General features: G+C 44.0%; 1 protein-coding gene and 1 long non-coding RNA gene across 2 annotated transcripts; both read left to right on the top strand.

Annotated features, from left to right (window-relative positions):
- The first annotated feature begins 50,340 nt into the window (after window positions 1–50,340).
- On the top strand, window positions 50,341–96,017 carry ERP29 (endoplasmic reticulum protein 29). The gene is made up of 3 exons (XM_040416055.1): window positions 50,341–50,484; window positions 66,471–66,609; window positions 95,086–96,017. The coding sequence occupies exons 1-3, from the start codon at window positions 50,356–50,358 to the stop codon at window positions 95,586–95,588; spliced, it is 771 nt and encodes a 256-aa protein (XP_040271989.1). The 5' UTR covers window positions 50,341–50,355; the 3' UTR covers window positions 95,589–96,017.
- A 3,706-nt stretch (window positions 96,018–99,723) lies between these two features.
- Window positions 99,724–110,604, top strand: LOC120988542. Its single transcript, XR_005776146.1, has 3 exons — window positions 99,724–99,734; window positions 102,545–102,550; window positions 110,442–110,604. It is a non-coding gene; the product is annotated as an uncharacterized LOC120988542 (long non-coding RNA).
- Window positions 110,605–115,054: the final 4,450 nt, after the last annotated feature.

Below are 115,054 nucleotides of genomic sequence, written 5' to 3'. Positions count from 1 at the left end.
ATGCAAGGATACAATGAATACATTAATACAAATATTAAATAAAATGCATCTGTAAATAAAAATTAAATGCTATTGTGTTTAATACTAAAATTGGCACTTGCATAAAATACAACTTGTCCTGAAAAATAAAGCTTCATACAGCTACATCGAAGAAAAAGTAAAAAGTGATATGGTGGCCGAAATGCAATGAGGAAAAAAACAAAACTGGCCTGGTCTTTACTAGTGATGAGCGGCAGGGGCAATATTCGAATTCGCGATATTTCGCGAATATTTGGGCGAATATGCGCCATATATTCGATAATTTGGGATTTCATAATCTCCAGGCATTATTCTCTTGATTGCGAAAATTCGCATAAAAAAATCGCCCAAAAAATTCGCATGAACTGGTATTAAAAAAACAAAAATAGAATATTCGCGATTACAAATATATTTTGCGATACTCTAAATATTCGCGAATTCTTGAAGTGCCGATATTCGCGATTAAAATTCGCAATTCGAATATTCGTGATCAACACTAGTCTTTACGAGGTAAGCCACATTAGTAGATGGCTAATGGAATAGTCACCAGGTGTCTCTAAAGGCCCCCATACACATTAGTGTATTGTCGGCAGAACCTGCCGAGAACGGTGGGTTCAGATGACACCCTAATGGATCGGGTGAAATGCATATTTTCGCCTAATCCTTTTGTTCACCTGGGAGATAGAATACACACTCAGTCGAGTTAAATGTTCATTTGTATGGAGGAGTTGTTAGGGGATCGGGAGAGATCACTGATGGTGGAGCAATTGTTTGGCTGACAGCTATTGAATGTGTATGCACAGAGGGGCAGCTCTGAACAGCACAGGTGAGCTTTGTTGTCATAACTTCAAGTATATAAGATGTAGGAAAAAAGTGTATCACTTGATACGTCTTTATTGCTTTATTTTGATCACTTATATAGCACAGACATTTTCTGCAGCGCTTTACAGATATTAGCAGCAAGCTGTCCCCAATGGGGCTCACAATTTAAGGTACCTAACAGTATGTCTTTGGAGTGTGGAAGGAAACAGGAGTACCCAGAGGAAACCCACGCAAACACGTGCCTAGTAGGGGGCGGTCCGCCCCGGGTGCCGACTCTCAGGGGGGTGCCAGAAGCAATGAGTGCTTCCATCAATGCAGATGGAAGCGCTCACTGACGCCCACATACTGCGGCGGGGCACAGGAGCATAGTTCCCTGCCCCGCCGCCGATCACCGCCATGGGCTTCAGGCCTAGTAGGCCTGAGGCCTATGCGGTAGTGAAATCCCGGCACAGGCATGCGTGATGACATCATCGCACGCGCCTGTGTCGTGATGCAGCAGCACAGTGAAGTATGCGCCTTCCTCTGCGAGCAAGCGCAAATGAGTTTTTTTTATTTTTTATGTGCCAACTGTGGGGGACATGGGGGGGGACACACAGGAGGACATGTGGGGGAAAAATATTATGGTGGGATACTGTGTGGGGGCAAATTATTATGCTGGGATACTGTTATTATATGCTGGCAGTGTGGGGGAAACTACTGTGTGGGGGGCAGTGTGGAGGAAACTACTGTGTGGGGGCAGTGTGGGGGAAACTACTGTGTGGGGGCAGTGTGGGGGAAATTACTGTGTGGGGGAAACTACTGTGTGGGGGCAGTGTGGGGGAAACTACTGTGTGGGGGCAGTGTGGGGGAAACTACTGTGTGGGGGAAACTACTGTGTGGGGGGCAGTTGGGGGAAACTACTGTGTGGAAGCAGAGTGTGGGGGAAACTACTGTGTGGGGGCCGTGTGGGGGAATTAACTGTGGGGGGCAGCATGGAGGAAACTACTGTGTGGGGGCAGTGTGGGGAAAATTACTGTGTGGGGGCAGTGTGGGGGAAATTACTGTGTGGGGGCAGTGTGGGGGAAATTACTGTGTGGGGGAAATTACTGTGTGGGGGCAGTTTGGGGGAAATTACTGTGTGGGGGCAGTGTGGAGGAAATTACTGTGTGGGGGCAGTGTGGGGGAAATTACTGTGTGGGGGCAGTGTGGGAGAAATTACTGTGTGGGGGCAGTGTGGGGGAAATTACTGTGTGGGAGCAGTGTGGGGGAAATTACTGTGTGGGGGCAAATAATTATGGGAGGGATTACTATATGTGTGGCAAATTACTATATGGGCAGTGTGGGGAAAATTACTGTGGGGGGCAATGTGAGGGAAACTACTGTGTGGGGGCAGTGTGGAGGAAATTACTGTGGGGGCAGTGTGGGGGAAACTACTGTGTGTGGGAAATTACTGTATGGGGGCAGTGTGGGGGAGACTACTGTATGGGGGCAGTGTGGGGGAAACTACTGTATGGGGGCAGTGTGGGGGAAATTACTGTGTGGGGGCAGTGTGGGGGAAAACTACTGTGTGGGGGCAGTTTGGGGAAAACTACTGTGTGGGGCAGTGTGGGGGAAAACTACTGTGTGGGGGCAGTGTAGGGGAAACTACTGTGTGGGGGCAGTGTAGGGGAAACTACTGTGTGGGGGCAGTGTGGGGGGAAACTACTGTGTGGTGGCAGTGTGGGAGAAATTACTATATGGGGCAGTGTGGGAGAAATTACTATATGGGGGCAGTGTGGGGGAAATTACTATATGGGGGCAGTGTGGGGGAAATTACTGCTAAAAAGCACAATATTTCTGTGTGTACAGACATGTAAACCAGGCTCCAGACAGGAATCGCGCAAATTCAGCGTCCAGTCCTCCATGATGCGTGTGCTCTGGCTTTAGGTGCATATCTTTAACTTCTTAGTTCTTAAGCGAGAACTGCTGACGTCGGCCTCCACATGACCAAACGTGACAAATCAGGAGAAGACATTCCATCAGTCTTCATAAAGACATACATATTGAACCTCTACCTGGATCCACCTCTAAGGATGAACAAGGAATAACAGACCACATTACTGCCCCATAACAGTGACATAACATTAAATATGGGTCAATCTCTCACCCAAACCAGGTGTCATGATTTCTGCGTTTTTTTCACTACATCTTCTGTGAATAAGTACCCGTAATGAGCAACATAGGCAATATTCGTTTTCACGATACTTTGCTAATTTTTGGCATAATATTCGCCATAAATTTGCAAATTCTAGAATTCGTGATCTCCAGCTATTATTTTCATTACTATTTGCAATGTGCGCGTATTGCGTGCGCAATACAGGTGTGGCTCACTTTTGCTACATTTTTCAAGCTGCTAGAATTTTCCTGAGACTGGAGAAAATGCACAGTACAGTAATTCCTATCACACTACCTAACACCCTGCACTGGAACCTATCAGCTACACTATATCACTATCTAACCTACACTGACTATCTCCCACTGACTATCTGTATTGAAGTTAAGTTATAGTTATTCTTTAAATTGAATTGAACTTTTTGAGCTGTGCTGTTGTCTTTTTTCAGGCATGTAACTAACAATAGCTGTGAGATTGAAACTGGACAAGTGATGAGTACTATTGAATGATAGTATTCCAAACACATCCAACCAAAAAGATTGTCAGGTGTAAGAATGAAACACCCATTTCATAACATCCACAATTTTTTGTATCAAACATGCACATAATTTTTGGACAGATTATCAACACCCAAATCTCATTATCTGAAGAATGGGAGCTAATACCATGAAACCTGTTACAAAAAGAAATCCTAATAAAGAGTTTTGTTTGCATTCATACTGTTTGGAATTGGTATCTTTGAATCTTGCAGTGTGGTCCTGAGATGTTCTTCACTTTCGATCTTCCTTGTTGCTGTGAATTGGTTCTGAATTTGTGAACCAGAGAAGATCACTGCCCTGGAGTAGTTCTCTCTCTCTTTCTCTCTCTATATATATAAATATAAAAAATCCAAAAAGCCGGCAGCACTCCAAGGTAAAGGTGAAAAAATCTGCAAGACTTTATTCACCCATGTCACAAGGCAACGTTTCAGCTCAGTATGAGCCTTTCTCAAGCCATATATATATATATAGACAGTCTAAACATTGTCACTGTACACAACCTAACACCTGAAAAGAGCACCTGATCTATTGTCAACTGCTCTATTGTCATAACCTGAACATACTGTACATACTGTCCTATGTAACACTCTGCTTCTTTTTTTTTCTAGTATTTCCTAGTATATCCAGGTATACAGAACAAATAAACTTCTATGGGTCTCTATTGTACCTCTGTATGTCTCTAATTTCATGCACAATTTCGTACTAGAGTATGATACAGGGGCACGTGGCTTTGCAAATACAGAGCCACAGTGTCTCCATGCAACATACAGAGAAGGCAAGTCACGGTTTGGCAGGACAGCAAACAAATCAACTTCTTTGTGTCACTTTGTTACAGTCAAAAGTCCAGGAAGTAAGTCTCTTAGTGTAGGTCCCATCTGTTAGAAGCCACCTTGTCAATGGTAGATGGGCCCGACACAATTTTGATCAAAAATGTGCGCAAAGATCTTCAAATTTTTATATACAATGTACAAACCGGATTCCAAAAAAGTTGGGACACTATACAAATCGTGAATAAAAACTGAATGCAATGATGTGGAGGTGCCAACTTCTAATATTTTATTCAGAATAGAACATAAATCACGGAACAAAAGTTTAAACTGAGAAAATGTACCATTTTAAGGGAAAAATATGTTAAATCAGAATTTCATGGTGTCAACAAATCCCCAAAAAGTTGGGACAAGGCCATTTTCACCACTGTGTGGCATCTCCCCTTCTTCTTACAACACTCAACAGACGTCTGGGGACCGAGGAGACCAGTTTCTCAAGTTTAGAAATAGGAATGCTCTCCATTCTTGTCTAATACAGGCCTCTAACTGTTCAATCGTCTTGGGCCTTCTTTGTTGCACCTTCCTCTTTATGATGCGCCAAATGTTCTCTATAGGTGAAAGATCTGTACTGCAGACTGGCCATTTCAGTACCCGGATCCTTCTCCTACGCAGCCATGATGTTGTGATTGATGCAGAATGTGGTCTGGCATTATCTTGTTGAAAAATGCAGGGTCTTCCCTGAAAGAGATGACGTCTGGATGGGAGCATATGTTGTTCTAGAACCTGAATATATTTTTCTGCATTGATGGTGCCTTTCCAGACATGCAAACTGCCCATGCCACACGCACTCATGCAACCCCATACCATCAGAGATGCAGGCTTCTGAACTGAGCGTTGATAACAACTTGGGTTGTCCTTGTCCTCTTTGGTCCGGATGACATGGCGTCCCAGATTTCCAAAAAGAACTTCGAATCGTGACTCGTCTGACCACAGAACAGTCTTCCATTTTGCCACACTCCATTTTAAATGATCCCTGGCCCAGTGAAAACGCCTGAGCTTGTGGATCTTGCTTAGAAATGGCTTCTTCTTTGCACTGTAGAGTTTCAGCTGGCAACGGCGGATGGCACGGTGGATTGTGTTCACTGACAATGGTTTCTGGAAGTATTCCTGGGCCCATTCTGTGATTTCCTTTACAGTAGCATTCCTGTTTGTGGTGCAGTGTCGTTTAAGGGCCCGGAGATCACGGGCATCCAGTATGGTTTTACAGCCTTGACCCTTGCGCACAGAGATTGTTCCAGATTCTCTGAATCTTCGGATGATGTTATGCACACTTGATGATGATAGATGCAAAGTCTTTGCAATTTTTCGCTGGGTAACACCTTTCTGATATTGCTCCACTATCTTTCTGCGCAACATTGTGGGAATTGGTGATCCTCTACCCATCTTGGCTTCTGAGAGACACTGCCACTCTGAGAAGCTCTTTTTATACCCAATTATGTTGCCAATTGACCTAATTAGTGTTAATTGGTCTTCCAGCTCTTCGTTATGCTCAAATTTACTTTTTCCAGCCTCTTATTGCTACTTGTCCCAACTTTTTTGGGATTTGTTGACACCGTGAAAATTGGAATCAACGTATTTTTCCTTTAAAATGATACATTTACTCGGATTAAACGTTTGATCTGTCATCTACGTTCTATTACAAATAAAATATTGACATTTGCCATCTCCACCTCATTGCATTCAGTTTTTATTCACAATTTGTTTAGTGTCCCAACTTTTTTGGAATCCGGTTTGTATAACAGTAATGCAATTTACATTTATTCATGTTTCCAGTTTTTGCATGTCTTGGTGCATGGCAGTGTGCTGCTACTTGTAGTCCTTTTTGCTACCACATGAGCTGAATTCTCACTGGCTGACAATTTTTGCCCAGTGTTCTCACTTGCACTAGTTTTTACACAGACATAACCCAGAAACAGCAAAATAAAGAGGTTGCATAGCAGGATATCTATCTGTACTTCATCTTCTGACTCACGAATATAAAGAACCTGATACTGTAAATACTGGTGGATCCAAGATTGACATTTTAAAAGAAAGAAACAAGAGCTGTAATGCAAGCTATACCCGTGCCTTTAAATAAAAACAAAACTTGCTGAACCAGATTTATATTAAAGAACATACAATTCATAGAAAGTCCCACTCAACACATCTCATGACTCCTGACACCTATAATTATTGTTTCTAGAAATTACAATGTATGAATGTATACAATGTATAAAATTAAAGCTTCATAGTCACCTCCAGAACTGCTCATATGTGTTACTACTTTCTGAACAGTAAGCTCTCTTACGGGCCCAGCAGAGTACTAGAGGATACTCTTGTGGGCTTAGGCGCTAATGCCTAAGGCTAGTGTCGCACTAGCGCTAAAGATTCGACAGGGAACAGCCTGCCGAATCTCTCTGCATTCTGGCAATGCCGGAAGCTTGAAAGTATCCGTCCAACTCCAATAACTGGGGGGCCGGCGGAGATCTGGCCGCAAAACAGCAAATATGCCAAGAATCGGTTGGAAGAACACTGTTGAGACTCTCGGCATATTTTCCGGGTTGAGGCCAGATCTTCAACGGTCCCCATTATAGTTAAGCTTCTAGCCATGCCGGAAAGCGGAGAAATCTGGTAGGCCGTTCCCTTCTAAAACAGCCTGACGGATCTCTGGCGCTAGTTTGAAACTAGCTTTAATGGGCCACAAAGGTCCAGGAGAAAGAACCCATTTGGTTGCCTTTGGAGCCAATCACTTGCCATTACTATTATAGCACCATTTATTCCATGGCGCTGTACATATGAAAATGGGTGTATATACATAAAACAAATCAAGTACAATAAGGATGAACATGGTGAGTTACAGGAGAGAGGATTCTGCCCATGAGGGCTTACAATCTTCAAGAGTTGGGGGAAGGATCAGTAGGTGAGGATAGAAGCTGCTCATATGACGGTATAGTGGCAGCAGTGGCTTCATTGGTGTCCATTTCTTTGTCTCAGAACCTATAACACTTCATTGATGATATAATTTGCTTTAGTGGGACCAAAGAACCCCAGTCTGACACTGGATGGGAATTATATGAGGTTTGATAACTGCATTATTGAATATTTGTGGTTTTATTTTGTCATTTACTGGAGATATATTTTACCTGTGGCCTCTTGCAACTATTTCATGCCGTGGGCAATGCAGAGATTTTTTTATATCAATTGAAAAAAAGATATATGTCCATCAAGTTCAACCAGGGATGGGGAAAGTATATGAATTAATGAATGAAAGGGAGGTGTGTGTGGTGGTGGTGTTTCAGGGTAGCATTTACAGTTCAGGATGAATACACTGCAGTTTAGTAAAATTAGAGAACCTAGGACAGTAATAATATAATAATGCAGTAATAATGTTGATACACCTTGTTAAAGTATACCACCCTCCTTCCTGTTATTTTTTCTGTTTTGTTTGCATTACAACCTGGAATTAAAATGGATTTTAATTCAGATTTATGTAATGGACGTGACGAATTGTTACAGTGGAATGGAAAAAAAAACGTATTTAAAACAAATAAGTACATATTGAAAAGTTGTGTGCACATATATCAACTACTCTTTGCTAAGAAGCTATTAGGGTCTGCTTCCTGCAATTAACTTCCAAAGTTACAAGTTGAATAAGGTCCCCCTGTGTGCACATGATGTGAGTATAAATCAAGCAACATGAAGGCCAAGGAGCTCTCTAAACAAGTTAGAAACAACTTTTCAGAAAAATATAGGTCAGGGATGGGTTACTATAAGGCCTCCTGTGCACAACCGTATCCGCTTTCTCGTCTGCAAACTGCAGGTCCGCAAAATACAGATGCGGTCCGTGTGCATACCTCACTTTTCATGGGTCTCATTGTAGAAATGTCTATCCCTGGCATGGACAAGAATACGACATGTTTTATAATTTGCGGCACGGGCACATGAATATAGACAGCACACGGATGGCATTTTGCGGCCACATATAAATGAGTGGGTCCGCATTCGATCCACAAAATTGCTTCGGATGTAGACCGAAAATACTCTCGATATATTGGCTGTGAACAAGGTCCTGGGAAGGACCGAAACGTTGGCTATGTCAAAGTAATATAACTGGATAAAATAATAAATACATACTGCATTGAAAATACTCACTGAGTGCCGTGGTGTTTTTGACAGTACATTTGGAACATTACCCTACCACTGGATATCGGAATGCCAACTATTTTCTTCACTGGACTCAAAATTCTAAAGTTATGGCTCCGGGAAGGCATGGAGCGAAAAGTGAAAACAACCTCCGGGTAGAAGAGGTTAAAGAGGACCTGTCACCTGCCCCCCCATCCCCACCACCACCACAACCCCACCCCACGCTACATGTCAGGAGTTTTCTCATAGACTACTCTATAGGGGGGGGGGAATATGTCGGGGAAAAAACACACAAAAAACAAAAAATGTTTGAATTTTATACAGTTTTTTACATTGGACATGTCAAAGTAACATAACTGGATGAAATAATAAATACATACTGCATTGAAAATACTCACTAAGTGCCGTTTTTGACAGTACCTTTGGGACATTACCCTACTACCGGATATGGGAATGCCAACCATTTTTTTCACTGGACTGAAAATACAGTCTGTGTGTGCGGCGGTACTTCTGCGGCCGAAACCTAGCATATTTGCTGGGTAGCGGCTAGATCTCCGCCAGACAACCTTATAGTCAATGAGGCTGGTAGGCATTCTGGTAACACCGGATGTAGATAGCTCAGGTAGGCTGTTTTCTGCCAGAACAGCCTGCCAGAACTATGCCGGTAGCATTAAACAGGCCTAAAAGGTGCAATATTGCGAATATAACTGAAATTCTCACAGGAAACATGTATTTTTATATGAATGATGATACAGTTACTAATGTCTTTTACATGCGTGATCAATACTGTAGCAACGCTAGGATATCCTGATTGCTTCACCTTTACCTAGGTAGCTTTCATATAAAGATTTGATGATCTCCTGATCAGTTGATTTTATTTACTAGCAAAGAGTTTCACATTTCCTGGTGGGTCAACGGTGGAGAGAAAGGCCAACAAACAATATATGCCTGTCCCATGCTTGACAGCTGCCCAAATGTTGACCCACTTTCTTCAGATCATTAGAGCTGTCATGAGTTGTTATGGTCAGACTCCAGGTCCACAGCAGATTGCATTCATTAGTACTAATTGTTTCTGATGGTTCCTATATTAGCTTTTGTTCTGCTGTCAACTCTGTGCAAACAAAGGATTAAGACTGGCGTACTTTAACTTATCTTCTACACCAATAATTTGAGTATTACCATAGGCTGTCATTTATTAATGGACAACTTAAGTCAGCTTTTGTCATATTTCACAACTATTTACCAGTACCCAAAAATAATTACGGACAAAAACATATAATATTCACCAGTCATTAAGCCAATAACAGAAGGTATAATAATTAGGGATAAGCAAATTTCATATTTTAAAGGTCGTGTGCGGGTTCGTGTTGTGGTATTTACTGAATTGCATTATGGATTCCGTTACCACGGACCATAGCACAATTCCATGACGAAATGCATAGCGGAATGCTTTTAGAGGCATTCCGTTATTCATTCCGTCACAACAGTCTAACTCTATGGCCTGCATAACGGATCCGTTCGGTTTACAGATCCGTCCACCCACGACCTTTAACCTCTTACAGACACAGGGCGTACAGGTGCGCCCTGATGTCCTGGTACTTAAGGACACAGGGCGTACCTGTATGCCCTGTGTATTTCCGATCACTGCCGCGTGGCGGACGGTGATCGGAACTGGGTGCCTGCTGAAATCAATCAGCAGGCATCCTGGGTCAATGCCGAGGGGGGTCCTGTGACCCCCCCGTATCGGCGATCGCTGCGGATTAACCCCTTCTATGCCGCTACCGCAGCATAGAAGGGGTTTGTGTTTGAGGGAGCCCATCGAGTCCCCACGCTGCTGTGGCGGGACTTGATGTCTCAGAAGGCAGCCCGATGCCGTGCAGAGGCTGCCCAATGCCTTGCATGGCATCGGGAACTGCCTTCTACAGAAGCCGAGGAGATCCAGCCTCAGGCTGGGTCTCCTAGGCAACCTGTTTGTGTACTACTCACTGTAGTATACGAACAGGCAATGCATTACAATACAGATGTATTGTAATGCATTGCAGAGGGGATCAGACCCCCAAAAGTGAACATCAGAAATAAAGTAAAGAAAAAAAAAGTTTAAAAAAATGTTTTTAATAAAATTAATAAAGTAATAAAATTAATAAAGTAAAAAAGAAAAAAAACACCCATTTCCCCTTATTTTATAATAAAAAACAGAAGAAAAAAAACCCACACATATTAGGTATCTCCGCGTCCGTAATGACCGGCTCTATAAATATATCACATGATCCACCCTGTCCGATAAATACCATAAAAAAAATAAAAACGGTGTAAAAAAAAAACATTTTTGTCACCTTACATCCCAAAAAGTGCAACACCAAGTGATCAAAAAGGCGTATGCACCAATATAACCATAGAAACATAGAATGTTTCGGCAGATAAGAACCATTTGGCCCATCTAGTCTGCCCAATATACTGATACTATGAATAGCCCTTGGCCCTATCTTATATGAAGGATGGCCTTATGCCCATGGGTGTAGGAACCCCAAAAAATCTGGGGGAAGACAGCATTTTTGCTCACCGGGTATATTCTTATTCAGTAAACTGCGAGTTGTTTATATCGTTACATTTTAAGTGTGTGTGTGTGTGTGTGTGTGTGTGTGAACATCCCCCACACACACACACACACACTTACAGTTCTGAAGACTCAGGGGTGCTGGCTGGCTTGCCTGAGGTGCTGGCTGGCTTGGCCGGGCAGAAGGAGTGTGGGAGACTGTGAGGCCTTTTTCTCCAAGCTGCTCCGGATCAGTGCTCTGGGCAGCTGGGCTCCGGGCTGGAAGCGGGCACAATAAGAAAAAAATATTTTTCATTACACCTCAGGTCAGACCACCAATCAGACCCCCAATGTTAATCAGACCTCAGCTAACAGCCCCAATAAGATCCCCAATGTTAATAAGACCTCAGATCACACCTCAGCTCAGACCCCAATATGAATGACCCTCAATCAGATCTCAGATAAGAGCCCTAGTGCCTCTCATCAGCCCCCCAGAGCCTCTCATCAGCCAGTAATAACAGCCCCCCAATCATGTGCCAGTAATAACAGCCCCCCCAATCATGTGCCAATAATAACAGCCCCCCAATCATGTGCCAGTAATAACAGCCCCCCAATCATGTGCCATTAATAACAGCCCCCCCAATCATGTGCCAGTAATAACAGCCCCCCCAATCATGTGCCAGTAATAGCCCCCCCAATCAAGTGCCAATAATAGCCCCCCCAATCAAGTGCCAGTAATAGCCCCCCCAATCATGTGCCAGTAATAGCCCCCCAATCATGTGCCAGTAATAGCCCCCCCAATCAAGTGCCAGTAATAGCCCCCCCAATCATGTGCCAATAATAGCCCCCCAATCATGTGCCAGTAATAGCCCCCCCAATCATGTGCCAGTAATAGCCCCCCCAATCATGTGCCAGTAATAGCCCCCCCATCAAGTGCGAATGATAGCCCCCCCAATCAAGTGCCAGTAATAGCCCCCCCAATCATGTGCCAGTAATAGCCCCCAATCATGTGCCAGTAATAGCCCCCCCAATCATGTGCCAGTAATAGCCCCCCCAATCATGTGCCAGTAATAGCCCCCCCAATCATGTGCCAGTAATAGCCCCCCCAATAAAGTGCCAGTAATAGCCCCCCCAATCAAGTGCCAGTAATAGCCCCCCCAATCAAGTGCCAGTAATAGCCCCCCCCAATCAAGTGGCAGTAATAGCCCCCCCAATCAAGTGGCAGTAATAGCCCCCCCAAACAAGTGGCAGTAGTAGCCCCCCAATCAAGTGCCAGTAATTGCCCCCCCAATCAAGTGCCAGTAATAGCCCCCCCAATCAAGTGCCAGTAATAGCCCCCCCAATCAAGGGCCAGTAATAGCCCCCCCAATCAAGTGCCAGTAACAGCTCCCCCAATCAAGTGCCAGTAATAGCCCCCACCCCCCCAATCATGTGAAAGTAAAACAAAGTATTGTATATATATATTAAAAAAAAAAAAATTAACACTTATACTTACCTCTTTGGAGCGATGCGATGCAGGGCTCTTCCGGCCTGTCACTGTGTCCCGTCTCCAGCACTGTACTGCTCAGGCGGCGCGATGACATCATTGCGCCGCCTACGCCGGCCTCTGATAGGCTGCCGGCCTAGTAGTGCCGGCAGCCTATCAGAGGAACAGGAAAGGGACACACCTCCCTGCCTTGCTCCTCCGCAGCCTTCTGTTTGTATCGCTGTCCTGAGGACGGCGATACAAACAGATCACTATGGAGATGAGCGCTTCGCTTCCACAATGGAAGCGCTCATCTCAGTGCCTGCCCCGCCGCCGCCGCACACATTGCCCCGCTGCCGCTGGGGGGGATTTGACCATCCTGTCCCCCCCGCATTATTTCCTGGGGGGGATCCGTCCCCCCCGCTTCCTACGCCCATGCTTATGCCTATCCCATGCATGCTTAAAGGGGTTATCCGAGTTAATTTTTTGTTCTTTCTATGTTCCTAACTAAGCAAATGTAACAGCTTTCCAATTAACTCACTTTATCTCCAGTGGCTGGTTTCTCAGATTTCACTGAGGGTCACATGACCTGTGATGTCAGCTTCTCTCCCTGCTCTGATAAAGGTCGTTTACAAGCCTGTAAACGAGATGTCACTGTGCTGGCCACGCCTCCCCTTTACTGCCGTTTGCTCTCTCTCTCCTAAGATTCTTAACCCCTTCAGCTGCACATACTGGCTAGCTGCAGCAGTGACAATTCTGGGCACAGGATCTGACAGACTAGAAAGAGCATTGCACAAGAAGGTAAAGGGAAGATCCTGTGTGTATTTGCAGTGACATTATGCAGGTGGGACTTGTAGTTCTACACTTACAAGTTGCTGTTGATTCTCCCAGCACTCAGGGCAGCTCTTGTATCCACTCCCTTAGCAGTGTCATTGTACAGCTTGGACTTATAGTCCTACACAACATGCTGCAGAGTCTCCCAGCAGGCAGACATGTCACTCAGGGCAGCTCTTGTATCCACTCCCTTAGCAGTGTCATTGTACAGCTTGGACTTGTAGTTCTACACATACAACATGCTGCATAGTCTCCTAGCATGCAGACATGTCACTCAGGGCAGCTCTTGTATCCACTCCCTTAGCAGTGTCATTATACAGCTTGGACTTGTAGTCCTACACATACAACATGCTGCAGAGTCCCCAAGCAGGCAGACATGTCACTCAGGGCAACTCTTGTATCCACTCCCTTAGCAGTGTCATTGTACAGCTTGGACTTGTAGTTCTACACATACAACATGCTGCATAGTCTCCCAGCAGGCAGACATGTCACTCAGGGCAGCTCTTGTATCCACTCCCTTAGCAGTGTCATTATACAGCTTGGACTTGTAGTCCTACACATACAACATGCTGCAGAGTCCCCAAGCAGACAGACATGTCACTCAGGGCAACTCTTGTATCCACACCCTTAGCAGTGTCATTGTACAGCTTGGACTTGTAGTTCTACACATACAACATGCTGCATAGTCTCCCAGCAGGCAGACATGTCACTCAGAGCAGCTCTTGTATCCACTCCCTTAGCAGTGTCATTATACAGCTTGGACTTATAGTCCTACACATACAACATGCTGCAGAGTCTCCCAGCAGGCAGACATGTCACTCAGGGCAGCTCTTGTATTCACTCCCTTAGCAGTGCAGGGGGAGGGGCAGAGATTGTTTTTTATTGCATGTAAACAAAGGGCCAGAAAAGAACCCGGGAAATGAGGAAATATATATATATTTTTTGCATAAAACTTGCTTAGCTTAGTTATATATTGCTGCCCATCAGATTTTCTGTGCTATATTATAATTTTTTTTCATAACTCGGACAACCCCTTTAACCCCTTAAGGACTTGGCCATTTTTTGCAAATCTGACCAGTGTCACTTTAAGTGCTGATAACTTTAAAACGCTTTGACTTATCCAGGCCATTCTGAGATTGTTTTTTCGTCACTGTATACCAGTGTCATGAAGTATATTGTACTTCATGACACTGGTAAAATGAAGTCAAACATTTTTTTTTTTATTTATAAAAAAAAATACAAAATTTACCATTTTTTTTAAAAAATGACAAATTTCCAAGTTTCAATTTCTCTACTTCTATAATACATAGTAATACCTCCAAAAATAGTTATTACTTTACATTCCCCAATATGTATACTTCATGTTTGGATCATTTTGGGAATGTTATTTAATTTTTAGGGATGTTACAAAGCTTAGAAGTTTAGAAGCAAATCTTGAAATTCTTCTGAAATTTTCAAAAACCCAATTTTTAGGGACCAGTTCAGGTCTGAAGTCACTTTGCGAGGCTTACATAATAGAAACCACCCAAAAATGACCCCATTCTATAAACTACACCCCTCAAGGTATTCAAAACTGATTTTACAAACGTCGTTAACCCTTTAGGTGTTCCACAAGAATTAATGGAAAATAGAGATACAATTTAAAAATTTCACTTTTTTGGCAGATTTTCCATTTTAATATTTTTTTTACTTTTACAAAGCAAGGGTTAACAGCCAAACAAAACTCAATATTTATGGCCCTGGTTCTGTAGTTTACAGAAACACCCCATATGTGGTCGTAAACAGCTGTACGGGCACACGGCAGGGCGCAGAAGGAAAAGAATGCCATACGGTTTTTGAAAGGCAGATTTTGCTGGACTGTTTTTTTTTTACACCATGTCCCATTTGAAGCCCCCCTGATGCACCCCTAGAGTAGAAACTCCAAAAAAATGGCCCTATTTTAGAAACTACGGAATAGGGTGGCAGTATTGTTGGTACTAGTTTAGGGTACATATGATTTTTGGTTGCTCTACATTACACTTTTTGTGAGGCAAGATATTTTTTGTTATTTACAACATTCATCTGACAGGTTAGATCATGTGATATTTTTATAGACCAGGTTGTCACGGACGCGGCCATACCTAATATGTATACTTTTTTTTATTTATGTAAGTTTTACACAATGATTTCATTTTTGAAGCAAAAAAAATCATGTTTTAGTGTTTCCATAGTCTGAGAGCCATAATTTTTTCAATTTTTGGGCGATTACCTTGGGTAGGGTATAATTTTTGCGGGATGAGATGACGGTTTTATTGGCACTATTTTGGGGTGCGTGTGACTTTTTGATCGCTTGCTATTACACTTTTTGTGATGTAAGGTGACAAAAAATGGTTTATTTAGCACAGTTTTTATTTTACATTTGTTACGGTGTTCATCTGAGGGGTTAGGTCATGTGATATTTTTATAGAGACGGTTGATACGGACGCGGCGATACCTAATATGTATACTTTTTTATTTATGTAAGTTTTACACAATAATATCATTTTTGAAACAAAAAAAAAATCATGTTTTAGTGTCTCTATTCTGAGAGCCATAGTTTTTTCAGTTTTTTGGCGATTATCTTAGGTAGGGTCTCATTTTTTGCGGAATGAGATGATGGTTTGATTGGCACTATTTTGGGGTGCATATGACTTTTTGATCGCTTGCTATTACACTTTTTGTGATGTAAGGTGACAAAAAATGGTTTATTTAGCACAGTTTTTATTTTTTATTTTTTACGGTGTTCATCTGAGTGGTTAGGTCATGTGATATTTTTATAGAGCCGTTCGATACGAATGCGGCGATACCAAATATGTATACTTTTTATTTATTTATGTAAGTTTTACACAATAACAGCTTTTTTAAAACAAAAAAATGATGTTTTAGTGTCTCCATATTCTGAGCCATAATGTTTTTATTTTTTGGGGCGATTGTCTCAGGTAGGGGCTAATTTTTTGCGGGATGAGGTGACGGTTAGATTGGTACTATTTTGGTGGGCAAACGCCTTTTTGATGCTTGCTGTTGTACTTTTTGTGATGTAAGGTGACAAAAAAATTGTTTATTTAGCACAGTTTTTATTTTTTACGGTGTTCATCTGAGGGGTTAGGTAATGTGATATGTTTATAGAGCCGGTCGATACGGACGCGGCGATACCTAATATGTATACTTTTTTTCCCCCTATTTTTTACCAATTTTTTTTTACTTTATTTGGGGAAAATTACGTTTTTGTTTATTTTTACTTGAAACTTTTAATTTTTGGGGGGGAAAACTTTATTTTTCAACTTTTTTTCACTTTTTTTTTTGTCCCACTTTGGGACTTGAACTTTTGGGGTCTAATCCTTTACAATGCGTTCCAATACTTCTGTATTGGAATGCATTGGCTGTATGAGTAATACAGTGAGTATTACTCATACAGCTTCCGGCCTGTGAGATCCAGGGGGCTGGATCTCACAGGCTCGTCACCGGAAGGCAGCGCGATACCTTCCTTAGGCATCGCGCTGCCTTCCATGCCATAGGGTCCCCCCTACAGCCGCATGGGGACCCGATGGCACTGCCGCCAGCAGCCGCAAACCGCAGGTCTGAATTGACCTGCGGTTTGCGGCGTTCGCCGAAACGGGGGGGTCATGGGACCCCCCCCCCCCCGCACATTTAGCCAAGGTGCCTGCTCAATGATTTGAGCAGGCACTGGGTTCCGATCACCGCCTGCCGGGCGCGCGGTGATCGGAAATACACATAACGTACCGGTACGTCATGGGTCCTTAAGGACTCGGGAACCATGCCGTACCGGTACGTCCTAAGTCCTTAAGGGGTTAAACGCCTTCACTGTATTTGCAGCTACCACATCTGCAGGAAGGCTATTCCATGCATCCACTACTCTCTCAGTAAAGTAATACTTCCTGATATTACTTTTAAACCTTTGCCCCTCTAATTTAAAACGATGTCCTCTTGTAGCAGTTTTTCTTCTTTTAAATATTTTCTCCTCTTGTTGATTCCCTTTATGTATTTAAAAGTTTCTATCATATCCCCTCTGTCTCGTCTTTCTTCCAAGCTATACATGTTAAGGTCCTTTAATCTTTCCTGGTAAGTTTTATCCTGCAATCCATGTACTAGTTTAGTAGCTCTTCTCTGAACTCTCTCCAAAGTATCAATATCCTTCTGGAGATATGGTCTCCAGTACTGAGCACAATACTCCAAATGAGGTCTCACTAGTGCTCTGTAGAGCGGCATGAGCACCTCCCTCTTTCTACTGGTAATTCCTCTCCCTATACACCCAAGCATTCTGCTAGCATTTCCTGCTGCTCTATGACATTGTCTGCCTGCCTTTAAGTCTTCTGAAATAATGACCCCTAAATCCCTTTCCTCAGATACTGAGGTTAGGACTGTATCGCTGATTTTATATTCTGCTCTTGTTTTGTTTTTTTGTTTTTTTAAATATCATCTTTATTGAGATTGATAAATAAATCTTATCTTTTCAATGCAGGTTGTTACAATTTCATTAATTAAACTGTGTATCTGCAAATTCCCCAGGGTGTTTAATAATTTCCTTTTTAGGTACCACTCCGAGTATATAAAGGGTTTCATTGTCTCTACTAATTCTTCGTTGTTTAGGGCTATTTTTATGAATACTTCCCATCTGTTGAAGAAGATATTAACCTTTTTCCCCTTGTGTTGTTCTGCTTCCGCCCTCTCAAGCAAAAAACATGACTTAGTGTGCAGAAAAACACCTCTCATTGAGGGTACTGTAGGATTGAGCCATTCTCTAAAAAGACACCTTTTGGCTGCTAGTAGCAGGAGATGTATGATTGGGGCTAGTTTTTGCCCCTCGGGGGCCACCTGGAATAATAGAAGCTCCAGAGTAAGTGAGATGTCAGCTTTTAGGTGGCGTTTGATTTGAAAAATAACCGATGTCCAAAATGTTTTCGTCTCCGGACAAGAACACACACCATGGTAGAGGTCTGTGCCATTTTCATGACATTTAGGGCACTTTGTAATTCTGTCTGGTCGAGGCGCCCGAGAGGCAAAAATAGCCTTATGTATCATCCTAAAGTACGTCTCCCTCCACCCCTCATTCGGTGTCACTTTTCTAATTGTCTCCCACCCTTTCAAAATGATCTGCCTTGTATCTACTGACGGTAACTCTTTTGCCCATTGTGAGAAGAGGCTTTCAGCTACTTGTCTCTGCTTCATATCTCTAATTCCCCCATACAACTCTGAGAGTGATTTTTTCCTAAGTCCCTGACCCATCAGTAAATCAAAGTCCTTCATTCCATTTCCCTTGTCAGGTTTAAAACTCGTTTAGTTAGAAATTCCTTAACCTGTGAGTATGCCAAAGGGTGTTGATTCTGTAGTACTGGGAATCTATCTATAAATTCCCTATGGGTGAGGTATCTTCCATTTTGTGTATCCCACATATCTCTCACATTACTGATCCCCAACTCTTTCCATTTTTGGAAGTGTTTAACCTCTCTACCTGCCAGGAATTCTGAATGTCCTCATAGGCTCATGTACTTAGACAAAGTGGAGGGTAGTGAGAACAATTTACGAATTGCTTTCCAACTTGCTACAGTATCTTTTATTAAGAGGCTCGTTTTTGCCTCAGGGGGCATGGAACAGTACTTATTGTGTAGCAAAGCTGGCAGGGACCAGGAAGCTACCAATTGCTCCTCCAAGTTTGTATTAGTATAATAGTGTGTTTTAAATATCCAATCTAGGCTATGCCTTAGAAGACTTGCCAGGTTGTATGCTCTTATGTCTGGAAAGTTCAGCCCCCCTAAATGTTTTGGTAGTTGCAGTTTAGCTAGGGTTATTCTGGATTCCCCCCCCCCCTTCCCCCAAAGAAATGATCTGAACGCCTTCTCCAATGCATTAATGTCCTTATGTTTGAGTAGGATGGGGATCGTCTGTAAGGGATAAAGGAGTTGGGCTACACACATCATTTTCAGAAGCTGACTTCTCCCTCCCAGGGTTAGTGGAAGGTTCATCCATCTCTTAATATCCGCAAGAATTTTTTTGATCAGTGGTGGGTAATTTAATGTGTATAAGGAGTCAGAAGTACTGCCTATGTTAATTCCTAGGTATTTTATCGATCGAGAAGCTACCTGTAAGGGAAAACCTAAAGGCCGTACATGGTGCTTTGTCGACTGGGGTCCAATAAACAACAACTCCGATTTATCTGTGTTGACTTTAAATCCCGAAATGGAGCCAAAGTTTTCCAGTAATCTAAATAGATGGCCTATGTCTCTGTGCGGTTTTTCTAAGAACACTAGCAAGTCGTCCGCGAAAAGTGCATGTTTTATTACCTTTTTGCCCGATTTACCAATTTTGATTCCCTCCAGTCTATCATCTCTCTCAAGCTGTCTAGATAAAGGCTCCAGTGACCAGATTAAAAAGGAGCGGGGAGAGTGGACAACCCTGTCTCGTCCCTTTTCCCAAATGTATGGGGTTAGATATGTATCCTGGTGTAGGGACTCTGGCTTGCGGGTTTGAGTAGATTCCGTTCAGGAAACTTCTAAATGGGCCTTCAAAGCCCATTTTATCCAGCACCTCTCCCATCCATCCCCAGTCTACGTTGTCGAACGCTTTTTCCGCGTCAATGGTTATTATGGCCGGGGATGCATGGAAGGCGGGCCTGAGCTTGACCTCATCCTATGCCAACAGTACTTTTCGTATATTCATCACTGCCGATCTACCTTGAATAAAACCAACCTGGGCAGGCGATATTCATTTAGGTAACAAGTTTGAGAGCCTATCTGCCAGGATTTTAGATATGATTTTAAGATCGACATTGATGAGGGAGATTGGACGGTAGGAAGCTGGATTGGTGGGATCCCTCCCAGGCTTTGGGAAGACTTTAATGTAGGCCGTATTGGTCAGAGATGGTATTGGGTCCCCTTTCATATAGCCTGTATAGATCTGTGAGAGAGTTGGAGCTATAGCCTGGGCCAAGATTCTAAAGAATTCCCCACTAAACCCGTCGGGTCCTGTCGCCTTCTCTAGGGGCAGAGTTTTAATATACGCGATGACTGTTTCCGTGGAAATCAGGGCATTTAGCATCTCTCTGTCCTCAGCCGATAGTATTGACATTTGGATTCCACTTAGCCAATTACTTCCATCCCTACCTTGAGAAGAGTTAGCTGCATATAAATCCGCATAAAATTCTCTCAGGATTTTGTTTATCTCTTCCGGGTGTGAGGTCACTATTCCATTTTTTCCCTTAAGGGAGTGAATGATAGAAATCAATCTTTGCCCTTTTGCCAACCTGGCTAGTAATCTACCTGCCTTGTTGCCATAGAGGTATAAGTGTGCCTCCCATCTTGTCATTGCAAAATTATCCCACTTTTTAAGCCAAGCTTCATAGTCTACTTTGGCATTCTGCCATTTTATACGAGAATCCTGGGTAGGAATGGCCTGGAAGAGGGTATAGGCTCTTTTTAGCTCACCACTCAGCTGACTTATCTTTTCCTTTATTTTTTTGCGCTTGCTGAACATGTACGCCATGATCCGACCCCGTATTACCGATTTTCCTGCATCCCAAAGTAACTGGTGATTACCTATGCCTTTATTTTCCCGTTCATATTCTAACCACCAACCCTTTAGGAAGTTGTTAAATTCCTCATTTTTGGATAGTGCGGTTGGGAACCGCCATAGGAAATCAGATCCTCGGGGAGCCTCCCTTTTTAAAGTGATAGTTACCGGGGAATGATCTGAAATGATCATGTCCTCAATGCGTGGATCTGAGAAGTGTAATGACCGTGTTTTATCGCATAATATATAGTCCAAACTAAAAAGACTAGCGTGGTATTAGCAGGAGGTGCTCAAACCCACATGCAGTCGTGCATATATATAGGGGAGCAAATCCTGCACTTGTGGCCCGTTGCTAATGGCGATCCCCAGCAAAAATGCATACGGTGGAGGATGCCCGCGGCGAACCACAAGTACCACAATAGACATCCTACACAAGGTAGCAATTGTGTGGATGTCATAATCAATATAACAATATAACAAAATAATAGCAAAGACAGGTGCACTTTGCAGTCTTACTAAACCCTCAAACTGATTTTAAAATTGAGAGATTAGTCAACATGTCCTACGGTGTAGAACATGTCTAAGCCCGGGCACCACGCCAAGATTTGCTAATATATAGTCCAATCGTGACCACGATTGGTGGGCATGTGAGTAGTGTGTATAATCCCTTCCTTCTGGATTTCGGATCCTCCATAAATCTATCATATCTGCTTCAGTTATGAGTTGTGCTAATCTGTTGTCGGTGTTTCCTTTTTTCCCCTCCCTCCCAGGACCCCTTCTCCTATCTTCCTTTCCATCTATCACTGTGTTCATGTCTCCTGCGATTATTTTCAGTTTCGTCGGTTCTTTGGAGATATCCCTAGTTAATGCTTTGAAGAAAGGTCGGTCGAATTCATTTGGGCCGTAAACATTGAAGATACTAACATCTCTTCCCCCGTCTGTTAGATGTAGCTTGGAAACCCTACCCTGTTTATCATGAGTGTGACTTATCACTTTATAAGGCAGCCCTTTCTTTAGCAGTGTCAGCACTCCTGCTTTCCTTCCCACAGCCCCGGAGCCATATACTTCCCCTACCCAGTATTTTTTCATCCTCCCTAACTCCTCAGCTGGGAGATGGGTTTCTTGCAGAAGAGCAATATCGGCCCCCAAATGTTTAAGATGTTTCAGGATCAGCCTACGCTTATTAGGAGACCTCAGTCCCTTGACGTTCCAAGAGACAATTTTTATACGGATATCCATTGGGGTAGTTGATATCTTTTAGGTAACCCTGTAGACCATTAGTGAGAAACTGACATTTGAGTTTTGGCTTCACTTCTTCCCAACATTAGAGAACCCATCTTGTGAAAAAAAGTTAAAAAAAAACAGAACAGAAACTACTCAGTTCTCTTAGCTCCTCCGTCCTAGACACCTGGGTACATTCCTTAAATGTCATTAATAACAGTAATAACATTAGACCATTTGCTATTAATATGTTCCCAACTCTGTACACTGCTCCCCCCCTTATTGATCGTTATAGGGGTAAATACCTCCTCTTCCCGGGGTTGCTATAATTGCTATCCTGAACATTGTCCCTGTACATTGCATAACCTGTTTAAAGCATAAATATACATTGACAAAATTAGCATGCGATGCCCTCCCCCATTTCATAGCGTATCCTGCTCTGTTCAGATTTGGGTACCCGTGCCTGTGTTTCACAATCTGTACTGTACTGGAGCGTCTATTATCACATTATAGCAATGTCCAACTCTTTTGTGAAAAGCGAGGAGCTCAACTATAACAGAAACCACATTATACTTATCAGTCCCACAGGCATGTGGGGGAGTCAATCAGTCTGCGACCGTACAATCGCGTGGCGATCTTCTCATATTCCAGGATCCTGGTGAGATCTGTCCAGAAGAGGCTGACTCCAGGTGCTCTGATGAGGACGCATGATCTGTGTCCTTATAGGTGATGGCTGGTAGCCTTTGCCTCTTTGTGAGAATATCTTGTAGAGCGTTTCCCGCCTCCTCCGGGTCCGTGTACGACTCCATTTTGTTGTTAGGGGAAAAAAAATGCAGTGTCGCTAAAGAAGGGAGAATCTAATCTGATTCTTGAATAGCGTAGAGCATAGTGGGGCAAAGGCCCTCCTGCGCTTGGTCACCTCCGCAGAGAAATCTCCAAAGATCAGCACACGGTGGCCTCTTATGTTAATGGCTTTGCCGTTCCGCTTAAACGCTCGTAGTATGGCCGCCTTGTCTGCGTAATCTAGGTATTTGACGATTACTTGACGTGCCCTGGCGTTGTTTCGAGGAGCGCTTGGAGCCTTGTCGCGTCTGTCAGACCCATAATGTGGATTAAAGGGACCAACTCTATGCGCTCTCTCAACTTTGCAACTAGCCTCTAGGCCCAGAGCCTCTTAGATCTTGCGGGCACAAATGATTTCCAGGTCCTTGGCCTGTATAGCCTCAGGAAGGCCCACTATGCGTAAGTTGCTCCTTCGAGAGCGATTTTCTAGATCGTCCACCTTCTCCCATAATTTGACATTCTCCAATAAAGCTCTCTTTAGCTGTTTACGAATCTCCTCATAGTCGCCTTCCATCGCCGCCATTCTTGTCTCCAGTGCTTCCAGCCGCGAATCATGTTGCGCAACTTCTGCTTTTAGCTCGTTGAACGAGAGTACCACAGTGGAAGACAATGCCTCCTGTAAATCTGGTAAAATGCATGTCGCCACTTCCACCACAAGGAATTTGTAATCGATGTCCATTTTCCCTTCTTGCGTGGTTTGAGTGTAAACATCCTCCTTCCTCTCATTGCTTGTCATAGCTGGTATCTCCTCCTCCGGTGGCTGCGCCATATTGGTGCCATTTGGCGCCTTCCCGGGATTTGCTAGGGTTTTCTTGGATTTGCTCCCCATCTGGACAACGTAACGGTCCATAGACCGGTAATGTATTTAGGCGGTAATGCGATGGTCTGGTCTTTGACTCTGAACAGACCGTTTGTAGGGGATTTGTGTGGAAAGCGATGTCTCTCGGGATGGAGCTCTTAGTGCACGCTTCTCACCATGTCGGCGCCGGAACCGGAAGCCCCTGCTCTTGGGTTTTTACGCCCCAGGTGCATTATCTTGCACTTATCAACATTAAATTTTAGTTGCCAGATTTTTGACCATTCCTCTAGTTTTCCTAAATCCTTTTCCATTTGGTCTATCCCTCCAGGAACATCAACCCTGTTACAAATCTTTGTGTCATCAGCAAAAAGACACCTTACCATCGAGGCCTTCTGCAATTTCGTTGATAAAGATAATAAACAATATGGGTCCCAGAACAGATCCCTGAGGTACACCACTGGTAACAAGACCATGGTCTGAATATACTCCATTGACTACAACCCTCTGTTGTCTGTCCCTCAGCCACTGCCTAATCCATTCAACAATATGGGAGTCCACGCACAAAGAATGCAATTTATTGATAAGCCTTCTATGTGGGACAGTATCAAAAGCCTTACTAAGGTGGGCGTGATGATGTAGGAGTAGGACGTTAGGCTTTCTCCTCCTCCACCCGGGCACGGCCTCCTCCGCTCTCCCTGAGGTCTCTGCGGTCTGCGGCTTCCCTTTCAGCCCTGGGGGAACCCTCTTCGTAGTTCGATCCCCGCTGCTGCTGCTTATACACTTGGTGGCCCGAGCCTCGCTGCTGTTGTACCTCTACTTCTGCCTACAAGCCTGCTCCCTGCTCTCCCTCTCCACTTACCCAGCGTAAGTTGCGGACTTCCATCCTCCTCCTCCTCCCGAGGGTTTGTCCCCTGCTTGGACCTTCTCCTGGACTCCGGTGTCGGCTTTGGTTTGTTCCGGCTGCCTCTCTCCTGCCGGCTCGGCGCTCCCTCTGCTCGATCCTCTCTGCATTCTTCGCTGGGGCTGCCTGAGGGCTTCGCTGCTGGTGTTTGTGGTGGGGTCTGCTGCAGCTGTGCTTCGGATCTCCGGTTCCATTCTCCTGTGCTGAGATTCCTGGCTGGCGTTCCCGGAGTGGCTGGCTGGCTTCCTGGTGAATCCCCTCACCTCGTGGCTCCACGTGGAAACGGGTGAGATGGTTGCTATTTTCCCTGTGCGTTGTATATGGTTGGTTTTTCCTATGCTGGTTAAAAAGGTGAATAAGGCAATCAAAGGCTAACCGAAAGGCTACCAGCGTGCTTCCAAGTTACACCTTATATGAGCAGCACTAAGGGAAGATAAGGATCCTAAAAATAAAAAAAAAGGGAGAGGGGGAAAAAGGAAAAAGGAAAAAGAAAAGGAAAGGAAAAAATATATATATAAAATAAATAAAAGCAAGAAAAAACTAGAAGAAACAAAAATAAAGGGGAGAAGAGAAGGAAGGAAATAAAGGAGAGGGGAAAGAAAGTAAAGGGGAAAGAGAAGAGAAGAAAGAGAAGGAGAAAGGAAAAAAAAAAAAAAAGAAGGGGAAGCAGGTAAGAAAAAGAGGGATACGGAATGGCTCCAAAAACTAGCAGGCGGACGACAGACCTCTCTGCTCAGAAATCTGCTACCAAACCCTTTGAAGGGATAAAAATAGACCAATTTCTAAAGTCCCCAAGGGTCAATACCAGAGGTGGCCAAAAGGACATTAGTTCAAAAAGGACTGACAACACTGAGGTGATGGAGGCAGAACCACAAAAACCCTCTGGTACCCCCAAGGGGAAGGGGTGGCAGAGGGAGAAGACACGATTAAGGGTGATCCCATTTCACTAAAAGAAATATTAATGGCAGTGAAACAGAATGGGGACTTAATACAAGGCATTACAACTCAACTCGGGTCAATCCATGCCGAGGTGGGACTGATTAGAGACGATCTGAAAAAAATCTGTGATAGAGTTACTAATGTGGAGAGCTCTCTGGTAACAATGCAAAATGAATCCCAAAAAATAAACACTGAGGTTTCCACCCTGAAGATAGATCTCAACCTTCTTAAAAGAAAGGTAGTGGATCTTGAAGATCGGTCACGAAGATATAATGTGAGAATATTGGGGGTCCCAGAAGGTGCGGAAGATAAGAACCCTATCCAATTTATACACTCCTTGATTTTGGAGAACTTTGGAAAGGACTTTTTTTCTCCAATGTTTATGGTGGAAAGAGCCCATCGCGTCCCGGGTGGGAAACCAATCCCTGGGCAACAACCGCGAACACTCCTTGCTAAGATGCTCGTCTCAAGGGACAGAGATATGGTACTAAGAAGGGCGCGGGAATGCTCGCCCGTTCTATATGATGGGAATAGACTGGCTTTCTTCCCTGATTTCTCAAAGGATATTCAGGAAAAGAGACGTTCGTTTATGGCTGTTAAAAAGAGGCTAAGAGAAAAGGACATTAAATATTCACTTATTTTTCCAGCAAAACTCCGGATTATTCTTAAAGACACCACTCTGTTTTTTGACACCTCGGAAAAAGCCGCGGACTGGCTTGAACATAATAATATGTGATCTAAATATAGAGGGAGTGGCTGGGATGAATAATAATTATTGGAGTTAGTTTATAGTTTCTCTTTCCTATTCTAGTAGGGAGGTCCGAGCAGGGGGGGAGGTTGGGAGGGAAGGCCACAGGTGAGAAATATGCTGCAATTTGTGCTGGTGGATTACTAGTATGGGGGAGGGTGGGATGGGATGGGCTCTGATGCGTTTTTTTCTTATTTTTTTTCTTCCTTACTATAGTTGACAATGTCCATCAGAATTTTAACCTGGAATGTTAGGGGTCTGGGGGACAAAAGAAAGAGACAGGCGGTTTTTCGACATGATGCGTACACATCTTCCAGCAATTGTATGCTTGATAGAAACACACCTTACTGGGGAGACCTCGAGGATGGTCACCAGGGGATGGGTGGCACACACGTACCATACGACCCTCTCTAGTCATTCCAGGGGAGTGACAGTTTTTATTCATAAAGCAATTGAATTTCTTTGCAAGGTGTCCTCTGTTGACAACCAGGGAAAATTTGTTTTTCTATACTGCAAGTTGGCCGGAAGGATGTGCCAAAATGCCCCACATTGATTATTGGGGATTTCAATTGTGTTATGAATCCGATAGTAGACAGGGTCGTTTTGGGCGTGGAGGGAGATGTCCCGGTTCAGGGGTCCCCTCTGGCTCGCTTCTGCTTTGAGGCCGGGTTTGAGGATGTTTGGGAAGGTCTGGGCCAAGGGAGAAGGGTCTTTTCATGTATTAGTAAATCAGGTAGATCTATGTCTAGAATAGACCATGCACTGATCAATAAAAAATATGTACGTCACGTAACACGAATGAAGTATGAGTCTAGGTCACTCTCGGATCATCTACCGATACTCCTTGAATTCTGCCTGGCCCAGGATAAACAAATAGGGAGGTCTCCTTTTAGACTAAATCCCTATTGGCTTTCATTAATAAAGGACCATGAAATAATACAAAAGGAAATAAACCAATTTTGGCTAGCTAATTATGGGTCAGCTAGAATACAAGTGGTATGGGACACTTTTAAGGCCTATATGAGGGGAATAATGGTCAGTCATATTGCAAACTTGAGAAAGGAGCATGGGAAAAACGAGAAAAAACTAAAAGAACAAGCGTCCTCAGCTACGCAATCTTTTTTTATAAATAGGACAGAGGAAAATAGGGAAAATATGCAGAAGAGTGTACAAGCATAAGCACAACAGAGCCTATTCTTCAAAGGGCAAAAATACTTTACTGAAATAGGCCGCCCAGGGAAACTTTTATCTAGGGTGATCTCTAGTCAGGAATAAAAAAAAAATATAGATAATATACGACTGACCCATGGGAGGATGGTTAGGGGACATGATTCCATAGAGAGGGCCTTCCTCGATTACTTCTCAGACCTTTATAGAGCCGATTGTGAGATCACGGATGAATTGATGGACTCCTATCTTGATGGTATTACTTTAGCACAAAGGAAGGTACTTGAGGCCGATCTCTCTATCCAGGAGCTGGAGGGCGCAATTGAATTATGTGCGGGTAACTCCACCCCCGGCTCGGACGGACTTCCATACGAATTCTACGTTCGATATAAAGAGGATGTTTTTCCTAGATTCTTGGAGGTCCTTGCTGAGTCAGTGGAGGAGGGGAACCTGCCGGGTTCAATGATGGAAGCGGTAATAATATAAATTCCCAAAAAAGGTAAGGACCCCGTAGATATGGGATCCTACAGACCGATCTCGCTGTTGAATGCCGATGTAAAGCTCCTGGCGAGGATTCTGGCCACAAGGCTTTCTGGGGTGATCATCTCTGTTGTCCACCCGGACCAGAACGGTTTCATTCCAAACATAGGTACCCATCATAATCTCCACCGGCTTTTTGCCAATATACAGGCCCCCGGTGGGTTTGCTCGCTCCATCCTGTCTCTAGATGCCTCAAAGGCCTTCGACAGGGTGGAGTGGCGGTTTCTCTGGAAGGTTTTTGTGAGGATGGGCTTCGGGGAGAGATTTATAAATATGATTAAGACACTCTATAGGTCCCCTACGGCCAGGCTGAGTCTCAATGGGAGTCTTACTTCGAGCTTTGATCTAAACAGAGGTACCCATCAGGGTTGCCCACTATCTCCACTCCTATTCGATATCTACATTGAGCCCTTGGCTCTGGCTGTTAGGCAGGATCCTCAAATTAAAGGCTTTGGAATACTGGGAGAGGAAGATCGCATTTCTTTATATGCAGACGATGTTCTTTTTTTTGCAGATAACACAGAGATAACCGTCCCAAGAATTATTCATAATGTTAAACTATTTGGTGGGGTATCAGGCCTAGATATAAACTGGTCAAAGACTATTCTGATGCCAATAGACTCAGTGCCTCAAGAGGAATCCTTGATAACCCAGCTAGATATGGTTGAGACCTTTCAATAATTGGGTATGACGATATCTCCCAAGGTGGAAGACTCAGTACATCTTAACCTGACCCCATTGATAACCAAAATAAGAGCAAAAATAGGGATTTGGCTAAGACTTCCCTTATCCAGAGCGGATCGAGTTTCACTGGTTAAAATGGTAATTCTACCCCAATTCCTCTATGTTCTTAGGAATTTACCTATTTGGATAGAGGAAAAATATTTCAAATTAATGGAAAGAATAATCAACGATTTGATTTGGGGAAGAAAACGGGTGAGACTCAAATTGGAATACTTTTATAAGCCTTTGGACCATGGGGGTCTAAACCTCCCATGTTTCAAAGGCTATTTCATTGGCGCCCAGTTATGGACGTGCAGTGAGTGGCCAAACAACACTTTCTTAAGTAGCCTAGTAAGAAGCTCTCCACATAATAATATATTTACGCTTTTGGAATCGGGGTTGTTGACTAATAGGGACCGGGGGCATAAAGGGACTAAAAAACTATTAATGAAAATGTGGGCTGTTACTAGAGAATGGTTGGGAATAAAAGGACCACTCACATTCACGCCTCTTTGGCACAACACTCACTTACAGATATTAGATGGTATAGCACAGGATCAATTCTGGCAAAAGAATGGGATTCTTTTCCTGGCACAGGTTGTTAATAATGGAGAAATTATGCCGTTTGTGGAATTATCACATAGTGTAGAGAATTTGTCATGGTTTAGGTATTTTCAGCTTCGTTCGGCACTTGCTAGTTTAGATGATTAATCACTGTTAGAAATAGATAATTCCTCCCGCTTAATGAGAGGTTTGAGAAGGCACCAGTAAGAATGAAGATTTCCAATATATATAAATTATTAATTAATTCACGGTTTTCCGAGACACAATCACCAGGGCAAAAGACTTGGGTGAGGGATTGCCCAAATATACAAAGTGTAGGGTGGGGGAGTATTTTTATTAACCCAGATGTACTATCCCACAACTTTAATCACGTCCTAATACAGTTCAATATTTATCATAGATTATACGTTACCCCTACTTGGTTTAATAGGTGTGGATTAAGAGATTCCTCCAACTGTCCTCGATGTGATACTGCAGGTGCGGATTACATACATATGATCTGGGCATGCCCAGAACTCGGGGCATACTGGAGTGGTATTAACAAGGTTCTTATAAACAAACTAAAAACACAGATTCCTCTTGAGCCACAATTGTTTTTACTGAACGATCTCTCGATACTAACTAGTCATAAACCCCAAAAGATTCTAATAGGCAGAATATTACTATTGGCCAGGGTCCTGATTAGTCGGAGTTGGTTTGCACGACAGGCCCCAGAAGTAAACAAATGGATAAATCTGGTGAATAAGGTGAAAAATTATGAGCGGATTCTCTATAAGCAGAGGGGTGGAATTGAGAAATGGGACGGTTGGTAATTCTTACAGGACTGTACAACTGTAATTTATCCTAATTGTTATTATTATTATTTTTTTATTTATAATATTTTTATTTTATTTATATATTTTTTGCCCCCTTTTCTCTCCTCCCTTCTCCTTATTTATTCAAGGGGGCTGGGTGGGGAGGCGGGGGTGCATGCATCAGGCTCGGGGGGGGGGGGGTATCAAGGGGGGGGAAAGAATAGGGGGGTTTGAAAAATGTATACCAATTTCTCATTACATTTTTGTGTACTGTTTGTATAATAATAAAGATGTTAAATAAAAAAAATAAAAAAGCCTTACTAAGGTCCAGATAAGCGATGTCTAACTGCACCTCCGCCATCTATTATTGTAGTCACCCAATCAAAAAAATCCATAAGATTAGTTTGACATGATCTCCCTAAAGTAAACCCATGCTGTTTTTCATCTTTCAATCCATGGGATTTTACATGTTCCACAATCCTCTCCTTAAGTATGGTCTCCATTAATTTCCCCACTATTGATGTCAGGCTTACTGGCCTATAGTTGCCCGATTCCTCCCTACTACCATTAATCTAATTTTAGAAAAGTCAGTTTTTCTAAAATCTAAAACTTTTGTTTTTGTGTGGTGTGACTCAGTCACTGTACTTATAGTAAACTACACTGACTGGTGATCACTAGATCCCAAGCTTTCCCCTACAGTAATATCAGATACCAAATTCCAATTTGTGAATACTAAATCTAAAATGGCCTTTTTCCGGGTTGGCTCCTCAACTACTTGCTGTAGAGATAATCCCAGTAGGGAATTTAGAATATCTGTACTCCTGGCAGAACTAGCTATTTTTATTTTCCAGTTTACATCAGGAAGATTAAAGTCTCCCATAATCTTCATCCCACTTCATCCCACAAAAAATGAGCCCCTACCTAAGCCAATCGCCCAAAAAACTAAAAAACTATGGCTCAGAATATGGAGACACTAAAACATCATTTTTTTTGTTTATAAAAATGCTGGTATTGTGTAAAACTTAAGTAAATAAAAAAAGTATACATATTAGGTATCGCCGCATCCGTAAGAACCTGCTCTATAAAAATATCACATGACCTAACGCCTCAGGTGAACACCGTAAAAAATAAAAACGGTGTAAAAAAAGCTATTTTTTGTCACCTTAAATCACAAAAAGTGTAATAGCAAGCGATCAAAAAGTCATACGCACCCCAAAATAGTGCCAATCAAACAGTCATCTCATCCTGCAAAAATCATACCCTACCCAAGATAATCGCCCAAAAATTGGAAAAACTATGGCTCTCAGACTATGGAGACACTAAAACATGATTTTTTTTTTCAAAAATGAAATAATTGTGTAAAACTTACATAAATAAAAAAAAAGTAGACATATTAGGTATCGCCGCGTCTGTAATAACCTGCTCTATAAAAATATCACATGACCTAACCCCTCAGGTGAATACTGTGATAAAAAAAAAGATGTAAAAAAAAAGCAAAAAGTGTAATAGCAAGCGATCAAAAAGTCATACGCACCCCAAAATAGTGCCAATAAAACCGTCATCTCATCCCGAAAAAACTGAGCCCCTACACAAGATTGTCGCCCAAAAAATAAATAAAACTATGGCTTTCAGAATGTGGATACACTAAAGAATCATTAAAAAAAAAAACTGTAATTATGTAAAACTGAAACAAATAACCAAAAAAAGTAGTCATAATTGGTATTGTCGCGTCCGTGACAACCTGCTCTATAAAAATACCACATAATCTAACCTGTCAGATGAATTTTGTAAATAGCAAAAAATAAAAACGACGCCAAAACAGCTATTTCTTGTTACCTTGCCTCACAAAAAGTGTAATATAGAGCAACCAAAAATCATATGTACCCTAAAATAGTACCAACAAAACTGCCACCCTATCATGTATTTTCCAAAATGGGGTCACGTTTTTGGAGTTTCTACTCTAGGGGTGCATCAGGGGGGCTTCAAATGGGACATGGTGTCAAAACACCAGTCCAGCAAAATCTGCCTTCCAAAAACCATATGGCATTCCTTTCCTACTGCGCCCTGCCGTGTGCCCGTACAGCAGTTTACGACCACATATGGGGTGTTTCTGTAAACTACAGAATCAGGGCCATAAATATTTAGTTTTGTTTGGCTGTTAACCCTTGCTTTGTAACTGGAAAAAATTGATTCAAATCTAAAATCTGCCATTGGTTAACAATGTTTGTAAAATCAGTTTTGAATACTTTGAGGGGTGTAGTTTGTAAAATGGGGTGGTTTCTATTATGTAAGCATCACAAAGTGATCTGGTCCTGAAAAGGTGGGTTTTAGAAATTTTCTGAAAAATTTCAAGATTTGCTTCTAAACTTCTAAGCCTTGTAACGTCCCCCAAAAAATAAAATGGCATTCCCAAAATGATCCAAACATGAAGTAGACATATGGGGAATGTAAAATAATAACTATTTTTGGAGGTATTACTATCTATTATAAAAGTAGAGAAATAGAAATTTGGAAATTTGGAAATTTTTCCAAATTATTGATAAATTTGGTGTTTTTTTTTTATAATTTTCATTTTACCAGTGTCATGAAGTACAATATGTGATGAAAAAACAATCTCAGAATGGCCTGGATAAGTAAAAGCGTTTTAGGGCTCTTTCACACCTGCGTTATTGTCTTCCGGCATAGAGTTCCGTCGTCGGGGCTCTATGCCGGAAGAATCCTGATCAGGATTATCCTAATGCATTCTGAATGGAGAGAAATCCGTTCAGGATGCATCAGGATGTCTTCAGTTCCGGAACGGAACGTTTTTTGGCCGGAGAAATACCGCAGCATGCTGCGCTTTTTGCTCCGGCCAAAAATCCGGAACACTTGCCGCAAGGCCGGATCCGGAATTAATGCCCATTGGAAGGCATTGATCCGGATCCGGCCTTAAGCTAAACGTCGTTTCGGCGCATTGCCGGAGCCGACATTTAGCTTTTTCTGAATGGTTACCATGGCTGCCGGGACGCTAAAGTCCTGGTAGTCATGGTAAAGTGCAGTGGGAGCGGGGAGCAGTATACTTACCGTCCGTGCGGCCTCCCCGGGCGCTCCACAGTGACGTCAGGGCGCCCCAAAGCGCATGGATCACGTGGGGCGCTCTGACGTCATTCTGGAGCGCCCCGGGAGCCGCACGGACTGTAAGATTACCGCTCCCCCGCTCCCCGCTCCTACTATGGCAGCCAGGACTTAAATAGCGTCCTGGGTGCCTAGTAACACTGAAAGATTTGGAAGACGGTTCCGTCTTCAAATGCTTTCAGTAACACTTGCGTTTTTCCGGGATCCGGCGGGCACCTCCGGCAACGGAAGTGCATGCCGGATCCCAACAACGCAAGTGTGAAAGAGGCCTAAGAGTTATTCACACATAAAGTGACACTGGTCATAAAATTGCCTGGTCCTTAAGGTAAAATATGGCCATGTCCTTAAGGGGTTAAAATATGAAATTCGCTCATCCCTAATAATAATAATTTAGGTAATGCTCATACAGTTGCTTATCAAATTATTTGCATGAATGGTAACTTGATAATTACATGATGTATTCACATAAACATGACATATCTGCAATATAAGGGCCTCATGCACATGACTGTATGTTGGGTTCACGTTCGATCTGCATTTTATTCGGATCGCACGTAGACCCATTCATTTCTATGAGGCAGCAGAAAAAAGGACAGCACATGAATGTCCATCTGTATGTGTCCATTCTGCAACCTACAGAACATGTCCAATTCTTATCTGCAAAAGATAAATAGGCATTTCTACAAAAGGGCCCATGGAAAGTGAGGGATGCACCTGGCCAGTATCCATATTTTGTGGATCCACGGTTTGTGGACATGTGCATGAGCCCTAATTCTATTTCTTACCTGTCCTCCCACAATTCACACACAGCACATTAGCTGCAGATTAGATGGGATTTCACAAATATCTGTCGTTGTCAAAATACAATGATAACTTCCACAGTAAAATATGCATTTAAAAATGCTGCACAATTTGGGGGCAATTTATTATTATTATTTTTTTATGATTGCATTTTACTCATTTTGGGCTAAAAATCTTTTTACAACTGGTCTTTATTAAAAATATTGAGCCATTCTATCATAAAAGGTTAACTGTTTTTCTACCTGTGTGAATGGTACTTTCACTTTCTCTTTCTCTTTATGTATTGAGTTCTGTCACAGGGCTCAATACCGGAAAAAAAACATTTCAGTTTTATCCTAATGCATTCCTGAATGGAAAGCATTCCGTTCAGTACGTATCAGGATGTCTTCAGTTCAGTCACTCTTACGGTATTTGCTGCTGTATTTTCTCCGGACAAAATTCCGGAACACTTGCCACAATGCCGGATTGAAATGTATTAATGCCGGATCCGGTACCAAGTGTTCCAGATACCAGATCCGGTTTCCCGATCTGCGCATGCGCAGACCTTTAAATCTGTGGGGGAAAAAAATACCGGATCCGCTTTTCCAGATAACACCGGAGAGACGGATCCGGTGTTTTAATGCATTTGTCCGCGGATCCGGAAACAAATGCTATACGTTTGCACATGGATTCCGAATCAGCAGGCAGTTCCGGCAACGGAACTGCCTGCCAGAATCCAACAACGCAAAGTGAGAAAGTACCCTTACAATACACTGCGTGCAGAATTATTAGGCAAATAAGTATTTTGACACATCATCCTCTTTATGCATGTTGTCTTACTCCAAGCTGTATAGGCTCGAAAGCCCCTACTACCAATTAAGCATATTAGGTGATGTGCATCTCTGTAATGAGAAGGGGTGTGGTCTAATGACATCAACACCCTATATTAGGTGTGCATAAATTATTAGGCAACTTCCTTTCCTTTGGCAAAATGGGTCAAAAGAAGGACTTGACAGGCTCAGAAAAGTCAAAAATAGTGAGATATCTTGCAGAGGGAATGAGCACTCTTAAAATTGCAAAAGCTTCTGAAGCGTGATCATCGAACAATCAAGCGTTTCATTCAAAATAGTCAAACAGGGTCGCAAGAAGCGTGTGGAAAAACCAAGGCGCAAAATAACTGCCCATGAACTGAGAAAGTCAAGCGTGCAGCTGCCAAGATGCCACTTGCCACCAGTTTGGCCATATTTCAGAGCTGCCACATCACAGGAGTGCCCAAAAGCACAAGGTGTGCAATACTCAGAGACATGGCCAAGGTAAGAAAGGCTGAAAGACGACCACCACTGAAACAAGACACACAAGCTGAAACGTCAAGACTGGGCCAAGAAATATCTCAAGACTGATTTTTCTAAGGTTTTATGACTAATGAAATGAGAGTGAGTCTTGATGGGCCAGATGGATGGGCCCGTGGCTGGATTGGTAAAGGGCAGAGAGCTCCAGTCCGACTCAGACGCAGCAAGGTGGAGGTGGAGTACTGGTTTGGGCTGGTATCATCAAAGATGAGCTTGTGGGTCCTTTCGGTTTGAGGATGGAGTCAAGCTCAACTCCCAGTCCTACTGCCAGTTTCTGGAAGACACCTTCTTCAAGCTGTGGTACAGGAAGAAGTCTGCATCCTTCAAGAAAAACATGATTTTCATGCAGGACAATGCTTCCATCACACGCGTCCAAGTACTCCACAGCATGGCTGGCAAGAAAGGGTTATAAAAAGAAGAAAATCTAATGACAATGGCCTCCTTGTTCACCCTGAATCTGAACCCCCATTGAGACCTGTGGTCCATCATCAAATGTGAGATTTACAAGGAGGGAAACAGTAACCTCTACTGAACAGTGTCTGGGAGGCTGTGGTTGCTGCTGCACGCAATGTTGATGGTGAACAGATCAAAACACTGACAGAATCCATGGATGGCAGGCTTTTGAGTGTCCTTGCAAAGAAAGGTGGCTATATTGGTCACTGATTTGTTTTTGTTTTGTTTTTGAATGTCAGAAATGTATATTTGTGAATGTTGAGATGTTATATTGGTTTCACTGGTAAAAATAAATAATTGAAATGGGTATATATTTGTTTTTTGTTAAGTTGCCTAATAATTATGCACAGTAATAGTCACCTGCACACACAGATATCCCCCTAAAATAGCTAAAACTAAAAACAAACTAAAAACTACTTCCAAAAATATTCAGCTTTGATATTAATGAGTTTTTTGGGTTCATTGAGAACATGGTTGTTGTTCAATAATAAAATTAATCCTCAAAAATACAACTTGCCTAATAATTCTGCACTCCCTGTATTAATAGGTTCCAGGATGACCATTGTATGTTGAAACCATTGTAAGTTGAGTAATTGGCTCCAAAGCCCCAAAATGTCATCCAAGATAAAAAGAAAATGAAGATTTAAGAAAAATAAGCAGATAACTAAGACAGATAAAGCAAGTCCTTACATATAAAAGTCAGGAACAGCTGCTAACTAGCAACAAACGTTTTCTGACGTTGTGTTTAAACCCTCAGATAAGGGTGGTAATATTGTAGTTTGGCCCCACTCATTATATGAGAAGGAAGTATATAGACAATTCAGGAACAAAGAGTGCTATAAAAGGTTAACTTTTAATCCGTTACATTCATTTGAAGGGAAGATGAAACAGATTCTGGATAAAGCTTTGGATGAAGAAATAATATCCAAGCCCTTGCATGATGCTCTTATTGTGAAAGAACCCACTTATACCAACATTATACCTCCTACCAAAGATTCACAAGAACAAAAGAATACCTCCAGGTAGGCCTATTATTTCTGGGAGTGGTAATGTCCCGGATGGTGTACAGGAAACAAGACAATACCATATAAACAATGTCTCTCTGGATCCACAACTAAGGAAACAAAAGGGAGACCCCCTGCAATAGAGCTGCCGCTCTCCCTCACTGCTCAGCCTATGCGAACACCCCAAAGGTGGATGGCCGCATATCCACGTTTCTCGGCTATCTATTACCCTGAAGACATACAATAGTGAAGGGACACGACCACCGGCTCCTACACTGACACGGAGGGAGTCCAGGGTCACCTGGATCCAGAAAAGACAAAAAACATAAATACATAAACAGCACTTATCTGCAGACGACTGAGGACTGGGAAACTGGGAACTGCATGCACACACACTCCAGGAAGTTGTATCAGCCGCACAACTACTGCATTATGGGGAGGAACTTAAAGGGTAGCGATCAGTCTGACTGCATGACAGCTGAGATAGACTAACGAGATGAGAAACTAACCAAAACAAAGAAATTCAAGGAGGAGGGTTCTGAGAAGCTCCTGTGAGCGCTTCTCAGCTGTCTGGCTGTGACAGTAACCCCTCCCTCTAGGAGTGGACTCCGGACACTCAGGGCCCACCTTCTCAGGATGGGACCTATGGAAAGCCCTGATGAGACGAGAGGCCTTAATGTCCGTCACTGGGACCCACATCCTCTCCTCAGAAGCATCAACCTCAACTATGAAGGGTAACGAAATATCAGGTTGTACTAGGATGGGAGCGGAAGCAAAACTCTCCTTGATATTAGAAAAGGCCTTACGCGCCTCTACCGACCAGGAAGAAAAATCTACCCCCTTTCTGGTCATATCAGTGAGTGGTTTAACAACAGAGGAATAATTCAAAATAAATTTCCTGTAATAATTGGCAAAGCCCAAAAAACGCATCAGCGCCTTCTGGTTCTCAGGAAGCTCCCACTCAAGCACAGCGCGGACCTTCTCGGGGTCCATGCGAAAACCAGAAGCGGAGACAAGAAACCCCAGAAATTGGATTTCTGGAACCGCAATCACACATTTTTCCAGTTTCGCATATAATTTATTCTCCCGCAGAAAGACCTGACGTAAGTGTTCCTTATGAGTCTTGAAATCAGGAGAAAAAATCAAAATGTCATCCAAATACACTAATACAAATTTTCCCATTAAATGATAAAAAATGCTGTTGATGAAATGCTGAAAAACGGCTGGGGCATTCATCAAACCAAAAGGCATAACCAAATTCTCAAAATGGCCCTCAGGGGTATTGAAAGCCGTCTTCCATTCGTCTCCTTCTCTGACCCTAACCAGGTTGTATGCCCCTCTTGGGTCTAATTTGGAAAAGACTTTAGCCCCAACAACCTGGTTAAACAGGTCCGGGATCAGAGGAAGCGGATAGGGATCACGAATAGTGATACTGTTCAGCTCCCTGAAATCCAGACAAGGTCTTAAAGAACCATCTTTTTTCTTAACAAAGAAAAAACCAGCGGCAACAGGTGACTTCGAGGGTCGTATGTGTCCTTTTCTCAAACTCTCAGAGATATAAGCCCGCATAGCGACCCTCTCAGGTTGGGAGAGATTGTATAAACGAGATTTAGGCAGCTTGGCGCCTGGGATGAGATTAATAGGGCAATCAATACCTCCCTGTGCGGCAGGCAAACCCTTGAACTCCACTCTCAGAGAAGACATCCAAAAATTCAGAGAGGAAAGTGGTACAGTCTTAAATAGAAACCTCAAGAAACAGATGTTATGAGCAATTCTCTCTGCAAATGTACTCCAACCATTTATTTGCCTCGCTTGCCAATCAATGGTGGGGTTATGTTTAGTGAGCCAGGGTAGCTCCAACACTAGAGGAGTGAGGCAAACCGCTAAGGACGAAACATGACACATCCTCAACATGAGCATCACTCACAATTAAACGGATATTAGTGAACTATGCCCTTTAATGATTTCTGAGAAAGTGGAGCTGAATCAATAGCAAAAACAGGAATATCCCTTCCCAAAGTGCATACCTGGAAACCATGAGTTATTGCAAATTGATTATCAATGAGGTTGACAGCTGCTCCACTATCCACAAAAATCTTACAAAAAATGCTCTTGCTCTCTAGCGCCACCCTAGCAGGCAGGACAAAACGGGAACTACAAAGCAAACGGAAAACCTTCAATTTTCCGCCTCACCCTGCAATAAGTAACAGGACGGAACATTTTTAAAAGATTTTTTCCTTTTTGTCTCTTTATTACTCCCAGAAAACTGCCCTGAATCTCCTTGAGGGACAAACATTTGCCAAATGATTTATACCCTCCACAACAAAAAAAAACCCTCCCATGCGGGCTGAATCTTCTATTGTCAGAGGCAATCAACCCAGCTGCATGGGCTCCTGCTCAGAAGGGGCTGACAGCGACTGAGACTCCTGCGCACAGAATGAGACCGCTGCACTGTTCCGAGAACTGAGTAGGACAGGAAGGAGAGATCTCATCGTCTCTCTCTAAGAGACGCCTGTCATAACGAACGGCCTGAGACATAGCAAGTCCAAGGAGATAGGCCTCTCATGAAAGGAAAATGCATCTTTCAAACCCTCTGAAAGACCATGGCAAAATTGACTTCGGAGTGCAGCATCATTCCAACCAGTATCAGCTGCCCATCTCCGAAATTCGGAGCTGTATATCTCTGCGGATTGTTTACCCTGGCATAACAGACGTAGTCTAGACTCAGCAGAGCAATACGATCCGGATCATCATATATCTGACCCAGGGCTAAAAATACTTTATCCACTGAGCGGAGGGCCGTGCCCCCTCCGGTAGCGAAAAGGCCCAAGACTGAGCGTTAACCCTGAGCAGCGATACAATGATCCCCACCCTCCGTTCTCATCACCAGAAGAATGGGGAGAAAGAGGCGAAAATGGCGTTTGCAAGCCTCTTTAAAACGCACAAATTTCAACTACCCCAGAAGAGAGAACGTATCCGGGAGCGAGCTCCTTGGGCTCAGCACAAATCATGAACGTCAAGCTGAACCGGTCACTTGAAACTGAGAAAAAATCCTATACGGAGATCAGCTAACTCAATGAAAGACCCTGAGGTAACCCCCCAGCCCCCCCCAAAGTGAAACGGATCCATGCTTGATGTCGGTTTTGGCGGCTGATAATGTCACGGATGGTGTACAGGAAACAAGACAATACCATATAAACAATGTCTCTCTGGATCCACAACTAAGGAACAAAGGGAGACCCCTGCAATAGAGCTGCCGCTCTCCCTCACTGCTCAGCCTATGCGAACACCCCAAAGGTGGATGGCCGCATATCCACGTTCCTCGGCTATCTATTACCTGAAGACCCTACAATAGTGAAGGGACACGACCACCGGCTCCCTACACTGACACGGAGGGAGTCAGGGTCACCTGGATCCAGAAAAGACAAAAACATAAATACATAAACAGCACTTATCTGCAGATAATTGAAATGGGTATATATTTGTTTTTTGTTAAGTTGCCTAATAATTATGCACAGTAATAGTCACCTGCACACACAGATATCCCCCTAAAATAGCTAAAACTAAAAACAAACTAAAAACTACTTCCAAAAATATTCAGCTTTGATATTAATGAGTTTTTTGGGTTCATTGAGAACATGGTTGTTGTTCAATAATAAAATTAATCCTCAAAAATACAACTTGCCTAATAATTCTGCACTCCCTGTATTAATAGGTTCCAGGATGACCATTGTATGTTGAAACCATTGTAAGTTGAGTAATTGGCTCCAAAGCCCCAAAATGTCATCCAAGATAAAAAGAAAATGAAGATTTAAGAAAAATAAGCAGATAACTAAGACAGATAAAGCAAGTCCTTACATATAAAAGTCAGGAACAGCTGCTAACTAGCAACAAACGTTTTCTGACGTTGTGTTTAAACCCTCAGATAAGGGTGGTAATATTGTAGTTTGGCCCCACTCATTATATGAGAAGGAAGTATATAGACAATTCAGGAACAAAGAGTGCTATAAAAGGTTAACTTTTAATCCGTTACATTCATTTGAAGGGAAGATGAAACAGATTCTGGATAAAGCTTTGGATGAAGAAATAATATCCAAGCCCTTGCATGATGCTCTTATTGTGAAAGAACCCACTTATACCAACATTATACCTCCTACCAAAGATTCACAAGAACAAAAGAATACCTCCAGGTAGGCCTATTATTTCTGGGAGTGGTAATGTCACGGATGGTGTACAGGAAACAAGACAATACCATATAAACAATGTCTCTCTGGATCCACAACTAAGGAACAAAGGGAGACCCCTGCAATAGAGCTGCCGCTCTCCCTCACTGCTCAGCCTATGCGAACACCCCAAAGGTGGATGGCCGCATATCCACGTTTCTCGGCTATCTATTACCTGAAGACCCTACAATAGTGAAGGGACACGACCACCGGCTCCCTACACTGACACGGAGGGAGTCAGGGTCACCTGGATCCAGAAAAGACAAAAACATAAATACATAAACAGCACTTATCTGCAGACGACTGAGGACTGGGAACTGGGAACTGCATGCACACACACTCCAGGAAGTTGTATCAGCCGCACACTACTGCATTATGGGGAGGAACTTAAAGGGTAGCGATCAGTCTGACTGCATGACAGCTGAGATAGACTAACGAGATGAGAAACTAAACCAAAACAAAGAAATTCAAGGAGGAGGATCTGAAAAGCTCCTGTGAGCGCTTCTCAGCTGTCTGGCTGTGACAGGTAACTTGACTGAGAAAGTTGTGCGATATTTAGATTCACAGTTTAGGGGTATAGTGGCTAATCTTCCATCATATATTCACGACACCACCAATTTTTTGTGGAGGATCGATGGGATCCATTTTGATGAGGATATGTATTTGATGACATGTGACGTGGAGTCCTATCAGACATCAGGATGGCATTCAGGCAGTGGAATTCTTCTTAAAAAGGTAGAATGTAGAAGATAGTAAAAGGCTGTTTCTGGTGGACCTGCTGGATTTTGTTTTGACTCATAATTCTTAGATTTTTGAGGGGTTCTTCTACCTACAGCTCCAGGGGACCGCGATGGGGCGCCCTGTGCGCTCTCTTACGCTAATATTTTCCTGGGGCTGTGGGAGAGGGACCTCTTCCTGTCAGATCGACACCCATTGATGGACCGCGCTATTCTTTGGGCGTGGTACATCGATTTGTTTATGATCTGGCAGGGGGATACTTATGATTTGCAAGAACAGTTTGGACTCCTAAATAAAAACAATAGGAATATTAGATTGACATATAAATTTGATAGGGGCACCATTGATTTTTGGGATGTACAAGTTCGGAGGGGGGAAATGGTTCTATCTTGATGAATGTATTCAGGAAACCCACTTCTGTGAACTCCTTCTTACATGCCTGTTCATCCCATCCTCCACAGATGATCAGGTCAATTCCAGTTGAACAGTTTTTGAGAGGACGTAGGATATGCTCTACTGATTTTAAGTTTGAAGACTATGCAAGTGATCTAAAGCAGCTTTCTCTAATCGTGGATATAGTCTACGATCCATCAAAGATGCTTATAGGAGAGCTAAATTGTGCTCTTGCTCCGATCTCCTTTACTCTAAGAAACAGAAGCCTAAGGCCTCTTTCACACGGGCGTTGCGGGAAAAGGTGCGGGTGCGTTGCGGGAAAACCCGCGATTTTTCCGCGCGAGTGCAAAACATTGTAATGCGTTTTGCACTCGCGTGAGAGAAATCACGCATGTTTGGTACCCAAACCCGAACTTCTTCACAGAAGTTCGAGCTTGGGAAAACAGAAAACTAAAAAAACTAAAAAAATTAACTCACCTTCTCCTCTTGTTCGCGTAGCTCCCGGTCTATTCTTTACTTCTCAAAAGATGAACTATCGGCTAGGACCTGTGGTGACGTCAGATCACATGCTCCAATCACATGGTCCATCACCACGGAGATGTACCATGTGATTGGAGCATGTGATCTGACGTCACCAAAGGTCCTTTAGCTGATAGTTCATCTTTTGAGAAGTAAAGAATAGACCGGGAGCTACGCGAACAAGAGGAGAAGGTGAGTTAATTTTTTTTGTTTTTTTTAACCCTCAATTGATCACCTACTATGCATTCTGTATTCAGAATGCTATTATTTTCCCTTATAACCATGTTATAAGGGAAAATAATACAGTTTATAGACTGTCACCTAGGAACCATGCGTGAAAATCGCACCGCATCCGCACTTGCTTGCGGATGCTTGCGAACTTCACGCAACCCCATTCACTTCTATGGGGCCTGCGTTGCGTGAAAAACGCACAAAGAGGAGCATGCTGCGATTTTCACGCAACGCACAAGTGATGCGTGAAAATCACCGCTCGTGTGCACAGCCCCATAGAAATGAATGGGTCGGTATTCAGTGCGGGTGCAATACGTTCAACTCACGCATCGCATCCGCGCGGAATACTCGCTCGTGTGAAAGGGGCCTAAGGGTGACAAGTGAGTTTATCACAAACTATCATTCCAGATGGTTTGAGATGGAGGCTTGATTGGAAACATTCTGGCCAGTACTCTATACTAAGCCAACTCCTCCAATCTTTCCTGGGATTGGAAGACCCAAATGGGGCTTTGTCCCTTGTGGGAAATGTAAAGGTTGCACTAATATGGAAAGGGCCACTGAGTATTGTGATGTTGCTTATGAGAAGATTTTTTAGATTGCTCATTGGTTAACCTGCTCTAGTACAGCCGTAGTTTACTATTCAAAATGCCCATGCCCGAAAATATATGTGGGCCTTACTACAAGGGAGTTGAAGGTCAGGGAGCACGTTCGAGATATTTCAGCCGCTCTCAATGAAGGAGATGTGACCAATTTGAAACCTGTTGCTAGACACTTCAAGATGTTTCATGCTTGTGACCCCAAGGGTTTGAAAGTTCGGGGAATAGATTTTGTACCAAAAAATGTCCGTGGTGGGGACACCACATAGAAACTTGCTCAACTGGAATGTAAATGGATTTGGAAATTGAACATATTGCATCCAAATGGACTCAATGAGTCCTCTGGCTTCTCGTTTTTTCTCTAGGCAGTTCCCGATTCAGCACATGTTATTGTTTTTAATCAGGTTTTAAATTATTATGAATTGATATTTGTAACTATTTATTTAATATTGCGTGTCATCACTACATGAAATTAATCACTTTCATATTCTTAGGCTCGACTATAACATGCTCCTGGACCAAAAATAATGCAATAGCTTGCAATAATTAAAGTTTGTGTTTTTTTGTTTTTTTCCCCCATATATTATCACCTTCATCATTCTTTGCACATCATTTATCTATTAATTTTTTTATGCATAATTTTATCTTTGTATTCTTTTTCTCATTGTATACCAATTTTTACACAATTACAAGTTATAATCACAGTTATTATTTTGTTTGTATTTTTCACACTATATTGTTGTCTTGATTATTATTTTATTTGGATTGTTATATCATGATCATGATATATTAAATGAGGATTATTCACTATTATTTTGGTATGTACTTTCATAATTTGTGTATTCACATTATCATATATTCACTCACTTTCATTAACACACGTTCATACATATTAACGCTATCACTTATATGTTCAGTGTATTGCAGATTGCTTTTTATTCTTAGCGGGATTATTCCAGGCCTGCGCATCCGCTGTTATTTACTTGATGCCGCTGACATTTATCCCGCAATTATTGTGGGATTTGCCGGCGCCATCATGTGACTGGATAGTTGATCACATGACTCACTTGGTATGTGAGGCATCAAACATGCGGCCTGCTCTATATACGCTGTTGTAGCTATGATCCAGGTGTGTGCAAGTTGTGATTATATCGAGCAACACGATTGGGTGTTATGGGAATTTATTGTGTGTCCTGCAGTGATGACGCTACCCCCAGACGAAGGTTTTTTTCCCGAAACGTGCGTCGGGGTTGGCGCCATCCCGGAGGAGGCACATTATGGGTAATTGATTTTGTCTCTGTAATTTTTAGCACTGTTTTCAATTGCACTTGCACTTTATACAGTCTCTTATTAATTGTTGGAGCAGCATGGATTGATACCATTGTACCCTCCTCTGGTTGATGTCGCCTTTTCCCTGCACTTGTTTTTATTGTAATTTATTTTATTAATTCTGTCAATAAATATAATATTTGATTCCATGCGGTCTGGTAGTTTCTTTATAGGCATTTGTAATTTATTCTTATACCATAGGCATGTGCATATTTGGTGATGCATCATTGTTATTATGCGGTGAAAAGCCTTTTGCTCCTTTTTGGTATAAATAACTAGAAACTAATACAGGGATTTTACCAGAGAAGTGACCTTGATTGGTTGGATCTGGGTCTGAGACATTGTATGTTGAGTCTGGTTTCAACTTATGACGGGCCATTGAACATAGGCGTGCGCACGGGGTGTGTCGGGTGTGCCTGGGCACACCCTAACCACACCCCTGTGCTCTGCCTCCTGCACTGCGGCCTGCTTGAGCCCCGGCTGTCAGCCCCGCACAGCTTCAATGACATACATCGACTGCTCGACAACTGACGACGAGTATAATACTGTATCGACTGCTCCTGTGCTCCGTGACTCAGTCTCCCAGCGGCCGGCCGCGTAACGTCACTCACTCCGACGTCACGCGCCTGCTTCATTAATAAAGTGGTTGGAGCAGGCGCGTGCGGCGTGACGGAGTGAGTGACGTCACGTTACGCTGCGGCCGGCCGCCTAGTTTGAATGTTTGAAGAGCCTGCCTGCCCGCCCAGTGCCCATGCCCAGTAAATGTTGATTGTGCACTGTGAAAAAGATAAACTGATGTAACATAGCAACATAGTATCAGGGCCGGTGCTACCATAAGGCAGACCAAGCGGCTGCCTTAGGGCGCACCCTGGGGGAGGGCGGAAAAATTTGACATAAAGGGCTAATGTGACATAGGGGGGAATTTGACATGGAGGGGGAGAAATGTGACATGGGGGGCTGATGGCTGACATGGGGGGCTAATGGCTGACATAGCGGCATGATAGCTGACATGGGGGGCTGATGGATGGGAGCTGATGTCTGACATGGGGGTCTGATCTGAGGTCTGATTAACATTGGGGGTCTGATTAGGGCTGTGAGCTGAGGTCTGATTAACATTGGGAGTCTGATTGCTGGTCTGACCTGAGGTGTAATGGAAAATATTTTTTTCTTATCCTCCTCTAAAACCTAGGTGTGTCTTAGAGGGCGAAAAATACGGTCCTCAAACCAGCGATTGTCTGAAGCAGAGAGAAGATACCAGGACCACACAGAGGAGAAGCCAGCTGCTGCAGACGGGACCAGGGCCAGGTGAGCTGCGAGGGAAGGGGGGGGCACCAAAATGTAGCTTCGCTTGTGTTGGCAAAAATCCTTGCACCGGCCCTGCATAGATATAAGGCCGAAAGAAGACATCTGTCCATCCAGTTTGGCCTGTCATCCTGCAAGTTGATCCAGAGGAAGGCAAAAAAAAAACTGTGAGGTAGAAGCCAATTTTCCCCACTTTAGGGGAAAAAAAAAAAATCCTTCCCGACTGCAATCAGGCAATCAGAATAACTCCCTGGATCAACGACCCCTCTCTAGTAGCTATAGCCTGTAATATTACTACACTCCAGAAATACATCCAGGCCCCTCTTGAATTCCTTTAGTGTACTTACCATCACCACCTCCTCAGGCAGAGAGTTCCATAGTCTCACTGCTCTAAGGCCTCATGCACACGACCGTTGTGTGCATCCGTGTCCGTTGTTACGTTTTCCGTGATGTTCTGCGGACCCATTGACTTTCAATGGGTCCGTTGAAAACTCGGAAAATGCACCGTTTTTCATCCGCATCCGTGTTTTCTGTCCGTCAAAAAAATATGATCTGTCCTATTTTTTTGACGGACAACGGTTCACGGACCCATTCTAGTCAATGGGTCAGTGAAAAAACACGGATGCACACAAGATTGTATCCGCGTCCGTCATCCGCGTCCGTAGGCTACTTTCACACAGACGGATCTTCTGATCCGTCTGCATAAAAGCTTTTTAGATCTAGTATATTCTAACACAGAGGCGTTCCCATAGTGATGGGGACGCTTCAAGTTAGAATATACTACGAACTGTGTACATGACTGCCCCCTGCTGCCTGGCAGACCCCGATCTCTTACAGGGGGCTTTGATCCGCACAATTAACCCCTCAGGTGCCGCACCTGAGGGGTTAATTGTGCGTATCATAGCCCCCTGTAAGAGATCAGGTGCTGCCAGGCAGGAGGGGGCAGACCCCCTCCCTCCCCTGTATTTAACTCATTGGTGGCCAGTGCGGCCCCCCCTCCCTCCCTCCCCAGTATTATATTCATTGGTGGCCAGTGCGGCCTCCCCTCTCCCCCCCCTAATTAAAATCACCTTCCCCTATCATTGGTGGCCAGTGCGGCACCTGAGGGGTTAATTGTGCGGATCACAGCCCCCTGTAAGAGATCGGGTGCTGCCAGGCAGCAGGGGGCAGTTATTACACAGTTCTCAGTATATTCTAACTTGAAGCGTCCCCATCACTATGGGAACGCCTCTGTGTTAGAATATACTGTCGGATCTGAGTTTCACGATCTAACTCAAATCCGATGGTATATTCTAACATAGAGGCGTTCCCATGGTGATGGGGACGCTTCAAGGTAAAATATACCATCGGATTGGAGAAAACTCCGATCCGATGGTATTATAGGATGAAAGTCAATGGGGGACGGATCCGTTTGCAATTGCACCATATTGTGTCAACGTCAAACGGATCCGTCCCCATTGACTTGCATTGTAAGTCAGGACGGATCTGTTTGGGTCCGCATGGCCAGGGGGACACCAAAACGACTTTTTCCTTCATGTCCGTGGATCCTCCAAAAATCAAGGAAGACCCACGGAAGAAAAAATGGACACGTAACACGGACCTATGGAACCCGTTTTTGCGGACCGCAAAAAAAAACGTCCGTGTGCATGAGGCCTTACCGTAAAGAAACCTTTTCTATGTTTGTGTACAAACCTTCTTTCCTCCAGACGCAGAGGATGTCCCCTCGTCACAGTCACAGTCCTGGGGATAAATAGATGATGGGATAGATCTCTGTACTGACCCCTGATATATTTATACATATTAATTAGATCTCCCCTCAGTCATCTTTTTTCTAAAGTGAATAACCCTAATTTTGATAATCTTTCAGGGTACTGTAGTTGCCCCATTCCAGTTATTACCCCATAACAGTGTCATCCACAGATCCCCCCGCATCTGTGTCAGATTCCATACAGATGCCCCCATAACAGTGCCATCCACAGATGCCCATAACAGTGTGTCATCCACTGATGCCCATAACAGTGTCATCCACAGATGCCCATAACAGTGCGTCATCCACAGATGCCCATAACAGTGGGTCATCCACTGATGCCCATAACAGTGTCATCCACAGATACCCATAACAGTGCGTCATCCACAGATGCCCCCATAATAGTGTCATCCACAGATGCCCATAACAGTGCGTAATCCACAGATGCCCCCATAACAGTGTCATCCACAGATGCCCCATAACCGTGTGTCATCCACTGATACCCATAACAGTGTCATCCACAGATGCCCCCATAACAGTGCCATCCACAGATGCCCCCATAACAGTGCCATCCACTGATGCCCATAACAGTGTCATCCACAGATGCCCCCATAACAGTGTCATCCACAGATGCCCCCATAACAGTGCCATCCACTGATGCCCATAACAGTGCGTCATCCACAGAGGCCCTCATAATAGTGTCATCCACAGATGCCCATAACAGTGCGTCATCCACAGATGCCCCCATAACAGTGTCATCCACAGATGCCCCCATAACCGTGTGTCATCCACTGATGCCCATAACAGTGTGTCATCCACAGATGCCCATAACAATGCGTCATCCACAGATGCCCCCATAATAGTGTCATCCACAGATGCCCATAACAGTGCGTCATCCACAGATGCCCCCATAACAGTGTCATCCACAGATGCCCCCATAACAGTGTCATCCACAGATGCCCCCATAACCGTGTGTCATCCACTGATGCCCATAACAGTGTGTCATCCACAGAAGCCATTAACAGTGTGTCATCCACAGGTCCCCCATAACAGTGTGTCATCCACAGGTCCCCCATAACAGTGCGTCATCCACAGATCCCCATAACAGTGCGCCCGCGCACTGAGGAGAGACAGAAAGGAGGGCAAAGAATCCGTGGAAGCAAGCAGAGGACGGCACAGCAGACGACTGAATAGCTTCTTTTGTAAGTAAATAGTTTTATTATAAATGTAGTTTAATGTTTTTGTCTTTTATTATATTCTGGCTTTTGCTTAAAGGGACAGTAAAAATTTTTTTAGTTTTTTTTAGTTATGTATGATGCTTTTTGATAATAAGTAAATGTAGTAGTGCTATAATGTGGACCCCAGGCCTCTCTGATGTCCTGCAGGCTGGGCTGGCACTGTGGAAGCATACGGTTGGTCAGGCAGCAGAAAAGCTCTGGGGCTGTCGACAGGACTTTGTTTTCCGTCTTGCATAAGGGGACCCAGATGGATCCGTTATGCTTTCTCATAAACTTCTATTAGGACAAGGCAAAAAGGAATGCCTCTTAAAGGTTTCCGTTTTGCATTCCATCTGGCCATTCTGTTATATTCCGTTTGAAACTGAACCTATAATGGAATGGCATAACGCAGATGTGAACCTACCCTTAAGAATAGATTGTTTCTGAATACTCAAGCGTACCGAGGAAGAAAGGAAAACTCTTGAAAGCTTGTCTTTTAAGTATTAGGTTAGTACAATAAAAATTGACACACTGTTATGGAGGATCTGCGGATATAATATTTATATACTTACATACACACGCGCGCGGCGTGTGTGTTTGTGCTTTAGGGTGCACACCCTAATGCAATAGGCTGCGCACGCCTATGCCATTGAATATTGTAAATATTGTATCCTGAGGCCATTGTATCTTGAGGGATCACTGTACATCCATAGAGATAGATGGATAGATATAATAAATGATGATAGATATAACAGGTTGATATATGTATATAGAGAGAGTAGATAGATATGAGATGACTGATTGATTGATATACAGATAGATAGATAGATAGATAGATAGATAGATAGATAGATAGATAGATAGATAGATAGATAGATAGATATGAGATAGATGTATATAGAGAAAGTAGATAGATATGATAGATAATAGATAGCTTGATATAATAAATGATAGATAGATATGAGATATAGATAGATAGATGTATATAGAGATAGACAGATATGACAGATTGATATATGTATATAGAGAAAGTAGATAGATGATAGATAGATATGAGATAGATATAATAAATGATAGATGATAAAAGATAATAAATAGATAGATGATAGACATATGTATATAGAGATAGACAGATGTTCATGATGACATGTCACATGTGAAGTACACAGACAAGACACAGCTGCACTGATTGATCACACGGCTCCTGTCATGTACCAGACCGGAAGTGTTGTGGGCGTCACGTGACCATGCTCTGCTCGTCTCCAGCCTTTGATCTCCTTCCAGAACCATGGCGAGAGGCTGCAGAGTGACGGCCCCATGTGCAGTGCTGCTGCTGGCTGCCTCCTGCGTCCTGCAGTGCTGCTGCTCCCTGCACACCAAGGGCTCCCTGTCTCTGGACCAGATCACCTTCTATAAGGTAGTGGCACTGAGGAGGGCTGAGAGCTGACCCCCTGGAGTCTCATGGCAATATTCCATCTGTAGTTCTGACCTGAATCATCATGGGAGGGCACACAGAGGGTTAATAGGCAGCCCCCATACATAGAGGACTGTCCACATCTCATTTTTGCTGTGCGTCAAGCCGATAGCTATAGAAACGTATTACTTGACAGACCCATAGACTATAATTGGGCAAACCTAGTTCATCATTTGTCTCTAAGTTTTTTTTTTTTTAGGAACGAATAGTGTAGCCTACCGCGCTTTTCTGTCCTGCAGACAAAAACGTATAGAAAGGTATATTTTTTGTTTTGTTTTTACAGATGGAGGCATAAAACAATACATTTCCATCTGTTACACGTATCCATTTGTTTCAAATGATGCCTTCAAATCTTTATTTAAAAAAAGAAAGTTTTCACAAAAACATACGCTTTTAGTAAAAAAATAAATCAGAAACAACGTATTGAAACGTATGTATATCCGTGAAAGGTATATGTAAATAAAAGTATAGATTTTTTTTTAAAGGGCATCTGTCAGCAAATTTGTACCTATGACACTGACTGACCTGTTACATGTGCGCCTGGCAGCTGAAGGCATCTGTGTTGGTCCCATGTTCATATGTGTCCACATTGCTGAGGAAAATAAAGTTTTAATATATGCAAATGAGCCTCTAGGAGCAACGGGGGCGTTGCCATTACTCCTAGAGGCTCTTCTCTCTGTAACTGCTGCACCCTCTCCACTTTGATTGGCCAAGCAGTGAGGACATTTTCACTGCCTGGTCCTGTCAATCAAAGTGCAGAGGGTGCGGCAGTTGCAGAGATCAGAGAGACAGAGCAGATCCTCTAGGAGTAACGACAACGCCCCCGTTGCTCCTAGAGGCTCATTTGCATATATTAAAACTTCATTTTTCTCACAATGCGGGCACATATGAACATGGGACCAACACAGGTGCCTTCAGCTGCCAAGCGCACATGTAACAGGTCACAGATCTACTGACAGATATCCTTTATGTCTAAACGTATCCGCCTAACGTACAGCAAAGACGGGATGTGAAGAGCCCGTTCACAGCGCTGCCAATAGCCGCGCAGATGTTCCTATGATACATGTGGTATGTCAGCTATTTGTTCCCAATAACAAGGTTCTGTTAGCCCCAGGGCTGGGATTAATGGAAGGACTGGCATACGTTTCATGACTACGCACTGTATTAATAAAAGGATTAAACTCTAAATGAAAGTTCTGCTTAGTATTAGGGCATTTGTGAGACGTCTGCAACACATTTCCTCTTTTGAATGGGGGATAAGAACAGAGGGGACAAATCTCTGTATTTTTTTTTTCTGTTTCAATAGTTTTTATTGAGTTTTTTGTTTCAAACGGTTTAAAGAAAGTACATTACAGTTTGATTTGTTACAGTGTCAAGCAGAATACCATTCTAATCGGGTAACGGAGAATGTAAGATAACATTCCTTATTTTCTGTAAAGCGTCATCCTACTCTTTATTGGGCATCACTGAAGCAAACCCTCTATTTGGTGCTTGCTTCGTGTGGCCAGAAAGGTAGTGTGTACTGTAAGTAAAGTGTAGAAGAAAAAAGGACCTGCTAGATGAGGAGAGAGATGAAATAAACAAAAAGATAGATAACTAGAGAGGATAAGTCATCAGAATCTGATCAGTGGGGGTCCGCTGATCCGCTGTTTGAGAAGGCACTGGTGCCCCTGCATTCTCGCAGCCTTTCCTAGGTCAGTGACGTCGAGTTAATCAGTCACGTGGCCTAGGCACAGCTCAGCCCCAAAGCTGATGTGATTGGGGCAGAGCTGTCATACCAAGCATACAATGTACGGAGAGGTGCTTGGTGAGGTGAAAGAAAGCCCATGGCGCTACTGCAAGCACAGGTGCCTTCTCAAACAGCTGATCAGCGGGGGACCAGGGTGCTGGACCCCCCATTGATCAGATACTGATAACCTACCCAGAGGATAGGACATCAGTTACAAATCTCAGAAAAACCGCATTAATCTTTTCCTAAGGCCTCATGCAAACAAATGTTGTTCGGGTCCGCATCCAAGCCGCAGTTTTTGCCGCTCGGGTTCGGACCCATTCACTACAGTGGGGCAGAAAAAGATGCGGACAGCACTCCGTGTGCTGTCCGCATCCGTAGCTCCGTTCCGTGGTCCGCAAAAACCTGTTGCTTTGCGGACAAGAATAGGCAGTTATATTAATGGCTGTCTGTGCCGTTCCGCAAATTGTAGAACGCACACAGACGCCATCCGTGTTTTGCGGATCCGCAAAACACACAACGGTCGTGTGCATGTAGCCTAATGCAGACATTTCCATTCTTGTTTTTTACTCGCTGCCTTCCAGGAGCTTTAACTTTTCCGTTCCGTTCACAATTCTGCCATTGTTTTATGGATTTTGCTTTTGCTGTGTTCCCTAAACAGTAAAAACTGACATGTTAAACTGACATGCTAACTGCATTCTGCATGTCAATCCGATCATAGTGATACCACATTTTCGTAGTTTTTCTTGTAAAAATGTCATTGCAGTACCATATTCAGACATCCGTAACCTTTTTATATTTATGTCTGCAGAACTATATTAGGGCGCATTTTTTTTTTTACAGGGCGATCTGTAGTTTTTATCGGGTGTGTATGAATTTTATGTTTATAATTTGGGATGCTGCGATACTAAAGATCTTAATGTTTTTGTTTATATTTATCTGTAAGTTAGAGGATTTTTTATGCTTTTTGTGTTTTTTTATATATATATATATTTTTTTTTTTTTAAATCTTTATTTATCTTTAGTCCCCCTAGAGGGCTTTAATATGTGATCATTAGATCACTTATACCATAGACTGCAATGGTTTACCATTACAGTCAATAGAAAAATCACTGGGGGATATTTATCAAAACTGGTGTAAAGGAAAACAAGCTTAGTTGCCCATGACAACCAATCAGATTCTACCCTTAATTTTTCAGAGCGCCTTTGGAAAATGAAAGATGGAATCTGATTGGTTGCTATGGGCAACTAAGCGAGTTTTCCTTTACACCAGTTTTGATAAATCTCCCCCACTGTGTTCCTATTTAAGTCCTGCCATAGGAACTTACCTAGGATGGACCTCCAAGCTTTCAAAAGGAAGGCCCAGACTGCCATAGTAACGTTTCAATCATGCGTTTGTGTTTTTTTTTTTTGCACTTTTCACCTTCTATAGAGATGCCTTAGGCTACTTTCACACTTGCGGCAGTGTGATCCGGCAGGCAGTTCCATCGTCTGAACTGCCCGCCGGATCCGCCGATTTTGATGTAACTGAAAGCATTTGTTAGACGGATCCGGATCCGTCTCACAAATGCATTGCAAGAACGGATCCGTCTCTCCACTTGTCATGCGGACAGACGGATCTGTCTTGTATTTTTTTTTCACATTTTTAGCGGTCTACGCATGCGCAGGCCGGAAGAACGGATCCGGCATTCCGTTATTTTGAATGAGAACCAACACTGGCCTGGCTCTGTCAATCAGGACAGAAGGGCGTGGAAATGAGGTGGGCCAACGGAGCCTCTAGGAGCAGGTGCAACGCCCCTGCTGCTCCTAGAGGCTCATTTGCATATAATAAAAGTTAAAATTACACGAAAACGGGGGCATACTTAACCACTTCACATCCAGGCCATTTGCCCCCTTCCTGACCAGGCCTAATTTTGCAAATCTGACATATCTCACTTTATGTGGTAATAACTTTGGAACGCTTTTACTTATCCAAGTCATTCAGAGATTGTTTTCTCGTGATACATTGTACTTCATGCTAGTCATAAATTTGAGTCATAAATTTGAGTTTCACCTTTTATTTATGAAAAAAAATCCCAAATTTACCAGAAATTTAGAAAAATTAGCAATTTTCTAAATTTCGATTTCTCTGCTTTTAAAACAGAAAGTGATACCTCATTAAATATTTATTACTTATCATTCCCCATATGTCTACTTTATGTTGGCATAATTTTGGAAATGTCATTTTATTTTTTTCAAACATTAGAAGGCTTAGAAGTTTAGAAGCAATTTTTAAAATTTTTAAGAAAATTGCTAAAACCCACTTTTTAGGGTACTTTCACACTTGCGGCAGGACGGATCCGACAGGCTGTTAACCCTGTCGGATCCGTCCTTCCGCTATTTCGCCGTGTCGCCAGACCGCCGCTCCGTCCCCATTGACTATAATGGGGACGGGGGCGGAGCTCCCGCGCAGTACAGCAGTTCGCGGTGAGAGGCTGCCGGACTAAAAAGTCGGACATGCAGGACTTTTAGTCCGGCGGCCTTTCGCCGTGCACTACCGTGCTGCGCCGGAGCTCCGCCCCGTCCCCATTATAGTCAATGGGGACGGAGCAGCGGTCCGGCGGCACGGCGAAATAGCGGAAGGACGGATCCGACAGGGTGAACAGCCTGTCGGATCCGTCCTGCCGCAAGTGTGAAAGTACCCTTAGGGACCTGTTCAGATCTGAAGTCACTTTGTGAGGCTTACATAATGGATACCGCCAAAAATGACCCCATTGTAGAAACTACACCCCTCAAGTTACTTAAAACTGATTTTACAAACTTTATTCACCATTTAAGCGTTCCACAAGAATTAAAGGAAAATGGAGATCACATTTTTAAATTTCACTTTTTATTGCAGATTTTTCATTTTAATCTAATTTTTTCTTTAACAGCCAAACAAAACTCAATATTTATTACACAGATTCTGCGGTTTACAGAAACACCCCACATGTGGTCATAAACTGCTGTATGGGCACACGGCAGGGCGCAGAAGAAAAGGAGCGCCACATGGTTTTTAGATGCCATGTCCCATTTGTAACCCCCCTGATGCACCCTTACAGTAGAAACTCCCAAGAAGTGACCCCATTTTGGAAACTAGAGGATAAGGTGCCAGTTTTATTGGTACTATTTTTGGGTGCATATGATTTTTTGATCATTCATTATAACACTTTATGGGCAAGGTTTTAGCACAGTTTTTATTTATTTATTTTTACAGCGTTCACCTGAGGGGTTCGGTCAAGTGACCTTTTTATAGAGCAGATCGCTACGGACGTGGGGATACCTAATATGTATACTTTTTCTTTTTTATTTAAGTTTTACACAATAATATCATTTTTGAAACAAAACAAATATGTTTTAATGTGTCCATGCTCTGAGAGCTATAGTTATTTTATTTTTTGAGCGATTTTCTTATGTAGGGGCTCATTTTTTGCAGGATGAGGTGATGGTTTTATTGGTACCATTTTGTGGGACATACACCTTTTTGATCACTTGGTGTTGCACTTTTTGTGATGTAAGGTGCCAAAAATTGCTTTTTTTGACACCTTTTTTTTATTTTTTATAGAGCTGGTTGTTACGGACGCGGCGATGCCTAATATGTATACTTTTTTTTATTTATTTCACTTTAACACAATAATAGCATTTTGTAAACCAAAAAAATTATGTTTTAGTGTCTCCATGTTCTGAGAGCTATAGTTTTTTTTTTTTTTTAGCGATTTTCTTATGTAGGGGCTCATTTTTTTGCGGAATGAGGTGACTGTTTAATTTGTACCATTTTGTGGGACATACGCATTTTGGTCACTTGGTCAATTGCTTTTTTTGACACATTTTTAAAAAATTTTTATGGGGTTTATCTGACTGGGTCGATCATGTGATATATTTATACAGCCGACCGTCACAGACGCGGCAATACCAAATATGTCTATTTTATTTTTTCTATTTAAAAAAAAAAAAATGTAATTCCTTACATGGGGTTTTTTGTTTTTACATGTGAAACCTTTTTTTTATTTTTATTTTATTTTTTACACTTTTCGTCCCCATAAGGTCATACAAGACCTCTGGGGGACATTTAACTTCACATTTTTTTATTTTTTTCACTGTTGATTTCTCCTGTAACTGGGGCTGACATAGTAGCCCCAGTTACAGGAGAAATACTCCCCCCAGAGAGGCTGTACAGTGCAATACAGCGCTGTACAGCCTCAGTGCAGGGCTGATCCAGGTCTATGGAAGACCTCACAGCTACTTCTCTCACATGACCGCCGGGCCGGAACAGGAAGCGCATAGCGGACGGGAGGTGGTTAAATAAAAGAAATGCAGAGTTAAATTCAGGTGACATTTTCACATCTATAATGTCAGTCTGTTTAATAGCGAAAAATTGGGGTGATAGAAACCCTTTAAATGCTACATTAAAGAGATCCAACAGGATTGCGTATGCGAGTGCTTTCACACGTAGGTTTTTCGTGGCGTTTTCTGCACAGTTCTGTTTTTTGCATCTGAAGGTCTTTGGGAAATAGTAAATGCGCAACACACAAGTGTTTTTTGTTACAGGCATTGCTGTTCTTTATTAGGGTTTTCTTTTTTTTATTAGTCTTCTTTTTTGTTTGTTTCTTTTCCAGGCATTTCTCTAGAAGGGAAAAATACCTTGAACAAAATGCTAGTGGTAAGACATGCAAAAAATGCCACAAAAAAAAAAACGCTTATTCTGGTGTGTTTTTTTTATTGGTAAAAACGTTAGCACCAAATTCATGTGTGTAAAGACCCTTAGGCTGCTACGTTCGCAGTGCGGATTCGGATGTTGTCAAAACTGCTGCGTTTTTTGCTACAGTAGTTCACTTTGGATGCAGCTCCATTGGATGTCCCTGCCGACTGACATGTCCCTTCTAGGGACTGTCACGGTTTTAAATTGCTGGCTGCGTGAATGGCAGAGCTGCCTCCCGGTGATAAGAATGAGCGTTAGACACCATATGACTGCTGCCGGAATTTTGGTGCGGTATCCGCATTAAAATTCCTGTGGCATAAACCGTCGAGTGAACAGCCCTTTATGGTTACAGACTATGAACTGACACCTTCAAACTGTCCTCTTCGTGGGGGAGATGGATGGGAGAATGATTTTGGAATCGGAATACCCAGTGGAGGGGGAGTTCCCTTACACCAGTTTACTGGCATAAAAAATAGTTGTAAATTTTGGCTCACACCCCACTTGTGAAAACATCTTAGGGCTGACCAATTGTGGCACGTTCACCACATTTATTATAATTTACACTAGAAAGATGTAAATTATATCTGAAATCTGTTAGGAACACGGATGGCCCAAAAGAGGCGAGCACAATGGCGGTCTTTTAAAATTCCACTCTGGGTGACTGTAACATAGTAACATAGTACATAAGGCCGAAAAAAGACATTTGTCCATCCAGTTCGGCCTGTTATCCTGCAAGTTGATCCAGAGGAAGGCAAAAAAACCCTGTGAGGTAGAAGCCAATTTTCCTCACTTTAGGGGAATAAAAAATTCCTTCCCGACTCCAATCAGGCAATCAGAATAACTCCCTGGATCAACGACCCCTCTCTAGTAGCTATAGCCTGTAATATTATTACACTCCAGAAATACATTCAGGCCCCTCTTGAATTCCTTTATTGTACTCACCATCCCCACCTCCTCAGGCAGAGAGTTCCATAGTCTCACTGCTCTTACCGTAAAGAACCCTTTTCTATGTTTGTGTACAAACCTTCTTTCCTCCAGACGCAGAGGATGTCCCCTCGTCACAGTCACAGTCCTGGGGATAAATAGATGATGGGATAGATCTCTGTACTGACCCCTGATATATTTATACATAGTAATTAGATCTCCCCTCAGTCGTCTTTTTTCTAACGTGAATAACCCTAATTTTGATAATCTTTCAGGGTACTGTAGTTGCCCCATTCCAGTTATTACTTTAGTTGCCCTCCTCTGGACCCTCTCTAGCTCTGCTATGTCTGCCTTGTTCACTGGAGCCCAGAACTTTACACAGTACTCCATGTGTTGTCTGACTAATGATTTGTAAAGTAGTAGGAATATGTTCTCATCACGGGCATCTATGCCCCTTTTGATGCAACCCATTATCTTATTGGCCTTGGCAGCAGCTGCCTGACACTGTTTTTTGCAGCTTAGTTTGCTGTTTATTAAAATTTCTAGATCCTTTTCCATGTCAGTGTTACCCAGTGTTTTACCATTTAGTATGTACGGGTGACTTGCATTACTTCCTTCCCATGTGCATAACTTTACATTTGTCAGTGTTAAACCTCATCTGCCACTTATCTGCCCAAGCCTGCAATCTATCCAGATCCATCTGTAGTAGTATACTGTCCTCTTCAGTGTTAATTACTTTACACAGTTTAGTGTCATCTGCAAAAATTGATACTTTACTATGCAAGCCTTCTACAAGATCATTAATAAATATATTGAAGAGAATAGGGCCCAATACTGACCCCTGAGGTACTCCGCTAGTGACAGTGACCCAATCTGAGTGTGTACCATTAATAACCACCCTCTGTTTTCTATCATTGAGCCAGTTACTTACCCACATACAGATGTTTTCTCACAGTCCAAGCATTCTCATTTTATATACTAACCTTTTATGTGGTACAGTGTCAAATGCTTTGGAGAAGTCCAGATATACGACATCCATTGATTCGCCGCTGTCAAGTCTAGAACTTACCTCCTCATAGAAACAGATTAAATTAGTTTGACATGACCGATCCCTCACGAAGCCATGCTGATATGGCGTTATTTGCTTATTTCCGTTAAGATGCTCTAAGATAGCATCTCTCAGAAAACCTTCAAGCAGTTTACCCACAGCAGATGTTAAACTTACCGGCCTATAACATATCGTGGCGGGAGAGCAGGGCGGCATGACGTGAGTTCGGACGTGCCGCGATCCCCCCGCCACCAGCGCCGGCTCCAGCTCCGGCTCCTGCAGCAGCGATACACGCGGTCCTCCAAGAGCCGCTGACTGAATGAATCGCCGGGTACACAGCGCCCCAGGAGGAAGCATGGTGGGGCAAGCAGCGGTAATAGTGCCAAGTGTGTGGCTTTGAAATCCCTCAGGAGCTGTGTCTCCCCCCTGTTCACCCGCCTCTTTGCCCCTCCACCGCTCTCGGTGTCAGTCCCAGCTCTGCAGCGTTGCCTGAGATTTTCTATGAGCTGCCGTGTGAGTAAGCTGTCAGCACGTATGTACTGCGCTCCAGGAAGAGCAGGTTTTCAGTGCCGAAGGAGCGGATAGAGCCCTCTCCAGAAGTTGTATCTTTGCCTCTTCCTGTCCCACTCTTGGAGCTGAGCATTGTAAATGGATGTGCTCCCCCTCTCTCCACTCCTTACAGTGCACAACCGGCTCTCATAACAGTGCAACAGTGTAACAGTGCGACCTACACCATAGTGCACAACCCACCCCCCCTTTTCGCCCAGAATCACTGGGGGTTACTCCTTATCGTGAAGTCTTTCCTTCAATACTGGATAAAAGCAGCTGCGCCTCACCCAAAGATGCTGCCCGGAACTGCCGCCATGTTATTTTTTAGGGGGGCTGCAGTACCAAGGCTTATCTCTCCGCTTGCTGATATTTAACGTGGGTGGAAGGCGCAAAAATACCTGGTCCATCTCTACCTGAATAGCCTTCCAAGATCCGGGAATCTGGGAACTTTGGAACATCGGGAGATTAAGGAACGTAAGACTTTCTGCTCTTTGGTATTTTACTACTGTATGATACTGTATGATAATAATAATAATAATAACTTGATATACCAGGGGAAAAAGTTGTGTATCCCTCTCTCTCGGCCTAAGATAGACCTATAGGAGTGAGAGGAGAGGGGAGAAGGAGGAAAGAGGAAAAGGAGGGAAAAAGAGGGTGCAAGGGGGAAAAGGGGAAGGGAAAAAAAAAAAAAAAAAAAAAAAAAAAAAAAAAATCCAGTATGGCACCCAAGCCACAGAATAGAAAATCGGTTGGCAGCTCCTCACCAAAGGGTGGTACAGCTCGGAGTAATATTACGCAGTTGGACAAATATCTTAAATCCTCACCTCTACTAAGTAAGACAAGAAGTAATCAGAAGCAGCCAATGCAGATAGAGGACGGTGAAAACCCATCAAACAGAGTAGGAGAAAGTAAAGAACCAGAAATGGACAATCAGATATGTAATATTGATCATAAGTTAACAGGGATACTGGATGCGGTCAACATAACTAATCAAGCACTAAGCACTTTAACGAACACGGTGGAAGCAGTACAGACTGATATCTCAGTAATAAGAGATGATCTAAATAAAATGAGACAACGCATTAAGGAATATGAAACGCTCACCTCTGAGCTGCAAAAAGACACCAATCAGATAAAGAGGAGGATGGAGAGAGTGGAGAGTGATAATAAGATGCTGAAGGAAAAATTGGCAGATCTGGAGGACAGATCTAGGAGAGGCAATTTTAAATTGGTGGGCTTCCCGGAAGGAGTAGAAAGAAATGATCCAACAGAATTTATTCAAAAATGGCTCTGGATAATGTATCATCTGCAGAGGCAGCCTCATCATATATAGTGGAGAGAGCACACCGCATTCCAACAAGAAAACCTCCACCAGGCTCAATGCCCAGACCTTGTTAGTTAAAATGGTCTCTTCTAGAGATCGGGACTATATTCTTAGGTGGAAACGAGAGATACAGACGGTCAAGTACAACGACTCTAATATAGAGATATATCCGGACTTTTCCAGAGTCACGCAGGAGAAAAGAAGAGAATATAAAAATGTAAAGAAGAGACTGATACAGGCTCAATTAAAATACTCCATGATGTACCCCGCGAAATTACGGGTGATTCATGGAGACACCGTTCACTTCTTTATTAATCCAAGCGCGGCGGCCGATTGGATGGACTCAAAGGGTCTTAAATAATCTAGCTGCAGCAATATAGGGGGGAGCTGGGGGGGGTCGACGGTGTTGGGAGGGGGGGGGATAGCTCAATGTTAGAGGCCTATGAATCGCATTTCGCGATCCGCAGGTCAGCACGGGGGGGGGGGGGAGGGGGGGTATCTTTTCTTCCTGCTGGAGCGGTCGAGATTCGTGGGGGTGCCCCTCTGCCTTTGCCCGGCGCCGTCCTAAAGTTAGGAGCCAAAAAAAAAAAAAGGGACTAAAACAATAAATAAAAATGTCTAGAATCTTGACATGGAATGTCCGCGGATTTGCGGATAAAATTAAGAGGTGTGCTGTGTTCGATTTGGTCTCTAGACATTTACCAGCTATAGTCGCTTTGTTGGAGACACATTTAACAGAGGAAAAAGTGGCGGCGCTCGGCAGAAGGAGATGGGCCTCCCATGAATATCATTCGTGCTCTATATATTCACGCGGGATTAGCGTGTATGTTCATAGACAGGTAAATTACGTACCAATAGAACAACTAATCGATCAGGAGGGTCGGTATGTTTTCTTCACTGTGAGTGGCAGGGACAAAGGAGTATAATTGCTTTTATTTATATCCCACCACCTTTTTCAACATATGTGTTAAGTAGACTGATGGAGTACATCTCGGCACGAGAGGAGTGCCCGCTGCTGGTGATGGGTGATTTCAACTCGGTCATGGACATTAAACTAGATAGGATATCCACCACCACCAATTATGAACAAAATACCAGCTGACACGTTATTGTTCCGAATTGGTAAAGAAATGGCATTGGTGGATATATGGCGATCTCTTTACGGTAACAAGCAGGTATATTCATGTTTTAGTAAGACCTATAGGTCCATGTCACGAGTTGATCTGGCCCTCGCCAGCCCGGGACTTATCAACAGGGTAAAAAAAATGAACTATGAAAGCCATGGTATCTCTGATCTCCGGTTACCGTAATACTGGATAACAATAATAAATTTAGTAAAAATATAACTTTTAAACTCAACCCCCATTGGATTACATTAATAAAAGAAGTGGATAAGATCGACGAGGAAATTAAACTCTTTTGGAGTGATAATATCAACTCAACACATATACATATGGTTTGGGACTCCTTAAAGGCATATCTGCGCGGTTTATACTCATATCAAATTAGGAAACAGAAGAGGTTTTTTGCGCAAACTCAAAAAGAAAAAGAAGATACGATTGGTCGGATAATGGGTGAGATTGTTCAGACCAATACCCCTGAAAAACAACATCAATTAAAAAAAGCACGGGAGGAGTATAAGCAATATTTATATAAAAAGCACAGAATAAACTGTTCTTCTCGGGGTTAAGGACCTTTAGCGAATCCGGTAAACCAAGCAGAGTATTATCCACCATAGTTAAAAATCAAAGGGGTAGCAATAATATTAATGGAATTAGGACAGAGGCGGGAAAATTTTAAGGGACCCCGATAACATCTTAGGGGAATTTACCCGATATTTTTCTATGCTATATCAGGCTGGACCTATAGAACAGGAGGAAAAATAGATGAATATTTAGAAAATATTAACATCCCTGAATTTGACCAACAAGATATAAATTGGCTGAACAGACCGATCCAATTGAGTGAGCTACAGAATACGTTAAAAACCATCAAGGGTAATACGTCCCCAGGGTCGGACGGCTTCCCATTCGAAATATATCGAAAACATGAGGGGACTATGCTCCCTCAAATGTTGGAGGTATTAAATCAATCATGGATATTGGGTTCCCTACCCCCCTCATGGATGGAAGCAACCATCACACTCATCCTAAAAAAGGAGAAGGACCCGTTGTCAGTTGCATCGTACCGCCCCATCGCTCTGTTAAACACAGACTATAAAATCCTCGCAAAACTGTTGGCCAATAGATTGAAAGCGGTTATACATAAAGTGGTTCATGAGGACCAAACCGGGTTTATCCCTAAAAGGAATATTCAGGATAACATAAGAAGGGCCTTTCTGAACATCCAGATGGGGAGTGGGGAGGACTGCTCCATCCTGTCCTTAGACGCCGCTAAGGCGTTTGACAGGGTGGAGTGGTCCTTCCTCTGGGGAGTGATGTCACGAGTGAGGTTGGGAGAATACTTCACTAGATGGGTCCAGATTCTCTATCGAAACCCGGTCTCTAGGGTCCGAGTCAATGGGGAGTACTCCCCCCTTTTCCCCTGACCAGAGGAACACGTCAGGGATGCCCCCTCTCCCCTTTACTTTTCTCGCTGTTTTTGGAGCCAATGGCATGCAGAGTTAGGGCAGATAGGGAGATACAGGGTTTCGGATGTGAGGGAGAGGCCGACAAAATAAGTCTCTATGCGGACGATGCTCTATTATTTTTGGGGGAGGGTCATAGGAATCTACCCAGGGTTATGGAAATCATAGACAAGTTTGGATCCCTCTCTGGATACGAGATAAATTGGGAAAAATCTAAATTTCTCCCATTGAGGCGCCCTGTCCCACCGGGTTATAACCATCGGGTGAGTGTCCTGACCCCAGCAGAATCGCTATTATATCTGGGTATCCATATAGGGACTGAGTTGAAACACTATGAGAAATTGAACATACTCCCAATAATAGACAAGGTTAAGGGAAAAATCAGAACATGGTTAAGGTTGCCTCTGTCACAAATTAATCGCATAGCGCTTATTAAAATGACACTATTACCGATGTTACTATATGTACTCAATGCAAGTCCAATAACGATAGAAGATAAGTTCTTTAATAAATTGGAGAGTCTTTTTAATGAATTAATATGGGGGCGCAAACGAGTTAGAATTAAAATACAGTACCTTTATAAAGAAGAGGGCGGTATTTCCGCCCCCTTTCTAAAAGGATATTACTTAGCTGCACAGCTGAGATGGTGTGTAAGGAACCGAAAGAATAAATGCATACGGCTTATTTTTAGTGAGAACTGTGGACCTAGAGAGGATGTCTTCTCTATTCTTGAGAAAGGCCCCTCTGAGAAGAAAACAATAATAAACCCTTTTAGAAAAATGCTTGAGCACACCTGGCAACAAGTTCGACGCATGGTCGGAGTATCCCAAGCAGTTCAGTACACTCCCCTGTGGGGGAATACACACTTACCACAAATTAAGCAAATGGGTGACGTTAGATACTGGGAAAAACAGGGGATACATTTAATTTCACAAGTTTTTGATAGGGGACAGATTAAACCCTTAAATGAAATCCTTCCGGATATTTCAGCAACACTTACTGATAAATTTCGCTACGCACAATTACGACACGCTATACACTACACTGAAAATAAGAAATATTTAGATATTGTACAGTATTCCTTTTTAGACTTTTGCTATGATATGACGGCAAACACTTCCGCTGTATCTTTAATATATGCTAAGTTAAAACACGAATACACCAATCCGATATATTTAGAGCTGAAGGTAAATGGGAAAGGGACCTACAGAACGTGGAACCCATTACATGGGATATTGTTTATAAAAATATTAAAAGGTCCACAGTCTCCCCTGCCCACGCATGGATCCTCCTAAAAATTATACACCGTCTCTATTATACACCGGCTTTTTTACACAATCTTTATAAAGATAGGAAACAGAACTGCTACAAATGTAACAAAGACAGAGGTGAATATAAACATCTGCTGTGGGAATGCCTGGGTATAAAAGAGTCTTGGTAACCACGGGCGAGTCTAGAGTACCCCTCGGTCAGGAGGGGAACATGGAGACAAAAGAAAGGGTATGGGGGGCGCACAATAGGGTAGTATGTTCAGTACAAACTTAATTGTTTAAAAAGTTAGGATGCTCACCTTTTATGGATTGTGCAATAATAGACACAACTCTATTGTAGGTATGTAAGTAAAAGAGAGACTTTCCGGATCCGTGAATGCAGCCGCAGAAGAGGTATCTTTGGGATCGGAGGCCCAATCCCCCAAAGGATGCTTGTAGAGAAAAAGGTTTCTGATCAGGCGCAAACACACAGGCTCCAATCCGTCTCTTATAGGTGAATCTTCTTTATTTGCATAAGATGTATAGAGTTCTATACATCTTATGCAAATAAAGAAGATTCACCTATAAGAGACGGATTGGAGCCTGTGTGTTTGCGCCTGATCAGAAACCTTTTTCTCTACATGGGTATAAAAGTATTGCTTTGGCTAAAATAATAATAGTTAAATATTGGGGTTCCATAAAATACCCCAATTTCCAGGAATGGATAGAATATATGGACAGGGTAATGCTTTATGAATATAACCTTGCCTATACTGGAAAAAAAAAAGTAGTTTGGCGGCGGATATGGGGTAGGTGGAAAAAATAACATCAAAAATAACACCAAATAATTAAAATATTAAACAGAAACAGCTGGTACTACGGCCGCTCCGTGGAAGAAAAGGGGTGGGGGTGGGAGTGGAGGGAGGGTGGTTATAAAATAAGTGGGGGATTTGTTACATGATGAAATAATGATGTAATTTTTGGTACTGTACTTCGCAAAAGTATAGAGTCCGCAAATATCAGAAATAAGGGTCTGGCTATGACATTACTTAATTCCCTTAGGATACGGGCGTGTATGCCATCCGATCCTGGCGATTTGTCTATTTTAATCCTTTTAAGTCGCTGTTGTACTTCTTCCTGGGTCAGACAGGACACTTTTAATGGGGAATTTATTTCAACATTCAGCATTTCATCTGACAGTTTATTTTCCTCAGTGAATACATTGGAGAAAAAAATATTTAACAGCTTTGCTTTCTCCTCGTCGCTCTCTGCGACTCCCCCCTCATTACTCTTTAAAGGGCCGACACCTTCAGATTTATACTTTTTAACATTTATATAATTGAAGAACATTTTAGGGTTAGTTTTACTCTCTTTGGCAATTAATCTCTCGGTCTCTAGTTTGGCCGCTTTTATTTGTTTTTTACATGTTCTATTTTTTTCCTTATAGTTTTTCAGTGCTTCCGTGCTACCCTCCTGTTTTAGTGTTTTATATGCTTTCTTTTTGTCATTTATTGCTTTCTTTACAGTTCTGTTTATCCACATTGGTTTCTTTTTGTTCCTTAACCTTTTATTCCCATACGGTATGTACTGTATGTAGTAAAGACTTCTTACAAAGTAGATTTTTAATTTTTTTGCATTGGAGCAAAACTTGGTTGGAGAGATGGAAATCACCTTTGATACATGATGACTTGTTCTAAGTAGAAAAAAGAATGACTAGCACAAATGTTTAGTTAAAAAACAACAGAATTCTGAATGGTGCAGAACAAGTCTCCATAAAGATGCATCTCATCTCTCGTTGCAGGTCATTCCAAAGATGAAGTTTGTGTTGGTAAAGTTCGACACTCAGTATCCATATGGAGAAAAGCAGGATGAGTTCAAACAGTTAGCAGAAAGTTCATCTTCCAGTAAAGATCTTCTGGTGGCTGACGTTGGGATCTCAGGTAGCTCTAATGGTGCTGATGCAGCTAAGGCTACTTTCACACTAGCGTTTTCAATTCCGCTATTGAGAACCGTCATAGGATCTCAATAGCGGAAGAAAACGCTTCAGGGGACAAAACTGAACTGAACAAAACGGAGTGCACCAGAATGCATTCCGTTCCGTTTTTCTGTCCGCGATGTGGTGCGGAGCAAGACGGATCCGTCCTGACACACAATGTAAGTCAATGGGGACGGATCCGTTTTCTCTGACACAATAGAAAACTGATCCGTCCCCCATTGACTTTCAAGGTGAAAGACATAATACAACTGGATCCGTTCATGACGGATGCATGCGGTTGTATTATTGTAACAGAAGCGTTTTTGCAGATCCATGACGGATCCGCAAAAAACGCTAATGTGAAAGTAGCCTAATACTAATATTATAAAGCCACATTCACATGGTCAGTATTTGGACAGTATTTGTCAGCAGCGGGTCCAGAACACTGCAGACGTGCAAGTCTTTCCATTAGGCTACATGCACATGAAAGTTAGAAATAGCCATGTGACGGCTGTTTAAGTAGCGGCCATCACACAGCCATTTTAAGCACCAATGAAAGTCCATGGTGCTATTCACATGGCCGTTTTTTTAACGGCCAGTGAATAGCGGCTGTCAAAAAATAGGAAATCAATGGGACTGTTTTTAATGGCCACTTAGACAGGAGGGCACCCCTCTAACGGCCGTTAAAAACACTAGAACAATTCGGCTTTTTAGGGGTTACCACCTCATCCACTTGTACGCGCCGCGGAAGTTGCTCCTCTCTTGATTGAAAAGGACCTGCGGAAGGACATGCGCTCAGCATAATGTCACCATACGCTCGTCCTTCGGCAAGTTTTTTTTAATCAAGAGATGAGTGACTGCCGCTACACGTGCAAGTGGATGAGGTGCACATTTTTTAGAATTTTCCAGGAGTAATCACAGAGCAATGGCACAATACAGGATTCTAAGAAAAGGTTCTCCATCATTGCGATGTCATAGGGAATACAAGTATTTACTAAAACAGCCGTATCAGGAGACCTTAACCCGAAGCCATAAACCCAAACCCTAGCTTGCAACATGCACAAATTATATTCATATATCTCCTCATTATAGGGGTATTCCCATCACATACAATGGGGGCATATCGCTAGGATATTATATTCATATATCCCCATTGTCGCACCTACAACGAGTACGGAGCAGGGAGAGCTGTGGCTGGAGGACCCCGGACTCCCCGCTGCTCCCATAGGAGTGAATGGGAGTGCACCACGCATGCGCGGCCCCTGCTCCTATTTATTTCTATAGAGCAGACAGAAATAGCCGAGCCAGCGCTCGGCTATTTTCGGTGGCCCCATAGAAATGAATGGGGGGCAGCTGCGCATGCGCAGTGCGCCCTCCGTTAATTTCCCTGCTCCATTCTCCTTGTAGGTAGGGGTCCCAGAGGTGTGACCCGCACCAATCAGACATTGTGTGAAATGACAAAACCCCTTTAACCTCTTCCGGACATAGGCCGGTACTTAAGGACACAGGGCGTACCTGTACGTCCTATGTATTTCCGATCAGCGGCGGGCGGTGATCGGAACCCGGTGCCTGCTCAAATCATTGTGTAGGCGATCGCAGCAAACCGCAAGTCAATTCAGACCTGCGGTTTGCTGCGTTTTCCGGGTTATTCGAGTCTCTGTGGACCCGATAACCCGGAACAGGATGGTGATCGGTGGTGTGATAATACACCACCAATCACCATCCTGCGATCCTGAGAGGTGATGTGACATCACCTCTCAGGGTCGGCTCTGATTGGTGGGCTGCAGGGGCGGGCAGTTCAAATTACTGCAGCGCTCCTCTCCTCCTCCTTTTGTGTCCGGGGAGCCGAGGAGAGAGGAGCGCTGCACGGCGATCTCCAGCCAGCACCTCCATCTGTCCAGGGATCACCCCATCTGTGCCCCAGCACCCCCATCTGTGCAATCAGGTATTTAGGGAAAGGTTAGGATAGGCAGGGATATAAAGGGAAAGTTAGTGGAAAAAAAAAAAAAGCCAGTTTTAGTTGCATCACCCTAAATCGGGTGTCTGGGGTCCACAGCGCAACTGTGTGACCCTAGACCCCCCAGGGATGCTGCAGCTTACTCCCCTGCCCCCCCCCACAACTTTTTTTGGGGCGCAAGCATTTTTATTTTTATTTTTTTGTGCGTACGCTGACGGTGGGCGGCACTCTTAGTGTCCGGCCACTGTTAGCGCATCGCACACCCCACCGCTGATCAACTTCGGACTGTTGATCAGCGATTTTGAATATTTTTTTTTCACATTTTTGCCCTTTATATATATATATATATATATATACACACTGCTCAAAAAAATAAAGGGAACACTTAAACAACACAATGTAACTCCAAGTCAATCACACTTCTGTGAAATCAAACTGTCCACTTAGGAAGCAACACTGAGTGACAATCAATTTCACATGCTGTTGTGCAAATGGGATAGACAACAGGTGGAAATTATAGGCAATTAGCAAGACACCCCCAATAAAGGAGTGGTTCTGCAGGTGGTCACCACTGACCACTTCTCAGTTCCTATGCTTCCTGGCTGATGTTTTGGTCACTTTTGAATGCTGGCGGTGCTTTCACTCTAGTGGTAGCATGAGACGGAGTCTACAACCCACACAAGTGGCTCAGGTAGTGCAGCTTATCAAGGATGGCACATCAATGCGAGCTGTGGCAAGAAGGTTTGCTGTGTCTGTCAGCGTAGTGTCCAGAGCATGGAGGCGCTACCAGGAGACAGGCCAGTACATCAGGAGACGTGGAGGAGGCCGTAGGAGGGCAACAACCCAGCAGCAGGACCGCTACCTCCGCCATTGTGCAAGGAGGAACAGGAGGAGCACTGCCAGAGCCCTGCAAAATGACCTCCAGCAGGCCACAAATGTGCATGTGTCTGCTCAAACGGTCAGAAACAGACTCCATGAGGGTGATATGAGGGCCCGACGTCCACAGGTGGGGGTTGTGCTTACAGCCCAACACCGTGCAGGACGTTTGGCATTTGCCAGAGAACACCAAGATTGGCAAATTCGCCACTGGCGCCCTGTGCTCTTCACAGATGAAAGCAGGTTCACACTGAGCACATGTGACAGACGTGACAGAGTCTGGAGACGCCGTGGAGAACGTTCTGCTGCCTGCAACATCCTCCAGCATGACCGGTTTGTCATTGGGTCAGTAATGGTGTGGGGTGGCATTTCTTTGGAGGGCCGCACAGCCCTCCATGTGCTCGCCAGAGGTAGCCTGACTGCCATTAGGCACCGAGATGAGATCCTCAGACCCCTTGTGAGACAATATGCTGGTGCGGTTGGCCCTGGGTTCCTCCTAATGCAAGACAATGCTAGACCTCATGTGGCTGGAGTGTGTCAGCAGTTCCTGCAAGACGAAGGCATTGATGCTATGGACTGGCCCGCCCGTTCCCCAGATCTGAATCCAATTGAGCACATCTGGGACATCATGTCTCGCTCTATCCACCAACGTCATGTTGCACCACAGACTGTCCAGGAGTTGGCAGATGCTTTAGTCCAGGTCTGGGAGGAGATACCTCAGGAGACCGTCCGCCACCTCATCAGGAGCATGCACAGGCGTTGTAGGGAGGTCATACAGGCACGTGGAGGCCACACACACTACTGAGCCTCATTTTGACTTGTTTTAAGGACATTACACCAAAGTTGCATCAGCCTGTAGTGTGTTTTTCCACTTTAATTTTGAGTGTGACTCCAAATCCAGACCTCCATGGGTTGAAAAATTAGATTTCCATTTTTGAATTTTTGTGTGATTTTGTTGTCAGCACATTCAACTATGTAAAGAACAAAGTATTTCAGAAGAATATTTAATTAACTCAGATCTAGGATGTGTTATTTTTGTGTTCCCTTTATTTTTTTGAGCAGTGTGTATATAATATATATATATATATATAATGTATATATATATATAATTTTTTTTTTGAATGTTAGGTTTAGGCACCCGTGCTCCCACACACATGCACACCTAGTGTCAGGCATTACTGGAGTGGGGACGTCCTCTACCAGGCCCCACTTAACAGTACGGCCATGACACGTACCCGGTTTGAAGCCATCCTGCCTATGACCGCCTGTACAAAATCAGGCCAGTCATCGATCACTTTGGGGCCAAATTTGTACAGGCCTATGTACCTGGAAGGGAGGTCGCTGTTGATGAGTCTCTCATTGCTTTCAAGGGGAGACTCATTTTCCGCCAGTATGTTCCCTCAAAGCGGGCGAGGTATGGCGTGAAGCTGTACAAACTTTGTGAGAGTACCTCAGGGTACACTTACAAGTTTCGTGTGTACGAGGGGCGAGATTCCCGTATTCAACCCCCAGAATGTCCCCCCACTCTGGGTGTTAGCGGGAAACTTGTGTGGGACCTTATGCACTCACTGCTAGATAAAGGTTACCACCTGTACGTGGATAACTTTTATACTAGTATCCCCTTGTTCCAGTCCCTCACCGCCAGATCCACGTCCGCTTGTTGGGACCGTGTGGAAAAATCAACGCGGCCTCCCTACCCACCCCCTCAAGGTACCTATGCCCAGGGGGTGACCCTTGCCCTTACCAGTGAAAACCTGTTGCTGGTCAGATATAAGGACAAGAGGGATGTCCTTGTACTGTCCACAATTCACGGTAGCGGCATCACCCTGTCCCTGTGCGAGGTACCGCGGCAACGGTCCTCAAGCCCGATTGTATTGTTGACTACAATCGGTATATGGGAGGAGTTGATCTCTCTAATCAAGTCCTCAAGCCATATAACGCCATGCGCAAAACCCGGGCGTGGTACAAAAAAGTTGCGGTCTACTTGCTATAGGTTGCCTTGTACAACTCTTTTGTGCTGTCCCAGAGTGCTGGCAGCACAGGGACATTCCTTCAGTTCTATGAGGCAGTCATCAAGGCCCTGATCTTTTCTGACAGGGAAAGAGCAGGCCGGAGTACCTCGGGAACTGGAGGCGCCCGGATTGTCCCTGGCCAACACTTTCCAGGTGTGGTCCCCCATACTGGAAAGAAGGGACGGACCCAAAAAAGTGCAGAGTGTGTCACAGGAGGGGGATACGGAAGGACACCACTACTCAGTGTGACACGTGCCCCGATCATCCGGGCCTCTGCATTGACGGTTGCTTCAGGGAGCATCACACTTCCATGGAGTACTAAATTTATATCCCAATTTAGCCACTGACAATCGGATAAAAAAAAAAAAACTATGGTTCTCAGACTTGAGACACTAAAACAACCCAAACATTTTTTTTTCAAATATTCTCTATATCTGCTCTATAAAAATACCCATGACCTAACCCCTCAGATGAACACGATCAAAAAAATAAAATAAAAACGGTGCACCTTACATCACAAAAATTGTAATAGCAAGCGATCAAAAAGTCATATGCCCCCCAAAATAGTGCCAATAAAACCGTCTTCTCATCCCGCAAAAAATGAGCCCCTACCTAATATAATCGGCAAAAAAAAAAAAAGACTCTAAGGCTAGTTTCACACTTGCGGCAGGACGGATCCGTCCTGAGGCTATTTCGCCGTGCCCCCGGGCCGCCGCTCCGTCCCCATTGACTGAAATGGGGAGGGGGCGGAGCTCCGGCGCAGCCGGCGAAAGCCGCCGGACTAAAAAACCTGACATGCAGTAATTTTAGTCCGGCGGCCTTTCGCCGTGCACCGCTGTGCTGAGCTGGAGCTCCGCCCCCGTCCCCATTATAGTCAATGGGGACGGAGCGGCGGCCCGGGGGCACGGCGAAATAGCCGCAGGACGGATCCGACATGGTGAACAGCATGTCGGATCCGTCCTGCCGCAAGTGTGAAAGTACCCTAAGACTATGGAGATACTAAAATGTTTTTTTGTTTAGAAAAAGATAATATAGTGTAAAACATAAATACATTTTAAAAAAAGTAGACATATTAGGTATCGCCGCGTCCGTAAGAATCTGCTCTATAAAAATACCCCATGACCTAACCCCTCAGATGAACACGGTCAAAAAAATAAAATTAAAACGGTGCACCTTACATCGCAAAAATTGTAATAGCAAGTGATCAAAAAGTCATATCACGGTGCCAAAACAGCAATTTTTGGGCAAATTTTCCATTTTAATCAGTTTTTTTCCAGTAACAAAGCAAGGGTTAACAGCCAAACAAACTTAATATTTATTACCCTGATTCTGCAGTTTACAGAAACACCCCATATGTGGTCGTAAGCTGCTGTATGACCAAACGGCAGGGTGCAGAAGGAAAGGAACGCTGTATGGTTTCTGGAAGGCAGATTTTGGTGGCCTTTTTTTTTGGGCACCATGTCCCATTTGAAGCCCCCCCTGATGCACCCCTAGAGTAGAAACCCCATCTAAGAAACTACACCCCTCACGGTATTCAAAACTGATTTTGCAAACTTTATTAACCCTTTAGGTGTTCCTCAACAGTTTATGGCAAATGGAGATGAAATTTCAGAATTTCTATTTTTGGTAACCTTGCCTCACAAAAATGTAATATAGATAAACCAAAAATCATATGTACCCTAAAAATAGTCCTAACAAAACTGCCACCTTATCCCGTAGTTTTCAAAATGGGGTCACTTTTATGGAGTTTCTACTTTAGGGGTGCATCAGGGGGGCTTCAAACGGGACATAGTGTAAATAAACCAGTCCAGCAAAATCTGACTTCCAAAAACCACATGGCGCACCTTTCCCTCTACGCCCTACCGTGTGCCCGTACAGTAGTTTAGGGCCACATATGGGGGTGTTTCTGCAAACTACAGAATCAGGGCAATAAATATAGCATTTTGTTTGGCTGTTAACCCTTGCTTTGTAACTGGAAAAAAATTGATTAAAATAGAAAATTTGCCCAAAAATTGAAATTCTCAAATTTTATCTCCATTTGCCATTAACTCTTGTGGGACACCTAAAAGGTTAACAACGTTTGTAAAATCAGTTTTGAATACCTTGAGGGGTGTAGTTTTTAGAATGGGGTTATTTTTGGGTGGTTTCTATTATGTAAGCCTCACAAAGTGACTTCAGACCTGAACTGGTCCTTAAAAATTGGGTTTCTGAAAAATTTCAAGATTTGCTTCTAAACTTCTAAGCCTTGTAACGTCCCCAAAAACTAAAATGTCATTCCCAAAATGATCCAAACATGAAGTAGACATATGGGGAATGTAAAGTAATAACTATTTTTGTAGATATTACTATGTATTATAGAAGTAGAGCAATTGAAACTTGGAAATTTTCAATTTTTAAAAAGATGATTTTTTTTACTTCATTTTTTACCAGTGTCATGAAGTACAATATGTGACGAAAAAACAATCTCAGAATGGCCTAGATAAGTCAAAGCATTTTAAAGTTATCACCACTTAAAGTGATACTGGTCAGATTTGCAAAAAATGGCCTGGTCCTTAAGGTGAAATATGGCTGTGTCCTTAAGGAGTTAATGTAGTTTTATGTGTTCGCAAACTACCACAAACAGTCCATTAGTATTGTTCCTGTGTTGTTTTATAACTGTAGATCTAATGTGAGTCATCCAGACCAAGCTACTATGATGGTGTGCCAAATGTGGAGAACCTGAGTCTCTGCTAAAGGTGTATCTACTTCCTTGTACTAAAAATATACAAGTCTAAAATCTAACCTCAACATTCACCAGCTTTTTTTTGTTTGCAGTTGCTTTACTTTGTTGCTTGAGGGTTTTGCATAGGTCCTATTTCTAGATCATGTCCACTGATGTATGTGAACTTCAGGATTCTTTCATGCACAGACTTGTTGCCATGTGTTAGATGTAATCTAGTTTAGATTATCTGCAACTCACATGCAGTCCTCCTGTGTACTGATGAGAGGCAAGCACCTCGAAACAGCTGTCTACTTATGGATATTTGGCTTGGCTATTTTCCATTGTCCCAAGACTTGTTTAAAAGGTCGGACTTTGACTCATGGGAGCCACTTCCAGAAGGTGACGCTAGTGAGATTGTTCTCTTTCTCCGATATGCCTCTCTGCATATATTTTTTTTCCCATGGAGCATTGCCAATAAGTCACTATACCATGGAGCACTGCTAAAAAGGTCTCCATACATAGCTGGTCTCTTAAGGGATTATCCGGTAAATGGTAATGATGACCTCAGAGCTTCACTGGAAAGGGGGAAAGACCTAAGGCCTAGTTCACACAAACGTTTTTTTTGCGGCTGTACGGGCCGTTTTTTTGTGTTCCGTATACGGTCCGCATACGGAACCATTCATTTCAATGGTTCCGCAAAAAAAAACGTATGTGTTCCGTATGCAATTCGTTTCCTTATTTCCGTTTTTTCCGTTCCGTTTAAAGATAGAACATGTCCTATATTTGGCCGCAAATCACGTTCCGTGGCTCCATTAAAGTCAAAGGGTCCGCAAAAAAAACGGAACACATACGGAAATGTATGTCTTCCGTATCCGTTCCGTTTTTTCTGAACCATCTATTGAAAATGTTATGCCCAGCCCAATTTTTTCTATGTAATTACTGTATTCTGTATATGCCCTACGGAAAAACGGAACGGAAAAACGGAAAGGAAACGGAAACACAACGGAACTCAAAAACGGAACAACGGATCCGTGAAAAACGGACCGCAAAAAACTATAAAAGCCATACGTTCGTGTGAACTAGGCCTAAGATGATACATTTTCCCCAGAATTTCAAAGTAAACAAACCAATTGTTAGTAGAGTCCGAGAAAAGTGTCTATCCCTGCACCACATTTATTATCCAGCCTGTGCCACTATGATAAATCTGGTGCAGGTCTAGACAGGACGTCTACGCTTACGACACCTTTAGGATTCATAATTCTGTGCCACTGTGTGCAAAAAAAAGCCACCAAAAAATGCAAAAAAACACAGGTGGCAAAAAAACAACAACAACCAAGCCATGTCACAAGCATGTGGTATTTTTACACCCCGCAAAAAATGCTAGTGCTAATTTAGGGATCCTAAAGGGGTATTCCCATGACAGAAAGTGATTGTATATTGCTGGGATATACACTTTATGATCAGCGGGTTTCTCAGTGCTGGGATGATTAGGATCTTTAAAACGAAGGGGCTGATGATGTCTTAACCAGAACAGCAGATGTTTTAACATTAACCAGTGTGAAAGTCTGTTTCCTAATAGGATTATTATTGAGGAGAGATTTTCTGGTGAGATTAACAAATACAATAATGTTCTCGGTCCTTTGTTATCGCTGAGTAAGATTTCTCCAATATTAGGACTTGTACTAAGGATTTGTCAGACATGTTCAGCTTAGGAACCCGAAAACAGGAGTGACATCAAAGAAAGTGTTAGAGTCAGCCTTTGCTTTATATGTCCCCTGTGTATGATTCAGTACTGGCTTTGGCTTTAAAAAGCTGGAGCAAAAAACCCGAATTTGCCCCATTTGCATACAGTCCTTTGTTGACAGAATTCGGTGCCGATCGCACGCCAAAAAGCTTTCACCGGCCACACGGGATCCACCTTCCATTGTTTTTAATGGGAGGCTGCGCTGCAGCTCATGTGGGAACAGTTTATAGCCACAACGGCTCCAAGAGAGTAGGTTTCCTTTCCTGGTGCAGTGTCCAGACCCTAAGCATCCATGGCATTCACACTGAAAAACTGCGGCAGGAACCACTTTCACACAGTCAGTATTTAGTCAGTATTTTTTATCAGTAAACCAAGCAAACTAGGAGCAAAACCAATAGAGAAGACTGTAATGGAAATATTTGGGCTTTTTCTGTATTATGGGCCCTCTTCTGGTATTGGCTTACAAATACTGATGAAAAATACTGACAGTGTGAATGTGGCAATAAAATAAGGGCCCATTTGCACGACCGTATTTTTCTGTCCGCATCCATTCCACAATTTTGCAGATCGGATGCGGACCCATTCATTTCAATCAGTCTGCAAAAGATGCGGACAGCACACCGTGTGCTGTCTGCATCCACACTTCCGTTCTGCAACCCCGCAAAAAAGATGTCCTATTCTTATCTGTTTTTGCGGACAAGAATAGGCATTTCTATCATAGGGAAGGCAGCTCCGATCCACAAAATGCAGAACGCACACAGCTGGTATACATGATTTGCAGATACGCAATTTGCGGTCCGCAAAAACGGATATGGTTTTGTGAATGGACCTTAAGGCTAGTTTCACACTAGCGGCAGCCTTCTCCGGCAGGCTGTTCCGGCGGCTGAACAGCCTGCCGGATCCGTGGTGCCGCTAGTGCACGCGTGCCGCCGGAGGTCCGCTCCGGCCCCATTGACTATAACTGGGGCGGGCTGAAGTTCTGGTGGCAGCACGGCAAACTTGCCGAGAGGCAGACGGAATAAAACTACGACATGTGCGACTGGCCAGTTACTTGGGTGTGTTTACACAGTGAAACCAAAGTTCTAAAATAGTAGTTTACTGCGACCTGCTGTCACATGACACATGTCACAGTGTAGCCGACCCCTAAGGGTATGACGACTTGGCACGGTCGTGATCCGGTCGTGTTACGGCCAGCTGCGGTGAAGAACAGTGTGACCAACTAGGCGGCAGCTGCCTGATGTTTTACTAATGAAGACACTATCGCCCAGCCATTAAGAATTCAGACTCCCTATACGGTGCAGTCTTCATTAGTTAAATATCAGGTAGCTGCTGCCTAATTGGCCGCGCAGTTCTTGACTGAAGTTGGCAACGACCTGATCAGATCATGACTGCGCCTTGTGGGTGTACACTTAGGGGGTTATTTGCTAAGGGTACTTTCACATTAGCGGCAGGGGACTCCGGCAGGCTGTTCAATGGGGACGGAGCGGCAGTCCGGGGGCACACGTGAACTAGCGGAAGGACGGATCCGACAGGCTGTTCACCCGCCGGAACAGCCTGCCGGAGTCCCCTGCCGCTACTGTGAAACTAGCCTAAAAGAAATACGTCTATATTAGGTGTATTTCTGGCATAAATTGTGGTGCAAAGGTTCTTTGCGCCGCAATCTGCGACTTTTCCCCGCTCATGCCAGGTCTACAAAATTGAGTATAGCATGGGAAAGGGGATGGGATGGCTGTTTTAGGGGTAGAAAATGGTCTAAATATACACCAGCATAGGAGCTGGCGTAGATTTAGAAGCGGCGGTGGATCAGCCGAAGTTATGTAGAGGCCTAAAACGCCGGTCTTAATAAATGACCCCCTTTTGACTTTTTGTTAGCACTTTTTATCGAGTGATACATACAAGTGAATTTACTGCCTTGGGCTACACCTGTAGCTCAGTTGTTGAAATGAAAAGTGCTACTGAAAGTGTAGGTGTAACCCCAGTTTAATATAGTTAGGGCACGACCCAATCTGCTGCAGCCAATGGGCGTGCGATTTTTACAGCAAAACCATGAGACCATTAACTGCTGTGGGTGGGTGTGGTTTGGCTTCATGTAACCAGCCACACCTTTTGGTCGCACCCTTAGGATCCTTGAGTTCAAGCTAATTAATCACTTCAAATTTTAGGACTTGTTTATTCAATGTTCACATTATTGTTGAAGGCTGCTTTAGTAATGAAGTCCATCATATTTGACAGCCATTGGGTACTGCTGGTGTCCATCGTGTGATGCGTTCGGCACAAGAATGGGAAAGATTTTAAGAACAGTTCAGGTCTTTGAGATATTTCCGAATATCACAGAATATGTAGATACAATGGGAGAGAGTTATCCAAACTGTGTCGTATGTATAGGGCCCCCCAGAGCGTTTAGCTTGGTGGACTCATGGGACACAGTCACGATAATTTTCTGAGGAGTTTGGTGTTGATTTTATTGTTATGGCTGGGGTTGGTTTGTTTTTTGTGTCCCCCCCCCCCTTTTTTTGTTTGTGTTCTGTTTCCACAGGTCTTACCTCAAGTTGAATTCCAGTTGTAGCCGGTCTTGGTTCTTCTGCCCAGCGACGGTTCTTGATGGATCAGCTGATCATTGGTTCCTGTGGTTTAAAAGAGGGGACATCGCTATTAGTGCCTTTCAGTTTAAGAAGACCGGGACCAGCTCAGGAATAGAGGACCTTCTGCGGCAATTAATCCTGAGGGCAGAGAAGAGCGGCACTGCCTTGCCCAGCCTGAAGCTTCTACAGGAGCGGCGGAGGAACCGGAGCATCGAGCGTCAGGCGAGGAACTTTGGGGACTAGCCCTCCGAGGCTGGGAGAAGGAGGACCAGATCCAGAGAAACAGCGGAAGAGGAGACACTGGCTTCAGCAAGCTCCAGGAAGCGTCGGGATCAGCAGGCAGTGGAGAAGGCACTGAATGAAGCGGGGCAGCGGCAGCTTACAGCAGAGGTGAGCAGCAAGGAATTTATCCAATGATGGCAGCAGGATGAAGATTTAAAAAGAAAAAGACCCCCATTGGATTTACAGCTGAACCTAAGCAGCAGCCATGAAAACTACAACCTGCCTATGGCTTCAGCAATCTTACCTGAGGTGCAGTGTGAAGATCCTCCGAAGCTGGATGTGAAAGCTCTTCATTTCTCTGATTCTGGTCAGGAGGTGCCATTTAACACCAAGCATTAAAGAACCTATATGGCTATTAGAATTTATTCAAATTATGTCATTGTTACTGTCCATTAAAGAACATATTGTCCGTCCTGATAAAAAGGATGAGAAGATGGATGATTATAGAAAGAACCTGGCGAGTTTAGATTAATTTATCACTTGTCTTTTCCATTTGATCATTCGCTTAATGATGAAGTTTCTAGGTCTGATGCTGCGGTGTCTTATGCGTCGTTTGATCAAGCAGTGGATTTATTAAAACGTTTTGGTCAAGGGTCTCTACTCGCGCCATTCTAGTGGTGAGAAAGTCAATGTTCAGTCCATGTCTAATTTACTTTTAACCAACAGTTTGTTTCTGGTCTATATTCCCTTTTTTATGATTTCATTCGGAAAGTGAATATTTCATCGCCATTTGGGGTCTGGTTAATCATCCCCAAAGCGTTAATTCAGAGTCAAGTGGTTTCTTCTATTCCTGTCCCTAACAAAGTGCAATAGAGCCGGATAGGTGTGGTACGGTTACACTGACGCCAAATTATGCAGTGGGTCGGATATGGGTATAATAGTCTATAGTTTTGTTCGTGACGCCAATTGCAGCGTGCGCAGGGTACTGTCACAGGGCCCCTCCAAGGATGGTATAACTCACTCCCCAGGTTAGGAATCCAGAGTGGTGTACTGTCTCTGTATGGTAGTGTAATTGTGTCAACAGTGTCTCCTACCTGGGTACGGCTGGATCCTGGCTCACTTGCAATAAATTGTGTGTAGTGATAGTAGGAGTAATAGAGGAATTTGCAGCAGAAATTGAGATCCAGACCTTTGGTAAAGTTCAAACTTGTCTTTACTGAGGGTAACTTTCATCCAAGCAAGATACAGCTTTTGTCTTAGGTCCCAGCAGGTATTGGCAATGGTTGGCAGTAGGGCTGCACGATATATCGCAAAATTAATCGAATCGCGATAATCGGCAAATGCGATTGGGCGATTTGGCCGACCCGAAAATGCCGCGATTATATATGAAGGGGGCCCCGCGCACATAACTGGCTTTGGGTGTAAAGTATTTTACTAGTGTGTGAAACAATCTTCTCCTATTGATAACAGGTCCAGCCTCTGTACTCACTGTCACGATGAATGCACTGCAGCGAGCGAGCGGGCCGGCCGGCGCATGACTGACGTCACTTAGTAACGCTCCTGCTTCCTGAAGTGGGAGGAGCGTTACTAAGTGACGTCAGTCACGCGCCGGCCGGCCAGCTCGCTGCAGTGCATTCATAGTGACAGTGAGTACAGAGGCTGGCCATGTTATCAATAGGAGAGAGATTGTTTTACACACTAGTAAAATACTTTACACACAAATCCAGTTATGTGCGCAGTTTAGGACACATAGGGCTATGAGGGGGACCAGCATAAGATGCTATATGTCTTATGCTGGCCCCCCTCATGGCCCTATGTGTCATAGCACACATCCCCTATAACAGCGTCCTCCACAGATCCACCCCATAACAGCGTCCTCCACAGATCCACCCCATAACAGCGTCCTCCACAGATCCACCCCATAAAAGCGTCCTCCACAGATCCACCCCATAACAGCGTCCTCCACAGATCCAACCCCATAACAGCGTCCTCCACAGATCCACCCCATAACAGCGTCCTCCACAGATCCACCCATAACAGCGTCCTCCACAGATCCACCCCATAACAGCGTCCTCCACAGATCCACCCCATACACCGTCCTCCACAGATCCACCCCCATAACACCGTCCTCCACAGATCCACCCCATAACAGAGCGTCCTCCACAGATCCACCCCATAACAGAGCGTCCTCCACAGATCACCCCATAACAGAGCGTCCTCCACAGATCACCCCATAACAGCGTGTCCTCCACAGATCCCCCATAACAGCGCGTCCTCCACAGATCCCCCATAACAGCGCGTCCTCCACAGATCCCCCATAACAGCGCGTCCTCCACAGATCCCCCATAACAGCGCGTCATCCACAGATCCCCCATAACTATGTCATACCCAGCCGCGTCAGCGGCTCATATGGGAAAATCCAAGCAAATAGACCTCTAGCACAATTCCCTTTAAAATATTGCATCGCATATCGTTATCGCAATTTTTAAGGCCCTAATCGCAATCGTACAAAATTCCCATATCGTGCAGCCCTAGTTGGCAGAATTAATCTTCTGCTATATCAACCTGGAGCTTGCAGGAAAGGACGTCTGCTTGTTAGCTCTGTACTGTGGCAGGAATTTGACTTCTGCACTCTCTATCTTCTGCTGTATGGGACTGACTAGCTGAGGAGGAATATGGCTTCTCCTGGGTCTCTGGACTTTACTCACAGTTATCTTCACAGGGTATGCTTTCTTCCTGGAACTGGAGGTGTCTGCTTGCTTCATCCAGCGGAGGCTGCAGGGCTCAGGCTGGGGATGGTGATCAATGTCTCAGCCGAGACAAGATCCTGGTTTGGTTCCCTACATCTGGGAGATCCTAACACACACAGCCTTCCCCAAGAGGGGTGGCTGGCACACTGCCGCTAACTTCCTTCCCTCCCCATGCTGCACGATATGGGCGCAGCCCACTCTGCTCACAGAGCGGGAGCTAAACTGGAACGAACTATTCCAGCTTAGATGTACTAAACTGAACCTAAGTCCTTGCTAACACATTGCTGCCACCTGCTGGTGAACATGGAAATTACAACAATATACACTTAAAGGGATTCTGTCACCAGGATTAACAATATAGTGATATTTATATGTGCCCATTAGTCTCCATGCAGTGTTTACAATGATCCCTCTGTTTATGCTCTGTGTGCGTTAGATTCTTATAAAAAGTGATCTTATTGATATGTAAATCACCTCTGTCAGGAGCCCAAGGGGTTGTCCCATGATATGTTGGAGCCCAGCCGCGCCCATCGATCCGGAGCCCAGCACTGCCTACTGCTTAATTTATTCACTCCACTATCCTGACGTCAGTTAATCTCTGCTCTGTAGTCTCGCGCAAGCGCAGTGGACACTGTAGTCTGCGCCCGTGTAGACTACTGGCACAGGCTTTGACTAGTCCACTGCGCATGCCCCAGCTTCTGCGCACCCCAATCGGACCAGAAAATACTTTCTTTCTCTGTGCAAGTGGTCAAAAATGTCAAGGAGCGCTTTTTGCCAGAAGATTCCTCCACTTAGGACCGACTTGCACAGCGAAAGAAAGTCTTTTCCGGTCCGATCAGGGTGTGCAGGGAGCTGGCGAATGTGCAGTGGACTAGTCGAAGCCGGTGCAGTAGTCCGCACCGGCGCAGACTACAGTGTCCACTGCGCTTGCGCGAGACTACGGAGCAGAGATGAACTGACGTCAGGATAGTGGAGTGAATAAATTAAGTAGTAGGCGGTGCTGTGGCTCCAACATATCGTGGGACAACCCCTTGGGCTCCTGACAGAGGTGATTTACATATCAATAAGATCACTTTTTATAAGAATCTAACGCACACAGAGCATAAAACAGAGGGATCATTGTAAACACTGCATGGAGACTAATGGGCACATATAAATATCGCTATATCGTTAATCCTGGTGACAGAATCCCTGATGACAAAGTTAATGCTCTTAGGAGATTGTAGCGGGGTAAAAGAGTTTAGTAACACAACTCTGTTACATTCCCCTTACTTTGAGTTAAGCCGCCCTCGGCTTATCCTTAGGAGGGGAGGAACCAGCTCTGGGGTACCCAAATTAGTACAGAGTGCTGCATGTATTACACATAAAGACATACAAAGACAAACACAAAACGGCAACCCTAGGTTCCTGCCCGCATGAGTAGGGTGTCCCAAGTAACAGTTTCCCTCTCGGTATAACCAGTGAACCAAAGTTCTGCACTAAGCAATCACTACTGACTGACTTTAAGTGTTCCAAATCCTCTAAACACCAAAGAAAGCATGGGGGTGTCTTTACTCTGTAATCCCGCCATTGTGTAATGAAATGCCCTCAAATGGAAGGGTGGCTTTATCCTGTATTCCCTTCCCTGCACCAAAGTCAAAATATAAGGCTTATAGCACGATCACTATGGTGACTATGGTTAGCTAAAAGGCTCTAAGGTTTGAGGCACTATACCTTAGGCAAAAGCACAGAAGGGGAGGTATAAGCTTCTCCATGCACTTCTGGCAGTCACAGGAGGAGGGTATGATAATCCCATGAAACTCCTGGAAGACACCTCAGGATGGGAGCAATCCTGAACAAATAACAAACGGGAAGGAGGGGTCAAAAACTCCTAACCATTCCCGAAGCAGCGGGGTTACCCGTGTAGTTACTAGACCTGCCGGGACTTACCACTTGGTCCTACCCTGGGTACCTATGGGTATATAACACCGGGTGTAGGCCATTAGTATTAAGCGTCCATATAGGCAGTCTGTTTAGAGGGGGAGAGAACAAGAGCTGTAAAGCAAGGCACACAAGAGTAAGGTGCTACCTATCTGGCTAAGTGCAATATCACAATAAGTGCATGAGGTCACATCGCGGCACCTAAAAAAGAATACACACAATGGGCATATAATACTTAAACGTTGCATAACATGAAAACATTAGGCAAAATTAGTGCAATAATATCACAGTATAAATCACAAAGAGTTCAGGTATACGTTTGAGTCTTTTCTTTGGGTGCAAGCTTTTTTACGTTGCAGTAAACATTTTGGAAAACAGTGCAAGTACGTTATGCATTTGTTAGTGCAATAATATGCTCAAATATGACTTGAGTCGTTTTACTTGAAGTACTTGATGTAGAATCCACTGGAAACAGGCAGAAGTCAATTGTAATCCACAGGAATAATAAAATTAATTGTAATCCATTAGGCGGTATAAAATGTCATGTAAAACACATAAAAGCAGCATATTAAGAACCATAGTTCCATAAGGCTATCAAGTAACCTGAGAAAGGGGATAAAACAATATGCAAACTTTGGCACAACCTGGGATGTGAAAGGTTGTTGAAGGTGAAGATGAGGTTAAATGTAATTGAAGATGGGGGGGGAGTCCTTACTGCACATGACCATCAGGGTGAGGACGAAATAAGGCAACCTGTAAAGGAAAACATTAAAACAATGCCAACGGGTCCTCACCCGTCAAGACCAGTCCATGACGTGGCTCCCAATAGTTCAGGTGTTGAAGATGAGGACATTTAGAGAAGGACGTCCAGGTCCTCCTCGCTGCTAGAGCTACTGAAGCTCATTAGAGGGTGCTCTTGCCTCTGGTAACTTAGTTTTGCAGCTGTAGTGGTGCGCCACTGCCCTCTTGTGGTGTCTTTTGGAATTGGCTGAGCAGTCAGCCTGGTGAATGCAGCTGTGACATGCTGTAAACCGGGATCCCTAGCCGGTGCAGAGGTGGTTAATACCTCCGGCTGAAGGGGTTCTGGCAGGCAAACTGGGGGTGCCTGGGGAAAGTAAGAGCGCTTGACAGAATGGCGGCCAACAAATATTTCTTCCCCACTGTAATTGTCTTGCAGGAATCCAACTCCTCTCTCCACTGAGAACCAGAGTACGGTCCCAGTGCGCCGGATTAATTTTGAGTCACCTGGCCGGTGGTCATCTAACACTTGCTTGACCCACTCTTCAATAGCCAACTTGTATTCCCACGCAGTCTAGGCGTGAGCGGTGATCTCTAATGGGACTTCAGGATTGAGGCGTCCTGCTCTGGAGGTGTTAGTTCTGGGCGGCAGAGTGGAAACTCCGGCCGCCTCCGCCGCACCAGCATGTGTGCGTGGCTGAGCTGGCTGGGGCCTACCAGGGGTATCAGAGTCCACTGGGCATGATGCAGGGGCAGCTTCGGACCGGGCCTGGGCCTCAGGGAGCGCGACTGCTCCTACCTGATGTCGCGGCCGCCGGACTGCCGTTTCTGGTGCCTCCTGGTGGTCATCTGGGGCTTCAGGTGCCGTCAGCGGTGCAGACTGGTCCAAGGCCTGGGCGACTTGGTCGGCGGTGTCTTCCGCGGGAGCAGGCTTGGCGTCGGCGGCCATCTTGGGGGATGTCTGACCGTCGGCTCGGCCGTCGCGGAGGGATCCACAGCCTCCAGGGTCTGGACTGTAGTCGCGATGTCCTCTTCCGCGGGAGCGAGTTCAGAAACGGCAACCATCTTGATTTGGTCGTCAGCGGCTGTCTCTCCACCATTCGCGGCATGCGCAGGCTCTGGGGACACTCCGAACTTGCAGGGGCCAGCTCTCTTCACGAGCTGGGAGACCCGGATCTCTGGTAAGGTAGCCTCGTAAACTAGCTCTCCTTGTATCGCTATTTTGATCCCACTTAGGTGATGGGAGCGCCATGTTTCCTGCATCTCCTCTCTCACTTGGTACAGGGAATGAGGGAGGAGTCTTCACTCCCTTGGCTCACATTGCAAAGTTCTTGGTGGGCAGGCTTGAGAGTTCCCGCTTCTGGGGGGGCGTATTCGGCATTTTCGTGCTCTTGAGAGGACGTTCTTGAGTTTTCACGCTTCTGAAGGGCATGAAGAAGCGGCGCCATTACACGAATATGTTGAATTAACCCTGGGAGTGCTGGTGCGCACTGTGTAGCACTTTCTGGCACAGAAATTAAGTCAGTAAATATTTAGGGTTTTGCACAATCTTCAGGCCTTGTAGCAGTGTTAAATATGCAATTTGATCCTGCTAAGGCACACAATTGGATCCGGTTCTGTTGGCACACAGTTGGATCCGGTTGGCACACAGCTCGATCCTGTTCCAGCGACCAGGATGCAGGTATACTGACGCCACTTTAATGCAATGGCTGTGTCAGGTAAATAATAGTCTGTATTTTGTTCATGACGTCAATTGCAGCGTGCGTATGGTACTGTCACAGGGCCCTCCAAGGATGGTATAACTCGCACCCCAGGTTAGGAATGCCAGAGTGGTGTACTGTCTCTGTATGGTAGTGGTAATGGTGTCTCCTACCTGGGTACAGCTGGACTCCTGAATCCTGGCCCACTTAAATTGAGTGTAGTGATAGTAGGAGTAATAGAGGAATTTTCAGCAGAAATTGAGATCCAGACCTTTGGTAAAGTTCAAACTTGTCTTTACTGAGGGTAACTTTCATCCAAGCAAGATACAGCTTTTGTCTTAGGTCCCACCAGGTATTGGCAATGGTTGGCAGGAATTTATCTTCTGCTATATCAACCTGGAGCTTGCAGGAAAGGACGTCTGCTTGTTAGCTCTGTACTGTGGCAGGAATTTGGCTTCTGCACTCTCTATCTTCTGCTGTATGTGGTGTGACTAGCTGAGGAGGAATATGGCTTCTTCTGGGTCTCTGGACATTACTCACAGTTATCTTCACAGGGTATGCTTTCTTCCTGGAACTGGAGTTGTCTGCTTGCTTCATCCAGCCGAGGCTGCAGGGCTTAGGCTGGGTAAGAGACATTACTCTGAGAACTTATCCTTTGAGTCCAATAAAATGCATATTTTGGCACTATGGTTTTTTATGAGATCGTGTCGAGATTAGTATGGTCTAAAGATGGTTTGGGCTTCAATAAGATTAGACCACTCTGGAGTTCCACTCCAGTTTGGGACTCGTTATCCATATGTTGAAGATCTCTCGCTGTCCCAGCATCCATTGTTTTATGGTCTCCGGACCCTATAAAAGGAAGTTAGCTGCTACTCACTGTTCGACCTCTGAGGGACGGGAAGTCTTAACCCCGAAACGTGTTTGGTAACGAACAGTGAGAGATCTCAACAATAACAGATCATTATCTCAACAGCAACAGATTACAGTCCGGTTTTATACAACAATGATACATCTGCTAAACTAGAGCGGTCGGCACTTATGACCCAGAGCCTTCCCAGCCTCAGAGTCACGTGGGACGCCACGGGTTTACTCTGTTGACCACGTGGAAACCCACGGAGGTCTCGGCAGCACAAAGGAATGCTACGAATATATGGGCGGCTCTAGCAGAAAGAACTCTCCCATATTTACCAACAAGGACCAGTAAAGTACTGTGTACAACTTACCTGTTTATTATATACAAGTGTATCACGCTAAAACTGACAAGAGCACCGACTGGTACAACTATATTCTTTTTTGTGAATGTCTTTTGGACATATAGACACCCGATATTTATAAGTGTGAGCAGATGATTTTTTAAACTATATTATTACCGGTACATTGGGACAGACTGTATATTTGCCTGAGACATAGGGGCATATCCAAGTGGACTACCCTGTTTAGCACCTCCGCTGAACTTATTACGTACCACATGGACTTACACGCCGCTACTCAGACTTGCATCTAGCGGTTTCTCTTTTTTAACATTCTCTTTTAACATATTATTGTTTGTTTTCTACTATATATACAGTACAGACCAAAAGTTTGGACACACCTTCTCATTCAAAGAGTTTTCTTTATTTTCATGACTATGAAGGCATCAAAACTATGAATTAACACATGTGGAATTATATACATAACAAACAAGTGTGAAACAACTGAAAATATGTAATATTCTAGGTTCTTCAAAGTAGCCACCTTTTGCTTTGATTACTGCTTTGCACACTCTTGGCGTTCTCTTGATGAGCTTCAAGAGGTAGTCCCCTGAAATGGTCTTCCAACAGTCTTGAAGGAGTTGCCAGAGATGCTTAGCACTTGTTGGCCCTTTTGCCTTCACTCTGCGGTCCAGCTCACTCCAAACCATCTCGATTGGGTTCAGGTCCGGTGATTGTGGAGGCCAGGTCATCTGGCGCAGCACCCCATCACTCTCCTTCATGGTCAAATAGCCCTTACTTTCAAAGTTTTCCCAATTTTTCGGCTGACTGACTGACCTTCATTTCTTAAAGTAATGATGGCCACTCGTTTTTCTTTACTTAGCTGCTTTTTTCTTGCCATAATACAAATTCTAACAGTCTATTCAGTAGGACTATCAGCTGTGTATCCACCTGACTTCTCCTCAACGCAACTGATGGTCCCAACCCCATTTATAAGGCAAGAAATCCCACTTATTAAACCTGACAGGGCACACCTGTGAAGTGAAAACCATTTCAGGGGACTACCTCTTGAAGCTCATCAAGAGAACACCAAGAGTGTGCAAAGCAGTAATCAAAGCAAAAGGTGGCTATTTTGAAGAACCTAGAATATGACATATTTTCAGTTGTTTCACACTTGTTTGTTATGTATATAATTCCACATGTGTTAATTCATAGTTTTGGTGCCTTCAGTGTGAATCTACAATTTTCATAGTCATGAAAATAAAGAAAACTCTTTGAATGAGAAGGTGTGTCCAAACTTTTGGGCTGTACTGTATATTGTGATTAAATACTTTATTTAGCATACATTTGTGTTGATCCATATATGCTGGATAGTGAGTTGCCCTCCATCTCGCTTCATTTGTTTTAAGATTAGAAAACAAATCAACAGGGCCATGTCAAAATTTTTACCGGTTTAAGGAGGTTTTAGTTATAGACATATTGACTTCGAAGGCTTTGTTCCAGGGCTATACAGATCTGACAATGGCTATACAGATGTGGGTCTGGATATTTTTAACTTGGGCCTTCAAAATGCGATTGAGAAGTGGCTGTGTTGCTTTTTTGGGGGGGCCATGCCCTTTTAGAGGCATGACTTGTGGGATTTTGTCACCCAGCTAATGCGGGGTGGACTTTTGGTCAAGATTTATTGGTTATTGCTAAGATAAAAATTATCTATTTATGGTTATTTATTATTTATGAATTATTAATTAACTATTTAATGGTGCAATTTTATGGGTAACCCCAAAATAAAGCAACACTGCCTCTTTTATCCAAATATAAGTGTCGGTGTTCTTTTATTTATTTAGAGTAATATGTGACTTGTGTCACCATGCAAATCTGGTTTAGTTGCCTATAGAAACTAATCAGATTCCACCTTTCATTTTCCATTGAAACCCTGAAAAGTGGAATCTGCTTTATTGTTATGGGCAACTAAACCAGTTATCATTTACAATAGATTTGATAAATCTTCCCCACATTGTCTGTTCATGACTCCAAAACAGCTTTGTTATAAACCCTGCAGGAGCTGTAGTGGGCGCCATCTTGGTTGGTTACACAGCTTTTCCTCGGAACAAATAAAACAAAGAAAGTAGAGTTCACGCGCATGAAAAAAACTGAAGGATAACAATCTACATATCCCAGCAACCATCAGTGAAAAACACATTGCATCTGGATGCCCTCAGTTTTTCACTGAAGCCCCATTCACTTCTATGGAACCAGAACTGCGTGAAAAACCTAGAATATAGAACATGCTGCGATTTTTCCTGAATGCAGAAATGATGCGTGAAAAATAACGCTTATGTACACAGACTCGTTGAAATGAATGTGTCAGGATTGAGTCCAGATGCTATGTGTTTGCTTCACACATCGCACCCGGACGGAAAATTTGCTCGTGTGAAAGAGCCCTTTGGGTGCAGTTTGTGTTGCTTTTTCTCATGCAGTTTATTGAGCCAACACCAGAAATGTATGAGAAAGGAATTGGAAATCTAAATAAAAAAACCTACCGTATTTTGGACTATAGAACGCACTGGACTATAAGACGCACCAACAATACAGTATTGCTGCCAGCGCTTACCCAGTCCGAAGCAGTAGCACGAGGCTGGAGTTACTGGGATGGATCTGTCCCTGCACAGCATGGAGGGGGCACGGCCATAAAGGTCCTGGTAGGACATCTTCACATTGACCAAAAATGCTGTGGTATTTTTTTGAAAAAAAAAATGCTGTGTATTTAAAGGGTTTCTATCACTTTGTTTCACCTATTTAGCTTTCAGACACTAGCGATCCGCTAGTGTCTGCTTTATCTAACCATCCTAATATAAGAGCTTATTGTCCTGCCGTTTAGCTAAAAAAAATAACTTATATAGATATGCAAATGAGCCTCTAGGTGCTATGGGGGCGTGATTAGCACCTAGAGGCTCCGTCTACCTTAACAAACTGCCGCCGCCCAGCGCGTCCCTCCAGCCCGCCCATCTCCTCCGGAATGCGATGCTCCTCGTATTCGGCGCATGCGCAGTGAATGTCTGATCGCTTCCCTGCTCAGACATCTCCACTGCGCCTGCGCCGATGACGTCATAGTGCTCCGAGGAACAGGCGCAGTGGAGATGTCTGAGCAGGGAAGCATCAGACATTCACTGCGCATGCGCAGAACAGAGACGCGCACGGAGAGGATCGCTTCAGCTGGAGATGGGCGGGCTGGAGGGACGCGCTGGGCGGCGGCAGTTTGTTAAGGTAGACGGAGCCTCTAGGTGCTAATCACGCCCCCATAGCACCTAGAGGCTCATTTGCATATCTATATAAGTTATTTTTTTAGCTAAACGGCAGGACAATAAGCTCTTATATTAGGATGGTTAGATAAAGCAGACACTAGCGGATCGCTAGTGTCTGAAAGCTAAATAGGTGAAACAAAGTGATAGAAACCCTTTAAAACCACTCTTACTCCTATCCACAGGATAAATGTATGATCGATGTGGGTTCGACTGCTGAGATCCCCACTGCCCATAAGAACTGGATCCTTGAGTCCTCTCTGTGAATAGAATGGTAGTGTGCGTGCTTGAGCAGAGCTCCATTCACTTCTATGGGACTGATGGAAACAGTTGAGAGCTGTACTCGGAAGTGCCATAGACAGTGAGGAAGTGGTCATCTCACCTCCATTCACATAGGGGTCTCCTGGACCCCGTTCAGTGCTTGCATGCAGTCCCCTCCACCGAAGTATTTTGGAAATATGGAAAAAGGAAGCTGAGATCTGCACTTTCTATAACTCCCAGAGAATTTTATCGAGAGGTTGACCATCAAGAATATGTGAACAGATCAGACCCAATAGGTGATAGGTGCAGGTTCCAGCTCTGGGACTATCAGGTATTTAGGGCAGTATAGAGGATGAGACGGCTTGGCAAACAGGGTTTAGCATATCCCCACACCTATCAGGTATGTATGCCATATTCTGTGGCAATGCCTCTTCAAGGACAGCATATTATCGTGACAGGTTTGTTGAGCTATTATTGACACATTGAAACCGTCACCAGATTTAAAAAAAATACTGTGTCACTTGTTAAAAAATCTGCTAAGAAACAGCATGGTGGACGGATAGCTATGAGTCTGCTTATTCATTAGCCCAGTGCACCCCTCTCCTATTCCAACCCCTCACCAATGGTCCTCTATACTCATTGACCTTTAATCATTCATAAGGAAGTGGGAGAGTCTGATTCATAACTATGAGTCCACTGTATCCTATCTTCTATCTGTTAAGTGTACTAGCTCTGGGAGTTGGCTCTGATAGAGGCAGGATTGGCCGGCTTGCGGACAGTCAGAGACAGTGACACACGAGATGAAGTCCAACAGCAAAAAAAAAGGGCCTTTACATTTCAGGCAGAACACAAAACAAATCCTGCTCTGAGCACTAACTAAGACTACTTTCACACTAGCGTTTTGGCTTTCCGTTTGTGAGATCCGTTCAGGGCTCTCACAAGCGGTCCAAAACGGATCAGTTTGGCTCTAATGCATTCTGAATGGAAAAGGATCCGCTCAGAAGGCATCAGTTTGCCTCTGTTCCATCTCCATTCCACTTTGGAGGCGGATACCAAAATGCTGCTTGCAGCAAAACGCTTCAAGCAGCATTTTGGTATCCGCCTCCAAAGTGGAATGGAGATGGAACGGAGGCAAACTGATGCATTCTGAGCGGAGTCCCTCTGACGAAACGGATCAGTTCTGACACACAATGTAAGCAGGGCTGGTGCAAGGATTTTTGCCACCCTAGGCAAAAGCTAATTTTGCTGCCCCCTTGACTCCGCCCATTGACCACACCCCTTTACCCGCCCCTTTTTCAGCCACCTATTGCATGCAAAATTTAACTATGGTTGTGTACCCTGTGCCAGTCTATGGTCATGTACCCTGTGCCAGTCTGACTATGGTCATTTATATATAATATCCAGCCATTGTCTGCCACCAAGTACCATCCCAGTGATGCCAATCACTCTGCGCTGTTCAGCAGGTTGGCACACCAAACACGAGCAGTGCCACCTATTCACTGCCAGGCGCCATTCAGCCACTGTCTGAAATCCTGTGCCACCAGGGCAACATAAAACAGTATGCTGCCTTGTGCCCTCTGCCAGTCTGGCACTGTCCTGCACCCTGTACCATTCATAGCACTCTGTGCCACCTATTAGGCTCCATGTGCCACTGCTGGGCACCCTGTGCCAGTCAGAATCTATGGCCCGTAGTCAAGCAGCAGGCGTGCCCTGACCCCTGTACACAAGTGTGTGCCACCCTGCTGCCAGCCACTGTCCTGCAGCCTCTGACACCCTAGTGCAGGTTGTCAGAGTGCGGTTGCCAGGGGTGCTCACCAGGTTCTGCTCCTCGCTGTTCTCCAGGTCCACATTGCCTTGGCTCTTGCCAAGATCATGTGTCTTCGGGCGCATGATCCCGCGAGACCCACCTCTGGAGGTCACTGGTCTCGCGGGATTGCGCGCCCGAAGTCAGGGCCGGTGCAAGGATTTTTTTCAACACAAGCGAATCTACATTTTGGCGCCCCCCTCCCCCAATCATTTCACATTTCTGCCCCTCATGATTCATGTCCATTTCTTGCCCCCCCCCCACATATTTTTAGATTTCTGCCCCTCATGATTCATGTCCATTTCTTGCCCCGCCATGTGCTAATATCATAGTGCCATCCTCTCCCCCTGCCCCTAATGTGCCAGTATCAAGTACCTCTCTTCTCCCCCCTCCATGTGCCAGTATCATGGCGCCAATAGCCCCCCCCTCCCCGTGGCAGTAAAGTAACAGTCCGGTATTTAAAAAAAAAAAAAAACACTTTCAGAAAAGTTTCTCCTGGGATTCGAACTCACAACCTTTCACATCAGAGGCAAGGCATTTACCCACACAGCTATTAGAGCAGTATAGCCAGTTACAAAAAAAAAAAAAAAAAAAAAAAAAGTAAAGTAACAGTGTGGTATTTAAAAACAAACAAAAAAAAAAAACCACTTTCAGAAAAGTTTGTCCTGGGATTCGAACTCACAACCTTTCACATCAGAGGCAAGGCATTTACCCACACAGCTATGAGAGCTGTATAGCCAGCTTAAAAAATATATATATAACTTCTACTGTAGATAACTTTGATAGTGTACATCCATACACATGACAGCTGCCCGAGTACACTGTGTATGGATGTAGCAGAGCTGGGTGTGTTGGGGCAGCTGTCATGTGTATGGATCTACACTAGGTATCAAAGTTACCTACAGTAGAAGTCTTATATATATTTTTATATTTTTTTTTTTTTTAAGCAATTGGATTTAAATACACCAGGAGACGTAGCTGTGTTTCAGCTGTGTGCCGCTCGCTCTGCCCGAAGTGACTGAACAAACTCATGCTCATGCTCGCACTCGCAGCGCATCCGGCCGGCAAGTACAGGAACAGAAGGAGTCAAGGAGATGATGTCAGATGGATCACAAGTAGGGGGCGGGGCGGGTGCTACTGCTTGGGATTCGGACTCCAGAGTGCCGGCGCCCCCAGGCAGAGTGCGCTCTACGCGGTGGCCTACTCTGCTTATGGCTGGCGCCGGCCCTGAATGTAAGTCAATGGGGACGGATCCGTTTTCTATGACACAATAGAAAACGGATCCGTCCTCCATTGACTTTCAATGGTGTTCAAGACGGATCCGTCTTGGCTATGTTAAAGATAATACAAACGGATCCGTTCTGAACGGATGCAGATGTTTGTATTATCTGAACGGATCCGTCTGTGCAGATCCATGACAGATCTGCACCAAACGCGAGTGTGAAAGTAGTGTAAACAGTGTTCCACTAAGTGTCCTAGGTACGGTACTGTCAGCACTGAAGCACTGAAGTTCACCACAGCAAACTACTCACAAGGACCGGCATGTCACTTCCAGATATAATCCAGCTCTCAGGCCCAGACTCTCTGCCCGTGTTCTCTTTATGCAAGTGCTGCAGGTGCAGCTAATCAGGCAGCAGGCTAGAACCCGCCCAACTCTTCCCCAATCCAAAACTCCAGGCCATATACCGGCTTTTCTACAAAGCTTGGGCTTTCCACTACATACTGGGCATTCCTTGGAGCTTAAGCTGCATATGACAGGATTCTGGGGGAAAGTATCAATCACTCTTCCTGTCACCGTCTCACATAGCGTATATACCCAGAATTGCTTGGGTTTATATCTATCTATATAAATATTTTCTAATGCTATTTCTTACCTAGAAATACTCATTATTGTCTTTGACCCAGTAGAGAGATTGATAGTTGTGCTGTGATTGGTTGATGAAAGCAAAATGAAAGCTGTGCTGTGACTGGTTGCTGTAAGCAACAAACAGTTTGTCTTTTAGACAGCAAAGAGATGAGAGGCAGACTGAATTGTCTGGGAGATGAGAGGCAGAGTGAGAAGCAGTTCTTCAGCAGTTACATTAGTGTATAAAGTGCAGACTGAATCATTAGTTGCTTGGGACAGCAAATAGTTTATCTTTTAGACAGTGCATGTTAGAAATTATAACTGAATTACAAAACTTTGAATTACAAATTACAAAGGACCTTATTTTCTGACAACATGCAGCAAGAGGCAGAGTCGGAAGCGTTGTAGTAAAATGAAATATGTGCTGTGGTTGGTTGCTATGGAAAAAAAATGAAACCTGTACTGTGATTGGTTGCTATAAGCACCAGTTTGTAATTTAGACAGCACATATAGGGAGATGAGAGGCAGAGTGAGAGGCAGTGCCTCAGTAGTTACAGTCACATTAGTGTGTACATTTAATGCACACCGCATCAAAAACACATTACTTTATTAGAAACTTCTAGAACCCTGTTGGCTGGACTTGACAATCCCCCAGCATTTGAAATTGGATCATGAAGAGTATATTGTATGTACCAAATTTGTTTGAATAGGTGTCTATGAAGAACAAATATGGAAACAAATATATTTTATAGATAGCTGGTGATAGATCTACATCAAGGACACTTCCCTTTCTTAAAATGCTTTCAGTGTTTATTCTGTATTTTTTCATTCTTTTACAGATTATGGAGATAAAATTAATATGGAGTTGGGTGAGAGGTACAAGCTAGATAAGGAAAAGTTCCCATATTTTTATCTCTTTGTGAATGGTGACATCGAAAACCCAATCCCTTACAATGGGGTGGTTAAGATCAATGCTATCCAGCATTGGTTAAAGACTCATGGAGTATACTTGGGCATGCCTGGGTGCCTAGAGGATTATGATATGCTAGCTGAAGAGTTCATAAAGTCCACTGATAAAGAGGAGAGGAGCGAGCTCCTGAAGAAAACTCAGACCATGTTGGCCTTTGTTGGGGAGCTGGATAAACAGTCTGCAGAGCAATATGTGAAGATCATGAGCAAAATCCTGGACCAAGGAGAGAACTTTGCGCACAGTGAGTTTGAACGCATTACAAAACTGATAGAAAAGAACAAGATGAGTGATTCTAAGAAAGAGGATCTCCAGAAGAGGCTCAATATTCTCAGCAGCTTCCAGAGCAAAGCGCAAGAAAAAGAGGAGCTTTAAAATAGATTCAAGTTAACCTATTTATTCCAACAGTATTCCATATTAATGGTACAAGAAACATTGTGACATGTCTCATCTCACTTCATGGACATCTGTTCTTACCATAGGAAGTCTCACTGCCTGCCTAGTTTTGATATATACTGTGTTCTTGTTATGTGCATCAGAGCATGTGTCTACATCATTTCTAAGTTCAGCAATACAGTATTTTAGTCCATTCTAAGGAATAGTATATATATATATTTTTTTTTGTATTGTGGCTTCCTACTTTCATGCAATAGTTCAAGAGATGCTCATGTCTGTCTTGATAGTAGCTTGTTGAATTATTACATGGTGCCTTGTCCAGTAATCCATGTGAAAGGTTGGTGCAGATTATCTAGTACTGTACCTATATTTAATGAGTATCTGTCAGCAGTTTTGACTATGTAAAAATACTCAGCTTTTTTTGTGGAGCATTTATTATGAGTAATGTGAAAATTATGTATTAGGCCTCTTTCACATGAACAATACGTATTTGCTCCGGATGCGTTCAGGGTGTGTAAGCCCGTGGTGGGTTCCCCAGGATACAGCGAAGTCACAGACAAGGAAAGCAACACCGACACCAGCTTTTAAAACAACAGAAACTTTACTGAATAGTGGTATTAACCAGGATATCACATACAGTTCCAAATGCAGTGAACATAGCATAAAGTTACATCCCCTCAGCCCGTAGGCTGAGACCCCTGAGTTACACAGCACGGCGCCCTCGAGTGGTAGCCGGGAAAACATTTGCGACAATTTAGCTACTGGCGAGCACAACTAACACTGCCTCGCATTCCTATTATTACCCTAGAAAACAGGAACAATTGTGTGTGATGCAGGATATGATCTTGCCTGCGGTGTAACTCAGCAGCTTACAACCTTATCACAGATATAAAGCTCTATAATATTCTTCAAAGAGCACAATGACAGCCCTAATAAGTCAATTTACGCATCAACAGTATTTTAAACAGTGAGGACTGTTTCTCCATCTTACATGCCACCCCACTAGAAGTTGTCATTCTCGGCAACCCTCCCCATCCACACTCGTCCTGTGCATAGCGCTGTGGGGGGGGGGGGGGGGAAGGGTACACCAGCGTTGGCCCTCTGGGTTCAGACGGACCCATTGTTTCACTTTCCACATGTCCGGGCAGCCATTCGGGACTCTCTCCAAATCATCCAGCGCCCCTCCCAGCACCATAAGCCTCCTGGATGCCACATAACGGGGCTGCTGGCATGCAGGTAGTGCAATGGGGCTCAGCTTCTATTGTACTGCCGCAGGATGCCCAGCTACTGCGGTGTTGTGAATTTTAACTTCTGCTCAGATTCCATCTGTTCTGGGCATTCTCTGGACACATGGCCATACTGCATCAGGGTCTCACCCTCTAGGGTTCCCAGTGCAACCTCGACCTGCAGCTCGGGAGTTAGGTCACACATTCCAAACGCACTTTGCACCCTTTCAGTCCAGTCCTGCAACGTCATGTTTTTACCATCACATTTCTGAAGATGACGCAACAGCACCCCCAAGCTGAGTCCTGATCAGGTGCTACTAGCGCCGGGGGAAGATCTCCCGCCGTGTTCCTGCCCATTACGGTCGCTGTATCCTGCCGACTACGCCAATTTGTAAAGCCGTGTACCGGGGTGGGCTCCCCAGGATACAACAAAGTCACAGACGAGGAAAGCAACACCGACATCAGCTTTTAACAGAAACTTTACTGAATAGTGGTATTAAACAGGATGTCACATACAGTTCCAAATGCAGTAAACATGGCATAAAGTTACATCCCCTCAGCCCGTAGGCTGAGACCCCTGAGTTACACAGCACGGCGCCCTCTAGTGGTAGCCGGGAAAACACTTGCGACAATTTACCTACTGGCGAGCACAACTAACACTGCCTCGCGTACCTTTTATTACCCTAGAAAACAGGAACAATTGTGTGTGATGCAGGATATGATCTCGCCTGCGGTGTAACTCAGCAGCTTACAACCTTATCACAGATATAAAGCTCTATAATATTCTTGAGTAAAACAACTGAGTGAATTGAATTCGTGAACAATACTGTTGCGTTCAGTTGTATAGTGTCCCTTTAAGGCAACGGATTCCTTGCAGAAAAACTTGCAAACACTTTTAGCCTGATGCAAGACAGGATCCCCTAACTACAGGCTTACTGTTGTCTTTAGGCAAATTTTTGATTCGATTTCGATACCATAAAAAAGTATTGCGATACTCTATACCATTTGATACCACGCGAAAAAATGAGGAGGGGAAAGGGGACCCTGTGGCCACTGCCACCAATGATTTTGATACTAGGGGGGTTGAGGGGGGAGGGGGCGCTGCGCCACCAATGATTCTAATACTGGGGGGGGGGGCACACTGCGCCACCAATGATAATTAACCTTTAATACAGGAGGCGGGTACTGGCAGTAGATCAGCGGCAGTTAACCCCTCAGGTGCCGCACCTGTCAGAGGCAGGGTGCCGACTATGCGATTCTGCTGCCGGCACCCGCCTCCTGTATTAAAAGTTAAAGACTATCTTTCGTGGGTTCGGACTTAGTTAAGTTAGCAGGACATGTAGAGCGGCGCCCAGGGATCTCCCTGCACCTACTATTATTCCTGGGCGCCGCTCCATTCGCCCGCTGTGCCCCAGTTACAGTCTCCTGCTCCGTATGCTAATTACTACTATCGGAGCGATGGGGAGGAGACATCAGCTTCTCTCCTAGGCGTTGCTTCTCGGAACGCCCAGGAAAGAAGCTGATGTCTCCTCCCCATCGCTCCGATAGTAGTAATTAGCATACGGAGCAGGAGACTGTAACTGGGGCACAGCGGGCGAATGGAGCGGCGCCCAGGAATAATAGTAGGTGCAGGGAGATCCCTGGGCACCGCTCTATGTAGCATGCTACTTAAAGTCCGACCCATTAAAAGTCCTCCTATCATTGGTGGCGCAGTGCGCCCACCCCTCCTCCACCCCTCTCTCTTTATTGGCAGCGCGGCACAGGGAGGAGGGAGAGACTGCTTCCTTCTCCCCTGTGCTGCTGAGGGAACATGAGCACGCTGATGTTCTGTGATACTAGACTGTGCAGCAGCGCGGGCTAGTATCGAAAAAATGGAAAAGAACAAAAGTATCGACTGGGTATTGAAATTTTGATACCCGCAACAACCCTATTAGGCGCTAATATGTACTTGGTGCGTGCACAATCTTACCGACCCAGGTCTGCTATTCATCTGATGGTGACTTAAATCAGACAACAAGTCTTTACAGAAACCATGAGGCCATGCAGGGTGTGTAGCTCCGTTCCACAGCTCTTCCAGCTTTCCGGGAACCAATCTTCTTTTCTCTGGGCGATATCTGGATAACTACACAGCAATCCATCACTTTCAACAGTGATTCCGGCCACTCCAGCTTACACTCATGCCTGGATGCCACTGGATTCTGTCTTCCAGCTCCGGTGTCCCTGTAAAGATGCCTGCCGAGCTCTATTTCCTGCTTCTTGTCCAGTTAGATCACCACACCTCTCTATGCATTTTCAAATTCCAGCAGTAGCTTAGCTGCGTGGGGAAACAGCGGCCTCTAGTGATCAAAGAGCACAATGACAGCCCTAATAAGTCAATTTACACATCAACAGTATTTTAAACAGTGGGGACTGTTTCTCCATCTTAGGCCTCATGCACACGGCCGTTGTTTTGGTCCGCATCCGAGCTGCAGTTTTGGCGGCTCGGATGCGAACCCATTCACTTCAATGGGGCCGCAAAAGATGTGGACAGGACTCTGTGTGCTGTCCGCAGCCGTTGCTCCATTCCGTGGTCCGCAAAAAAATATAACCTGTTCTATTCTTGTCCACGCTTTGCGGACAAGAATAGGCAGTTATATTAAAGGCTGTCCGTGCCGTTACGGAAATTGCGAAATGCACACGGACGCCATCCGTGTTTTGCGGATCTGCGATTTGCGGACCGCAAAAAACACAACGGTTGTGTGCATGTAGCCTTTCAGGTACGTTCAGTAAAACTCGCACCATTTTGCAAGCAAGTTCAGTCAGTTTTGTCTGCGATTGTGTTCAGTTGCTCAGTTTTTTTCACGCGGGTGCAATGCGTTTTTCATGTGCGTGATGAAAACTGAAGGTTTACAAACAACATGTCTTAGCAACCATCAGTGAAAAACACATTGCATCCGGATTTGCTTCCGGATGTTATGCATTTTTTTCACTGAAGCCCCATTCACTTCTATGGGGCCAGGGCTGCGTGAAAAACGCAGAATATAGAACATGCTGCGTTTTTCACGTAATGCAGAACTGATGCATGGAAAAAAATGCTCATGTACGCAGACCCTTTGAAATGAATGGGTCAGGATTCAGTGCAGAAGCTATGCGTTCACGTCACCCATTTTACCCGCGCAGAAAACTTGCTCATGTTAAAGGGGCCTTATTTTGGCAGGTTATTTTCCCGCAAGTGCACTGGAGATGCAGCTTCAATGTAAAGTGCTCTCTGCATTGAGCTTCTTCACAGCCCCACTCCTCTACTTTGAGTGACAGCTGTAGCATCCAACCAGGAGACAACTATAGCTGTCACTCAGCAAATTGGAAGAGTTGTGATGGAGCTCAATGCAGAGAGCACTTCACAATGAAACCCTGCTACTGGGCATTTGCAGGAGCAAAACTACGCAGAATAAAAGTTCATATTCAGACTACTCCTGATAAAATCTCCACAAAAAAGTTTGTTTGTTGTGCTGTCCCCAGCCCCTGCCTAGGGCTATTAGCAGTTTTGCATGGTTAAAAGTGCTGACAGATTCCCATTAAGATTCCTAAAGGAGTATTCACTTCTGGGACAATGATGGCATATCACTAGGCTATGCCATCAGTGTCAGATAGGTGTAGCTTCACACCTCTGGGACCCGGTCCTAGTTCCAGAACAGTGCCCCTGAAGTGAAGAGAGAGCAGCCATGCATGCTCTTCCTTCACATTTATGGGAGTTCCTAAAATAGGCGAGTGCTGGCTCAGCTATTTCTGGCAGTCCCATACCAAATAATGGAGACCTGGCCACTCGTCTTCGGCTTTACGTCGGGCCAGTTACTTAACAGGCGCATGCGCACTGCATATCAATGTGCCATTTCCCACAGTGGGCAATGTACTGTGCGTGCCCGGACCAGGTGGTGAAGCGCACGGGCACTGGATTATGACTGGAGACGAGAATGACGCTGCAAGGATAGAGGGCTGGCTGGACGATACAGAGGGGAGGAGTCAGGCGCAAGTAAGGCGGGTTGCGCTGGTCACTTGCAGGACACTCCGCCCTGGGCACTTGCACTAGGTAATTTACATATCTTTAAAACTTTGTTTTTAGCACCTTCGAGGCTCTAAAAAACTAAACCCCGGTACCATCAGTGTTATGGATCTGCCTCCCACAGAGCTATATAATCAGTTTAAAACATGTTATGTAGGTGACAGACTCCCTTTAAAAAAGTCACATTTTAAAAGTGGCATGCGCCTTTTGCTATATGAGATGGAACAAATCACCACTTTTGATTTGTAATGTTAGTATTTTATTTTTATTTTTTGGCGCACTACGCCAATATTGATAATTGTCCCTAATAACTCCTAGATAATAGCTGCATCCAGTTTGCTGAAATGTTGCAGATGTTTCAAATTGCTATGTATGGGTTATTTTATAGAAGCCCAATAAATGTTGGACTGTTCCCACCTACTCAATAACAAGTTTTTCCATATTTTATACTTTTAGCCTTCTTATGATTTCTAATATATAACGGTTAAAATGTCATTATGTCTTACCTGTGATGCATCGTTAGGTCCTGTCACCAGAAAATGCAATACAATCTGAAATCGCCATGTTATAGAGCAGGAAAAGCTGAGAAGATTGATATATAGTTATGTGGGAAAAGCTTCAGTAAAACCTGTAATTTATACATTTACAGCTCTGCTTTTTATACCTCCTATGAACAGCAATCGGTACAGGAGGGTTTATCAATGATTGATAGCATTGTGTGTAAAAGGGCTGTATTAGATGTGCAGAGGGTCAGCCAGATCATTGCTTGGAATGCTTGCAATGATCTGCCTGTCACACCCGTGTGTGGGAGGGAGACACCACAACGGACGAAGGAGGACATGGAACAAGGCCTGAAAGCAAGGGAAGAAAGAAGGACACCTCCTAGTCAAATCCCTAGTCACAGTCCTGACTGGCTATCAGTATGAACAGACCCCAGAGGTAGGTAAATTCATACGCAGGAGTACCTAGAGTCTTAACTCACCCTATAAGGCCCTGGTGATAGTGACAGGACTGAGACTACCTGTTCCTCCAGAAAGGAAGGACGACCAGGAGTCTCCATCAGGCCTACAACAAAGGGCAGGGGAAAACAACACACAGATAAACCAAAACAAAATGCAAAAGGGAAAGGAAACACTTAACTTTCCAGTAGCTATGGCAGCAACAGCCGAGAACCAAACACCAGCAGACCACAGATACCACTGAAGGTATAAACTGCACAGCATTTTGGGAGAACCAACTATAAGTAAGGAAAGTTAAAGGACCACAATAGCAACACCTCGAGGTTAGAGGTGTGGCCAGTCCAGAAACAACACAGACGTCTATAATCCACAAGGAAACCTGTCAGATCAAAGCACGTGTTGCCAGTCTTACAGATCTTCTGTCACCCATTGTCGCAGGGACGTCTGTATGTCTCGGTACGTCCGTGACACTGCCTGTGTAAAAGTGACTTTGATTACCCGATGAACAGGCAAATGCTCATTCATCAGGCAATTGCAATTTTTATGCAGGCTAAAAAAAATCATTGTTTGCTGGTGGCAGATCATGCAGTGAAATCATGGTCTGCTGCCGGCAAATAATTATTATGTGGAGACGAGCGACGGCATTAGTTATTGCTCCTCCCCATACTGTGGAGGAGATCATTGTAGCGGTCTCCCTAACTGACGGGGCAGGTGATTGTCGGGAAGGAACGCTATCCTTTCAAATAATCGCCAGCCTCAACTCCAGGTCTAATACGGCCCTAAGTGTGCACAAGAGATAGCTGTCAGTCGCTGATAACACCTCGTCAGTGTACCAATAGCTGTTCACAGGAGGTGGAAAAAGCTAAGATATTAATGTATAAATTACAGTTTACCTTTTCCCACCAAAAATATATATCAATCCACTCAGCTCCTCCTGCTCTATAAGATACTGCTTTCAGATTGTATTGCATTTTGTGGTGACAGGTTCTCTTTAATCTAATAATGTCATGTCAATCTCATGATGTCTCTGGCCTTATTTCTGTTTTTTTCCAGTCATCTTCCATTGTATGTCAGTACATGCAGTTGTAGCCAGCATTGTATTTCAATATGTGCAGAACTCTGCAGAGAACCATATGGTATTCATATTTTTTGTGTTTTTGATCTTTGGCTACACCCATTGTTCACAAAGTAATAAATAAATTAGTGTTTTTAATAGTTTTTTTTGTGTAGTGTTTCACAATCTGAAAAGCACAAGTCGTGCAGACGTGCTAAAGAAACATTGAGTCAAATATTTGCTCGCACAGATATTTCTCCTCCTCACTGCAGAATCCACAGGAAAATACGGGCGACGTTTATAAACCATTCTTACCAGTTTTATGGTGTAAAAAGGTCACACATTTTTGGCATGTGCCGTTTTTATGCAAACATTTTGATTATTTTTATTTTTTTCAAAAGGTCTAAAAGATGTAGCAGCTTCACTGCAGTAGGGGGGTGTCATGAAAGCAGGAGAAATATCTCTAGACATATATAAAGATACACCAAATTTATCAAGAAACGAGCACAAATTATGGTAGCACAGGCTCAAGAAAAACTGACTTCAAAAATTCCCCCTCATGGTAAATCTTTCCCCAACCAAACTGGCATAAATTGGAAAATTTTGGCTTTCTGCCACGCTTTGTAAATGAGATTTTTTTTTTTATGTTCTTCTTGTCCCAACATATCTACTTACAAAGAAACAAAAGGAGAGAGGACTCAGCTTATCCTTCTGGATACGGCTTAGGGTATATAGGAATTGATTGGAGTGACCAAAGATGCAGATGTCTTCACCACCCCCTGTGGTCAGTCCACTCTCCCAGACATATGTCTCACATGGCATTTACACAGGTTATTAGGCCGACATATTGTCATTAAAAGCATTGCACTGATGATCTGCTTATCGATGGTGAACAGTCTTTCCAAGGAACAGGAATATATATAAGATTGGTAAAAGAACAAAGAAAAGTCTGCATCCTCGGCCCGCTTTATAGCACTCATGTAGGCTAGACTTCTAGAAAGGTGCTTGGGAGTCAAAGAGGACCTGTCACCTCTCCTGACATGTCAGTTTGAGTAGCTTTCATTCCCTATGTTATAACAATTCTGAACCATCTTTTCATATGGCATATGTTTTGTTCTATTCCTGTATTATTCCTACTATAAGTGCATGAATGAGCTGCCCAGCAGTCTGCCATAAAGGTCCTTCCGGGTATTAGCAGTTGGGAGGGTGTGTCCCTGTATAGTCTAGTAATAGAAGCACTGATTGCATAATGTTAAACAGGGACACACCCCATCAGGTAACCCCCAGATGGACCTATATTGCAAAATGCTGGTAAGTCATTCATGCAATTCTAGTAGGAATAACAGAGGAATGGCACATCATAGAGGTATAAGAAAAGATGCTCCAGAAGTGTTATTGCATGGTTAAAGGGATAATCCTGTTGTTCGAAGTTATCCTCTATCCCAGTGGTAGGTCCCCCACTGATCACGAGAATAGGTGCCCCGTTCCCCCTGCAGCCCCTGAAATGAAAGGAGTAGCTGGTCGGGCATGCGTCCGGCCACTCTATTCATTTCTAATGGGAATTCTTGAGATAGCAAGGCACTGTACTCAGCTATCTCAGGAACTCCCATAGAAATGAATTGAGGGGCCATGCACACGTACGACCGGCCGCTATGTTCATTTCAGGGGGGCTACAGGGGGTAAGGGGTAGACGTTCTTGTGATCAGTCGATTTAATAGTTAATTTTAAACAACCGAAATACCCCTACTAAAGCAGACATGTCAGGAGAGGTGACAGGTCCTAAGGGGAATCTGTTAGGAGCATTATTATATTGTATAAGAACAATAGACAGGCACTCACCATCTGACTCAACACAGGCAATCCTTACTCTCATTCATATTATATGTTATTGGCCTTTTTAAATAATTTATATTAGAATAAAATGTGTATTTTATTTGATTGCCTGTGTTGAGTCAGGTGGTGAGTGCCTGTCTATTGTTCTTATATGATATATACGCTTTTAGTGCCTGGGTGAGCCACTCCAGACAGCACCAACCCACAGCAAAAGGATAGGAGAGTCGCTATAAACATCCTCATTATTATATTGTATCTGCAATATATACAGACCCGTGACGTTACCTATTTTCTTGCCCTGAACACATCTTGATGTCCGTGTGCATTCCGTATATTGTGGAACGGAACAGCTGGCCCAGTTATGTGGACAATAATAGGACATGTTCTATTTTTTTGCGGAACGGACATGCGGACATACGGAAACGGAATGCACACTGAGTTACTTCCTTTTTTTTGCGGACCCTTTAAAATAAATGGTTCCGCATATGGTCCACAAAAAAACGGACAAAGAAATAAAGCACGTTTGTGTGCATGAGCCCTTAGAGGTAGCAATACACTGAAGGAAAACTACTGCCTTCTGGGATAATAGGGTCTATAAGACCTCTTATTTATATATGTATAAAAGCAAGTAAAATAGAAGAATTATATATTTTATGCATAACTGTAAATTATGTCACTCAGGGTCAGGTCCTAGAAACACAGCACCACTGCTAAAATAATTTCATAAAAAAAGGTAATAATTATCAATAGCTTAATTATATGGCAAGCTCACCCAATGCTAGCGTACACCGCATTGGATTTTCATGGAAATGGCTGTACCTGGTTGGCAGGGAAATGAGCAAATAAAAGGGTGACTATGCAGTAATCTACAGGCTGTATGCATGAGACCACAGGGACGGATCCAGTCCTCTCCCACAAACCACACAAGACAGCACACACCTAGGTAAGTGCATCTTCCATGTCACTTCATCCATTAAAAACTGTTATAACTTGTCACATAAAGGAATTGTTGTGTGTGTGACATCCCGTTAGAATTGTTGGCGCCTCGGTTGTTAATCTGCTAATCCCTTCTACTCCTAAGGGGTCTGTGACCTTTCATTGTATGCAAGTAGACTTTTGACCACATACTGTATTTGAGACGTGTCGGATATTACTGAATCTGTTTTTTATACTAATGGCTCATCCATGCAGAAGTTGTATTTTTTGTGCTCTTGATATATAAATCAAATTAAAAAAATATATATATATCAATGTTATTGAGAGCATCTTGTTAATTGCATTAAGAGGGGTTGGCTGGGCATGGAAAAAATTTGGGGATGGCTGAGCATGGTGTAAGTACAAATAAAACCCAGTAACCTGCTCTGGTCGTCCTGATTACTGCAGCGTGTCACAGTCACTGAACTTCCGATCCCATCAAGGTCGCACATCACCACTGCTGGCTGATGAATGGCCACATGCTGTGCCTGCACATGTCACCGCTGAGGCCACTGATTGGCAGGCGGTGGTAAGTTTGCTTGGCTATTTTTGCAACTCCCATAGAAGTGTGCAGCCGCCTCTCCATCCACTATGAGATGGGGCTCAATACAGGTCCCACTTCCTGTGACTATTCCATAAATATCCAGATTGGAATAACCCTTTAACCTCCTTCTCCGTCCTAGACCACCAGATACGCTAATATTAACTCCTTCTCTGCCCTAGATCACTCCGTGTGCTGTCCGCATCCTTTGCTCCGTTCCGTGGCCTCGCAAAAAAAATATAGCATGTCCTATTCTTGTCCGTTTTGCGGACAAGAATAGTCATTTCTACAATGGGCCGCCCGTTCCGTTCCGCAAATTGCGGAAGGCACATGGGCGGCTTCTGTTTTTTGCGGACCGCAAAAAACGGAACGGTCGTATGTATGGACAGCAGAGAAACCCGTCAGCTACACTATATCACTATCTAACCTACACTGACTATCTCCCACTAACGATCTGTATTATATATATGAGCTAACTAACTATGTAATGTAATTGGATAAGGAATAGGATCTAGATGAAAGCACAGAGCACAGCAATGTCACTGGTCTCTTTCTCTCAGAACTGCAAAAAACTGCAGAAAATGGCTGCTGGGGAGTTTCTTATATAGTAAGGGGTAGGCAACTTTCCTATTGGTTGCTAGGGATGGTTACAAGAAGGGAGGTTACTGATGAAAAAAAAATCTAGAATATTCATGATTACGAATATATAGCACTATATTCTACATCTTCGCAAATTCTCGAAGTGCTGATATTCGCGATAAAAATTCACGATTAGAATATTCGCGATCAACACTACTACTGAACCCTTTCCTGAGTTCAGGCCCCGTAGCAGTCGCTTCCCTTGCTTCCATGGTAGGTACACCGCTGAGCTTCACTTGTGACCATGACACTGCTATGGGGCCTGTGAGCAAGAGGGCTCCGCTGCTCTGCCTCCATTGTGATATCTCTTTAAGACCTTGGTAAAATACACTGCTCAAAAAAATAAAGGGAACACTTAAACAACACAATGTAACTCCAAGTCAATCACACTTCTGTGAAATCAAACTGTCCACTTAGGAAGCAACACTGAGTGACAATCAATTTCACATGCTGTTGTGCAAATGGGATAGAAAACAGGTGGAAATTATAGGCAATTAGCAAGACACCCCCAATAAAGGAGTGGTTCTGCAGGTGGTGACCACAGACCACTTCTCAGTTCCTATGCTTCCTGGCTGATGTTTTGGTCACTTTTGAATGCTGGCAGTGCTTTCACTCTAGTGGTAGCATGAGACGGAGTCTACAACCCACACAAGTGGCTCAGGTAGTGCAGCTTATCCAGGATGGCACATCAATGCGAGCTGTGGCAAGAAGGTTTGCTGTGTCTGTCAGCGTAGTGTCCAGAGCATGGAGGCGCTACCAGGAGACAGGCCAGTACATCAGGAGACGTGGAGGAGGCCGTAGGAGGGCAACAACCCAGCAGCAGGACCGCTACCTCTGCCTTTGTGCAAGGAGGAACAGGAGGAGCACTGCCAGAGCCCTGCAAAATGACCTCCAGCAGGCCACAAATGTGCATGTGTCTGCTCAAACGGTCAGAAACAGACTCCATGAGGGTGATATGAGGGCCCGACGTCCACAGGTGGGGGTTGTGCTTACAGCCCAACACCGTGCAGGACGTTTGGCATTTGCCAGAGAACACCAAGATTGGCAAATTCGCCACTGGCGCCCTGTGCTCTTCACAGATGAAAGCAGGTTCACACTGAGCACATGTGACAGACGTGACAGAGTCTGGAGACGCCGTGGAGAACGTTCTGCTGCCTGCAACATCCTCCAGCATGACCGGTTTGGCATTGGGTCAGTAATGGTGTGGGGTGGCATTTCTTTGGAGGGCCGCACAGCCCTCCATGTGCTCGCCAGAGGTAGCCTGACTGCCATTAGGTACCGAGATGAGATCCTCAGACCCCTTGTGAGACCATATGCTGGTGCGGTTGGCCCTGGGTTCCTCCTAATGCAAGACAATGCTAGACCTCATGTGGCTGGAGTGTGTCAGCAGTTCCTGCAAGACGAAGGCATTGATGCTATGGACTGGCCCACCCTTTCCCCAGACCTGAATCCAATTGAGCACATCTGGGACATCATGTCTCGCTCTATCAACCAACGTCACGTTGCACCACAGACTGTCCAGGAGTTGGCAGATGCTTTAGTCCAGGTCTGGGAGGAGATCCCTCAGGAGACCGTCCGCCACCTCATCAGGAGCATGCACAGGCGTTGTAGGGAGGTCATACAGGCACGTGGAGGCCACACACACTACTGAGCCTCATTTTGACATGCTAAACAGCATGTCGGATCCGTCCTGCCGCAAGTGTGAAACTAGCCTTATACATTCTAAAATTGTATTTGCTTTTGCAGCTGCTGCCTGACGTTAAAGGGGTATTCCTGTAGGTAAACGTTAACTATTAGATTGGTGGGACCCCCAACATTCTCGAGAACATGGGGCCCTGTAACCCCTGCAGGCCACCTGCTGCTCCCCTGAAATGACCAGAGCGGCTACTCTATTAATTTCTATGGGAGTTCCGCAAATAGAGTACAGCGCTCTGCTATCTCCGGAACTCCCATAGAAATTAATGGAGCGGCCAAGCACATGTTTGACCGGCTGCTCCGGTAATTTCAGGGGAGTAGCAGGGCGTACAGAGCCCCGTTCTCAAGATTGGTGGAGGTCCCAGCAGTAGGACCCCCACCAATCTTGAGAACGGGGGCCATGTTTGACCGGCTGCTCCGGTCATTTCAGGGGAGTAGCAGGGCGTACAGAGCCCCCGTTCTCAAGATTGGTGGAGGTCCCAGCAGTAGGACCCCCACCAATCTGATAGTTATTTCTTAGCCTGTAGATAGGGAATAACTTTTACCTATCATAATACTCCTTTAACCTCTTTCGGACACATGACGTACCGGTACGGCATGTTGTCCCGGTACTTAAGGACACATGACGTACCGGTACGTCATGTATAGTTCCAAACACCGCTGCCTGGTGGGCGGTGATCGGAACCCGGGGCCTGCTCAAATCATTGAGCAGACACCTTGGCTAAATGCGCCCCTCGTGTCGGCGATCACTGCAAACCGCAGGTCAATTCAGACCTGCGGTTTGCAACTTTTACCTATGGTTGCGGCGGTGATCGGGCGTGCCATCGGGTCCCCATGCGGCTGTAGGGGGGACCCGATGGCATGTGACTAGCCTGTGAGATCAAGCCCCTCTCACAGGCAGGAAGCTGTATGATTAATACACACTGTATAACTTATACAGCCAATGCATTCCAATACAGAAGTATTGGAATGCATTGTAAAGGGATTAGACCCCCAAAAGTTGAAGTCCCAAAGTAGGACAAAAAATTAAGTGAAAAAAAAGTTGGAAAAATAAAGTTTTCCCCCCAAAAAATTAAAAGTTTCAAGTAAAAATAAACAAAAACATCATTTTCCCCAAATAAAGTAAAAAAAAAATTGGTAAAAAATAGGGGGGGGGGGGGAAGTATACATATTAGGTATCGATGCTTCCGTATCGACCGGCTCTATAAACATATCACATGACCTAACCCCTCAGATGAACACCGTAAAAAATAAAAACTGTGCTAAATAAACAATTTTTTTGTCACCTTACATCACAAAAAGTACAACAGCAAGCGATCAAAAAGGCGTTTGCCCACCAAAATAGTACCAATCAAACCGTCACCTCATCCCACAAAAAATGAGCCCCTACCTGAGACAGTCGCCCAAAAAATAAAAAAACTATGGCTCAGAATATGGAGACACTAAAACATCTTTTTTTTTGTTTTAAAAAAGCTGTTATTGTGTAAAACTTACATAAATAAATAAAAAGTAAACATATTAGGTATCTTCGCATCCGTATAGACCGGCTCTATAAAAATATCACATAACCTAACCGCTCAGATGAACACCGCAAAAAATAAAAAATAAAAACTGTGCTAAATAAGCAATTTTTTGTCACCTTACATCACAAAAAGTGTAATAGCAAGCGATCAAAAAGTCATATGCACCCCAAAATAGTGCCAATCAAACCGTCATCTCATCCCGCAAAAAATGAGACCCTACCTGAGATAATCTCCCAAAAACTAAAAAAACTATGGCTCTCAGAATATGGAAACACTAAAACATGATTTTTTTTCATTCAAAAATGAAATCATTGTGTAAAACATACATAAAAAAAGTATACATATTAGTAGGGCTGCAGCTAACGATTATTTGAATAATCGATTAGTTGCCGATTAATTTCTACGATTAATCGATTAATCGGGAAAAACGACAAAATTACAAAACAAAGCGGTTTATATGATTTTACTTGAAAAATTATGTTTAAAGGCCATATTAAAACAAATTGTGGATGGCACTGTTATGGAGAGGGGGATCTGTGGGTGGCGCTGTTATGGAGAGGGGGATCTGTGGGTGGCGCTGTTATGGAGAGGGGGATCTGTGGGTGGCGCTGTTATGGAGAGGGGGATCTGTGGGTGGCGCTGTTATGGAAAGGGGGATCTGTGGGTGGCGCTGTTATGGAGAGGGGGATCTGTGGGTGGCGCTGTTATGGAGAGGGGGATCTGTGGGTGGCGCTGTTATGGAGAGGGGGATCTGTGGGTGGCGCTGTTATGGAGAGGGGGATCTGTGGGTGGCGCTGTTATGGAGAGGGGGATCTGTGGGTGGCGCTGTTATGGAGAGGGGGATCTGTGGGTGGCGCTGTTATGGAGAGGGGGATCTGTGGGTGGTGCTGTTATGGAGAGGGGGATCTGTGGGTGGCGCTGTTATGGAGAGGGGGATCTGTGGGTTGCGCTGTTATGGAAAGGGGGATCTGTGGGTGGCGCTGTTATGGAGAGGGGGATCTGTGGGTGGCGCTGTTATGGAAAGGGGGATCTGTGGGTGGCGCTGTTATGGAGAGGGGGATCTGTGGGTGGCGCTGTTATGGAGAGGGGGATCTGTGGGTGGCGCTGTTATGGAGAGGGGGATCTGTGCACTGTTATGGAAAGGGGATATGTGCACTGTTATGGGCATAACAGTGCACAGATCCCTTTCCCCATAACAGTGCACAGATCCCTTTCCCCATAACAGTGCACAGATCCCTTTCCTCATAACAGTGCACAGATCCCTTTCCCCATAACAGTGCACAGATCCCTTTCCCCATAACAGTGCACAGATCCCTTTCCCCATAACAGTGCACAGATCCCTTTCCCCATAACAGTGCACAGATCCCTTTCCCCATAACAGTGCACAGATCCCTTTCCCCATAACAGTGCACAGATCCCTTTCCCCATAACAGTGCACAGATCCCCCTCCCCATAGAAGTGCCATAGACAGATTTCCCCCTCCCCATAGCAGTGCCATAGACCGATCCCCCTACCCATAACAGCCCCGGCCCTGCTGCTCACAGCAGACTAATCACTCACTGCATCTTTATTTTACCTTACAATCGTGACGCTCCAGTAACAACTCTGCAGGCAGAGCGGAGGGCGGCGTAACGTCACTTACTCACGTGACGCACCTGCTCCGCCCACTTTATGAATGAAGGAGGCGGAGCAGGCGCGTCACGTGAGTAAGTGACGTTACGCCGCCCTCCGCTCTGCCTGCAGAGTTGTTACTGGAGCGTCACGATTGTAAGGTAAAATAAAGATGCAGTGACTTAAAGTAAACCGCCCGCCTGCATAGCAACGAATCAGCGATTATTCGATAACTGGATTCGTCGACAACGAATCCAGTTATCGATTATAATCGATTACATCGATTAATCGTTGCAGCCCTACATATTAGGTATCGCAGCGTCCGTAATAACTTGCTCTATAAAAATATCACATGACCTAACCCCTCAGATGAACACTGTAAAAAATTAAAACTGTGCTAAATAAACCATTTTTTGTCACCTTACATCACAAAAAGTGTAATAGCAAGCGATCAAAAAGTCACACGCACCCCAAAATAGTGCCAATCAAACCGTCATCTCATCCCACAAAAATCATACCTACCCAACATAATCGCCCAAAAACTGAAAAAATTATGTCTCTCAGACTATTGAAACACTAAAACATGATTTTTTTTGTTTAAAAAAAGTAATCATTGTGTAAAACTTACATAAATAAAAAAAAGTATACATATTAGGTATCGCTGCGTCCGTGACAACCTGGTCTATAAAAATACCACATGATCTAACCTGTCAGATGAATGTTGTAAATAACAAAAAACGGTGCCAAAACAGCTATTTCTTGTTACCTTGCCTCACAAAAAGTATAATATAGAGCAACCAAAAATCATATGTACCCTAAACTAGTACCAACAAAACTTCCACCCTATCCCGTAGTTTCTAATATGGGGTCAATTTCTACTCTAGGGGTGCATCAAGGGGGCTTCAAATGGGACATGGTGTCGTGCCGTGTGCCCGTACAGCAGTTTACGACCACATATGGGGTGTTTCTGTAAACTACAGAATCAGGGCCATAAAAATTGAGTTTTGTTTGGCTGTTAACCCTTGCTTTGTAACTGGAAAAAAAATATAAAAATGTAAAATCTGTCAAAAAAGTGAAATTTTTAAATTGTATCTCTATTTTCTATTAATTCTTGTGGAACACCTAAAGGGTTAAAAAAGTTTGTAAAATCAGTTTTTAATACCTTGAGGGGTGTAGTTTCTTAGAGGGGGTCACTTTTATGGAGTTTCTACTCTAGGGGTGCATCAGGGGGGCTTCAAATGGGACATGGTGTAAAAGAAAACAGTCCAGCAAAACCTGCCTTCCAAAAACCATATGGCATTCCTTTCCTTCTGTGCCCTGCCGTGTGCCTGTACAGCAGTTTACGACCACATATGGGGTGTTTCTGTAAACTACAGAATCAGGGCCATAAATATTGAGTTTTGTTTGGCTGTTAACCCTTGCTTTGTAACTGGAAAAAATATATAAAAATGGAAAATCTGCCAAAAAAGTGAAATTTTTAAATGATATCTCTATTTTCCATTAATTCTTGTGGAACACCTAAAGGGTTAACAACGTTTGTAAAATCTTTTTTTGAATACCTTAAGGGGTGTAGTTTCTACAATGGGGTCATTTTTGGGTGGTTTCTATTATGTAAGCCTCACAAAGTGACTTCAGACCTGAACTGGTCCCTAAAAATTGGGTTTTTAAATATTTCTGAAAAATTTCAAGATTTGCTTCTAAACTTCTAAGTCTTGTAACATCCCCAAAAAATAAAATATCATTCCCAAAATGATCCAAACATGAAGTAGACATATGGGGAATGTAAAGTAATAACTATTTTTGGACGTATTACTATGTATTATAGAAGTAGAGAAACTGAAACTTGGAAATTTGCTATTTTTTCAAAATTTTGGGTAAATTTGATATTTTTTTATAAATTAAAAATGAATTTTTTTAAATTCATTTTACCAGTGTCATGAAGTACAATATGTGACGAAAAAATAATCTCAGAATGGCCTGGATATGTCAAAGCGTTTTAAAGTTATCACCACATAAAGTGACACTGGTCAGATTTGCAAAAAATGGGTATTCTCATCTTCATGATCAGGTTTCAAATGTTTACACTGGTGCCATACTTCATTTTTCTAAATTGCTTCTATTTTTTATAATGCACCCATTTTAGCTGAATTGCCTTCCCTCCTACCCCATTGTTTACACTTGGCAACCCATAGACACGGCCGCATCTATGGGCCACGCTTGCTCAGACCACACTTACTTTTCACCCAGGCAGCCGGTCATTCCCACGAGAGCGCACACATCTGCTACAGAGCTGCGCATGTGCTTTTCATCTTTCTTCACGGCCGTCTGATACAGAGCCGCGCAGCTGTAGGGGAGAGAATTGAGGAAAATTAGCGGAGGAGCAGGGGCTTTGTGATCTATTGGCAGCGTTAAGCAGCGCAGCCCTGATCTCCTCAGTGAGTGGTGAGGAGATCGGGGCTGCGCTGCTGTGTATAACTATGAACTTGGTATCAGGTGACGGCAGCTGAGCCGGAGAGGCGGGGGAGGTAGTGCAGAGAGGAGATCCCGGGAGAGAAGTCGTGCTGCTGCCGCTGCTGCCACAGTCCAGGATTTTGACCCTGAAACACAGGTGTCACTGACAATCATGGTAATGGGCACGAGAGGCTGTGAGTAATGGACTCTTTATATTTATGAGGTCTCCGAACAGATGGCGACCTCGTGTCAATGCAGCGAGAAACACCCCCCCCCCCCCATAAGGATTATGAAAGTGCAGTTTAACCCCTTAACAGCTGACACGCCAGCGAGGACTAGAACCAGAAATAGTTAATCGGGCCAAACAGTGCGGCTATAGGCTGAACGCTGTGTATAGGGGAGGCCGCAGGATCCTCACCATGGGATCCAACTACAGATTAGGGGATTGCATTCTAAGCAATTTCCTTGTATAATAAGGGTGGAGGAGTAATAGCAGAGCAGCTGGCAGAGCTGTCCTGCCGGCCATTTACAGAATACAGGCTGCCCTAAACAGCACTCGCTAGACGGTGAAGGGCACAATGATGCCACCCAGTTCTGTGCTGGGATTATTCCTGCGTGTAAAGGGGCCACTCTGATAATGTTCTATGAGGCAACTGCTCAGAAACTGTTTTTTTTTTTAATTTTATTTGGGTTGGGGGGAGGCATTTTCATAACTTTTGGTCCATGCCATTTTTTTCAAGCCTTTTCCCATAAACTTTCCTACTGGAATAAAATGACTAAAAGAAAAGTATAAAAAAAAAAATAATATGTGAGCAAAAACTGCGGCAACAACAACAACAAAAAATTGTAAAAAAATGCAGGAATTTCATGAAAATGTTTACAAATCCCCAAAAACTGCA

The sequence above is a fragment of the Bufo bufo genome, chromosome 2 (assembly GCF_905171765.1).
Source record: "Bufo bufo chromosome 2, aBufBuf1.1, whole genome shotgun sequence".
NCBI classification, from domain to species: domain Eukaryota; kingdom Metazoa; phylum Chordata; class Amphibia; order Anura; family Bufonidae; genus Bufo; species Bufo bufo.
The sequence above is the reverse complement of the archived record's forward strand: the minus strand, read 5'-3'. Positions and strand labels throughout refer to the sequence as shown.

Coding starts and splice junctions, on each gene's coding strand:
- ERP29 (XM_040416055.1), top strand. CDS start 50,356: ATGGCGAGAGGCTGCAGAGTGACGGCCCCATGTGCAGTGCTGCTGCTG. Junction 50,485..66,470: donor ACCAGATCACCTTCTATAAG/GTAGTGGCACTG, acceptor CTCTCGTTGCAG/GTCATTCCAAAGATGAAGTT. Junction 66,610..95,085: donor GGCTGACGTTGGGATCTCAG/GTAGCTCTAATG, acceptor ATTCTTTTACAG/ATTATGGAGATAAAATTAAT.